Source organism: Rana temporaria, chromosome 3 (assembly GCF_905171775.1).
Source record: "Rana temporaria chromosome 3, aRanTem1.1, whole genome shotgun sequence".
NCBI classification, from domain to species: domain Eukaryota; kingdom Metazoa; phylum Chordata; class Amphibia; order Anura; family Ranidae; genus Rana; species Rana temporaria.
In genome coordinates, this window is record NC_053491.1 from 419078656 (window position 1) to 419222834 (window position 144179).

General features: G+C 46.9%; 2 protein-coding genes and 12 non-coding genes across 14 annotated transcripts; 3 read left to right on the forward strand and 11 right to left on the reverse strand.

The window, feature by feature from the left end:
- The first annotated feature begins 11807 nt into the window (after nucleotides 1-11807).
- On the forward strand, nucleotides 11808-11904 carry LOC120934220. Its single transcript, XR_005748365.1, has one exon. It is a non-coding gene; the product is annotated as a small nucleolar RNA U13 (small nucleolar RNA).
- Nucleotides 11905-14151: 2247 nt separating this feature from the next.
- LOC120934215 lies at nucleotides 14152-14250 on the reverse strand. Its single transcript, XR_005748360.1, has one exon. It is a non-coding gene; the product is annotated as a small nucleolar RNA U13 (small nucleolar RNA).
- A 2356-nt stretch (nucleotides 14251-16606) lies between these two features.
- LOC120934213 lies at nucleotides 16607-16705 on the reverse strand. The gene has a single exon (XR_005748358.1). It is a non-coding gene; the product is annotated as a small nucleolar RNA U13 (small nucleolar RNA).
- A 2466-nt stretch (nucleotides 16706-19171) lies between these two features.
- LOC120934218 lies at nucleotides 19172-19270 on the reverse strand. The gene has a single exon (XR_005748363.1). It is a non-coding gene; the product is annotated as a small nucleolar RNA U13 (small nucleolar RNA).
- Nucleotides 19271-23190: 3920 nt separating this feature from the next.
- Nucleotides 23191-23289, reverse strand: LOC120934216. Its single transcript, XR_005748361.1, has one exon. It is a non-coding gene; the product is annotated as a small nucleolar RNA U13 (small nucleolar RNA).
- A 3663-nt stretch (nucleotides 23290-26952) lies between these two features.
- On the reverse strand, nucleotides 26953-27051 carry LOC120934209. The gene has a single exon (XR_005748354.1). It is a non-coding gene; the product is annotated as a small nucleolar RNA U13 (small nucleolar RNA).
- Nucleotides 27052-30053: 3002 nt separating this feature from the next.
- LOC120934210 lies at nucleotides 30054-30152 on the reverse strand. The gene has a single exon (XR_005748355.1). It is a non-coding gene; the product is annotated as a small nucleolar RNA U13 (small nucleolar RNA).
- A 3922-nt stretch (nucleotides 30153-34074) lies between these two features.
- Nucleotides 34075-34173, reverse strand: LOC120934217. Its single transcript, XR_005748362.1, has one exon. It is a non-coding gene; the product is annotated as a small nucleolar RNA U13 (small nucleolar RNA).
- Nucleotides 34174-37827: 3654 nt separating this feature from the next.
- On the reverse strand, nucleotides 37828-37926 carry LOC120934211. Its single transcript, XR_005748356.1, has one exon. It is a non-coding gene; the product is annotated as a small nucleolar RNA U13 (small nucleolar RNA).
- A 3601-nt stretch (nucleotides 37927-41527) lies between these two features.
- On the reverse strand, nucleotides 41528-41626 carry LOC120934212. Its single transcript, XR_005748357.1, has one exon. It is a non-coding gene; the product is annotated as a small nucleolar RNA U13 (small nucleolar RNA).
- A 2383-nt stretch (nucleotides 41627-44009) lies between these two features.
- Nucleotides 44010-44108, reverse strand: LOC120934214. Its single transcript, XR_005748359.1, has one exon. It is a non-coding gene; the product is annotated as a small nucleolar RNA U13 (small nucleolar RNA).
- A 344-nt stretch (nucleotides 44109-44452) lies between these two features.
- MAK16 (MAK16 homolog) lies at nucleotides 44453-73057 on the forward strand. The gene is made up of 10 exons (XM_040346124.1): nucleotides 44453-44592; nucleotides 49480-49529; nucleotides 51713-51822; nucleotides 51914-51978; nucleotides 57545-57696; nucleotides 59446-59500; nucleotides 66236-66310; nucleotides 68608-68718; nucleotides 71289-71357; nucleotides 72803-73057. The coding sequence occupies exons 1-10, from the start codon at nucleotides 44578-44580 to the stop codon at nucleotides 72995-72997; spliced, it is 897 nt and encodes a 298-aa protein (XP_040202058.1). The 5' UTR covers nucleotides 44453-44577; the 3' UTR covers nucleotides 72998-73057.
- Nucleotides 73058-81021: 7964 nt separating this feature from the next.
- On the forward strand, nucleotides 81022-81219 carry LOC120933926. The gene has a single exon (XR_005748163.1). It is a non-coding gene; the product is annotated as a U2 spliceosomal RNA (small nuclear RNA).
- A 12779-nt stretch (nucleotides 81220-93998) lies between these two features.
- Nucleotides 93999-113655, reverse strand: TTI2 (TELO2 interacting protein 2). Its single transcript, XM_040346125.1, has 7 exons — nucleotides 112928-113655; nucleotides 106373-106559; nucleotides 104153-104245; nucleotides 99600-99790; nucleotides 98268-98411; nucleotides 97440-97602; nucleotides 93999-94330 (listed from the first exon to the last, which is right to left on the reverse strand). The coding sequence occupies exons 1-7, from the start codon at nucleotides 113614-113616 to the stop codon at nucleotides 94244-94246; spliced, it is 1554 nt and encodes a 517-aa protein (XP_040202059.1). The 5' UTR covers nucleotides 113617-113655; the 3' UTR covers nucleotides 93999-94243.
- Between the last annotated feature and the right edge of the window lie 30524 nt (nucleotides 113656-144179).

Consider the following 144179-nt stretch of genomic DNA (forward strand, 5'->3'; position numbering starts at 1 on the left):
CTTAAAAGCTAAAAATTTATAAAAGTGTAAAAAGTAGGAAAAAACTTGAACAAGTCCCATCATTTGCTGAAAGAGACGAACATTTTTACAGTTGAATGGTCTCAATAGCTGAAAGTATGCCGAAGTTACGCTGAACCAAAAAACGTAAGGAATAATAAGATTACTAAATTTACGGATATCAATACTGTGAATGTTTATTAAAGCATTCACACTAATTAAGATTAATACATTTACGGGTATCCATACTAGGAATGCTTATTAAAGCATTCCCACTAAGTATCACACAGGCACGATTTACAAGCAGTAGTGGTAATAGTAATACATAGCATAAAAACACTTGGGGAATACTTTACAGCATTAGTAGTGGTCATAATAGTCAATAGTGTACCAAAAAATTGGGACACAGGTGTCTTGACTGAGCTGTAATAGTAGTAGTAGACATTGACAATACAGTGTCAAATCACTCGGGCAAGAGGTGCCATGATGAACAGCAGTCTTAATAAGAGTATATAGGGTGTGAAATAACTGCTGCCATAGGTGTCTTGACTGGGCAGCAGAAGCAGCAGTAGTAGTATTAACAGTAGTAGTTGATACAGAGTCATATCACATGGGCAGGAGGTGCCATGATGTACAGCAGTCTTAATAAGAGTATATAGGGTGTGAAATAACTGCTGACATAGGTGTCTTCACTGGGCAGCAGAAGCAGCAGTAGCAGTATTAACAGTAGTAGTTGATACAGAGTCATATCACATGGGCAGGAGGTGCCATGATGTACAGCAGTCTTAATAAGAGTATATAGGTTGTGAAATAACTGCTGACATAGGTGTCTTGACTGGGCAGCAGAAGCAGCAGTAGCAGTATTAACAGTAGTAGTTGATACAGAGTCATATCACATGGGCAGGAGGTGCCATGATGTACAGCAGTCTTAATAAGAGTATATAGGGTGTGAAATAACTGCTGACATAGGTGTCTTGACTGGGCAGCAGAAGCAGCAGTAGCAGTATTAACAGTAGTAGTTGATACAGAGTCATATCACATGGGCAGGAGGTGCCATGATGTACAGCAGTCTTAATAAGAGTATATAGGGTGTGAAATAACTGCTGACATAGGTGTCTTGACTGGGCAGCAGAAGCAGCAGTAGCAGTATTAACAGTAGTAGTTGATACAGAGTCATATCACATGGGCAGGAGGTGCCATGATGTACAGCAGTCTTAATAAGAGTATATAGGGTGTGAAATAACTGCTGACATAGGTGTCTTGACTGGGCAGCAGAAGCAGCAGTAGCAGTATTAACAGTAGTAGTTGATACAGAGTCATATCACATGGGCAGGAGGTGCCATGATGTACAGCAGTCTTAATAAGAGTATATAGGGTGTGAAATAACTGCTGACATAGGTGTCTTGACTGGGCAGCAGAAGCAGCAGTAGCAGTATTAACAGTAGTAGTTGATACAGAGTCATATCACATGGGCAGGAGGTGCCATGATGTACAGCAGTCTTAATAAGAGTATATAGGGTGTGAAATAACTGCTGACATAGGTGTCTTGACTGGGCAGCAGAAGCAGCAGCAGTAGTATTAACAGTAGTAGTTGATACAGAGTCATATCACATGGGCAGGAGGTGCCATGATGTACAGCAGTCTTAATAAGAGTATATAGGGTGTGAAATAACTGCTGACATAGGTGTCTTGACTGGGCAGCAGAAGCAGCAGCAGTAGTATTAACAGTAGTAGTTGATACAGAGTCATATCACATGGGCAGGAGGTGCCATGATGTACAGCAGTCTTAATAAGAGTATATAGGGTGTGAAATAACTGCTGACATAGGTGTCTTGACTGGGCAGCAGAAGCAGCAGTAGCAGTATTAACAGTAGTAGTTGATACAGAGTCATATCACATGGGCAGGAGGTGCCATGATGTACAGCAGTCTTAATAAGAGTATATAGGGTGTGAAATAACTGCTGACATAGGTGTCTTGACTGGGCAGCAGAAGCAGCAGTAGCAGTATTAACAGTAGTAGTTGATACAGAGTCATATCACATGGGCAGGAGGTGCCATGATGTACAGCAGTCTTAATAAGAGTATATAGGGTGTGAAATAACTGCTGACATAGGTGTCTTGACTGGGCAGCAGAAGCAGCAGCAGTAGTATTAACAGTAGTACTTGATACAGAGTCATATCACATGGGCAGGAGGTGCCATGATGTACAGCAGTCTTAATAAGAGTATATAGGGTGTGAAATAACTGCTGACATAGGTGTCTTGACTGGGCAGCAGAAGCAGCAGTAGTAGTATTAACAGTAGTAGTTGATACAGAGTCATATCACATGGGCAGGAGGTGCCATGATGTACAGCAGTCTTAATAAGAGTATATAGGGTGTGAAATAACTGCTGACATAGGTGTCTTGACTGGGCAGCAGCAGCAGCAGAAGCAGCAGTAGTAGTATTAACAGTAGTAGTTGATACAGAGTCATATCACATGAGCAGGAGGTGCCATGATGAACAGCAGTAGGAATAGGAGTATATAGAGTGTCAAATAACTGCTGACATAGGTGTATTGACTGGGCGGCAGCAGCAACAGCAGAAGCAGCAGTAGTAGTATTAACAGTAGTAGTTGATACAGAGTCATATCACATGGGCAGGAGGTGCCATGATGAACAGCAGTAGGAATAAGAGTATATAGAGTGTTAAACAACTGCTGACATAGGTGTATTGACTGGGCGGCAGCAGCAGCTGAAGCAGCAGTAGTAGTATTAACAGTAGTAGTTGATACAGAGTCATATCACATGGGCAGGAGTTGCCATGATGTACAGCAGTCTTAATAAGAGTATATAGGGTGTGAAATAACTGCTGACATAATTGTCTTGACTGATCCAAAGGAGTCATGGGAGAAAATCATGTGGTCAGATGAGACTATAATATAATTTTTTGATCATAATTTCACTAACCGTGTTCGGAGGAAGAATAATGATGAGTACCATGCCAAGAACGCCATCCCTAATGTGAAGCATGGGGGTGGTAGCATCATGCTTTGGTGGTGTTTTTCTGCACATGGGACAGGGTGACTGCACTGTATTAAGGAGAGGATGACCGGGGCCATGTATTGCAAGATTTTGGGCAACAACCTCCTTCCCTGAGTTAGAGCTTTGAAGATGGGTCGAGGCTGGGTCTTCCAACATGAGAATGACCCAAAGCACACAGCCAGGATAACCAAGGATTGGCTCTGTAAGGAGCATATCAAGGTTCTGGCGTGGCCTAGCCAGTCTCCAGACCTAAACCCAATAGAGAATCTTTGGAGGGAGCTCAAACTCCGTGTTTCTCAGCGATAGCCCAGAAACATGACTGATGTAGAGAAGATCTGTGTGGAGGAGTGGGCCAAAATCCCTCCTCCAGTGTGTGCAAAGCTGGTGTAAAACTACAAGAAATGTTTGACCGCTGTAATTGCAAAGAAAGCCTACTGTACCAAATATTAACATTGATTTTCTCTGATGTTGAAATAGTTATATTCAGCACTGTAAATACATCAGGTCCGGGGCTTCATCAGGGAATGCATGGCAAGGGACCCTTCAGCGCCCTGAACCGACGACGGGTGCCAGAAAGTCACCGCCGATCCAGGACTCATTCATCTTTATGAATGTGAGTCTGTCCACGGAGTCTGTGGACAGACGGGTCCTCTTGTCCGTGACCACCCCACCTGCCGCGCTGAATGTCCGCTCAGATAGTACGCTGGAGGGGGGGCAAGACAATAACTCCAGCGCATACTGAGCGAGCTCGCGGCAGGTGTCCAATCTGGCAACCCAGTACTCCATGGGGTCGTCGGTGCTCATACTGTCAGAAGCACCGACGGACGCCATGTAGTCTGCCACCATGTGGGCCAGCCGCTGGTGGTGACTGCTGCTGCTGCTGCTGGTGGTGGTACTGGGTCGCTCGGTTTGGAAGAACATCCTCATCTCTTCCATTAGGTCCCCTGCTCGGCTGCAGCTGGGTGCAGCCACCTGCTGGGTGAGATGAGGGGGGACAACTGGAGGCCGGGGAGTTGCCTGCTCCAACCGTCTGACAATGGCTGCCTGCAGTTCCTCCATCCGGTGCTGCCTCCGGCTGGCTGGGATGAACTGCTCCAGTTTCCCCTTGCACCTGGGATCCAAAAGGGTGGCCATCCAGAAATCATCCCTCGTCTTGATGGTCTTAACCCGGGGGTCCCTCCTGAGGCATCTCAGCATGTGGGCAGCCATGGGGAAGAGCACAGCCCGCTGTGACTCCTCAATGCTGGCCAGGTGAATGAGGTGCGACTCTTCTTCCCTGAGGCGCTGCTGGTCAAACTCAGACATGCCCAACCCCCGGACTATCGGTGCCCCCAACACCGGCTCTCCCTCCTGACCAGGCCCTGACTCCGGGACGACACCAGCAACCACCTCCTCCTCCTCTTCATCATCATCCTCCTCCTCCTCCTCCTCCTCCTGGTCCTGGCCCTGGTCTCGGTGGAGCATTGCTGACTCCTCCTGCTCCACCAAGGCACTCTCCCCAGCCTCGAGCAGGCGATCTAGTGTCCTCTCCAGCATGAACAGTATTGGCAGCACGCTATTGAGGCCAATTTGCTCACTGCTGACCATCTTGGTCGCCTGCTCGAAGGAGGACAACACTTGGCAGACCTGGTTTATCTGCCCCCACTGCGCACAGGCGATGAAAGGGAGTTGTGGTGAAGCCCTCTGAGTGCCTAGTTCCATCAGGTACTCCCTCACCGCCCTTTGCTGCTCCCACAACCTCTTCAGCATGTGGAGGGTGGAGTTCCACCGCGTCACACTGTCCACAATCAGCCTGTGAAGGGGCAGATTGTACTTCCGCTGCAATTTGGACAGGGACGCGGTAGCGGTTGGGGAGCGCCTGAAGTGGCTGGCAATCCTACGCGCCTTTGCCACAATGTCACTCAACCCTGGATAAGTGCGCAGGAACTTCTGCACCACCAGGTTGAGGACATGTGCCAGACAGGGCACGTGCGTCAGACTGCCAGCATGGAGGGCGGCGAGTAGGTTGCTGCCGTTATCGCAGACAACCATACCTGGCTGGAGCCTTCGGGGTGTCAGCCACTTCTGGACCTGAGCTTGAAGTGCTTTCAGCACTTCTTCTGCAGTGTGTCTCCGGTCCCCTAAACTAACAAGCTGGAGCACGGCCTGACAGCGCACGTGCCCCACACTTGAGTAGCTACGGGGGCGCTTGCTGGGAGGCTCAGCAGCTGCGGAGACAGTGGCTTGAGGGAGACCAGCAGTTCTCCCCTGGACACCCCGGGGCGGCACCACAAGATCGGTTGCCGACGATCCCTCACCGACGCCTCGGAGGGAAACCCAATGGGCCGTGAAGCTGATGTAGCGTCCCTGCCCATGCCTGCTGGTCCAGCCATCCATTGTCAGATGAACCCTGTCGCTGACAGCGTGATCCAGCGACAGGGTTACATTCTGCACAATGTGCTGGTGTAGGGCAGGGACACCAGTCCTGGCAAAGAAATGGCGGCTGGGGACACGCCATTGGGGTTGGGCCTGCTCCAACATCTGCCTGAAGGGGTTGCTGTCAACTATGTTGAAGGGCAGCAGATGTTGGGCAATAACCCTTGCCAGGAGCCCATTGAGGGAACGCACACGTCGGTCTCCAGGGGGGAAGGGAGTGGTGCGGTCAAAGGCGTCTGAAATCGACGCCTGGCGCCGGACGGCAGTGCGGGACACAGACGTGGAGGGTGCTGTGGAAGTAGAGGTCTGGCTGCCGGTACCAGTACCTCTACTAGAGGGAGCGGGGGGGCATGACCTGCTGGAAACAGATGAAGATGTGGCAGGGGCTGCTGTACCCTGCTCACTTGTGGTGGTGGCGCTGCTACCACCACCACGCTTCATCTCCTCATACAACGCCCAGTGGTTTATCCTCAGGTGCTGGTTCAGGGCTGTGGTACCCACCCGAGCCAAACACTTCCCTCTCTTCACCCTCACTTTACAAATCCGGCAGATGGCCACGGTAGGGTTGTCTGCCACCAGGGTAAAGAAATTCCAGACAGGTGACTTCAGCACCGCCCTCCTGTCAGATGGGGTGACGCTTACTTGCACCTGCTGGGATTCGGTGCGCACAGGTGGAGCTGCCTGCTGCTGCTGCTGCTGCTCCTCCTCCTGACACCTCCTGCTGCCATCACCAGTGGAGACCCTGACGATGGTCTCCCTGGTGGTGACCTGGCGCACCGTTTCACCAGGGTGCCTACCTTCCCCGTCGTCACTGACGTAGTGAGCCGACGCGTCAGATGGCAACCATGATGGGTCACCCTCTTCGCCCCCAGAGATGTCAGACCAAGGGCTGAGATGTGTTGGTCTGAGGGAACCACGTGACATGGAGCCTCTAGCCTGGCTCCGCTGTCCCCTCACCCACGCCTGGGTCTGACTAGGTGCTGCTGTTTCCTGCACCAAAACAGCAGCACCAGTTTGAAGGGATGTCTCTGGGATACTGCCAGCAGGTATCCCATCCTCCTCATCCATCCCTTCAAAAAGGTCCTGACCATCAGGACAGAGCTGGAGGTCTGCCTGATGCATGGCCTCCCCCAAGAGATCCCTATCACTGTCGCTGTCGAACAGTAAGATGCTGGACTCTTGGGGGCTGGGGGGGGGTAGTACAGGCAACGGTGTAATGGTGGTACTACTGTGAGTCGGGACCGACGACTCAGTGGCACTGCTGTGCCCCATGTAGTCCACCACTACTTGAGCCTGAGATGGCAATATCGGGCGGCTGCCCGATGGGAAGAACTCCCGGATCAGGCGTACTCCCCTTGCACCCGATCCTCTACCACTAGTAGGGGCACGAGAGGTACCCCGTGCTGGCAGCGATCCAGCACTGGGAGTAACTCCCCTACCCCTACTGCCACGGCCACGGATGCCGCTCATAATTGCTGATATGTGTGTGGGGGGGTTAAACTTTATTGGGGGGGAAAATGTGAACAAAATGTGTTTTTGTGTTTTTTTTACAAGACAGGCACGCAGACAAAGACGTACACAGACAGCTACTAAACTATAAGAAAAGTAGTACACCAGACAAGGACTAAAAAATTAAAAAAAAAAAAAAAAAAGCACTAAACAAACACTAACTTTTTTTTTTTTTTTTTTTTTTAAACACAAAACACAGACACTAAACACACACTAAGCTAAGCTAGATGAAATAAATGTACACTAACAGTGTGTACACTTACTACACAAAATTTAACTAAACTGAACACAAAACTTAGCTTTTATAAAAGCTCTTTAGGGAAAACTAAACAAAATTTGAACTGAGATGCCTATCAAATATCACTGAACAGCGAACCTGCAAGATCTGACAGTAACACAAGATGAACAAAACTTAGCTTTTAGAAAAGCTCTTTTATAAAGCTCAGATCAATATGTGTTCTGAAATCTCTTGCAAATATAACTGAACAGGGAGGATTGCAGGATCAAACAGTAACACAAATGAAAAAAACAGCACAAAACAGCACAAAACGTAGCTTTGAAAAAAGCTCTTGGGTCTATTGCTTTGAAAAAAGCAGTTGATATACTGGAAAAGATCCACTGGAATCACTAAATAGCAATGCTGGTGATGATCTAAATCAATCAAGAACAAAGACACAGGAAACCAGGAACACAGAAACAGCCTCCACACTCTATAGCCAGCTTCTGAATCTGCAATGAAATGGTGCTGGGAGTGAGCTTATATAATGTCCATGCAGGCAGGTTCCTATTGGTTGCTAACCTGTGACGAGTGTGGAAGGAGAACTCTGATTGGCTCTGATGCAAAAGGGCGGAGCAAATAATCGCGCAATATTCCTATTGCCGAATATTCGCATTGCGAATATTCGGCAATATAAAATGATCGCTTCAGCTACTCGGCCCAATGGCTCTAATCATACCAGCAATGCTTTCAGACGTCTATGGAGATCACTAGGATGTGATCTGTTTTAAAAATGAAACTGTAAAAATCGCTCTGATGCGGAAGATCGGGGCGAGGAAAATAATCGCGCGATATTGCGTTTGCCGAATAATCGCATTGCGATCTTTCTGGAAAATTCAATGAACGCTTCAGCTACTCGGCCCAGGGTCTCTAATGATACCAGCAATGCTTTTAGACGTCGATGGAGATATCTAGGATGTGATCTGATTCAAAAAAAAAATTGTAAAAAATCGAATATTCGGAATTGCGAATATTCACCGCGAATTTCGAAATATAGCGCGATTTCTCGAATATGCTATATTCGAGTCGAATATTCGCAATGCGAATATTCGTGAGCAACACTAACTCTAATAAGGTATCATAAATGGCTGTCGCATTTTTTACCGCAGACCGCGCATTAAGAAGTCCTCCTTTTATTGTAGAATTAATTTGTTTATGGGTTGGGTTTTTTTCATCTATCAAAGTATCTGCATTAGCAACTTTTGGTACTGACAAGATTTTCTCAGCTATAAGATTAAAATTAAAATCAAGCAAATTATATTTATTCAATTTCATCAAGGTTCTAACGGGAACATGTCCTTCCATATTAAAGGTTTTTAATTGGACAGAAGAGTACACAGTTCTACTCTGACTTTGAGGACTATAATGGATGGTCGATACCATAACGTCCGGCCTACCACCAGTTTCCATTATAAATAAATGTAAAAAATACTAAAACTCTTACCAGGACGACTAAGCTGTTATAATTAGCCGTACTATGTCTATAAAAGCAACTGCTACCAAGAATCACAATCAAAGGCTCACCTCGACTGCTGCATGGTAAAATTTGTGCCCAACTCAAAAAAAAAAAAGGGGGGGGAACCCACCCCGGACGGGCACAGACGGGCTTCCCTCTGGCGCGCCTCCGGCGCGCCCGCTGCGCTCCGCACAGCGTCCCGCCGCCTTTGAAGGCCTGCTAGACCCCGCCCACAGTGGGGAATTAGTCCCAGCTTCTCCCAGAGAGGGAAAGCTGATTGCTGATGACACTGCACCTGTGCGGCCTCTCCAGAGGCAACTTTACACAGCAGTGGGAAAGGGGCTGTTTGAAGAAAGTCACTCCAGGGGACACAGTCAGGTACAGTCAGGAACTGAAATTAAAATAATGCTGCCCTCCGCTCACCAGTGAGCCGTCTTGGTGCTGCTGATTATGATTGAATGTAGTCCTCTAATAGAAGATAAGTGTAGCAATTCTATGATGGTTAAAATGCATTTCTATTAATATTACATTTTGTTTTTTTCTTTAGCGATCAGTAGATCTCTAATATATCCCATCAATTTTCAGGGCGTTCTGTTATTCAGATTTTGACTTCATTAACTACTTGCCGACTGCCTTACGTGTATATAAGTGGGCAGAATGGCACGAGCAGGTGTGCGCGTGCCTGCCGCGAGCTCCATGACAGCGCCCGCGGGACCAGTGGACTTGATGTCCGCTGGTGTGCCACAATTGTGTCACGGAGCTGCAGAATGGGGAGATGCCTATGTAAACAAGACATTCCCCTGTTCTGCCTAGTGACAGGAGAGTGATCTACTGCTCCCTGTAATCAGGAGCAGTGATTAATGTCATGTCACTTGTAGCCCAGCCCCCTGACAGTTAGAATAAGTCCCTACGACACACTTAACACCATCCTCGCCCCCTAGTGGTTAACCCCTTTCCTGCCAGTGTCATTTACACAGTAATCAGTGCATTTTTATAGCACTGATCGCCGTATAAATGACAATGGTCCCAAAATAGCATCAAAAGTGTCCGATGTGTCCCCCCCCCCCCCCGCCCCCGTTCTCTTTCAGTTTTCTTCTCCTCCCCTTTTTCTCTGTCTGTACTTTCTAAGAGAGTGCTCGCTCTCTATCTCTGTCTCTACCTATCTCTTTCTGCTCCTATTTTCTATATAAATCTGGAAAGTAAGGGAATCGGGACCATGGCGACTAGTTAGATTCTAGGTGCGCGTGTTGGGAAGCACATGCAGACGAAGGGGAAAACAGGGAGAGGTGAAGGCGACGCCGTTAGGCGCACAGCCATGTCCCTATGCAGATGGATGGATAGCTGTTCCCCTCGTTGTGATGAATAATGTTGCTTTGTAATGTTTACAATGACCTGTCTTTGATTCTGTGTTATGCACCTTGATGTTTTATCCTATTTACCTTGCTGATGATTGTAATCCCGCGGAGGTTCCTGTGGACCCCCTTTTCCCTGTTTATAAATAAAAAATTAATAAAAAAAAAAAAATTGCAGATCGCCGCCATTATTAGGTAAAAAAATTACCTAAGGCTTGGTTCACATATGATCACGCAATGGCTCACAGCAGGAGTCCGGTGCGTCTCCATTAACTGCTTCAGGTCCGATTTCAGCCTGAATTTTAAACTAAATTTGGACCTGAAACAGACCAAAAGGCGCACAGGGCTCCTGTGCAAATCGCACTTAAGCTGCTGCGGAGCTATGTGAACCGGCTCCATAGAGAGATGGTCCCAATCTCCTGCTGTGCGAATCGAATGCAATGAAAACTGCATCCAATTCGCACTAGTGTGAACCCTGTCTAATAGGCTTCTGTCAACCAGCTCTATGTTTACTGCAGAATGGATTGTTTCATTGTTCCCAGATCACACATGAGATCGGGACAAGAAGGTTCAGATAGAGGCTAGTCTGTAGAGCCAGATATCCATCAGAAATGATGTCACCAATAACCTAATATTTTAGTTTTCCTGATATCATTAAATATAACACAGCATGATATAGGAATAGGAATTTGTGTCTCCCTATCCGAATCCAGGGGTCATTGGGTTTTAGCTGAGGGTTTCCATTTTTTCACAATTTAATTTGTTTTAAAAAAATTACAATTCTTTTTGGGGGGCAGTGGACAGTGTTGGTAGGGCAGGGGGAGTGGTGTCAGTAGTTTTTTTATTTATACTTTTTTTATTTATTGGGGGCTTTGGTGAGATATCAGGGGTCTCAACAGGGTCTCAGGGGTCTCACCTTCCACAAAGCAGGTACAGAGATCTATGCCTTTCCTTGGTAAAAGCATCTCCTCCACACTAAGAAAACACTTGTTAGGCAGACATTTAATTGCCATAGATGTTATCCCCTTCCCAGCCAGTGTCATTAGTACAGTGACAGTGCATATTTTTAGCACTGATCACTGTATTAGTGTCACTGGTTCCCACAAAGTGTCACTTAGTGTCCAATTTGTCCACCGCAATATCACAGTCCAGTTATGAGTCGCTAATTGCCGCCATTACTAGTAAAAAAATAAATGTCCCCAGATTCCATTTAAAAAAATCTGGTCACCCTATTCAATGAGCCTTTGGTGGGGCTTCAAGCAAGCTTTGCCATAGACTTCTATGGAGGCTTTGAAGCACCACTGAAGCTACATGGGGTATAATTTTTGAAGCAAAGTGTAAACAGGACTGTAAGCTAACCATTTTATTTAGTGACAGCGTTCAGAGAGCTTTAACAAAGCCTGTCCGAAGCCTTGTTTTGAAGCAAGTGTAAACTAGCCGTTAATGTGTGTTGAAGCCAAAGCAAGTGTAAATGAGCCCTAAGTGACAAAACTGGAACAAAAGTGACATTTTGGCCCTTAAACAAAGCAATTAACACAATACTTTTGTTCTAATTTTGTATATTTTAGGTTTCCCCATTCACACAAAATAGGAAGGTTGCAGCACCCCCCTGCCCTACAGTGCTTCTCCAATGGCACAGCGATCCCTAATGTCCTCACATTTTACATTGTGCGTATTATTTTATATAGCACAACACAATATGGGAATATGATTTTGTGTCTCCCTATTCGGATTCAGAGGTCCTTGTAAGTGGGTTGTGGCTGCGTATGTCCATCTGTGATCCTTCTGGTTCTAGGGAATGATGAGTGGGTAGTCACATGGTTATGTGAAATGTGCAGCTCTACTTGTTACGACTGAGCACATCACCCTTCTGACCTAGAAATACAATGATTTTATTTATTAAATGTAGTCATCTAATAGAAAATAAGTATGGCAATTCTATGATGGTTAAAATATATTTCTGTTAATATCAAGTTTTTATTTTCTTTTGAAATTAGTAGATCTCAAATACATCCCAGCAATTTCCAGGGCGTTCTGCTATTCAGATTTTGACTTCATTAACCACTTGCCTACTTCCTCACGTGTATATATGTTGGCAGAATAGCACGAGTAGGCAAAGCAACTTACCTGTATGTTGCTTTGAATCTGCCGCCTAGCAGGCGCAGCGCTCCGGACTGCAAGCTCTGTGCCCGTGGGACCAGTGGACTCGATGTCCACTGGTGTCTCTCGATAGTGTCACGGAGATGCAGAAGGCGGAGATGCCTATGAACACAGGGCATTTCCCTGTTCTGCCTAGTGACAGGACAGTGATCTACTGCTCCCTGTGACATCATCTCCCTGCGCCCGCCCTGCATTCTTGCAGTTCCGCGTGTAGACAGCCGTGGGCAGCAGAGAGTTTACATCATTTCTCTGCTGCCTGACTTTGGGACAGAGCACCTTAGCAGAAAAGTGACACAAGTGATAATTTGCAACGTGTGGCAAGTGACGTGGCAAGTGACAATGTGGCTCCTATCCCTGAGGAAGTCACGTGACCAGTGACGCAACGCGTTGGGTGGTGCCTTGTGATGTCAGTTCTGGTGGTGTTTTAACAGAAGTACGGTGAGGAGGCCTGTGTGTCACTACTCCCATTGCTTTTTACTGCGATTTTTATCCTTACTTGATGTAAACAGTTTTTTTACTAAATAAACTTACTTTTCATTTGGCAATATTGCACTATGACTGTTCTTTGTTTCCTTTGAGCGCCATTTATACAAGCAGTGTCATTCCTTGGAGCAAGCTTTTTCCTCTATATATTATTATTATATTATAGAATTACCCAAGATGTTTTGATGCCAAGTTTTGGACGTAGTTCTTCGTCTTCGCCTGGGACCTGGATGCCTTTACAGATCCATCGTCAGGATTCCTTATCTGACTACCTGATAAGCCTTGTTTGACCCTTGGGTCATTGTTGGAGGTGAGCGGCCAATTCATAAATTTAACAGTCATGTTTAGATAGATGTTTTATCTGTTTTTTCTTCTATCAAGTTATCTCTATGAGATTTTTGCCATTATATGAACTGACTCCCACCATTGGGCTTTAGTTGGACTTTATTCACATTTATGTATTTATTTGTATGTTTGGATACTTATCACATTTTTTCTGAGTATATTACTTTATGGCACATTACTGAATAAGCGCAGCATTCTCATCTTTTTCTTTGACATTTATTACGCAATGTTTTTTGAGTACACTACTAAGTGGTTGCAGCTAATTCACAGTCACTATACATGTACTCTTTATATCTTTTTTTTCCCCTGAGTTTATTTTCACTATATTCACTGGAGGCTGATGGTTTTTATTTACTTCAAAATTAGAACATAGTGTGTGCAAGTTTTTCCCTTATAACATAAGTGACAATCCACAACGTGTGGCAGGTGAAGTGGCAAGTGAGAATCCGCAACGTGTGGCAGGTGACGTGGCAAGTGACAATCCGCAACGTGTGGCAGGTGACATGGCAAGTGACAATAGGCAGCGTGTGGCAGGTGACATGGCAAGTGACAATCTGCAACGTGTGGCAGGTGACATGGCAAGTGAGAATCCGCAACGTGTGGCAGGTGACATGGCAAGTGAGAATCTGCAACATGTGGCAGGTGACATGGCAAGTGACAATCCGCAATGTGTGGCAGGTGACATGGCAAGTGACAATCAGCAACGTGTGGCAGGTGACATGGCAAGTGACAATCCGCAACGTGTGGCAGGTGACGTGGCAAGGGAGAATCCGCAACATGTGACAGGTGACGTGGCAAGTGACAATCCGCATTTAGTGGCAGGTGACACACTCAGGGCTCCCACTAATTCAGCATTATGGTGAGTTGAACTATTTCATTTTATATTACAGTGTAATAATAGAAATAATGCGCTTCAATCATCCTGAGACCATAATAACCATGGTGATTGAAGCACCAATACCAGCCATTTCGCCCAAAAAACATATTTTCTGGCAGTGCCCACTCCCAAACTCTGGATCTGCTCCTGCTACAGATAAGCTTTTTTATGGGCTTTCCAGTAGATAAAAAATTCATACAGTAGGACACATAACTTGCATTCATCTATTATTGGTCACACAGTATAGAGCTGGTCATTGATCAGACGGGTAATGTGCCAAGTCGTAACAAGAGTAGGACGGCACATCTCACACAGCCATGTGACCACCCATTCATCACACCTATGAACCAGAAGGATCGAACGAATAACGTGACAGGCGAGGACCAACTATGAGACACACCTTTGCAAAGTTAGTGAGACTTTCATTCTCTACAAAACTAATAATTTCTAGTTTGCTCACAATGCTATCTCCATTTCCAGGCTCTGTAATTATCGCAGAAAGTAGATTTAAATAAAAAAAAAAGACTTCTAAATAAAACACACCGACAATACAAGCGTTAGAGAGTGATTTGTATGTATGTTAATACTTTCACAGACACTATCCAATCACAGTACAAAATCGTCTGAAGCCCCACCCCATTCCGGGCATGATCGCTTGAGGCCCACGTAGGACGCGTTGAAAATGCGTCTCATTGGCGCATATTTTTTTATCTATATGAATTTTTTACACAAGAAACATTTATTATATTAGTTTTTCATTATATATTTTCCAATAATCTAGACATTTCGAGGTTAAATCTCAGTGATCTCTGAGACCTATTCACACACACACAGATGATTGTGGTTAGGGATTCAGATCTGGCAACCCCATTGGTCAATTCGTTTGACCTATCAGGGGTTAGCATTGATCACATGTCTTTGAAAGTTTGCTATATATTAAATGTGAAGTTTTATAATTGTCAGCTGTGATTAAGCACTAATTTATAGTGCGAAACGCGTCAGTGTTTTACTCCCATGTTGTGTGCTGTGACTTGTAGTGCATTTTTCCTTTTTTAAATAAAGACAACCATCAAGTTTTTTTGCCCATATTTTCTTTTTCCATTTGTTATCTTTTTCTTTTACATTTATTACGCAGTGTTTTTTGAGTACACTACTAAGTGGTTGCAGCTAATTCACAGTCACTATACATGTACTATATATATATATATATATATTTTTTTTTTCTGAGTTTATTTTCACTATATTCACTGGAGGCTGATGGTTTTTATTTACTTAAAAATTAGAACATAGTAGCGCGCAAGTTTTTCCCTTATAACATAAGTGACATTCCGCAACGTGTGGCAGGTGACATGGCAAGTGAGAATCCGCAACTTGTGGCAGGTGACATGGCAAGTGACAATCCGCAACGTGTGGCAAGTGAGAATCCGCAACGTGTGGCAGGTGACGTGGCATGTGAGAATCCGCAACGTGTGGCAGGTGACGTGGCAAGTGAGAATCTGCAACGTGTGGCAGGTGACATGGCAAGTGACAATCCGCAAAGTGTGGCAGGTGACATGGCAAGTGACAATCCGCAACGTGTGGCAGGTGACATGGCAAGTGACAATCCGCAACGTGTGGCAGGTGACGTGGCATGTGAGAATCCGCAACGTGTGGCAGGTGACGTGGCAAGTGAGAATCTGCAACGTGTGGCAGGTGACGTGGCATGTGAGAATCCGCAACGTGTGGCAGGTGACGTGGCATGTGAGAATCCGCAACGTGTGGCAGGTGACGTGGCAAGTGACAATCCGCAACGTGTGGCAGGTGACATGGCAAGTGACAATCGGCAACGTGTGGCAGGTGACATGGCAAGTGACAATCCGTAACGCGTGGCAGGTGACATGGCAAGTGACAATCCGCAACGTGTGGCAGGTGACGTGGCATGTGAGAATCCGCAAAGTGTGGCAGGTGACGTGGCAAGTGAGAATCTGCAACGTGTGGCAGGTGACGTGGCATGTGAGAATCCGCAACGTGTGGCAGGTGACGTGGCATGTGAGAATCCGCAACGTGTGGCAGGTGACGTGGCAAGTGACAATCCGCAACGTGTGGCAGGTGACATGGCAAGTGACAATCGGCAACGTGTGGCAGGTGACATGGCAAGTGACAATCGGCAACGTGTGGCAGGTGACATGGCAAGTGACAATCGGCAACGTGTGGCAGGTGACATGGCAAGTGACAATCCGTAACGCGTGGCAGGTGACATGGCAAGTGACAATCGGCAACGTGTGGCAGGTGACATGGCAAGTGACAATCCGTAACGTGTGGCAGGTGACATGGCAAGTGACAATCCGCAACGTGTGGAAGGTGACATGGCAAGTGACAATCCGCATTTGGTGGCAGGCGAAGTGGCAGGTGACACACTCAGGGCTCCCACTAATTCAGCATTATGGTGAGTTGAACTATTTCATTTTATATTACAGTGTAATAATAGAAATAATGCGCTTCTATCATCCTGAGACCATAATAACCATGGTGATTGAAGCACCAATACCAGCCATTCCACCCAAAAAAAACATTTTCTGGCAGTGCCCCCTCCCAAACTCTGGATCGGCTCCTGCTACAGATAAGCTTTTTTATGGGCTTTCCAGTAGATAAAAAATTCCAACATCAGGACATACAAGCCCTTTACGAGCTTGTATTCATCTATTATTGGTCACACAGTATAGAGCTGGTCATTGATCAGACGGGTAATGTGCCAAGTCGTAACAAGAGTAGGACGGCACATCTCACACAGCCGTGTGACCACCCATTCATCACACCTATGAACCAGAAGGATCGAAGGAATAACGTGACAGGCGAGGACCAACTATTAGACACACCTTTGCCAAGCTAGTGAGACTTTCATTCTCTACAAAACTAATAATAATTTATGGTTTGCTTGCAATGCTATCTCCTTTTCCAGGCTCTGTAATTATCGCAGAAAGTAGATTTAACCACTTCCTTACTGGGCACATATACCCCCCTCCTGCCCAGGTGAAATTTCAGCTTCCGGCACTGCGTCGCTTTAACTGACAATTGCGCGGTCGTGCGACGTGGCTCCCAAACAAAATTTATGTCCTTTTTTCCCCACAAGTAGAGCTGTCTTTTGGTGGTATTTGATCACCTCTGCGTTTTTTATTTTTTGCGCTATAAACAAAAAAGAACGACAATTTTGAAAAAAAAATACAATATGTTTTACTTGTTGCTATAATAAATATCCTTTTTTTTTTTTTTAAAACATTTTTTTTTTCAGTCTAGGCCGATACGTAAAAAAAAAAAAAAAAATCGCAATAAGCGACTTGTTTGCGCAAAAGTTATAGCGCCTACAAAATGGGGGACAGAATTATTATTTTTTATCATTTTTTTTTTACTAGTAATGGCGTCGATCTGCGATTTTTATTGGGACTGCGACATTATGGCAGACACATCGGACACTTTTGACACATTTTTGGGACCATTCACATTTATGCTGCGATCAGTGCTATAAATATGCACCAATTACTGTATAAATGTGACTGGCATTGAAGGGGTTAACACTAGGGGGTGAGGAAGGGGTTAAATGTGTACCCTGCATAGTGTTCTAACTAGTGTTGTCCCGATACCACTTTTTTGAGACTGAGTACAAGTACCGATACTTTTTTTCATGTACTCGCCGATACTGATTACCGATACTTTTTTTTAATGTCATGTGACAGTGGCAGTATTTTTTATTTTTGTTGACTATTTTTTTTAGTGGTGGTGGATTGTCAGTGTGTGTTTTTTTTTTTACATTTTATTAATTTTTTTTTATATATATGTATTGCATTTTTTTTTTATCAGCCCTGTTGGGGGTCTTTGGAGAGATATCAGGGGTCTTAACAGACCTCTGACATCTCCCCTTTAAGACAGAGAAAGGAACTAAGGACACAGATTCCCCAGTCCCTTTCTCAGCAGCCTCAGCTGAAATGAATGGAGAGAAGCTCCTCCATTTATAAACTGAAGCATCGTAAACACAGGAGGTTACAATGCTCAGTTATATGAATGGACAGAGTCGGTGATCACCGACTCTGTTCATTCGTAAAAGGTAGGAGCCGGACTTAGCGGCTTCTACCTCCGCTCTCCCCCCTGACAGATTGAGGGGGGAGAGCGGCATGGGGGGAGAGAGAACTGCACGGACGGACGGGGGGAGGAGAGAGAACTGCACGGACGGACGGGGGGAGGAGAGAGAACTGCACGGACGGACGGGGGGAGGAGAGAGAACTGCACGGACGGACGGGGGGTGGGGTGGGGGGGGGGGGTTGGAGAGAGAACTGCACGGATGGACGGGGGGGGGGGAGAGAGAACTGCACGGACAGACAGGGGGAGGTGAGAGAGCTGCACGGACGGGGAAAAAACAGCACGGGGGGGAAGACAACAGCATGGGGGGGGGAGACAACAGCACAGGGGGGAAGACAACACTGAGCACGGGGGAGAGAAGACTTGCAACTCCCCTGCCTGCCCAGGTATCGGGTGAGGCATCGGAGCATTTCCCCCGAGTACAAGTATTTGGGGAAATGCTCGGTATCGGTACCGATACCGATACTAGTATCGGTATCGGGACATCCCTAGTTCTAACTGTGGGGGGAGGGGGGTGACTGGGGGAGGTGACCGATCTGTGTCCCTATGTACAAGAGACACAGATCGGTCTCCTCTCTCCCTGACAGGAAGCTGTCTCACTCTCTATGTGAGCCGGCAATGAGAAATGATCTTATATGTTTACATATGAGATCATCTCTCATTGGCCGCACAGATCACCTACTAACGGCCACTCCGATTGGCCGTTCACAGCGATCTGTGATTGGCTGTGACATGGCAAGTGAAAATTCTGCAATGTGTGGCAGGTGTCATGGCAAGTGACAATCGGCAACGTGTGGCAGGTGCTTGGCAAGTGACAATCCGCAATGTGTGGCAGGTGCTTGGCAAGTGACAATCCGCAATGTGTGGCAGGCGACGTGGCATGTGACAATCCGTGACGTGGCAAGTAACAATCCACAACGTGTGGCAAGTGACAATCCGTGACGTGTGGCAGGTGACGTGGCAAGTGACACACTCAGGGCTCCCACTAATTCAGCATTATGGCGAGTTGAACTATTATATTACAGACCAAACTCTGGAACAGCTCCTGCTACAGATAAGCTTTTTTATGGGCTTTCCAATAGATAAAAAAATCCAACATCAAGACATACAAGCCCTTTACAAACTTGTATTCATCTATTATTGGTCACACAGTATAGAGCTGGTCACTGATCAGACGGGTAATGTGCCAAGTCGTAACAAGAGTAGGACAGCACATCTCACACAGCCGTGTGATCACCCATTCATCACACCTATGAACCAGAAGGATCGAAGGAATAACGTGACAGGCGAGGACCAACTATTAGACACACCTTTGCAAAGTTAGTGAGACTTTCATTCTCTACAAAATTAATAATAATTTCTGGTTTGCTTGCAATGCTATCTCCATTTCCAGGCTCTGTAATTATCGCAGAAAGTAGATTTAACCACTTGCTTACTGGGCACATATGCCGCCCTCCTGCCCAGGTGAAATTTCAGCTTCCGGCACTGCGTCGCTTTAACTGACAATTGCGCGGTCATGCGACGTGGCTCCCAAACAAAATTTATGTCCTTCTTTTCCCACAAATAGAGCTTTCTTTTGGTGGTATTTGATCACCTCTGCGGTTTTTATATTTTGCGCTATAAACAAAAAAGAACGACAATTTTGAAAAAAAATACAATATTTTTTACTTGTTGCTATAATAAATATCACAATTTTTTTTTTTTTTTTTTAAAACATTTTTTTTTCAGTTTAGGCCGATACGTAAAAAAAAAAAAAATCGCAATAAGCGACTTCTTTGCGCAAAAGTTAAAGCGCCTACAAAATAGGGGACAGAATTATAATTTTTTATCATTTTTTTTTTACTAGTAATGGCGTCGATCTGCGATTTTTATTGGGACTGCGACATTATGGCGGACACATCGGACACTTTTGACACATTTTTGGGACCATTCACATTTATGCTGCGATCAGTGCTATAAATATGCACCAATTACTGTATAAATGTGACTGGCATTGAAGGGGTTAACACTAGGGGGTGAGGAAGGGGTTAAATGTGTACCCTGCATAGTGTTCTAACTAGTGTTGTCCCGATACCACTTTTTTGAGACCGAGTACAAGTACCGATACTTTTTTTCATGTACTCGCCGATACTGATTACCGATACTTTTTTTCATGTACTCGCCGATACTGATTACCGATACGTTTTTTAATGTCATGTGACAGTGGCAGTATTTTTTTTTTTTTTTACTATTTTTTTTTTTTTACAGTGATTTTATTTTTTTAGTAGGGGGGGTGGATTGTCAGTGTGTGTTTTTTTTTTGTTGTTTTTTTTTACATTTTTTTTTTTTTTTTAATCAGCCCTGATGGGGGTCTTTGGAGAGATATTAGGGGTCTTAACAAACCTCTGACATCTCCCCTTTAAGACAGAGAAAGGAACTAAGGACACAGATTCCCCAGTCCCTTTCTCAGCAGCCTCAGCTGAAATGAATGGAGAGAAGCTCCTCTCCATTCATAAACTGAAGCATCGTAAACACAGGAGGTTACGATGCTCAGTTATATGAATGGACAGAGTCGGTGATCACCGACTCTGTTCATTCAGACAAGGTAGGAGCCGGGCTTAGCGGCTCCTACCTCCGCTCTCCCCCCTGACAGATTGAGGGGGGAGAGTGGCACGGACGGGGGGAGAGAGAACTGCACGGACGGGGGGGAGGGGGTTGGAGAGAGAACTGCACGGATGGACGGGGGGGGGAGAGAGAGAACGGCACGGATGGACGGGGGAAGGGGAGGAGAGAGAACAGCATGGACGGGGGGGGGCGGGGAGGGGGTTGGAGAGAGAACTGCATGGATGGACGGGGGGGGGGGAGAGAACTGCACGGATGGACGGGGGAAGGGGAGGAGAGAGAACTGCACGGACGGACAGGGGGAGGTGAGAGAGCTGCACGGACGGGGAAAAAACAGCACGGGGGGGAAGACAACAGCACGGGGGGGGGGAAGACAACAATGAGCACGGGGGAGAGAAGACTTGCAACTCCCCTGCCTGCCCAGGTATCGGGTGAGGCATCGGAGCATTTCCCCGGAGTACAAGTATTTGGGGAAATGCTCGGTATCGGTATCGGGACATCCCTAGTTCTAACTGTGGGGGAGGGGGGTGACTGGGGGAGGTGACCGATCTGTGTCCCTATGTACAAGAGACACAGATCGGTCTCCTCTCTCCCTGACAGGAAGCTGTCTCACTCTCTGTGTGAGCCGGCAATGAGAAATGATCTTATATGTTTACATATGAGATCATCTCTCATTGGCCGCACAGATCACCTACTAACGGCCACTCCGATTGGCCGTTCACGGCGATCTGTGATTGGCTGTGACATGGCAAGTGAAAATTCCGCAACGTGTGGCAGGTGACATGGCAAGTGACAATCGGCAACGTGTGGCAGGTGACATGGCAAGTGACAATCCGCAACGTGTGGCAGGTGTCATGGCAAGTGACAATCCGTAACGTTTGGCAGGTGAGGTGGCAAGTGACAATCCGCAACGTGTGGCAGGCGACGTGGCAAGTGACAATCCGTGACGTGGCAAGTGACAATCCACAACGTGTGGCAGGTGACGTGACAAGTGACAATCCGCAACGTGTGGCAGGCGACGTGGCAAGTGACAATCCGCAACGTGTGGCAGGCGACGTGCCAAGTGACAATCCGTGACGTGTGGCAGGTGTCATGGCAAGTGACAATCAGCAACATGTGGCAGGTGACATGGCAAGTGAGAATCCGCAACGTGTGGCAGGTGACATGGCAAGTGACAATCCGCAAGGTGTGGCAGGTGACGTGGCAAGTGACAATCCGTGACCTGGCAAGTGACAATCCGCAACGTGTGGCAGGTGACGTGGCAAGTGACAATCCGCAACGTGTGGCAGGTGCTTGGCAAGTGACAATCCGCAACGTGTGGCAGGCGACGTGGCAAGTGACAATCCGTGACCTGGCAAGTGACAATCCGCAACGTGTGGCAGGTGACGTGGCAAGTGACAATCCGCAACGTGTGGCAGGTGTCATGGCAAGTGACAATCGGCAACGTGTGGCAGGTAACATGGCAAGTGACAATCCGCAACGTGTGGCAGGCGACGTGGCAAGTGACAATCCGTGACGTGGCAAGTGACAATCCACAACGTGTGGCAGGTGACGTGACAAGTGACAATCCGCAACGTGTGGCAGGCGACGTGCCAAGTGACAATCCGTGACGTGGCAAGTGACAATCCGCAACGTGTGGCAGGCGACGTGCCAAGTGACAATCCGTGACGTGGCAAGTGACAATCCGCAACGTGTGGCAGGTGACAAGTGACATTCCGTGACGTGGCAAGTGACAATCCGCAACGTGTGGCAGGTGACGTGGCAAGTGACAATCCGCAACGTGTGGCAGGCGACGTGCCAAGTGACAATCCGTGACGTGGCAAGTGACAATCGGCAACGTGTGGCAGGTGACATGGCAAGTGACAAACGGCAACGTGTGGCAGGTGACATGGCAAGTGAGAATCCGCAACGTGTGGCAGGTGACATGGCAAGTGACAATCCGCAACGTGTGGCAGGTGACGTGGCAAGGGAGAATCCGCAACGTGTGGCAGGTGACGTGTCAAGTGAGAATCCGCAACGTGTGGCAGGTGACATGGCAAGTGAGAATCCGCAACGTGTGGCAGGTGACTTGGCAAGTGACAATCCGCAACGTGTGGCAGGTGACGTGGCAAGGGAGAATCCGCAACGTGTGGCAGGTGACGTGGCAAGTGACAATCCGCAATGTGTGGCAGGTGACGTGGCAAGTGAGAATCCGCAACGTGTGGAAGGTGACATGGCAAGTGACAATCCGCATTTGGTGGCAGGCGAAGTGGCAGGTGACACACTCAGGGCTCCCACTAATTCAGCATTATGGTGAGTTGAACTATTTCATTTTATATTACAGTGTAATAATAGAAATAATGCGCTTCAATCATCCTGAGACCATAATAACCATGGTGATTGAAGCACCAATACCAGCCATTTCGCCCAAAAAACATATTTTCTGGCAGTGCCCTCTCCCAAGACCAAACTCTGGAACAGCTCCTGCTACAGATAAGCTTTTTTATGGGCTTTCCAGTAGATAAAAAAATCCAACATCAGGACATACAAGCCCTTTACAAACTTGTATTCATCTATTATTGGTCACACAGTATAGAGCTGGTCATTGATCAGACGGGTAATGTGCCAAGTCGTAACAAGAGTAGGACGGCACATCTCACACAGCCATGTGACCACCCATTCATCACACCTATGAACCAGAAGGATCGAAGGAATAACGTGACAGGCGAGGACCAACTATGAGACACACCTTTGCCTAGTTAGTGAGACTTTCATTCTCTACAAAACTAATAATAATTTCTGGTTTGCTTGCAATGCTATCTCTATTTCCAGGCTCTGTAATTATCGCAGAAAGTAGATTTAACCACTTGCTTACTGGGCACATATGCCGCCCTCCTGCCCAGGTGAAATTTCAGCTTCCGGCACTGCGTCGCTTTAACTGACAATTGCGCGGTCATGCGACGTGGCTCCCAAACAAAATTTATGTCCTTCTTTTCCCACAAGTAGAGCTTTCTTTTGGTGGTATTTGATCACCTCTGCGGTTTTTATATTTTGCGCTATAAACAAAAAAGAACGACAACTTTGAAAAAAAATACAATATTTTTTACTTGTTGCTATAATAAATATCCCAATTTTTTTTTTTTTTTTTTAAACATGTTTTTTTTCAGTTTAGGCCGATACGTAAAAAAAAAAAAAAAACGCAATAAGCGACTTCTTTGCGCAAAAGTTAAAGCACCTACAAAATAGGGGACAGAATTATAATTTTTTATCATTTTTTTTTTACTAGTAATGGCGTCGATCTGCGATTTTTATTGGGACTGCGACATTATGGCGGACACATCGGACACTTTTGACACATTTTTGGGACCATTCACATTTATGCTGCGATCAGTGCTATAAATATGCACTAATTACTGTATAAATGTGACTGGCATTGAAGGGGTTAACACTAGGGGGTGAGGAAGGGGTTAAATGTGTACCCTGCATAGTGTTCTAACTAGGGTTGTCCCGATACCACTTTTTTGAGACCGAGTACAAGTACCGATACTTTTTTTCATGTACTCGCCGATACTGATTACCGATACGTTTTTTAATGTCATGTGACAGTGGCAGTATTTTTTTTTTTTACTATTTTTTTTTTTTTACAGTGATTTTTTTTTAGTGGGGGGGGGTGGATTGTCAGTGTGTGGTTTTTTTTTTTTTACATTTTTTTTTTTATATATATATATTTATTGCAATTTTTATTTTTTTAATCAGCCCTGTTGGGGGTCTTTGGAGAGATATCAGGGGTCTTAACAGACCTCTGACATCTCCCCTTTAAGACAGAGAAAGGAACTAAGGACACAGATTCCCCAGTCCCTTTCTCAGCAGCCTCAGCTGAAATGAATGGAGAGAAGCTCCTCCATTCATAAACTGAAGCATCGTAAACACAGGAGCTTACGATGCTCAGTTATATGAATGGACAGAGTCGGTGATCACCGACTCTGTTCATTCGGACAGGGTAGGAGCTGGGCTTAGCGGCTCCTACCTCCGCTCTCCCCTGACAGATTGAGGGGGGAGAGCGGCATGGGGGGGAGAGAGAACTGCACGGAGGGGGGGGGGGGGGGGGGGGGTTGGAGATTGAACTGCACGGATGGACGGGGGGGGAGAGAGAACTGCACGGATGGACGGGGGGGGGAGAGAACTGCACGGATGGACGGGGGGGAGAGAGAACGGCACGGATGGACGGGAGAAGGGGAGGAGAGAGAACAGCACGGACGGACAGGGGGAGGTGAGAGAGCTGCACGGACGGGGAAAAAACAGCACGGAGGGGAAAAAACAGCACGGGGGGAAGACAACACTGAGCACGGGGGAGAGAAGACTTGCAACTCCCCTGCCTGCCCAGGTATCAGGTGAGGCATCGGAGCATTTCCCCCGAGTACAAGTATTTGGGGAAATGCTTGGTATCGGTACCGATACCGATACTAGTATCGGTATCGGGACATCCCTAGTTCTAACTGTAGGTGGAGGGGGTGACTGGGGGAGGTGACCGATCTGTGTCCCTATGTACAAGAGACACAGATTGGTCTCCTCTCTCCCTGACAGCACGCTGTCTCACTCTCTATGTGAGCCGGCAATGAGAAATGATCTTATATGTTTACATATGAGATCATCTCTCATTGGCTGCACAGATCACCTACTAACGGCCACTCCGATTGGCCGTTCACGGCGATCTGTGATTGGCTGTGACATGGCAAGTGAAAATTCCGCAATGTGTGGCAGGTGACATGGCAAGTGACAATCCGCAACGTGTGGCAGGCGACGTGGCAAGTGACAATCCGTGACGTGGCAAGTGACAATCCACAACGTGTGACAGGTGACGTGACAAGTGACAATCCGCAACGTGTGGCAGGCGACGTGGCAAGTGACAATCCGCAACGTGTGGCAGGCGACGTGCCAAGTGACAATCCGTGACGTGTGGCAGGTGTCATGGCAAGTGAGAATCCGCAACGTGTGGCAGGTGACATGGAAAGTGACAATCCGCAACGTGTGGCAGGTGCTTGGCAAGTGACAATCCGCAACGTGTGGCAGGCGACGTGGCAAGTGACAATCCGTGACCTGGCAAGTGACAATCCGCAATGTGTGGCAGGTGACGTGGCAAGTGACAATCCGCAACGTGTGGCAGGTGACATGGCAAGTGACAATCCGCAACGTGTGGCAGGTGACATGGCAAGTGAGAATCCGCAACGTGTGGCAGGTGACATGGCAAGTGACAATCGGCAACGTGTGGCAGGCGACGTGGCAAGTGACAGTCCGTGACGTGGCAAGTGACAATCCACAACTTGTGGCAGGTGACGTGACAAGTGACAATCCGCAACGTGTGGCAGGCGACGTGCCAAGTGACAATCCGTGACGTGGCAAGTGACAATCCGCAACGTGTGGCAGGTGACAAGTGACATTCCGTGACGTGGCAAGTGACAATCCGCAACGTGTGGCAGGTGACGTGGCAAGTGACAATCCGCAACGTGTGGCAGGCGACGTGCCAAGTGACAATCCGTGACGTGGCAAGTGACAATCGGCAACGTGTGGCAGGTGTCATGGCAAGTGACAATCGGCAACGTGTGGCAGGTGACATGGCAAGTGACAATCGGCAACGTGTGGCAGGTGACATGGCAAGTGACAATCGGCAACGTGTGGCAGGTGACATGGCAAGTGACAATCGGCAACGTGTGGCAGGTGACATGGCAAGTGACAATCGGCAACGTGTGGCAGGTGACATGGCAAGTGACAATCCACAACGTGTGGCAGGTGACATGGCAAGTGACAATCGGCAACGTGTGGCAGGTGACATGGCAAGTGACAATCCGCAACGTGTGGCAGGTGACGTGGCAAGTGACAATCCGCAACGTGTGGCAGGTGACGTGGCAAGTGACAATCCGCAACGTGTGGCAGGTGACATGGCAAGTGAGAATCCGCATTTAGTGGCAGGTGACATGGCAAGTGACAATCCGCAACGTGTGGCAGGTGACGTGGCAAGTGACAATCCGCAATGTGTGGCAGGTGACACACTCAGGGCTCCCACTAATTCAGCATTATGGTGAGTTGAACTATTTCATTTTATATTACAGTGTAATAATAGAAATAATGCGCTTCAATCATCCTGAGACCATAATAACCATGGTGATTGAAGCACCAATACCAGCCATTCCACCCAAAAAAAACATTTTCTGGCAGTGCCCTCTCCCGAGACTAAACTCTGGATCTGTACCTGCTACAGATAAGCTTTTTTATGGGCTTTCCAGTAGATAAAAATTCCAACATCAGGACATACAAGCCCTTTACAAACTTGTATTCATCTATTATTGGTCACACAGTATAGAGCTGGTCATTGATCAGACGGGTAATGTGCCAAGTCGTAACAAGAATAGGACGGCACATCTCACACAGCCGTGTGATCACCCATTCATCACACCTATGAACCAGAAGGATCAAACAAATCATGTGACAGGCGAGGACCAACTATTAGACACACCTTTGCCAAGCTAGTGAGACTTTCATTCTCTACAAAACTAATAATAATTTCTGATTTGCTCACAATGCTATCTCCATTTCCAGGCTCTGTAATTATCGCAGAAAGTAGATTTAACCACTTGCTTACTGGGCACATATGCCGCCCTCCTGCCCAGGTGAAATTTCAGCTTCCGGCACTGCGTCGCTTTAACTGACAATTGCGCGGTCATGCGATGTGGCTCCCAAACAAAATGTATGTCCTTCTTTTCCCACAAGTAGAGCTTTCTTTTGGTGGCATTTGATCACCTCTGCGGTTTTTATATTTTGCGCTATAAACAAAAAAGAACGACAACTTTGAAAAAAAATTCAATATTTTTTACTTGTTGCTATAATAAATATCCCAATTTTTATTTTATTTTTTAAAACATTTTTTTTTCAGTTTAGGCCGATACGTAAAAAAAAAAAAAAAAATCGCAATAAGCGACTTCTTTGCGCAAAAGTTAAAGCGCCTACAAAATAGGGGACAGAATTATAATTTTTTATCATTTTTTTTTTACTAGTAATGGCGTCGATCTGCGATTTTTATTGGGACTGCGACATTATGGCGGACACATCGGACACTTTTGACACATTTTTGGGACCATTCACATTTATGCTGCGATCAGTGCTATAAATATGCACCAATTACTGTATAAATGTGACTGGCATTGAAGGGGTTAACACTAGGGGGTGAGGAAGGGGTTAAATGTGTACCCTGCATAGTGTTCTAACTAGGGTTGTCCCGATACCACTTTTTTGAGACCGAGTACAAGTACCGATACTTTTTTTCATGTACTCGCCGATACTGATTACCGATACGTTTTTTAATGTCATGTGACAGTGGCAGTATTTTTTTTTTTTACTATTTTTTTTTTTTTACAGTGATTTTTTTTTAGTGGGGGGGGGTGGATTGTCAGTGTGTGGTTTTTTTTTTTTTACATTTTTTTTTTTTATATATATATATTTATTGCAATTTTTATTTTTTTAATCAGCCCTGTTGGGGGTCTTTGGAGAGATATCAGGGGTCTTAACAGACCTCTGACATCTCCCCTTTAAGACAGAGAAAGGAACTAAGGACACAGATTCCCCAGTCCCTTTCTCAGCAGCCTCAGCTGAAATGAATGGAGAGAAGCTCCTCCATTCATAAACTGAAGCATCGTAAACACAGGAGCTTACGATGCTCAGTTATATGAATGGACAGAGTCGGTGATCACCGACTCTGTTCATTCGGACAGGGTAGGAGCTGGGCTTAGCGGCTCCTACCTCCGCTCTCCCCTGACAGATTGAGGGGGGAGAGCGGCATGGGGGGGAGAGAGAACTGCACGGAGGGGGGGGGGGGGGGGGTTGGAGATTGAACTGCACGGATGGACGGGGGGGGGGGGAGAACTGCACGGGTGGACGGGGGGGAGAGAGAACTGCACGGATGGACGGGGGGGAGAGAGAACGGCACGGATGGACGGGAGAAGGGGAGGAGAGAGAACAGCACGGACGGACAGGGGGAGGTGAGAGAGCTGCACGGACGGGGAAAAAACAGCACGGAGGGGAAAAAACAGCACGGGGGGAAGACAACACTGAGCACGGGGGAGAGAAGACTTGCAACTCCCCTGCCTGCCCAGGTATCAGGTGAGGCATCGGAGCATTTCCCCCGAGTACAAGTATTTGGGGAAATGCTTGGTATCGGTACCGATACCGATACTAGTATCGGTATCGGGACATCCCTAGTTCTAACTGTAGGTGGAGGGGGTGACTGGGGGAGGTGACCGATCTGTGTCCCTATGTACAAGAGACACAGATTGGTCTCCTCTCTCCCTGACAGCACGCTGTCTCACTCTCTATGTGAGCCGGCAATGAGAAATGATCTTATATGTTTACATATGAGATCATCTCTCATTGGCTGCACAGATCACCTACTAACGGCCACTCCGATTGGCCGTTCACGGCGATCTGTGATTGGCTGTGACATGGCAAGTGAAAATTCCGCAATGTGTGGCAGGTGACATGGCAAGTGACAATCCGCAACGTGTGGCAGGCGACGTGGCAAGTGACAATCCGTGACGTGGCAAGTGACAATCCACAACGTGTGACAGGTGACGTGACAAGTGACAATCCGCAACGTGTGGCAGGCGACGTGGCAAGTGACAATCCGCAACGTGTGGCAGGCGACGTGCCAAGTGACAATCCGTGACGTGTGGCAGGTGTCATGGCAAGTGAGAATCCGCAACGTGTGGCAGGTGACATGGAAAGTGACAATCCGCAACGTGTGGCAGGTGCTTGGCAAGTGACAATCCGCAACGTGTGGCAGGCGACGTGGCAAGTGACAATCCGTGACCTGGCAAGTGACAATCCGCAACGTGTGGCAGGTGACGTGGCAAGTGACAATCCGCAACGTGTGGCAGGTGACATGGCAAGTGACAATCCGCAACGTGTGGCAGGTGACGTGGCAAGTGACAATCCGCAACGTGTGGCAGGTGACGTGGCAAGTGACAATCCGCAACGTGTGGCAGGTGACATGGCAAGTGAGAATCCGCATTTAGTGGCAGGTGACATGGCAAGTGACAATCCGCAACGTGTGGCAGGTGACGTGGCAAGTGACAATCCGCAATGTGTGGCAGGTGACACACTCAGGGCTCCCACTAATTCAGCATTATGGTGAGTTGAACTATTTCATTTTATATTACAGTGTAATAATAGAAATAATGCGCTTCAATCATCCTGAGACCATAATAACCATGGTGATTGAAGCACCAATACCAGCCATTCCACCCAAAAAAAACATTTTCTGGCAGTGCCCTCTCCCGAGACTAAACTCTGGATCTGTACCTGCTACAGATAAGCTTTTTTATGGGCTTTCCAGTAGATAAAAATTCCAACATCAGGACATACAAGCCCTTTACAAACTTGTATTCATCTATTATTGGTCACACAGTATAGAGCTGGTCATTGATCAGACGGGTAATGTGCCAAGTCGTAACAAGAATAGGACGGCACATCTCACACAGCCGTGTGATCACCCATTCATCACACCTATGAACCAGAAGGATCGAAGGAATAACGTGACAGGCGAGGACCAACTATTAGACACACCTTTGCAAAGTTAGTGAGACTTTCATTCTCTACAAAATTAATAATAATTTCTGGTTTGCTTGCAATGCTATCTCCATTTCCAGGCTCTGTAATTATCGCAGAAAGTAGATTTAACCACTTGCTTACTGGGCACATATGCCGCCCTCCTGCCCAGGTGAAATTTCAGCTTCCGGCACTGCGTCGCTTTAACTGACAATTGCGCGGTCATGCGACGTGGCTCCCAAACAAAATTTATGTCCTTCTTTTCCCACAAATAGAGCTTTCTTTTGGTGGTATTTGATCACCTCTGCGGTTTTTATATTTTGCGCTATAAACAAAAAAGAACGACAATTTTGAAAAAAAATACAATATTTTTTACTTGTTGCTATAATAAATATCACAATTTTTTTTTTTTTTTTTTAAAACATTTTTTTTTCAGTTTAGGCCGATACGTAAAAAAAAAAAAAATCGCAATAAGCGACTTCTTTGCGCAAAAGTTAAAGCGCCTACAAAATAGGGGACAGAATTATAATTTTTTATCATTTTTTTTTTACTAGTAATGGCGTCGATCTGCGATTTTTATTGGGACTGCGACATTATGGCGGACACATCGGACACTTTTGACACATTTTTGGGACCATTCACATTTATGCTGCGATCAGTGCTATAAATATGCACCAATTACTGTATAAATGTGACTGGCATTGAAGGGGTTAACACTAGGGGGTGAGGAAGGGGTTAAATGTGTACCCTGCATAGTGTTCTAACTAGTGTTGTCCCGATACCACTTTTTTGAGACCGAGTACAAGTACCGATACTTTTTTTCATGTACTCGCCGATACTGATTACCGATACTTTTTTTCATGTACTCGCCGATACTGATTACCGATACGTTTTTTAATGTCATGTGACAGTGGCAGTATTTTTTTTTTTTTTTACTATTTTTTTTTTTTTACAGTGATTTTATTTTTTTAGTAGGGGGGGTGGATTGTCAGTGTGTGTTTTTTTTTGTTGTTTTTTTTTACATTTTTTTTTTTTTTTTAATCAGCCCTGATGGGGGTCTTTGGAGAGATATTAGGGGTCTTAACAAACCTCTGACATCTCCCCTTTAAGACAGAGAAAGGAACTAAGGACACAGATTCCCCAGTCCCTTTCTCAGCAGCCTCAGCTGAAATGAATGGAGAGAAGCTCCTCTCCATTCATAAACTGAAGCATCGTAAACACAGGAGGTTACGATGCTCAGTTATATGAATGGACAGAGTCGGTGATCACCGACTCTGTTCATTCAGACAAGGTAGGAGCCGGGCTTAGCGGCTCCTACCTCCGCTCTCCCCCCTGACAGATTGAGGGGGGAGAGTGGCACGGACGGGGGGAGAGAGAACTGCACGGACGGGGGGGAGGGGGTTGGAGAGAGAACTGCACGGATGGACGGGGGGGGGGGAGAGAGAACGGCACGGATGGACGGGGGAAGGGGAGGAGAGAGAACAGCATGGACGGGGGGGGGGGGGGGGAGGGGGTTGGAGAGAGAACTGCATGGATGGACGGGGGGGGGGGGAGAGAACTGCACGGATGGACGGGGGAAGGGGAGGAGAGAGAACTGCACGGACGGACAGGGGGAGGTGAGAGAGCTGCACGGACGGGGAAAAAACAGCACGGGGGGGAAGACAACAGCACGGGGGGGGGGGAGACAACAATGAGCACGGGGGAGAGAAGACTTGCAACTCCCCTGCCTGCCCAGGTATCGGGTGAGGCATCGGAGCATTTCCCCGGAGTACAAGTATTTGGGGAAATGCTCGGTATCGGTATCGGGACATCCCTAGTTCTAACTGTGGGGGAGGGGGGTGACTGGGGGAGGTGACCGATCTGTGTCCCTATGTACAAGAGACACAGATCGGTCTCCTCTCTCCCTGACAGGAAGCTGTCTCACTCTCTGTGTGAGCCGGCAATGAGAAATGATCTTATATGTTTACATATGAGATCATCTCTCATTGGCCGCACAGATCACCTACTAACGGCCACTCCGATTGGCCGTTCACGGCGATCTGTGATTGGCTGTGACATGGCAAGTGAAAATTCCGCAACGTGTGGCAGGTGACATGGCAAGTGACAATCGGCAACGTGTGGCAGGTGACATGGCAAGTGACAATCCGCAACGTGTGGCAGGTGTCATGGCAAGTGACAATCCGTAACGTTTGGCAGGTGAGGTGGCAAGTGACAATCCGCAACGTGTGGCAGGCGACGTGGCAAGTGACAATCCGTGACGTGGCAAGTGACAATCCACAACGTGTGGCAGGTGACGTGACAAGTGACAATCCGCAACGTGTGGCAGGCGACGTGGCAAGTGACAATCCGCAACGTGTGGCAGGCGACGTGCCAAGTGACAATCCGTGACGTGTGGCAGGTGTCATGGCAAGTGACAATCAGCAACATGTGGCAGGTGACATGGCAAGTGAGAATCCGCAACGTGTGGCAGGTGACATGGCAAGTGACAATCCGCAAGGTGTGGCAGGTGACGTGGCAAGTGACAATCCGTGACCTGGCAAGTGACAATCCGCAACGTGTGGCAGGTGACGTGGCAAGTGACAATCCGCAACGTGTGGCAGGTGCTTGGCAAGTGACAATCCGCAACGTGTGGCAGGCGACGTGGCAAGTGACAATCCGTGACCTGGCAAGTGACAATCCGCAACGTGTGGCAGGTGACGTGGCAAGTGACAATCCGCAACGTGTGGCAGGTGTCATGGCAAGTGACAATCGGCAACGTGTGGCAGGTAACATGGCAAGTGACAATCCGCAACGTGTGGCAGGCGACGTGGCAAGTGACAATCCGTGACGTGGCAAGTGACAATCCACAACGTGTGGCAGGTGACGTGACAAGTGACAATCCGCAACGTGTGGCAGGCGACGTGCCAAGTGACAATCCGTGACGTGGCAAGTGACAATCCGCAACGTGTGGCAGGCGACGTGCCAAGTGACAATCCGTGACGTGGCAAGTGACAATCCGCAACGTGTGGCAGGTGACAAGTGACATTCCGTGACGTGGCAAGTGACAATCCGCAACGTGTGGCAGGTGACGTGGCAAGTGACAATCCGCAACGTGTGGCAGGCGACGTGCCAAGTGACAATCCGTGACGTGGCAAGTGACAATCGGCAACGTGTGGCAGGTGTCATGGCAAGTGACAAACGGCAACGTGTGGCAGGTGACATGGCAAGTGAGAATCCGCAACGTGTGGCAGGTGACATGGCAAGTGACAATCCGCAACGTGTGGCAGGTGACGTGGCAAGGGAGAATCCGCAACGTGTGGCAGGTGACGTGTCAAGTGAGAATCCGCAACGTGTGGCAGGTGACATGGCAAGTGAGAATCCGCAACGTGTGGCAGGTGACTTGGCAAGTGACAATCCGCAACGTGTGGCAGGTGACGTGGCAAGGGAGAATCCGCAACGTGTGGCAGGTGACGTGGCAAGTGACAATCCGCAATGTGTGGCAGGTGACGTGGCAAGTGAGAATCCGCAACGTGTGGAAGGTGACATGGCAAGTGACAATCCGCATTTGGTGGCAGGCGAAGTGGCAGGTGACACACTCAGGGCTCCCACTAATTCAGCATTATGGTGAGTTGAACTATTTCATTTTATATTACAGTGTAATAATAGAAATAATGCGCTTCAATCATCCTGAGACCATAATAACCATGGTGATTGAAGCACCAATACCAGCCATTTCGCCCAAAAAACATATTTTCTGGCAGTGCCCTCTCCCAAGACCAAACTCTGGAACAGCTCCTGCTACAGATAAGCTTTTTTATGGGCTTTCCAGTAGATAAAAAAATCCAACATCAGGACATACAAGCCCTTTACAAACTTGTATTCATCTATTATTGGTCACACAGTATAGAGCTGGTCATTGATCAGACGGGTAATGTGCCAAGTCGTAACAAGAGTAGGACGGCACATCTCACACAGCCATGTGACCACCCATTCATCACACCTATGAACCAGAAGGATCGAAGGAATAACGTGACAGGCGAGGACCAACTATGAGACACACCTTTGCCTAGTTAGTGAGACTTTCATTCTCTACAAAACTAATAATAATTTCTGGTTTGCTTGCAATGCTATCTCTATTTCCAGGCTCTGTAATTATCGCAGAAAGTAGATTTAACCACTTGCTTACTGGGCACATATGCCGCCCTCCTGCCCAGGTGAAATTTCAGCTTCCGGCACTGCGTCGCTTTAACTGACAATTGCGCGGTCATGCGACGTGGCTCCCAAACAAAATTTATGTCCTTCTTTTCCCACAAGTAGAGCTTTCTTTTGGTGGTATTTGATCACCTCTGCGGTTTTTATATTTTGCGCTATAAACAAAAAAGAACGACAACTTTGAAAAAAAATACAATATTTTTTACTTGTTGCTATAATAAATATCCCAATTTTTTTTTTTTTTTTTTAAACATGTTTTTTTTCAGTTTAGGCCGATACGTAAAAAAAAAAAAAAAACGCAATAAGCGACTTCTTTGCGCAAAAGTTAAAGCACCTACAAAATAGGGGACAGAATTATAATTTTTTATCATTTTTTTTTTACTAGTAATGGCGTCGATCTGCGATTTTTATTGGGACTGCGACATTATGGCGGACACATCGGACACTTTTGACACATTTTTGGGACCATTCACATTTATGCTGCGATCAGTGCTATAAATATGCACTAATTACTGTATAAATGTGACTGGCATTGAAGGGGTTAACACTAGGGGGTGAGGAAGGGGTTAAATGTGTACCCTGCATAGTGTTCTAACTAGGGTTGTCCCGATACCACTTTTTTGAGACCGAGTACAAGTACCGATACTTTTTTTCATGTACTCGCCGATACTGATTACCGATACGTTTTTTAATGTCATGTGACAGTGGCAGTATTTTTTTTTTTTACTATTTTTTTTTTTTTACAGTGATTTTTTTTTAGTGGGGGGGGGGGGATTGTCAGTGTGTGGTTTTTTTTTTTTACATTTTTTTTTTTTTATTTATATATTTATTGCAATTTTTATTTTTTTAATCAGCCCTGTTGGGGGTCTTTGGAGAGATATCAGGGGTCTTAACAGACCTCTGACATCTCCCCTTTAAGACAGAGAAAGGAACTAAGGACACAGATTCCCCAGTCCCTTTCTCAGCAGCCTCAGCTGAAATGAATGGAGAGAAGCTCCTCCATTCATAAACTGAAGCATCGTAAACACAGGAGCTTACGATGCTCAGTTATATGAATGGACAGAGTCGGTGATCACCGACTCTGTTCATTCGGACAGGGTAGGAGCTGGGCTTAGCGGCTCCTACCTCCGCTCTCCCCTGACAGATTGAGGGGGGAGAGCGGCATGGGGGGGAGAGAGAACTGCACGGAGGGGGGGGGGGGGGGGGGTTGGAGATTGAACTGCACGGATGGACGGGGGGGGAGAGAGAACTGCACGGATGGACGGGGGGGAGAGAGAACTGCACGGATGGACGGGGGGGAGAGAGAACGGCACGGATGGACGGGAGAAGGGGAGGAGAGAGAACAGCACGGACGGACAGGGGGAGGTGAGAGAGCTGCACGGACGGGGAAAAAAACAGCACGGAGGGGAAAAAACAGCACGGGGGGAAGACAACACTGAGCACGGGGGAGAGAAGACTTGCAACTCCCCTGCCTGCCCAGGTATCAGGTGAGGCATCGGAGCATTTCCCCCGAGTACAAGTATTTGGGGAAATGCTTGGTATCGGTACCGATACTAGTATCGGTATCGGGACATCCCTAGTTCTAACTGTAGGTGGAGGGGGTGACTGGGGGAGGTGACCGATCTGTGTCCCTATGTACAAGAGACACAGATTGGTCTCCTCTCTCCCTGACAGCACGCTGTCTCACTCTCTATGTGAGCCGGCAATGAGAAATGATCTTATATGTTTACATATGAGATCATCTCTCATTGGCTGCACAGATCACCTACTAACGGCCACTCCGATTGGCCGTTCACGGCGATCTGTGATTGGCTGTGACATGGCAAGTGAAAATTCCGCAATGTGTGGCAGGTGACATGGCAAGTGACAATCCGCAACGTGTGGCAGGCGACGTGGCAAGTGACAATCCGTGACGTGGCAAGTGACAATCCACAACGTGTGACAGGTGACGTGACAAGTGACAATCCGCAACGTGTGGCAGGCGACGTGGCAAGTGACAATCCGCAACGTGTGGCAGGCGACGTGCCAAGTGACAATCCGTGACGTGTGGCAGGTGTCATGGCAAGTGAGAATCCGCAACGTGTGGCAGGTGACATGGAAAGTGACAATCCGCAACGTGTGGCAGGTGCTTGGCAAGTGACAATCCGCAACGTGTGGCAGGCGACGTGGCAAGTGACAATCCGTGACCTGGCAAGTGACAATCCGCAATGTGTGGCAGGTGACGTGGCAAGTGACAATCCGCAACGTGTGGCAGGTGTCATGGCAAGTGACAATCGGCAACGTGTGGCAGGTGACATGGCAAGTGAGAATCCGCAACGTGTGGCAGGTGACATGGCAAGTGACAATCGGCAACGTGTGGCAGGCGACGTGGCAAGTGACAGTCCGTGACGTGGCAAGTGACAATCCACAACTTGTGGCAGGTGACGTGACAAGTGACAATCCGCAACGTGTGGCAGGCGACGTGCCAAGTGACAATCCGTGACGTGGCAAGTGACAATCCGCAACGTGTGGCAGGTGACAAGTGACATTCCGTGACGTGGCAAGTGACAATCCGCAACGTGTGGCAGGTGACGTGGCAAGTGACAATCCGCAACGTGTGGCAGGCGACGTGCCAAGTGACAATCCGTGACGTGGCAAGTGACAATCGGCAACGTGTGGCAGGTGTCATGGCAAGTGACAATCGGCAACGTGTGGCAGGTGACATGGCAAGTGACAATCGGCAACGTGTGGCAGGTGTCATGGCAAGTGACAATCGGCAACGTGTGGCAGGTGACATGGCAAGTGACAATCGGCAACGTGTGGCAGGTGACATGGCAAGTGACAATCGGCAACGTGTGGCAGGTGACATGGCAAGTGACAATCCACAACGTGTGGCAGGTGTCATGGCAAGTGACAATCGGCAACGTGTGGCAGGTGACATGGCAAGTGACAATCCGCAACGTGTGGCAGGTGACGTGGCAAGTGACAATCCGCAACGTGTGGCAGGTGACGTGGCAAGTGACAATCCGCAACGTGTGGCAGGTGACATGGCAAGTGAGAATCCGCATTTAGTGGCAGGTGACATGGCAAGTGACAATCCGCAACGTGTGGCAGGTGACGTGGCAAGTGACAATCCGCAATGTGTGGCAGGTGACACACTCAGGGCTCCCACTAATTCAGCATTATGGTGAGTTGAACTATTTCATTTTATATTACAGTGTAATAATAGAAATAATGCGCTTCAATCATCCTGAGACCATAATAACCATGGTGATTGAAGCACCAATACCAGCCATTCCACCCAAAAAAAACATTTTCTGGCAGTGCCCTCTCCCGAGACTAAACTCTGGATCTGTACCTGCTACAGATAAGCTTTTTTATGGGCTTTCCAGTAGATAAAAATTCCAACATCAGGACATACAAGCCCTTTACAAACTTGTATTCATCTATTATTGGTCACACAGTATAGAGCTGGTCATTGATCAGACGGGTAATGTGCCAAGTCGTAACAAGAATAGGACGGCACATCTCACACAGCCGTGTGATCACCCATTCATCACACCTATGAACCAGAAGGATCAAACAAATCATGTGACAGGCGAGGACCAACTATTAGACACACCTTTGCCAAGCTAGTGAGACTTTCATTCTCTACAAAACTAATAATAATTTCTGATTTGCTCACAATGCTATCTCCATTTCCAGGCTCTGTAATTATCGCAGAAAGTAGATTTAACCACTTGCTTACTGGGCACATATGCCGCCCTCCTGCCCAGGTGAAATTTCAGCTTCCGGCACTGCGTCGCTTTAACTGACAATTGCGCGGTCATGCGATGTGGCTCCCAAACAAAATGTATGTCCTTCTTTTCCCACAAGTAGAGCTTTCTTTTGGTGGCATTTGATCACCTCTGCGGTTTTTATATTTTGCGCTATAAACAAAAAAGAACGACAACTTTGAAAAAAAATTCAATATTTTTTACTTGTTGCTATAATAAATATCCCAATTTTTATTTTATTTTTTAAAACATTTTTTTTTCAGTTTAGGCCGATACGTAAAAAAAAAAAAAAAATCGCAATAAGCGACTTCTTTGCGCAAAAGTTAAAGCGCCTACAAAATAGGGGACAGAATTATAATTTTTTATCATTTTTTTTTTACTAGTAATGGCGTCGATCTGCGATTTTTATTGGGACTGCGACATTATGGCGGACACATCGGACACTTTTGACACATTTTTGGGACCATTCACATTTATGCTGCGATCAGTGCTATAAATATGCACCAATTACTGTATAAATGTGACTGGCATTGAAGGGGTTAACACTAGGGGGTGAGGAAGGGGTTAAATGTGTACCCTGCATAGTGTTCTAACTAGGGTTGTCCCGATACCACTTTTTTGAGACCGAGTACAAGTACCGATACTTTTTTTCATGTACTCGCCGATACTGATTACCGATACGTTTTTTAATGTCATGTGACAGTGGCAGTATTTTTTTTTTTTACTATTTTTTTTTTTTTACAGTGATTTTTTTTTAGTGGGGGGGGGTGGATTGTCAGTGTGTGGTTTTTTTTTTTTACATTTTTTTTTTTATATATATATATTTATTGCAATTTTTATTTTTTTAATCAGCCCTGTTGGGGGTCTTTGGAGAGATATCAGGGGTCTTAACAGACCTCTGACATCTCCCCTTTAAGACAGAGAAAGGAACTAAGGACACAGATTCCCCAGTCCCTTTCTCAGCAGCCTCAGCTGAAATGAATGGAGAGAAGCTCCTCCATTCATAAACTGAAGCATCGTAAACACAGGAGCTTACGATGCTCAGTTATATGAATGGACAGAGTCGGTGATCACCGACTCTGTTCATTCGGACAGGGTAGGAGCTGGGCTTAGCGGCTCCTACCTCCGCTCTCCCCTGACAGATTGAGGGGGGAGAGCGGCATGGGGGGGAGAGAGAACTGCACGGAGGGGGGGGGGGGGGGGGTTGGAGATTGAACTGCACGGATGGACGGGGGGGGAGAGAGAACTGCACGGATGGACGGGGGGGGGAGAGAACTGCACGGATGGACGGGGGGGAGAGAGAACGGCACGGATGGACGGGAGAAGGGGAGGAGAGAGAACAGCACGGACGGACAGGGGGAGGTGAGAGAGCTGCACGGACGGGGAAAAAACAGCACGGAGGGGAAAAAAACAGCACGGGGGGAAGACAACACTGAGCACGGGGGAGAGAAGACTTGCAACTCCCCTGCCTGCCCAGGTATCAGGTGAGGCATCGGAGCATTTCCCCCGAGTACAAGTATTTGGGGAAATGCTTGGTATCGGTACCGATACCGATACTAGTATCGGTATCGGGACATCCCTAGTTCTAACTGTAGGTGGAGGGGGTGACTGGGGGAGGTGACCGATCTGTGTCCCTATGTACAAGAGACACAGATTGGTCTCCTCTCTCCCTGACAGCACGCTGTCTCACTCTCTATGTGAGCCGGCAATGAGAAATGATCTTATATGTTTACATATGAGATCATCTCTCATTGGCTGCACAGATCACCTACTAACGGCCACTCCGATTGGCCGTTCACGGCGATCTGTGATTGGCTGTGACATGGCAAGTGAAAATTCCGCAATGTGTGGCAGGTGACATGGCAAGTGACAATCCGCAACGTGTGGCAGGCGACGTGGCAAGTGACAATCCGTGACGTGGCAAGTGACAATCCACAACGTGTGACAGGTGACGTGACAAGTGACAATCCGCAACGTGTGGCAGGCGACGTGGCAAGTGACAATCCGCAACGTGTGGCAGGCGACGTGGCAAGTGACAATCCGTGACGTGTGGCAGGTGTAATGGCAAGTGAGAATCCGCAACGTGTGGCAGGTGACATGGAAAGTGACAATCCGCAACGTGTGGCAGGTGCTTGGCAAGTGACAATCCGCAACGTGTGGCAGGCGACGTGGCAAGTGACAATCCGTGACCTGGCAAGTGACAATCCGCAATGTGTGGCAGGTGACGTGGCAAGTGACAATCCGCAACGTGTGGCAGGTGTCATGGCAAGTGACAATCGGCAACGTGTGGCAGGTGACATGGCAAGTGAGAATCCGCAACGTGTGGCAGGTGACATGGCAAGTGACAATCGGCAACGTGTGGCAGGCGACGTGGCAAGTGACAGTCCGTGACGTGGCAAGTGACAATCCACAACTTGTGGCAGGTGACGTGACAAGTGACAATCCGCAACGTGTGGCAGGTGACAAGTGACATTCCGTGACGTGGCAAGTGACAATCCGCAACGTGTGGCAGGTGACGTGGCAAGTGACAATCCGCAACGTGTGGCAGGCGACGTGGCAAGTGACAATCCGTGACGTGGCAAGTGACAATCGGCAACGTGTGGCAGGTGTCATGGCAAGTGACAATCGGCAACGTGTGGCAGGTGACATGGCAAGTGACAATCGGCAACGTGTGGCAGGTGTCATGGCAAGTGACAATCGGCAACGTGTGGCAGGTGACATGGCAAGTGACAATCGGCAACGTGTGGCAGGTGACATGGCAAGTGACAATCGGCAACGTGTGGCAGGTGACATGGCAAGTGACAATCCACAACGTGTGGCAGGTGTCATGGCAAGTGACAATCGGCAACGTGTGGCAGGTGACATGGCAAGTGACAATCCGCAACGTGTGGCAGGTGACGTGGCAAGTGACAATCCGCAACGTGTGGCAGGTGACATGGCAAGTGAGAATCCGCAACGTGTGGCAGGTGACATGGCAAGTGAGAATCCGCATTTAGTGGCAGGTGACATGGCAAGTGACAATCCGCAACGTGTGGCAGGTGACGTGGCAAGTGACAATCCGCAATGTGTGGCAGGTGACACACTCAGGGCTCCCACTAATTCAGCATTATGGTGAGTTGAACTATTTCATTTTATATTACAGTGTAATAATAGAAATAATGCGCTTCAATCATCCTGAGACCATAATAACCATGGTGATTGAAGCACCAATACCAGCCATTCCACCCAAAAAAAACATTTTCTGGCAGTGCCCTCTCCCGAGACTAAACTCTGGATCTGTACCTGCTACAGATAAGCTTTTTTATGGGCTTTCCAGTAGATAAAAATTCCAACATCAGGACATACAAGCCCTTTACAAACTTGTATTCATCTATTATTGGTCACACAGTATAGAGCTGGTCATTGATCAGACGGGTAATGTGCCAAGTCGTAACAAGAATAGGACGGCACATCTCACACAGCCGTGTGATCACCCATTCATCACACCTATGAACCAGAAGGATCAAACAAATCATGTGACAGGCGAGGACCAACTATTAGACACACCTTTGCCAAGCTAGTGAGACTTTCATTCTCTACAAAACTAATAATAATTTCTGATTTGCTCACAATGCTATCTCCATTTCCAGGCTCTGTAATTATCGCAGAAAGTAGATTTAACCACTTGCTTACTGGGCACATATGCCGCCCTCCTGCCCAGGTGAAATTTCAGCTTCCGGCACTGCGTCGCTTTAACTGACAATTGCGCGGTCATGCGATGTGGCTCCCAAACAAAATGTATGTCCTTCTTTTCCCACAAGTAGAGCTTTCTTTTGGTGGCATTTGATCACCTCTGCGGTTTTTATATTTTGCGCTATAAACAAAAAAGAACGACAACTTTGAAAAAAAATTCAATATTTTTTACTTGTTGCTATAATAAATATCCCAATTTTTATTTTATTTTTTAAAACATTTTTTTTTCAGTTTAGGCCGATACGTAAAAAAAAAAAAAAAATCGCAATAAGCGACTTCTTTGCGCAAAAGTTAAAGCGCCTACAAAATAGGGGACAGAATTATAATTTTTTATCATTTTTTTTTTACTAGTAATGGCGTCGATCTGCGATTTTTATTGGGACTGCGACATTATGGCGGACACATCGGACACTTTTGACACATTTTTGGGACCATTCACATTTATGCTGCGATCAGTGCTATAAATATGCACCAATTACTGTATAAATGTGACTGGCATTGAAGGGGTTAACACTAGGGGGTGAGGAAGGGGTTAAATGTGTACCCTGCATAGTGTTCTAACTAGGGTTGTCCCGATACCACTTTTTTGAGACCGAGTACAAGTACCGATACTTTTTTTCATGTACTCGCCGATACTGATTACCGATACGTTTTTTAATGTCATGTGACAGTGGCAGTATTTTTTTTTTTTTTTTACTATTTTTTTTTTTACAATGATTTTATTTTTTTAGTAGGGGGGGTGGATTGTCAGTGTGTGTTTTTTTTTGTTGTTTTTTTTTACATTTTTTTTTTTTTTAATCAGCCCTGTTGGGGGTCTTTGGAGAGATATCAGGGGTCTTAACAGACCTCTGACATCTCCCCTTTAAGACAGAGAAAGGAACTAAGGACACAGATTCCCCAGTCCCTTTCTCAGCAGCCTCAGCTGAAATGAATGGAGAGAAGCTCCTCTCCATTCATAAACTGAAGCATCGTAAACACAGGAGCTTACGATGCTCAGTTATATGAATGGACAGAGTCAGTGATCACCGACTCTGTTCATTCGGACAAGGTAGGAGCCGGGCTTAGCGGCTCCTACCTCCACTCTCCCCCCTGACAGATTGAGGGGGAGAGCGGCATGGGGGGGAGAGAGAACTGCACGGATGGATGGGGGGGGGGAGAGAACTGCACGGACGGACGGCGGGGGAGGGGGTTGGAGAGAGAACTGCACGGATGGACGGGGGGGGGAGAGAAAACGGCACGGATAGACGGGGGAAGGGGAGGAGAGAGAACAGCACGGATGGACGGGGGGGGGGGGGGTTGGAGAGAGAGCTGCACGGACGGGGAAAAAACAGCACGGGGGGAAAACAACAGCACGGGGGGGGGAAGACAACAATGAGCACGGGGGAGAGAAGACTTGCAACTCCCCTGCCTGCCCAGGTATCGGGTGAGGCATCGGAGCATTTCCCCCGAGTACAAGTATTTGGGGAAATGCTCGGTATCGGTACCGATACTAGTATCGGTATCGGGACATCCCTAGTTCTAACTGTGGGGGGAGGGGGGTGACTGGGGGAGGTGACCGATCTGTGTCCCTATGTACAAGAGACACAGATCGGTCTCCTCTCTCCCTGACAGGAAGCTGTCTCACTCTCTGTGAGAGCCGGCAATGAGAAATGATCTTATATGTTTATATATGAGATCATCTCTCATTGGCCGCACAGATCACCTACTAACGGCCACTCCGATTGGCCGTTCACAGCGATCTCTGATTGGCTGTGACATGGCAAGTGAAAATTCTGCAATGTGTGGCAGGTGACATGGCAAGTGACAATCCGCAACGTGTGGCAGGCGACGTGCCAAGTGACAATCCGTGACGTGGCAAGTGACAATCCGTGACGTGTGGCAGGTGACGTGGCAAGTGACAATCCGTGACGTGTGGCAGGTGACGTGGCAAGTGACACACTCAGGGCTCCCACTAATTCAGCATTATGGCGAGTTGAACTATTATATTACAGTGCCCACTCCCGAGACCAAACCCTGGATCAGCTCCTGCTACAGATAAGCTTTTTTATGGGCTTTGCAGTAGATAAAAAATTCCAACATCAGGACATACAAATACAAGCCCCTTAAACACTTGCATTCATCTATTATTAGTCACACAGTATAGAGCTGGTCATTGATCAGACGGGTAATGTGCCAAGTCGTAACAAGAGTAGGACGGCACATCTCACACAGCCGTGTGACCACCCATTCATCACACCTATGAACCAGAAGGATCGAACAAATCATGTGACAGGCGAGGACCAACTATTAGACACACCTTTGCCTAATTAGTGAGACTTTCATCCTCTACAAAACTAATAATAATTTCTGGTTTGCTTACAATGCTATCTCCATTTCCAGGCTCTGTAATCATCGCAGAAAGTAGATTTAAATTTTAAAAAAAGACTTTTAAATAAAACACACTGACAATACAAGCGTTAGAGAGTGATTTGTATGTATGTTAATACTTTCACAGACACTATCCAATCACAGTACAAAATCGTCTGAAGCCCCACCCCATTCCGGGCATGAATGCTTGAGGCCCACGTAGGACGCGTTGGAAGTACGTCTCATTGGCGGAAGTGACGTTGCGAGATGTGGCTTCTCGCGAGAGTCTGTCCTTGTAGATGGCTGCCTGCTGAGGCTGTACACACGTGTGTGAGTGTGGCTCCGGATCCGAGGATTGTACAGAGAGGCCGCCGGGATGCAGCACGATGATGTAAGCCGTAGGAGCCGGGACCGGGGGGGATTCATGTCAGGGTCACACATCGCTGTAGTATTCGGGAAATAACGTGTTACTGGGGGTGTTGTGTACTCTGATTGGCTCTGTCTGTACACTGGGTTTGCTGTTGGGTTTTATGCTGCTTTAACCACTTCAGCCCTGAAAGATTACCCCCCCTTCCTGACCAGGCCATTCTTCGCGATATGGCACTGCGTTACCCTAACTGACAATTGCGCGGTCGTGCGACATTGTACAAAAATAAAACGTACGTCCTTTTTTCCCCCCAAAAATAGAGCTTTCTTTTGGTGGTGTTTGATTACCGCTGCAGGTTTCATATTTTGCTTTGCCCTACAAACAAAAAGCGCAACAATTTTGAAAAAACAACAATTTATGAATTATTGCTATAAAGCATTTCCAATAAAAAAACATAAAGTGGCGTTCCACCTAAAAATGGAACTTCCGCTTTTTCGGATTCCTCCCCCACTCCGGTGTTACATTTGGCACCTTGCGGGGGCGGGGGAGGGGAGCAGATACCTGTGTGATGCAGGTATTTGCTCCCACTTTCGGGCATAGGTTGCTGCAGTATCCGCGGATATCTATGCCACGTCCAGCCCCTCCTCTGCCTGCCCCCCCCCCCACTCTTCTGGGAGACACACAGGTCCCAGAAGACAACAGGGACCAGTAAGGATGTGCAGCGCAACTCGCGCATGTGCAGTAGGGAACCCGTCTGTGAAGCCGCAAGGCTTACCGATTCCCATACCAAGAGCCGAGGGACAGATCGGCTTCGGGGGTCCGACATTGCAGGCGACCAGGACAGATAAGTGTTATTAAATATTAATATTAAAAGTCGGCAGCTGCAGTATTTGAAACATTTCGGCAGAACTCCGCTACGACGTGGCTCCCAAACAAAATTGGCGTCCTTTTTTTCGCACAAATAGAGCTTTATTTTGGTGGTATTTGATCACATCTGCGGTTTTTATTTTTTGCGCTATAAACAAAAATAGAGCGACAATTTTGAAAATAATGCAATATTTTTTACTTTTTGCTATAATAAATATCCCCCAAAAACATATATAAAAAAAAATCTCAATAAGCGTTTATCGATTGGTTTGCGCAAAATTTATAGCGTTTACAAAATATGAAATAGTTTTATGGCATTTTTATAAAAAAAAGGTTTTTACTACTAATGGCGGTGATCAGCGATTTTTTTTTTTTTTCGTGACTGCGACATTATGACGGACACTTCGGACAATTTTGACACATTTTTGGGACCATTGTCATTTTCACAGCAAAAAATGCTATAAAAATGCATTGTTTACTGTGAAAATGACAATTGCGAGTTAACCACTTGGGGGCGCTGTATGGGTTTTGTGTGACCTCATATGTTTTTCTAACTGTAGGGGGGCGGGGCTGGACGTGTGACGTCATTGATCGTGTTTGCCTATATCAGGGAACACACGATCAATGAAGCTGCCACTGTGAAGAACGGGGAAGCCGTGTTTACACACACCTCTCCTCGTTCTTCAGCCCCCAGGGACCGATCGTGGGACTCCGGCGGCGATCGGGCCCCGCGGTCACGGAGCTTGTGCGCCCACGGCTGGGCACTTAAAGAGGAGATACAGGTACGTGCTTGTGCCCAGCCGTGCCATTCTGCCGAGCCGACGTATATCTGCAGGAGGCGGTCCTTAAGTGGTTAAGTGTGTTTAGTAACTGTATGGTGGACGATCTGACTGGGACAACACAGAGATCTGTCTTCCTGCGTAGCAGATCTCTATGTCCTCCCCTGTTAGAATGGAGATCTGCTTTGTTTACATCAGCAGATCCCTGTTCTGTCACTGTGGGGAACAATGGTGGGCGGGCAGCGGACATCTATTCCACCGGACCCGCTGATTGTCGTTTCGCACAGACGAAAAACGTTAAAAGTATGTATCCTTGGGGGCACCTTACATGTTCTGGTCGGACCGTACTATTTACCTACCTAATGTATCCAATCAGGAAGGCCCTTGCACTTCATAGTTGTAGATAGATCTAAGAGATTGTACCCAAAACCAGAAATGTAATATATTGCAGTTTACCAGTCTTTTTATTTTTTTTTCTGCGGTGCAAAACCTAGAACAGTGATGGCGAACCTTGGCACCCCAGATGTTTTGGAACTACATTTCCCATGATGCTCTTGCACTCTACAATATAGTGGAGAATCATGGGAAATGTAGTTCCAAAACATCTGGGGTGCCAAGGTTCGCCATCACTGACCTAGAATGAAAAAAAAACCCGCAAGTGAACAAAAAACATGCATGTGAAACACACACTTAAAAGTGCACTTTAAAGAAGGGGCTGTAAAGTTTCAAGGTTTTTCACCTTAACCACTTCAATACCGGGCTTTTATACACACCTCAATACCGGGCCTATTCTGGCACTTCTCTCCTACATGTAAAAATCATCATTCTTTTGCTAGAAATTTACGCAGAACCCCCAAATATTATATGTTTTTTTAGCAGACACCCTAGGGAATAAAACGACGGTCATTGCAACGTTTTATCTTGCACGGTATTCGCGCAATAATTTTTCAAACGCCCTTTTTTTGGAAAAAAATTGTTTCATGAATTAAAAAAATAACTAAACAGTAAAGTAAGCCCAATTTTTTTGTATAATGTGAAAGATTACGTTACACCGAGTAAATAGATACCTAACATGTCACGCTTTAAAATTGCGCATACTCATGGAATGGCGCCAAACTTCGGTACTTAAAAATCGCTTTAATTTTTTATTACAGGTTACCAGTTTAGATTTACAGAGGAGATCTAGTTCTAGATTTGTTGCTGGCACTCTAACGCACGCGGCGATACCTCACATATGTGGTTTAAGCGGCGTTCACATGTCGGCGGGACTTGCGTGTGCGTTCGCTACTGCGCGCGAGCTACCGGGGACAGGGGCGTTTTAATTTAATTTTTTATTCTTTTATTTATTTATTTTTACTTATTAATTTTTTTTTTTTACACTTCTTTTCAAATTTTTTTTTTTTTTTTTTTTTTTTTCTTTTATTCCTATTACAAGGAATGTAAACATCCCTTGTAATAGGAATGTGTGTGACAGGTCCTCTTTATGGAGAGATGCAGGGTCAATAAGACCCTGCATCTCCCCTCCAGGCTGAAAACCATGAGATCGGTGAAAAAAAATTCACCGATCTCATGAATACTGTTGCTTACTAGCCGCAATCGCGGCTTTGTTTACTAACGGGGACCCGGGCGTGACGTCATCACATCGCGCCCGGGTCCTCCGACGGTCATAGAGATGACTGGTGACCATCTAGTCACCAGTCATCTCTATGCTTCCTGCGAGCGCCGGACGATTCTTTCTCCGGGCCCCCAATGGCACGGGAGAGCCCGGAGAAGCACCGGATGGCGGCGGGAGGGGGGGGATGTCCCCTCCCGCCGCCTGTAAGAACGATCTAGCGGCGGAACCGCCACTATGATCGTTCTTATGCTGCGCAGAATCGCCGGCAGAACAAAAGGATATCTGGATGATGCCTCTAGCTGCAGGCATCATTCAGATATCCACCCGCAAAGCCCAGGACGTCATTTGACGTCCACCCAGGATGGGAGATCCCATCTGTGGACGTCAAATGACAATGGGCGGGTATTGAAGTGGTTAAAGCGGAGTTCCCCTGGAAAAAATAAAAATAAAATTATAGGTCAGCAGCTACAAATACTGCAGCTGCTGACTTTTAATATTAGGACACTTACCTGTCCAGGGAGCCTGCGATGTCCTCACCCGGAGCCGATCTGTCCCTCGGCTCTCGGATGCTGCAGCCGCCATCTTCAGTAAGGGAATCGGGAAGTGATCATCTGCTTCCCTACTGCGCAGCGTGACTCGCACATGCGCTATCTTACTGGGACCTATGTGTCTCCCAGAAGATAGCGAGGGGCCGGACATGAAGTAGATCGCCACAGATACTGCGGTGATCGATGCCCAGAAGTGGGAGCAAATACCTGGATTACACAGGTCTCTCCTCCCCCTGAAAGGTCCCAAATTTGACTCCGGAGGGGGGAGGATTTCGAAAAGCGGAACTTCCATTTTTGGGTGGAACTCCGCTTTAATACATTAAGGTTTTTATTTGCTGCAGCTCCCCTCCCCCAGAGCCATTGGCTCCCGCTGCTGTCATTTAAATCCAGTGACACAGAAGCAGGGGGCGGGGCCGAGTCCCACTGTCCACGTCAATGGACGCATAAGCGCGCTCGCATGGGTCTCCCCAGGGAAAGCGTCTCTCTGTGGCGGGACACGATGGAGGGGAGGGGCCTGGAACACAGACGGGGGACCCCAGAAAAGGAGGATTGGGTCTACTCTGTGCAAAACCCTTACACAGAGCAGGTAAGTATAGACATGTTTTATTTTTATGCAAAAAAATGGGAACCTTTACAACCCCAAAAGGAGTAGGACTTCTATTCTGACCCCTGAGGTTCCCCCGCATCCAATTCACATAGCAGCAGAATGTGATCGTCTCTCTATGGAGCCGGTTCTCATATCTCCGGTGTGGCTGCGGAGCTCACTGTGCGTCTTTGGATCCGTTTCATAGCCAAATTCAGGCAAAGATTCGTCCCTGAAACAGAGAACAGGGAGGCACAGCTTTCCTGTGCAATCCGCGGCTGTTTCCAGCGTGAACCGAGTCCTAAAGAGGCACTTCACAATGGAGACCATGGAAAAGGAACATAGCCACCCTGTAACAGGAAGAAACCCACCAGGGAGACGAGTATCAATCTCCCATCACTGTGTAAATTGCAGCATTGTGATTGGACAGACTGAGAATATATGACATCATCTCTTTTCCAATCCTACAATCTTCTATCTGCACGTGTCTCATGTTCATTGTTTTCTTTTCTGCTTCAGGTTATCTGGGACATTGTGGGGAACAAGCAGTTCTGCTCCTTCAAGATAAAGTAAGTACTGTAGGTCTTCCCCCGGGGGTCTGCAAACTTTTATTCACACCAGGGCTGGGATGAGTTGGCTTGTCTGAGGTTAGCCTGGTGACCCATGCCACTCTGTCACCACCACCCATGTATTTGTATGTCAGACCTTGGCAGGATAATCCAGAATCGCAGATCTTTTCTGTTATTAAATAATATGACACACTAGAGCTGCACGATTCTGGTCAAAATGAGAATCACGATTCTCAAAAACTGAATGGCAGAACCCCCCCCCCCCCCCCCCCAAATAAATAAATAAACCTGTGATTTATCTGAAAATATGAATATATAAAAAACATAACTTTGATTCTGCTTTTTTCATAGGAGTTATATGGTCTTTAACATTATAGACATATCACTGGTCTTTTTTTTTTTTTTTTTTTTTATACATCTGAAGCAGTACCGTCAGCAACCATTGGGTGGCGCATGGATACACACAGTTGTACAGAACTGTAAGAAAGATTAATATATCAGAAGCAGTACCGCCGGCAACCACTGGGTGGCGCATGGATACACAGATTTGCAAGAGAAGCCCAGGCATCCATCTAGCAGCACAGGCTGCTGACGTCGGTTCCGATATCGGCGCCATTTGTGTTCCACGCTGGTTACGTGGAACCAGCCGTGAAACTGAAGAATCGCGGGGAGAATCGAGATCGCGATTCTCTCCGCGATTAATCGTGCAGCCCTATGACACACGCACTTGTCTAAGTGACGTACTATTTAAACTGTTCAAAACAAAATCATGAAATATGACAGAGGGAACATATTGTATTTAACCACTTCAACCCTGGAAGGATTTGACCAGACCATTTTTTTTGCGATGCGTCGTTTTACCTGACAAATGCACGGTCATGTGACGCTGTACCCAAACAAAATTAACGTGCTTTTTTTCCCTCACTAATAGAGCTTTCTTTTGGTGGTATTTGATCACCTCTGCTGTTTTTTATTTTTTGCGATATAAACAAACAGAGCGACAAATTTTGGTAAACATTTTTTTTTTTTTTTTACTTTTTGCTATAATATCCCCCAAAAAAATTATATCAAAAAAAATTTTTTTTTACAGGTTAGGCCAATATATGTCCTACATATTTTTGGTAAAAAAAAAATCTCAATAGGCGTAATATTGATTGATTGGTTTGCACAACAGTTACAGCGTTTACAAAATAGGGGATAGATTTATGGCATTTTTATAAAAAAAAAATCTTGTAATGGCGGCGATCCGATATATAGATGGATAGATATCAGATCGCCGCCATTATATTTTTTTAAAATGCCATAAATCTATCCCCTATTTTGTAAACGCTATAACTTTTGCGCAAACCAATCAATATACGCCTATTGAGATTTTTTTAACAAAAATATGTAGAAATATATGTGTATGGATAAAGATTCTCTCTCTCGCTGTCTGTCTGTGTGTGTCTCTCTCCCCTCCCCACTCCCCCCCCCCTCCCACCCCCCCCCCCCCCTCTGTCATCCTATGAAATTTTTTTTTTTTTAGACAGACAGAGCTTTCTTTTGGTCTTATTTAATCAGCGCTTGGGTTTATTTTGTTTGTTTAGCAAAAAAAAGAGTGAACATTTTGTAAAAATAATGTTTTCTTACTGTCTGTTAGGAAATTTTGCAAATAGTAATCTTTCTTCTTCACTGATGGGCACTGATGGACTGCAATGATGAGGCTGCACTGATGATCAGTGAAAACAATGTCCTGACAGGCTTGCCATTTAACAGCTCTCCTTTCCTCCCACGCTGTGTCTGTGCCCAAAAACCAAGTATGTTTACATGTGATCAGCTGTTCACATGGTAAAGGGCCACTGTGATTGGCTCCAATCTGTGATCAGCTGTGTCCGAGGGACACGGCAATCACAGAGCGAACCACTGAAGGAACGCAATGGCGTCTATTGACTCCCTCCCAGAACTAGACGACTGCACTGTAGCCATCTTTCTGACCATTGGAGGCTTCCATAAGTATGGCTACCTATAGGAATAATTAGGGCCACAGTGCAGAGGTACAGTTGTCCTTTAAGACCACGTCATTCCACCTATTGGTTTCAGTGCAGCCATCTTTTCCTCAAATCCTCAAAATGTAAGTAGAACAGTAAAGAGATGGTGCATGAACAATTCACCATTCTTATTTGGTTCTTTTTTGCTGCTTGCAGGACTAAGACTCAGAATTTCTGTCGGAATGAATTCAACATAACTGGTCAGTGTAACCGCTCCTCCTGCCCCCTCGCCAACAGCCAGTATGCCACCATTAAAGAAGAGAAAGGTAAGCATGTGGATTGCCCTGTGTGCGACTTTTACCTCCTAGCGCAGCTTTGTGACCTTCTCAGTTCTCACCCCTTTCTCTTTATTGTTAGGTATCTGCTACTTGTACATGAAGTCCATAGAAAGAGCGGCATTCCCGGCACGGATGTGGGAGAGGGTGAGTGCAGCTGCCTGCTGGTTTAAAGTGTACAATAACAACATTTATCTTTACATCTCTGCATGGTATGCAAATTTTACCTTTTTATAAATGCTGCAAGTACAGTAAAACCTTGGATTGTGACCATAATTTGTTCCCAGAAACATGCTTGTAATCCAAAGCACTTGTATATCGAAGCAAATTTCCCCATAAGAAATAATGGAAACTCAGATGATTCGTTCCACAACCATTTATTCATAGGTCTTTCAGTTTATAGTCCATATAAAACAAATAAAGCAATGTAATAGGTTGTGTATAAAATGTCCATCCACAAATGGAAGCCTCTACAAGAGAGGCGCTGCTAAGTGTAGCAATATGGTTACATTTAATGAAGGTACAACATTTAGAAACTCGCATGGTTGATGATTAAAAGAGGCACATCTAAGTTTGCAGGGATCGAGGTAAAGCTGTCCACATAGACCATCCCCCGCACCGCCGGCTCTCACCACTGTCGGTCTGCAATCGTGAAGACTACCTTGCAGTAGAGCCAGGCTTGTGGAGCACAGCGTGGAGGGGATGACGTCAATGGCAATGCGGAGGATGATGAGTTGGGAGGGTGTGAGTTGCTAAATGTTGTACCTTCATTAAATGTAACCATGTTGCTACACTTAGAGGCGCCTCTCCTCTTTTATACTCAGTTGTGACATGACGCTACTTGTATATAAAGACATCGCTTATATATCCAGTCAAAATGTATTTAAAAATGTTGCTTGTCTTGCAGAACGCTCTCAAACCAAGGTTTTACTGTACGTAAAAATATCTGGCGATCCTGCCAGAAATCCAGTAAGCTTTTAACATCCTGTAGGGACCCGACTAAACAATTCCTCTTCTGCAGTAAACTAATAGTGCTGTCAGCCCTGTCTAGGTCTCCTTTGTTGGGCTATAGGACACCCCAATTTCCTTATCTTCATAACAAGAGGGGGTGGTCTGTAATCCAGTAGATGATAACTCGGGCAGAGTTGACAACGCTACTTGCGATATCTGTGCAGCAGAGGCCGTGTGCTGTCAGCTTACTTGAGAATACCCATTGATCCTGCCAGAAACCCAGCAAGCTTTTATCATCCTCGCTAAACAATTCCTCTTCTGCAGTAAACTAATAAGCGGTGTTGTCGGCCTTCTAGATCTCCTATATCTGGGTTACAGATCACCCCCCCACACCCCTTCACTTTATTTTCATAGCAAGAGTGGGAGGTGTTCTGTAATCCAGCAGAGTAGGACTCATTCAGGGCTCATAGCATTGCTTGGGATATCAGTGCAGTAGAGGCAGTGTGTGTATTTTTTTATATTATGCCCTAGAGTTGCACGATTCTGACTAAAAGGAGATTCACAATTTTTTTTGCTTAGAATAAAGATCACGATTCTTGTGGTGTAACATCTTTCACATTATACAAAAAAATAGTCTAACTTTACTGTTTAGTTTTCTATTAATTCATTAAAGCGTATTTCCTCGCCAAAAAAATGCGTTTGAAAGACCGCTGCGCAAATACAGTGTGACATAAAATATTGCAACAACCTCCATTTTATTCTCTAGGGTCTCTGCTAAAAAAATATATATGATGTTTGGGGGTTCTAAGTAAATTTCTAGCAAAACATAATGATTTTAACTTGTAAGCAACAAATGTCAAAAAAAGGTTTAGTCTTTAAGCCTGGGTTCACACTGTAGGGATGCGCAAACCGGTGCAATTACAGCGCCAATTCCCACATCTCTCCGGCAGGCAGTTCACACTGCCCTCTGTGAACCAATGCGGGTGTCAATACAATGTTCATGGCCCCCAGATCGGTTCACAGATCGCAGTGCGAATTGGGAACTCGCACAGGAATCAGATCGTATGGGTGAGAACACCCATGTGATCCAATTCCAGTGTGGGGGGGGGGGGTTCCTGCGGATCCAATGCGATTTATGGCTGAACTCACATTGCACAGACATTGCATGCAATCGGCACGGCAGTGTGGGTGCAAATCGCAAGCGGTGTCTGTGTTCGACCAGTGTGAACCCAATGTAAGTGGTTAAACTGACCTCCTTTAGACCCCTTTCACATTGGGGCCACGTTGGCGCTAGAACAGCGCTCGTTTTGGCGGCGGCGCTTCTCGGCCACTAGCGGAAAAGCTTTTAACCACAAAGAAGGGGTTACAAACTCCTGTGTTGCATCGCTTCTAAGGCACTTTTTGGGCACTTTGGAAGCGCTGCCCATTCATTTCACCTCAAAGATGTTGCTTGCAGGACTTTTTGAAATGTCCAGCAAGCGCACCGCCCCAGTGTGAAAGTCACACTTGAATGAATGTGAGGCGGTTTTCAGGTGCTTAGCAGAGACTATTTCCAGTGCTAAAGCGCCTGAAAACCTCTGCACTGAATTGGGAAAATGCTCTGTTAGGTTCGCAAGGGGAGTAGAATCCTTAACGGCTAATTGTGCAGCTCTATTATGCCCAGATATCCATGTAACGCAACAACCTGGTCCCTCCATTACAAGTTTGAAATATTCCAGCATTATCCCGTGTGAAAGCAGCACGTCGTCCTGTATCTGCAGCAGACTTTCAGAGAAAAGATGTGCGCTTTCAGGATTATTGTAGCTGAACCTGTAGAAATCATCATATCTAATGCCGCTTTTCTTTACAATCCTATGTTCCTACCCAAGAGTGGAACTTCCGCTAATCGGATTCCTCCCCTCCTCCGGTGACACAATTGGCACCTTTTACCTTTTGACAGGTATCCTTTCCCCGCTTCCGGGAGTCCAGTGATGTCAGCACAGGGCTCCTTCCGCCGGGCCAGTGGGAGAGAGGAGTGGGCCTTGCGCATGCGCAGTAGGGTTCTCGGCGTGCAGCCGAAAGGCTACACTGCCGGGAACCCATACCCACAATGGCGGTGGCAGCACCCGACAGCTGATGAAAACATCAGCTGTGGGTGCCGACATCAAGGGACTCCAGGACAGGTACGTATTCTTCTACATATTTTCCGTAAAAAAAAATCACAATAAGCGTTTGATTGGTTTGCGCAAAAGTTATAGCGTTTACAAAATAGGGGATAGTTTTATGGCATTTTTATTAATAATTTTTTTTTTTTTACTAGTAATAGCGGCGATCAGCGTTTTTTTTTTTTTAATTTATTATTTTTTTGGTACTGCGACCTTATGGCGGACACATTTTTGGGACCATTGGCATTTTTATAGCGATCGGTGCTATAAAAATGCATTGATTACTATAAAAATGCCACTGGCAGGGAAGGGGTTAACACTAGGGGGCGAGGAAGGGATTAAGTATGTTCCCTGGGTGTGTTCCAACTGAAGGGGGGGTGGGACTGACTTGGGGAAATGACAGATCACTGTTCATGCATTGTATGGACAGACGGTCAGGCATTTCTCCCCTGACAGGACCGGGAGCTGTGTGTTTACACACACAACTCCTGGTTCTCGCTCTGTAACGAGCGATCATGGGTGCCCGGTGGTGATCGCGACCACCGAGCACGGGTGTCAGGGGCTGCTCGGCGAGATGACGTAGATCTACGTGACCTCGCCCAGCAGAGCCGACCTGACGCCGTATAACTGCGGCGGCTGGTTGGCAAGCGGTTAAACATGTGCCAGGCAATGAATGCTCTTTAATGGGGAATGTGATACCTTCTGTATTGTACATATAAATTGGAACATCTCTGCCCAGTAAATTTGACAATTCACATCTTCAGAATTTGTGAATTGTAATATTAACACTCGCACAGACTTCCTTACACCTGGAATGGGAATATGTAGCTATACCATGGTGGTCTTGTAACTTTTGACACCTCCAGTCCTGTTCTGGGACAACCGACATCTCCCTCGACACATTCCTTGGTAATTGGATTAGGTGTACTTGATATCTGTTGATAAAAATGCTGGGCTATTTTCCTGACATTCATTAGAACTGAAGATGTGACTTGTATAAGCTACAAAATCTCTCCAAAGTAACAGAACAAGTCTAATTTAACCTCTTCCATACCGGGCAGTTATACACACTTCCATACCAGGCCTATTCTGGCACTTCTCTCCTACATGTACAAATCATAATTTTTTTGCTAGAAAATTACGCAGAACCCCCAAACATTATATATGTTTTTTTAGCAGACACCCTAGGGAATAAAACGACGGTCATTGAAACCTTTTATCTTGCACGGTATTTGCGCAATAATTTTTCAAACGCCTTTTTTTGGGAAAAAAATTGTTTCATGAATTAAAAAAATTTAAAAACAGTAAAGTTAGCCCAATTTTTTTGTAAAATATGAAATATGATGTTACACCGAGTAAATAGATACCTAACATGTCACGCTTTAAAATTGCGCACACTCATGGAATGGCGCTAAACTTCGGTACTTAAAAATCTCCATAGGCAACGATTTGAAATTTTTTACAGGTTACCAGTTTAGATTTACAGAGGAGATCTAGTGCTAGAATTGTTGCTGGCACTCTAGCGCACGCGGCGATACCTCACATATGTGGTTTAAACGGCGTTTACATATGTCGGCGGGACTTGCGTGTGCGTTCGCTTCTGCGCGCAAGCTACCGGGGACAGGGGCGTTAAAAAAATAAATTTTTATTTCTTTTTTTTTTTATATATTTATTTCTTTTTTTACACTTTTTTTTTAATTTTTTTTTTTTTTTTTTTCACTTTTATTCCTATTACAAGGAATGTAAACATCCCTTGTAATAGGAATGTGTGTGACAGGTACTCTTTATGGAGAGATGCGGGGTCAATAAGACCCCACATCTCTCCTCCAGGCTGGAAAGCATGAAATCGGTGAAAAAAAATTCACCGATCTCATGCTTGTGGTTGCTTAGCAGCCGCAATCGCGGCTTTGTTTACTTACGGGGACCCGGGCGTGACGTCATCACATCGCGCCCGGGTCCTCCGACGGTCATAGAGATGACTGGTGACCATCTGGTCACCAGTCATCTCTATGCTTCCTGCGAGCGCCGGACGATTCGTTCTCCGGGCCCCCGATGGCACGGGAGAGCCCGGAGAAGCACCGGATGGCGGCGGGAGGGGGGGGATGTCCCCTCCCGCCGCCTGTAAGAACGATCTAGCGGCGGAACCGCCGCTATGATCGTTCTTACGTTGTGCAGAATCGCCGGCAGTTTAGAAGGATATCTGAATGATGCCTCTAGCTACAGGCATCATTCAGATATCCACCCGGAAAGCCCAGGACGTCACATGACGTCCACTCTGAACGGCAGAAGTTCTTTGTGGACGTCATTTTACTATGGGCCGGTAGGGAAGTGGTTAATGTGAATAACAAATACGAAACCAGACCAATATGTGGATCAATGAGAACCTTTATAGACGTATAGTGATCTTTTATCTGCTTCTGGTTCAGTGTGTGAGGGTTCACAATAGGGGGACATTTTGATCTGCATATTACTTCTCTACGGAAGCCTTTTTATATTATATACAGTATTATGAAGTGTGTTATGGTCCTCTTCCCTAAAAGAACACAAGTCTCTCAGCCTGGCATTCTCATACAGTGGCCTATATGAAGTCTCTTCATAGAAACAAATTTTCATTGCAGGTACGACTGAGCAAGAACTATGAGCAGGCTCTGGAACAAATAGACGAGAACCTCATCTACTGGCCACGATTCATCAGACATAAGTGCAAGCAGAGATTTACCAAGATTACACAGTACCTGATCCGCATTCGCAAACTCACTCTCAAGAGGCAGTAAGTAAAACTTAGTAAATACAATATATGGGTGCTTGTCACAGATGGGGATCAACATTCTATAGGACTGAAACAAATCATAAGCGAAGCTGTGTGTGTGTGAGCGACACTGGGGTGTGTGTGATATTACTATTCTTATTCTTTATAAAGAATATACAGTACAATAAAGAGGAGAAATATAACTTGCAAGCATTATTTCACACGAAGGACCATCCAAGTCCAGTTCTGACACATCATTTTTGTAAAGAAAAGTGCAGTTAGGGGCGGTGTTTTAGATGGATAGGCTTTCTAAGTGGAAATCTTGCAGTAGTTTTTACAAAAATCCTAGTTGATGTTTTTAAAGGCTAAGTTCACCTTTTAAGAAAAAATAATAAATGCACATATTTTTTCCGGAAAAAAAGGAGCATTTCTTATTTTTGCTTGGAAAGCATTTTATCTGTGATCGGTGGATCCAGGGGTGCAATGTCAGGCTTCTGCAGACAAGCCCTGCAGCTTTCAGCCTTTACCTTCATACTGGTTGTCTGTTGAAAGATGCAGGGCTTGTAAATGAACTACTAGAGCGCTCATTAGTGCCCTCACAGCTCATTCAGAATTACAAGCCGTCAGTTTCAGTGGATGACAGTAGTTTATTCATTCACAGGAAATTGCACGGCTGCGCTGTTCTTGAATTGTGACAGCAGGTGCGGGGAGAAGATCCCCCACCCACTGTCGCACTGAGGGGGGGATCGGGGTAACTGGTGGCAGGAGCTAAAGCATGTTACCTTTTAAAGCATGTTACACCCGAAATATAGGTGGAACATGTTTCAAGAGATGAACTTGGCCTTTAAGGCCATGGCTGTAGCTTCACAGAGTGTAGTCTGTGTGTAAACTGCAATTTACTTATCTCATTGTATTCGTGCTCAGGGAGCACCTTTAACGCTCTAAAATGTTGTTGGTGCAACCATCAAAATGTAGTGTTTGAGTAGAATCAAACCGACAGACCAAACTAAGAATTGTGGGTCCCCAAGAGCTTTTTGCCATAAGGTGCTAGTATGCAATATATTGGTACATTCTGGCAAACTTACCTCGCAGTCTCTTCCAACACTGTAATGTAAGCTCTGCCCTCCATTGGCATCTATATTGACCAGGCCTAAATGATGTCACTCCAATGCTTGTGCACTGAAGTTACTTTATCCCTGCTCAGAGTTGTGAAAAAGGTTCCGATAGGCAGAGAGAAACCTCTATTACAGAAGAGATATACAGTCTCTCTCTTCTATGAAAATCCTGCCTGTCGGAATCTTGTAAATGTAGCCACTTGCAATGCACTGCGACAATGCAAAGGTATTGACACGTGATAGCACACATTGCTCTTAAAATCTAATATTTTGGTGCCAAAAAAAGCCTGGTACACACTATTGGCTGGTTTAGATGGGGGAAAAAAACCTGTTGGCTATGCAAAGTAAGTACTGCGCTCTCCCCCCAGCTGAGCTGTTGTGTTCTGACAGGGGGATGCCCCCCTAACGAGAACACTCTGATCGGTACTCTCTGCCATTGGCTGAGAGCGCTGATCAGGAGACGGTCAGCTGCTGGTTTTCCAGCATACACGTCCAACGGAAGCCTGCCGCAATGCACATGTGCCGAATGTGGGACTTTTTTTCTTCTCTTTTTTTTTTTTTTTTAACCGGCAAATGTCTCCTAAAACATTGGTCCTTTGTATACCCGGTTTAGAAGGGAAATTGTTTGTTATAATCTCTCATTTTTTACTTGCAGGAGAAAACTAGTCCCGCTAAGCCGGAAAGTGGAAAGGAGAGAGAAAAGGAGAGAAGTAAGTTCATTATTGTAAATGTTTTTTCTTTATCGTACATCACGGGACACAGAGCGGCATATTCATTACTATATGGGTTATATGGAGTACCTTCAGGTGTTGACACTGGCAATCTCAAACAGGAAATGCCCCTCCCTATATAACCCCCTCCCATAGGAGGAGTACCTCAGTTTTTACGCCAGTGTCTTAGGTGTTAGTCATGGTTTAGCTTGCCTCCGCATCCTTGGGATTAGGTGAGCTACCGGTTCTGTCCAAAAAAGCCTCAGCGCTAAAGTGGTCAGTAACCGGACCCCAAACCCTTGGGGTATAGCCCATAATGCTTTTCTTTTTAGAGAGCTGGACCCTGGGCCCAGAACTTAGAAACCTTTGGGTGCCTAATGTTTTCTGTTGCCAGGGTGCTATATGGGCCCAGGACAGTGGATCCTTCATAGGAACCCAGGGCCTGAAGGTCTAGACATCCCCACGGAGATGGGGGAAGATTGGGCCTCTTGCTTGGCAAAGTCCTGCGGCATGGAGCAGGTAAGTGAGGGGAAAACTTGCGGAACTTGGTTCTTAGCAGGTTTTTTTCTGGGGGGTCACAGGGGACATGCCTAAAGTTATGCACTGCATCTGGCAAACTAGTCACATATCATAAAGATAGGATGGCTCTATATGTATTATTCCCCATAAGATGTGACCTCCCTTGTAGTGTTGGAAAAGCATTGAGTGGGGCCTGTGTGATATAAAAATATATGTGTGTGTCAGAGAGCTGTGCTTACCTGCAAGCCTCCAGGCGATGCTCCATTCAGTCTTCCTCCTCAGAGGCAAAGCAGGCAAAACACTGACCTCCTCATGGTTCCAGGCTGCAGTTTGCTGGAACAGAGAGGTCCCTTCCTCCCAAACCCCCCCCCCCCCCCCCGGGGGGCATTTCCTGTTTGAGATTGCTGGGGGGGGAAGGGCGGGTCAGTGGCTTAAGGAAGGGGCGGCCCTTCCTTGTTTGTTCCATTCAATACTTTGGAACGGGGGAGGAAAGACCAGAACGGCAGCACGGGGCGCCGAGGACTCACAGTGGCCAGAAAGGATATTGCAGTCTTCAGAAGACTGTTTTTCAAGCCTAGAAATAGGCTGTTTTCTTTTCCATCTCATAGTTTTTCTTTGCAATACTACTCAGGGGGACAGAATGTTTTTTTCTTTCCTGGATTTGAAACAAAAACGAAAAAAAAAAAAAAAAAAAGTCATCTAGGGGAGAGGAAGCATTTTTTATCCCCCAAACAGGTGTTTGGGCAATTAACTTTTATAGTTCCAAATACCAATAGGTAGCAGGTGTACCTTGGTATTGTACCATAGGCATCCGGAGAGTCTAAGGTCTCGGACAAAGTTATGCTGCTGCTTTCCCCACAGGGAGCCTTGGGGCCATCGGGATCTGGGGCTGGAGCTGGCGCGGGTCAGTCCAACCCTAAGATGGTCACGGACGAGGTATTACTCACCTCTTTAAGAGAGATGGAGAAAAGAATGGGAAAAATGATAGCCACAGCTATGCGGGGCAGTAAACGGATTAGATCTCCGTCGCCCGAGCGCAGACCCTCAGAAGAGGAGGTCCTTTCCTCGGGGGAATTGGACGACCTCTTGGACAAGGACCAAGTAGGTTCAGGGATCGAAGATCCGGATACAGAGGAGTCTGGAGCAGTCTCCCAAGGGGAGAGCTGGTGGACTCAAGCCTTAACGGACTTGGTCCATAAATGCATTCAACTTGCCAGTACCAGATCTCCAGGTATCTACGGTTTCAGCTTTGGGCTCACTGAGGGCGCCTCAAAGCAATGCAGTATTTCCGATCCACCCTCTACTAGAGGGAGTTTTGTTCCAAGATTGGAACAAGCCAGAAAAATCTTCTTACCACCTAAAAGATTCTCTGCCCTATATCCTATGGAAGATAAATTTTCCAAGAAATGGGCTACTCCTGCAGTGGACGCAGCCATCTCATGTATTAACAAATCATTAACATGCCCTGTAGAAAACATACAGGTATTCAAGGATCCAGTTGATAAACGCTTGGAAGCACTACTTAAGAACTCCTTCACTACTGCAGGGGCAGTAGTACAGCCAGCCGTGGCTGCGATTGGGGTTGCTCAAGCATTATCGGATCAGGTTAAGCAGATGCCTAAACTTATTCCTGCCCAGCAGGCAGAAGAATTTTCGGATGTCCCTAAGGCCATATGTTTTACAGTAGACGCAATTAAGGATTCTATCCAGCAAGCGTCACGTTTATCGTTATCCCTTATCCATATGAGAAGACTCTTATGGTTAAAAAGCTGGGAGGCCGAGCCCCCATGCAAGAAGCTCCTGGTAGGGTTCCCCTTCCATGGAGGACGACTCTTCGGAGAAGACCTAGATAAATACATTCAAACCATTTCAAATGGCAAAAGTACTCTCTTGCCAACTAAGAGGAAGTTTCAGGGGCCTGCGTTTAAACGACAGTACTCCCCTGGGCAGGGGCCCTCTAATGCCAAACAGTATCGACGGCCTCCTGCGAAAGCAAACTTCGGCTTCAACAGCAAATCACAAGGACAGGCTGCTAGAGGCAGAAAGCAGTGGGTTCGCAAACCAGCAAACCCAGCCCCCAAGCCGACCTTATGAAGGGGCGCCCCCACCCACGAAGGTGGGGGGAAGGCTGCGACTCTTTTCAGAGGTTTGGGAAGCCAGCATTCCGGACGAGTGGGTACGGTCTTCCGTGGCCACGGGCTACAAATTAGATTTCCTAAGGTTTCCTCCTCTTCATTTCCAGGAGTCGAGGATTCCAGACGATCCGGAGAAAGGAGCCGCATTAATGTCGGCATTAAATCATCTACTTTCCCAGGAAGTAATAGTAGAGGTACCAGTCCTGGAACAGGGGCTAGGTTTCTACTCCAACCTATTCATCATCCCGAAGTCCAATGGAGATGTCAGGCCAATTTTGGACCTAAAGATGGTAAATACATACCTAGAGATCCGCTCATTTCGGATGGAAACCGTGCGGTCAGCAGCTACCACACTCCAAAAGGACGACTTCATGGCGTCCATAGACATAAAGGATGCCTACCTTCATCTTCCAATTTATCAGCCACATCAAAGATATCTACGCTTCATGGTGGCTTCGCGTCACTTCCAATTCGTGGCGCTTCCCTTCGGGTTGGCTACGGCCCCCCGGGTGTTCACGAAGGTCCTAGCTCCAATCCTAGCCAAACTAAGGATCCAAGGGGTCACGATCCTAGCATACCTGGACGACCTCCTAGTCATAGATCACTCGTCTCCCGGCTTGGAGCGAGCAGTGGCCCTCACGGTCCAATACCTCGAGAAGTTCGGCTGGGTCCTAAATCGAGAAAAGTCAGCTTTCCTGCCCACAAGGCAGTTGGAATATCTCGGCATGAGATTAGACACAGAACAACAAAGAGTGTTTCTACCTCTGAGGAAGGTCAAAGCCATCAAGGAATTAATCCTACTGGTTCTAAGCAAGAAGGAACCGACTATTCGCCTATGTATGAGATTACTAGGCAAGATGGTGGCCACATTCGAGGCGGTACCATACGCCCAGAGCCACACTCGCATCCTGCAGGCAGCCATCCTGTCAGCATGGAGCAGAAGGCCGCAGGCCTTGGATATCCCGTTGCCGCTCTCATCAAGAGTCCGACAAAGTCTGTGCTGGTGGTTAGACCCTCAGAATCTACTGAAGGGGAAGTCTTTCAGCCCAGTGGCTTGGAAGATAGTGACCACAGACGCCAGCCTGACGGGCTGGGGAGCAATTTTGGATGGTTGCACTCGCCAAGGTACTTGGGCAACGCCAGAGAAGCAGTTGCCCATCAACATCTTGGAGCTCAGAGCTGCTCGACTAGCCCTCAGGGCTTGGACGTCAAAATTGCAGGGGTTCCCGGTGAGAATTCAATCAGACAATGCCACGGCCGTGGCATACATAAATCACCAAGGGGGAACCAGGAGTCAAGCCGCTCAGAGAGAGGTGAGCTTGATTCTCCTATGGGCAGAGGCTCATGTGCCCTGCATATCGGCAATATTCATTCCAGGAGTGGACAACTTTCAGGCGGACTTCTTAAGCCGCCAGACTCTTTTGCCGGGGGAATGGTCTCTGCATCCACAAATCTTTCAAGCACTCTGCCAAAGATGGGGAGTGCCGGACGTGGATATCATGGCATCGAGACTCAACAAGAAGCTAGACAGGTTCATGTCCCGCTCAAGGGATCCGATGGCCTGCGGAACCGATGCGTTGGTTTGCCCTTGGCATCAGTTCAAACTTCTTTATGCGTTTCCCCCGCTCCAGTTACTACCCCGCCTGCGGCGCAGGATCCGGGTGGAGCACATACCAGTCATCCTGGTAGCTCCAGCATGGCCCAGAAGGGCATGGTACTCACTAATCTTAAAGATGGTAGTGGGAGACCCTTGGACTCTTCCTCTACGGCCAGACCTGCTATCGCAAGGTCCGATCCTCCACCCTGCCTTACGGCATCTAAATTTGACGGCCTGGAAACTGAATCCCTGATTCTCAGGGGTAGAGGTCTGTCTCAGAAAGTAATCTCTACCCTAATCAGAGCCAGGAAACCGGTCTCTAGGGTGATTTATTACAGGGTCTGGAAGGCCTATGTAGGCTGGTGTGAGTCCAAGCGATGGCTTTCTCGCAAATTTACCATCGATAGAGTATTAAGTTTTCTCCAGCTAAGAGTGGATAAAGGATTGGCATTAAGCATAATCAAAGGACAGATTTCTGCTCTGTCAGTGTGGTTTCAGCGGCCGCTGGCCACCCACTCGCTGGTTAAGACCTTCCTTCAAGGGGTCTTACGTATTAAACCTCCAGTTAAATCCCTGCTTTGCCCGTGGGATTTAAACCTTGTTCTGTCAAGTTTACAGAAACAACCGTTTGAGCCGTATGGCTGAAATTCCTTTGGTTTTACTGACAAAAAAGTTAGTATTTTTGGTCGCCATAGTTTCCGCAAGAAGAGTATCGGAACTGGCGGCCTTATCCTGTAAGGAACCATATCTTATTTTTCATAAGGACAGGGTCGTTCTCCGCCCTCATCCTTCCTTCCTACCGAAGGTTGTATCCAGTTTTCATTTGAACCAGGATTTGGTATTACCATCCTTCTTCCCTAAACCTACTTCCAGAAAGGAAGGGTTGCTGCATACCTTGGATATCGTCAGGGCCATGAAGGCCTATCTTAAAGCTACAAAGAAGATCCGGAAAACAGATGTGCTGTTCGTATTACCGGATGGGCCCAAGAAGGGGCAGGCAGCTGCAAAATCCACCATTTCTAGGTGGATTAAGCAATTAATCACTCAGGCCTACGGCTTGAAGGGGTTGCCTCCTCCAGTATCATTAAAGGCTCATTCTACTAGGGCCATGGGCGCCTCCTGGGCAGCACACCACCAGATCTCTATGGCTCAAGTTTGCAAGGCGGCAACCTGGTCTTCTGTCCACACGTTTACAAAGTTCTACCAGTTGGACGTAAGAAGGAATTCTGATACAGCCTTTGGGCAGGCAGTGCTGCAGGCTGCAGTTTGAGACCCTCGGAATCCGGGGGCTCCTCTTTTTTGAGTTAAATTTAAAATTTAAGATTATTTTTCTCAACTAAGTTGGATTTATTATGATTTGAGTATTCTCTAAATTAAATCCTTTTGTCTTGGAGATGTTCTCCCTCCCCTCATTGTGAGCATTGCTTTGGGACATCCCATATAGTAATGAATATGCCGCTCTGTGTCCCGTGATGTACGATAAAGAAAAAGGGATTTTTAATACAGCTTACCTGTAAAATCCTTTTCTTGGAGTACATCACGGGACACAGAGCTCCCACCCCTCTTTTTGGGGACCATTTTGGGAGGCATACTGCTTGCTACAAAACTGAGGTACTCCTCCTATGGGAGGGGGTTATATAGGGAGGGGCATTTCCTGTTTGAGATTGCCAGTGTCAACACCTGAAGGTACTCCATATAACCCATATAGTAATGAATGCCGCTCTGTGTCCCGTGATGTACTCCAAGAAAAGGATTTTACAGGTAAGCTGTATTAAAAATCCCTTTATTTTACTACACATTGTAAAGTGTTGTAGGATGGTAGCCCTGAACAAGTGAAAAACGTAGTTCCCATGATGCAGTAGAAAAAAGTGTTGCCTTGTTATATTTAAAATGGGCCTTCACTCCTAATAGACTTGATCAGCATAATTCTGATCCTTCCCCGTCCCTGTTGCACGTTTGCAGGTGTTTTTGGGGGGAGGGGGTGGGAGCTACTTTCTCAATAAGGCACAGATTCAGCCGCTTTCTCGAGTCAACTCATTGATTGTGAAATCCGTGGAAGGCATTGGCTCCCATCGCTGTCGGTCAAATCCAGTGATGCGGGGGTAGGGCCGAGTCCTGCTGTCTGTGTCAATGGGCGCAGCAGCGGGACCCGTGAGCACGCCCACACGGGTGCCACCAGGGAAAGCAGCTCTTCATGGGGGCACTCGATAAAAAGGAGAAGCCAGGAGCGCCACCGGGGGACCCCAGAAAAGGAGAATCGGGCCACTCTGTGCAAAAGAGGAGGTAAGTATGCACAGAGGAGGTAAGTATAACATGTTTAGAAAAAATAAGTGTCCTTGCACAGAGGAGGTAAGTATAACATGAGGAGGTAAGTATAACATGTTTAGAAAAAACCTTTACAATGACTTTTAGTATGACAGTAATTTCATTATATGTATGGATACCACTGTACATCTTTATGATACCCCTTTTCTCTGATCACAGGAAAAAGCCCTGGTAGCTGCTCAGTTGGACAACGCTATAGAGAAAGAATTGCTTGAGCGTCTCAAACAAGGAGCGGTAAGATATACTACTTGGAGGAACTGACCTTTTGGGGAAGTGACACGTCATTGTTTAGTGAGAGATCCACCATCTTGTATACCAAGCAGTAAGAAATAAATGTCCTCAAGCTTTATTCATGATAAGGTTCTATATCTTCAAGTAGTGATGACATTTGGACAACTTCTGCTTGGCTTTGTTTATGGTAACTGTGTTCAGTTATACAAGGCTGGAATTTGTATCTGGCTCACAAGATTCTGGGTGAGGACTAGAGTGCCGGAGAACACGGCACTCTATTTAGCCACATTAAAGTATATGTAAACCCTCACCTTGTAAATCAACCCATTCAGTTTAAAGCGGAGGTCTGCCCACCCCTGCAAAAATTAAAAGCCAGCAGCTACACATACTGCATCTGCTGACTTTTAATAATGGGACACTTATGATTTATGGAGTCTAGCAATGTCAGCACTGCAGCTGATGTTTCCATCAGCTGTCGGGTGCTGCTACCGCCATTGCTGGTATGGGAACCCAGTAGGGAAGCATTACGGCTTCACGCCGGGTCCCTACTGCGCATGCGCGAGGCATTGCTGCACTCTCCTACCGGCCCGGAGGAGGGGGCCAAGCTTTTGACGTACTTCGGCGTGGCCTGGTCTCCCGGAAGTGGGGACAGGGTACCTGTCAGAGAAAGGTATCCGCTCCCCCCAAAAGGTGCCAAATGTGGCACCGGAGGAGACAAATGAGCAGAAGTTCCACTTTTGGGTGGAACTCCGCTTTAAAAATGGAATGGAAAGGCAAAATATGTGTGTTTAGTTATAACAAAAGAAAACATTTTTTTCCCCCCTTTTTTAATACGTGATCACATTCCCTCTAATGTGAGCTGCATAAAAGCTGGGAGAGGAGAAACAGCAGTACACTGAGCTTCCCAGTGAAAGGCTGTGCGGGGGGATCATTGGAGGAGAGCAGGTTGAGTTCCCAGCATAGCTAGAGAACTGACAACACTATGTACGCCTTATGCCGCGTACACACGACCACTTTTCGCGATGTAAAAAATGTTTTTTTTTTTATGTCATTAAATACTAACGTGTGTGTGGGCTCCAGAGCATTTTTCGCGACGTTAAAAATGGCCATTAAAAATTTAGAACATGCTGCAAATTTTCGTGTCGTTTTTAATGTCTTAAAAAATGGTCGTGTGTGGGCTTTAACGACGTGAAAAAAATGCGCATGCTCAGAAGCAAGTTATGAGACGGGAGCGCTTGTTCTGGTAAAGCTACCGTTAGTAATGGAGATAGCACATTCATCACGCTGCAACAGACTGAAAAGCGCGAATCGTCTCACCAAAGTTTTACCAACACAAAATCGGCAAAAGCAGCCCCAAGGGTGGTGCCATCTGAATGGTACTTCCCCTTTATAGTGCCGTTGTACGTCACCACACTTTGCTCGAGCATTTTTTTTTTCACAATCGTGTGTAGGCAAGGCCAGCTTAACAATAATCGGGTTGAAAAAAACATTTTTTTCTAGACCATTTTCTAGACCATTAAAAACGGTCGTGCGTACGCGGCATTAGTGTTCTCATTAGTGTGGTTCGTTTTTAATTGTAAGGCAGAGGGACTGGCAGGAACACCGGGGATTTTAGCAATAAAAAAAATTCTCATACAAGTACAGCAGGCACATATCAGGAATATGCAATGTTGGGTTTACATATTCTTTAATCAAACTATTGTCCTGAGCAACTGAGCTCCCTCTAGTGCCCAATCTACAAATGTGTATACTTATTACAATAAGTAAAATGAGGAATAGGAAACTTGGATGACTTTAGGCAAGTGACACTGCAGTAATAATTCAAAGGGGCATATTTATGATGAAGTGGATGTGACATTTACCAAACATTCATTGCAGGTGAATCAATCGGTGTAACCTAAAACACATGCACCCAAATGATACACCAGCACTGAATGTTTGATAAGTCACATGCACTACTTCATAAATATAGCCCTAAAGTGTGTGTGTGTGTGTGTGTATGTGTGTATGTGTATATATGTATATATATATATATATGTGTATATATATATATATATATATATATATATATATATATATATATATATATATATATATATATATATATATATATATATATATATATATATATATATATATATATTTTTTTATTTATTACATGCACTTTGTATGTAAGTATGTGATGTTAAGACTTTGATCAGATGTGGAGTATGCATAGAGCAGCTTGTGTCCGATATTTTACAATTACACTGTGCCTGAGTGATTCCTTGTCACCTGATGATTCTCTTCTCTCCCCACAGTATGGAGACATTTACAACTTCCCCATCCAAGCCTTTGACAAAGCTCTGGAGCAGCAGGACGCAGCAAGTGAATCTGAGTCCGAAGAAGAAGAGGAGGAGGAAGAAGATGAAGTATGTAGCTATAAATGAAGCTAATATATATGGCTTACTTCCACTTAAGTCAGCCATACACAGTCATGTTACGTGGCTGTTGGCTGCACTTTATTGCCCCCGTATACTGGAGTAGTACGGTCCTTTTTATTTTACCCTGAGAATGTATGGAGAAAGTAACTAGAAGCACACCTATGCATATCTAAAACACTGTGTGATGCATAAAACAACTATTAAAAACACAAGAATATTATGTGCAGAAGCATGAATAGGCTTTTACAGTTGAAGTCCCATTAACGTTAAAGGGGTTGTAAAGGTACTTTTTTTTCCACCTTTATGCATTAAGGTGAATTAACAACAGTTGGAGGTAAGTATAATATGTTTTTTATTTAAAAAATCATTTTTTCCTTTACAACTCCTTTAAATCGGAAAGAAGACAGAGGATTTAATAGTGTTCCAACGGCTTTAATTGTGAAGTCGTACTACTTTCAGTCTTTTAATTGCTCCTCTGCACCAGCTACAAATCCAAATCTGGCCCACTGCCCCTATACATGTCAAAGCTTTTACATGTGTACTCCCTACAGCCCTCTTGATAAAACTTGTGCCACATTTGATATTACTTTTAGCGAGATCTGTTATTAAAGTAGTAGACAGCACAGAAAAAGAAAAGGGAAAAAAAAGGAAGATACTGTGAAATAAATCAAAACCGTAACTTCTGCAAGCCTCTTTAAATAGCATTTTTCCTTCACTGCCTTTAAGCACCAAAACACCATTGTCTGCATGGGGCCTCGAGGGCTGCACAGTATGTGCCAAAGGGCTGCAGGTTGGGCACTAGGGCTTTATATAGTAGAAAAATGCCATGCTTCCTCTAGTGGTCATTAATTAGAAAGTCATAAGTCCTATTGAAAAGGTAAAGACTATAATCTCAGAATCTCTCCCCCCCCCCCCCCCCTTTTTTTTTTTTTTTTTTTTTTAATCTTTTAAAGTGCTACAGGCAAAACTTTTTTTTTTTTTTTTTATTATTTTTTTTTTTTTTTTTGTTTTGCTTAGAGTGGAGGGGGGGGCTAGAACCCCTGTCAGGTTTTTTGTTGCTGTCTGCGTTCCCCTTAGGGAGATTTACCCTCTTTCTCCTGTTTGCCATTATCAGTGAAAGTAAAAGAAAATACTAATGTTGGGTTGTTCCCAGAGAACTAAGGGGAAATCTTCCAATGGGGACACTTAATTCTGGTGATTTGGGGGGCTTCTTAATTTCTGGGAATTACCTCCCACCTCCTGTTTTTCCTATTGGACAGGAAGTGAGGAAAAATCTCCCCAATGGGGTACAGATGGCAAAAAAAAAAAAAAAAACTGACAGTGGTTATAACCCTCCCTTTCTTTTATCCAGAATGGGGGGGGGAGGTCTACCTATAGTGCTACTTTAAAGTAAAGCATAATAGGCTACTATGCATCACATAGTAGCCCATTATGTGTCACTTACCTGAAACCAAAGCCTGCAATGTCCCCACTGGCAGCGAGCGTCCATCTTCACCCCTCTTCCCTCTGGGGCTACAAACTCCGGCTCTTTGACTGGCCGGAGTCGCATGACGTCACTGCGTGCGGGAGCCGCCAGTCACTGCATGACTCCTTTAGAAACGCGCGGTCTGCCCTTTTCTAAAGTGCGCATGCACCGTAGACATCGGCGCACGGCTTTCTTGTAAATATCTCCTAAACTGTATAGATTTAGGAGATATTTCCAGCACCTACAGGTAATCATTAATATAACTTAACTGTAGGTAAGTGGTTGTACAACCACTTTAAATCAAAGTATGCATTTGCCAAAAAAAGGCAATTATTGGCAAAGTGTGTGTGTGTGTGTGTGTGTGTCTGTGTAATATATAAATATATATATATATATAATGAGAATGTGTGTATTCTGTCTGATAGGGGCACACTGTTCACATACCCAGTGTTCCCTGCAGTACCATTAGGGATAATGTACATGAGAGCAATGTTGGGTAGGGGTCAGTGCTTTTCCTTGCATGGAATGGGCAGATAAAGGATTGTCTTCTTTAAAAAAAAAAGTACACGTCCATATTTACATTTTGTTAGCCCAGCCTATTGTGAAAGCAGTTTTTGTGCCTTAGGCTGCGTTCATACTGCCACTTCTGCCTTTTGCTTTTCTAAATGCAAGAGACGTTACCTGGAAAGTATGAACAACTTGTATGCCTCCCAGATCACTTTTTTTATGCATTTTAAATGTTCCTGCTTTCTAGCAGGTTTAGCCATTTTTACATGTATTTAGCCCAGCCCGGTGGGAAGAGTGTAGTGAGTAGCTCTATTGCAGGCAGCAATGAAAGACCTGAATACATAGTGCTTTACACATGTACTACACTGTACAGCCCCATCCAGCCGCAGCCTGCCATAGACTTTAACAAGGCTGGACTCTACATCCATCCCATTCAGGTGTACCAAAACCCTGGGGACGGACGCACTGCTCCTAGACAGCCTTGTGTACAAGGTACCCAATTCTTCTGTGCGATTGGCTACATTGCAGTTTCTTTAAATTCAGTTGTTCTGAAAGATTCTCATAGTATATTTTGTCCTGTTTTCAGGAGAGTGGCAAGAGAGAGTTTGTGGAAGATGATGAAGATGCGGAGGAAAGCGACATCAGTGATTTTGAAGTAAGTTTGAAAGTCTTCTTATTGGAGTGTGGAATGTAAGTCTACTGCACATTGGTTTTCTTCTTCCACTTGAAATGAAAGCTATTCAGTGACTTGGGTGATAAACCCCACGATAAGCCATTTGCTTAAAGTGGAGTTCCAATCAAAAGTGCAACGTCCACTTAATTGACGACCTCCTCCCCTCCGGTGCCACATTTGCCACCTTGGAGGGGGGGGTGGGGGACAGGTACCTGTCCCCACTTCCGGGAGACAGCACAGTCTTTCGGAAGTTCGGCCCTCCTTCCTCTGGCCATGGGCCTATTATAAAGCACAGCGTTCTTTGCGCATGCGTAGTACGCTTCACAGCAGGGTTCCCTTACCTTGAATGGCGGAGGCAGTAGCACCCGAGAACCGATCCGAAGATCAGCTGCATTACCGACATCGCGGCAGCCCTGATTACCGACATCGCGGCAGCCCTGGACAGGAAGTGTCCTAATATTACATTTTTGTGGAAGCTTGGAACTCCTCTTTAAAGGGGTTGTAAAGGTAAAAAAATAAAAAAAATCCCTAAATAGCTTCCTTTACCTCCTTCACTTATTTCATCCTTCGATTTTGCTTTGAAATCCTCACTTCCTGTTCTTCTGTCTGTAACTAAACACAGTAATGCAAAGCTTTCTCCCTGGTGTGGAGAAAGCCTCGTGAGGGGGGAGGGGGTGAGCAGGAGGGTCAGGATGCCCACTCACACAGCTCCTTTCTCTATCTGCAAAGTAGATAGCGTCCTGACTTGCCTGCTCGCCCCCTCCCCCTCAAGAGGCTTTCTCCACACCAGGGAGAAAGCCTTACATTACTGTGTGTAGTTACAGACAGAAGAACAGGAAGTGAGGATTTCTCAGAAGAAATAAGGACATTTAAAAGCAAAATGGAAGGATGAGGTAAGTGAAGGAGGACTGCACTAGGGTAAAGGAAGCTATTTAGGGGAATTTTTTTTTTTTTGTTACCTTTTTACAACCCCTTTAAGCAGCATTGTCACCTTAACGTGGATGTAAACCATCCATGCACCCAGTGAAGTGAACAGCCTCAGATGATACACAGAGATGACAGAGTGATTGCTCGTCCTCAGCTGACGACATCGTGGGCGCGCTGGACAGGTAAGTGTCCATTTTTTAAAAGTCAGCAGCTGCAGTATTTGTAGCTGCTGGCTTTAAAAAATAAATAAAAATTTGTCGGAACCTTTGCTCTTAATCCAAGGTTCCACTGTACTTCAATTGTTACTCTTTGAAGCCTGTGTTAACTCCACCTATATTATGTTTATATGGACTAGCTGGATGGCTGCTGTCTGCCAGCAATAGATTGTCGCCGATCTGTGGACTGGGTGATGTGATGCTGCTTTGGAGAAGTGTAGGGGAAAAAAAATTACTATTTGCATATATTCGAATTCCTGAACCAGTTTTTGTTTTTGATAACAGGACATGGACAAATTAGATGAGAGCAGTGATGAGGAAGAAGAGTCATCGGAGGAGGAGACTGAAAAGGCAAAGAGTAGCAAAGGAAAGTCTAAAGGCAAGGCTCCTGTGAAGGGTCCAGCGCGAAAGAAGAGAGCTTATGTGGAAATAGAATATGAACAAGAGACTGAGCCACAGCAGAAAGTTAAAACTACTTGACCAGAACTGTTTTAACTTCTTTGAACTTTTTTTTTTCTAAATAAACCCCTTACCCCCAAAGATTTGTGTCCATATGTCGCCCTAAAGACCATGCTGGACCCAGGGTTGACTTGCTATGGAATTATCGTGTAATGTGTTTTTTTTTTTTTTTTTTCATGAATTGTTGAGATGCTTTTAGCTTTTCTGTGGTCAGTTATGCCCATTTATATGCAAAAGAAGAAAGATATGGACAGCCGCACTCCAATTTCTTAAAAAAGACATGTCCTTTATTGGGTAAAGGAAAAATGCACTACAAGTATCAGCACACAGCGGGAAAAACAGCTGACGCGTTTCGCATTGGATGTCAATGCTTAGTCATAGCTACAGCTGTTTTTCCCACTGTGTGCTGATACTTGTAGTGCATTTTTCCTTTACCCAATAAAGGGCACGTCTTTTTTAAGAAATTGGAGTGCGACTGTCCATATCTTTCTTCTTTTGCATATCCCGTGCATTGCTGGCACCCATTGGTTCCTGAGTGGACATTGATTGTTCTAGTGTGCTCACCTGGCCTTCCTACCTATGCCCATTTATAGTGCTGTCAGAATGTTAGTGCAGACACCAACAGCATCGCTATTGCCACTGTCCTGGACGTTAACACTAGCAAGTCAAATCTTGGTCCCAAGACCCAGTGGTGGAATTATCGAGGTTGCGACTGGGCCCTGCAGATCCACCCCTTCAGGGGGGCCTGCCGCCTGCCCGTGTGAGGGGCCGTCATTATGGCTGTGCTGACTACCGTGAGGCTAGCTGCAGCCGCGCCGCCTGGCTGTTCGTTCCGCCGCGGCGAGGTGGTTTTCGCCCACTGAGCGGAGAGAAGACTGGCTGAGAGAGACTCTGCACCGCCCCATCCCATCCCCCACCGCTGCCACCCCCTCAACATCACCACTGCCACCCCCCTTTAAAAAAAAAGTATCAAAATCATGTTTTTTGGGGGGGGGGTGATTTCTTGCACTGGGGCCCTGAAGTTTTTAATTGTGCCTCTCCTAAGACCCCTTTCACACTGGGGGCCTAAGATTAAAGATTAATCCGTAAGTCAACTCATTATATTAACCCCTTTGCGCTGACGGTATGGAAATTTGCGTTCATGGCTTAACCACTTCCCACCCGCCTGATGAGTTTTTACGGCCACAATGTGGCTCTAAAATGCCGGGAGGCCTTCTATATACGGCCTCCAGCCACTGGGGGGGCGCATGCCCGACGCGTCACTCAGATGCCGATGCGCGTGCCTGGCGGCCGCAATGTCTGCCATGCACCCGCGATCGGCAATCACAGAGACAAGGACATGGATCTCTGTGTGTAAACACAGAGATCCACGTCCTGTCAGGGAGAGGAGACGGATGGGGTGTCCCTTGTGTATAGGGATAACCATCGGTCACCTCCCCCCACCGTAAGAATCACCTAGCAGGGCACACATTAACCCCTTACTCGCCCCCCCTAGTGTTAACCCCTCCCCTGCCACTCGCATACAGTAATCAGTGAATATTTATAGCACTATTCGCTGTATAAATGTGAATGGTCCCAAAAATGTGTCAAGTGTCCGCCGTAATATTGCAGTCCTGACAACAATCACAGATCGCCACCATTACTAATAAAAAAAATATCATAATTCTATCCCCTATTTTGTAGGCGCTATAACATTTGCGCAAACCAATTACTATACGCTTATTGCGATTTTTAGTTTTACCAAAAATACGTAGAAGAATACGTATCAGCCTAAACTGAGAAAAAAAAATTTTAATTGGATATTTATTATAGCAAAAAGTAAAAAAAATTTTTTTTTCAAAATTGTCGCTCTGTTTTTGTTTATCGCAAAAAATAAAAACCGCAGAGATGATCAAATACCACCAAAAGAAAGCTCTATTTGTGGGGAAAAAAATAACGTCAATTTTGTTTGGGAGCCACGTCCCACGACGGCGCAATTGTCATTCAAAGCGACGCAGTGCCGGAAGTTGAAATTTCGCCTGGGCATGAAGGGGGTATAATGTGCCCAGTAAGCAAGTGGTTAAAGGAGTTAAACCGGGGTGATAGCTGCAGGCATCATACTATTTTTATTTTTTAGAGCCAGCAAGTTGACCTATTAGTGATGACAACTGATCGATGCAGCTAAAAGCCGCTCAGCTGTTATCTTAACCACTAGCCGACCAGCCGCTGCGCGAGATCATGTAACTATACGTCATCTCGCATTTCAGCCAATAGGGTGCGCGCCGGCGGAGGCACGTTCCCCCTGGTGCCGGCGCGATCACCGCCGGGCACCCACGATCGCTCGTTACAGAGCGAGAACCGGGAGCTGTGTGTGTAAACACACAGCTCCCGGTCCTGTCAGGGGGAGAAATGACTGTTCGTCTGTTCATACAATGTATGAACAGCGATCAGTCATTTCCCCTAGTGAGTCCCACCCCCCCTTCAGTTAGAACACACCCAGGGAACATAATTACCCTCTTACCCGCCCCCTAGTGTTAACCTCTTCCCTGCCAGTGGCATTTTTATAGTAATCAATGCATTTTTATAGCACTGTTAGCTATAAAAATGCCAATGGTCCCAAAAATGTGTCAAAAGTGTCCGCCATAATGTCGCAGTACTGATAAAAATCACGGATCGCCGCCATTACTAGTAAAAAAAAAAATAATAAAAATGCCGTAAAACTATCCCCTATTTTGTAGACTCTATAACTTTTGCGCAAACCAATCAATAAACGCTCATTGCGTTTTTGTTTTTTTTTACCAAAAATAGGTAGAAGAATACGTATCGGCCTAAACTGAGGAAAAAAAATTAAAAATGTTTATATATTTTTGGGGATATTTATTGCAGCAAAAAAGTAAAAAATATTAATTTTTTTTTTTCAAAATTGTCGCTCTATTTTTGTTTATAGCTCAAAAAATAAAAACATCAGAGGTGATCAAATACCACCAAAAGAAAGCTCTATTTGTGGGAAAAAAAAGGACGCCAATTTTGTTTGGGAGCCATGTCGCACGACCGCACAATTGTCAGTTAAAGCGACGCAGTGCCGGATCGCAAAAAGGGGCCCGGTCATTGACCAGCAATATGGTCCGGGGCTGAAGTGGTTAAAGAAGCCGCCTTCCACTGCTCTAGGGTCTCTGTTTAAAATGTGTATATATATATATATACACACAATTTTTTTTAAATATTTATTTGGGGGTTCTAAGTAATTTTGTAGAAAAAGAAGTCTTTCATTTATATTTGTGTGTCTTTTTACCATCAAAAGCTGTCAATTATACACTGTAATGACCTTTAGAGAATTGAAAGGCTGTGTTAACCACTTGCCGACCGCTGCACACACACATATACATTGGCAGAATGGCACAGGCTGCAATGGGCGTACCTGTACATCCCTTTGAATTTTCTACCTATAGTGTGCGGTGCAGGAGCATGTCTGCAGGTCCCGCAAACTCTATGTTCGCCGGAGGCCTGCGATTGCAGCGAAGAGAGGGCGAATGGGGAAATGCCTATGTAAACAAGGCATTTCCCTGTTCTGCCTAGCAACATGTCAGGGATCTTTATACAGTAATCAGTTGCTATTTGTATTTCTGATCGCTGTATAAATGACAATGGTCCCAAAATAGTGTCTGATGTGTTCTCCATAATGTCACAGTCCTGATGCAGATCGCCGCCATTACTAGTAAAAAATAAATAATAAAAATGCCATAAATTTATTCCCTATTTTGTAGACACTATAACTTTTGCGCAAACCAATCAACATAGGCTTATTGTGATTTTTTTAATATGTAGAATACATATCGGCCTAAACTGTGGAAGAATCTTTTTTATATATATATATATATATAAAAAAAATTGGGGGGGGGATATTTATTATAGCAAAAGCTATTGCTTTTATTTTTCCGATATTGTCGCACTTTTTGTTTATAGCGCAAAAAATAAAAACCGCAGAGGTGATCAAATACTACCAAAAGAAAGACATATTTGTGGGGGAAAAAAAAGTCAATTTTGTTTGTGTACAGCGTATCACGACAGCGCAATTGTCAGTTAAAGCGGCGCAACGCAAAAAATGGCCCAGTCATTAAAGAGGAGGTTTCATTAAAAAAAATAAAAATTTAAAAGTCGGCAGCTACTAACACTGGAGCTGCTGACTTTTTAATAAGGACACTTACTGTCCTAGCCGCCAGCGATGTCAGCCCCCGCCGAGGCCGTTCCTCGATCCTAGCAGCTCCAAGCGCCGATCGGGACCCCCTCCGCTGCGGGCGGATTCCCTCGGGGAGCGATCCGGGACGACGGCGCAGCTATTCGTTTATGATCGCTCCCCGGAGCTGAAGAACGGGGAGAGCCGTATGTAAACACGGCTTCCCCGTTCTTCACTGTGGCGGCGCATCGATCGAGTGATCCTTTTTATAAGGGAGACTAGATCGATGACGTCATTCCTACAGCCACACCCCCCTACAGTTGTAAACACACACTAGGTGCACCCTAACTCCTACAGTGCCCCCTGTGGATAACTCCCAAACTGCAACTGTCATTTTCACAATAAACAATGCAATTTAAATGCATTTTTTGCTGTGAAAATTACAATGGTCCCAAAAATGTGTCAAAATTGTCCGAAGTGTCCGCCGTAATGTCGCAGTCACGAAAAAAAATCGCTGATCGCCGTCATTAGTAGTAAAAAAAAAATTTTTTATAAAAATGCAATAAAACTATCCCCTATTTTGTAAACACTATAAATTTTGCGCAAACCAATCGATAAACTATTATTGCGATTTTTTTTACGAAAAATAGGTAGAAGAATACGTATCGGACTAAACTGAGGAAAAAAATATGTTTTATATGTTTTTGGGGGATATTTATTATAGCAAAAAGTAAAAAATATTGTATTTTTTTTCAAAATTGTCGCTCTATTTTTGTTTATAGCGCAAAAAATAAAAACCGCAGAGGTGATCAAATACCACCAAAAGAAAGCTCTATTTGTGGGGAAAAAAGGACGCCAATTTTGTTTGGGAGCCACGTCGCACAACCGCGCAATTGTCTGTTAAAGCAACGCAGTGCCGAATCACAAAACCTGGCCTGGGCATTTAGCTGCCTAAAGGTCCGGGGCTTAAGTGGTTAAAGTCTATTGCAACTCTAAGCTTGATTAGTGCTAGCTTTCTTCATTCTGGCAACCAAACGGATTGATGGAAGAGCAAAAATGGGTAATCATGTGCATGTCCCAGACTGGAGGAATCTCAGCATCCTGCTAGAAAGAAGCCTAGCATGCCTGATGTCCATGGTGTGTTTTGGCCAGGCTATATACTGTAGTTCTCACTTTACATTCCATTGATTGTAGAATTATAGGGCAGGATTTGCAGTCTTAAGGTGATTCTAAACAATGAATTCAGTTTACAATAGAAAACATTTGTGTATATTTTAAAAATACCTTTTTTCCATTTTTATATAAGTGATCGCATTTCCTCAGCTGCATAGGAGCTGCAGCATCACACTGATCTTCCCAGTAAAAGGCTGTTCCAGGAGGGGTGTCAGGACAAGTCGGATCATTGGAGGAGAGCAGGCTGAGGTACCAACATAGTTAGAGAACTGACCATGCTGCGTCCTGCTTGGTGTGGTCAGTTTTTAAAAGGAAAGGGGGAGGGACTGACAGGAACACCAGGGATTGCCCATAAAGGAAGCAATAAAAAGAGAACGTGAGACTCATACAAGTACATGGAACAGTAGGCACATATCAGGAATATAAAAGGTTTGATTTACATATTCTTTACAGCTGAACTCCAGCTATGATGTTTATTGCACACTGACAATGGTCCAGCTAAGACCAATGTAAGTATACATATTTCATGCCTGAGGGGCCATTGGGGAAGTTGGCTATCACTGTAAATACAGTAGTTGTGATGTCCTGGCCCAAGCAGCATCCCCTCTGTACAGTGACCACAGGGGGTTGCTCGCTAAGCACTTCCATTGTTCAAAGAATGCCTTGTATTTTTTTTTTAAGTGCACAAGGTATTCACTGATTGGATGAGGTGGAGAGAAATTGGTGATGTCAGTCTACACCTCGTCCAATCAGAGAATACCTTGCATTCATTGAAAAAATATATATATTTTTCAAGGACTGAACATTTTTCTCTTGTCTGTTGATGGATGCAAAGTCTTCTGATTGCAAAAGTTTCTACATTTGCATTGTAGCACTAGAGATACCAGAAAGCTTGATTACCAACACAGTGGGGTGTGTGGAGGATTTACTTAAACTGGAGCACTCAGAATCTGGTGCTGCTGTGCATGGTAGCCAATGGACTTTTAACAGCTTGTTCAATTAAGCTTTGACAATAAAACCCGGAAACTGATTGGTTTCCATGCAGACCTGCACCAGATTTTGCACTCCATGGGCCAGATTCACGTAGCTCAGCGGATCTATAGATCCGCTCGATCTACGTGAATTAAGATCCGCTCCCGCAAGTTTAGGAGGCAAGTGGCTAATTCACAAACCACTTACCTCCAAACTTGCGACGGCGGATCCTAAATCCCCCAGCGGAATTCAAATTCCGCGGCTAGGGGAGTGTCATATTTAAATCAGGCGCGTTCCCGCGCCGATTTAAATGCGCAGGCGCCGTCCGCGAAATTTCTCGGCGTGCATTGCTCCCACTGACGTCGCTAGGACGTCAGTGGTTGCGACGCGTACGTAAACTACGTAGTTCCGTATTCGAGAACGACTTACGGAAACTACGTGAAAAAATTCAAATTCGACGCGGGAACGACGGCCATACTTAACATTGGCTGCGCCTGCTTTTAGAAAGGGTAAGTATACGACGGGTAGCGCGCTACGGAAACGACGTAAGAACACAGCGTCGGGTCCGTGTACGTTCGTGAATTTGCGTATCTCGCTGATTTACATATTATTCAGTGTAAATCAGTGGGAACGCCCCCGGCGCCATTTTTAATTTAAAAAAAAGATCCGACAGTGTAACACAGTTACACCTGTCAGATCTTCGCCCTATCTATGCGTAACTGCTTCTATGAATCAGGCGCATAGATAGGACCTGTCTAAGTCAGAGATACGATGGTGTATCTGTAGATACACCGTCGTATCTCTTTGTGAATCTGGCCCCATGTTTTGTAAATGTGTTTCTCCCTAAAGAGGAGCTCCAGCCTAACTTTTAATATACTGCGCTTTTTGAATGGGTCTGCAGTCTTCTGGGACCTGTGATGTGTCCCAGAAGGCAGGGGAGGATAGGCCGAACGTTGCTGCAGCAATCTAGCCAGAAGTGGGAGCGGGTACCTGTCAAAACCCACCCCCCTTCACATAATGGGGCAGTGGATTGGGGGGGGGGGGGTGCAAACAAGCAGAACTTTCCCTTTTGGCTTAAGTTCTGCTTTAGGTTACAGACTTAAAAATTATTGTAATGCTCTTAATCCTGCTTTGTCTTCAGTTATAAATAATAATTACATTGCAAAGAGGGAAGATGTTCTGCAATCTTTCTGCCCCCATGCCTTTGCATCGTTGGATATATTCATAACTGCACTAAAAGGGTAACAGAAGGACTCCATCCTTTCCTCAGCTACTATGAGCGTGTCTGTAGTTAGGTACATTGATCTCTTTGTCCCTTAAAGCAGAGTGCCACTTTTTTTTGGGAGGGGAGTGGGTACCTAGTTTTGACAGGTACCCAGCTCCCACTTCTGCTGAGTGGTATGATGTGGTGGCCCCTTCCTCCAATCTGGGACTCGTCAAAAGTCCCAGCAGATTGTCCGACTAATCAGGACATGCAGTGCGCACCCAGCTGTGAAGCCACAAGCTGTCACAGCAGGGTGCCAACACTAGTAATGCCTGGTGCTGGGAAGAGAACCGAGGCTTCGGGCAGCTGGACCCGATGATCTTCTGGGGTCCCCTGGCGGTGCTCGCGGTGGCTCCTCCTCGCATTGGTAAACCCCTTGGGAGAAGCGCTCTCCCTAGGGGTTACCTTACTGGCACGTTCCCAAGTCCAGCATTTGCATGCATAGACACAGAATGAGGGCCTTGGTCCCCGGCACCTGCATAATTGGCTTCTCGGCCTATTGGCTAAGATCAAGTGTAGTATCTGTTCTTATCAGTTGTTAGAGGAGCACTGAAGCATCTCCGTTGGGAGGGTGGATGCAATCCGATAACGTAATAGCACCTGGAAGGGTGGTTTCAGCAGGGGCTATGCCAGGCTACCCAACAGTACTGGGGGCAGGCCACTGGTCGAGTCTGAGCCATCCGGAAGGGTGCTTCTGGTGAGGATGGAGAAAGCATTTGGTCGAAGCTGAAAGGCCGGGCCCCTGGCCTGGATTTGATGCGGTTCCTAACCCTGCCTTGCCAGTTTCTCGAGAGGGAACGCTGGCCCTACCCTTCGGGGGAGGGTCTAGTGAGTAGTTAGTACCTCTCGAGTATAAATTAGGCGAAAGAGGTGTATGGGCACTCTCCCTGAGCCTCTAGTAGCTCTTGATCCTTCCTGGTTGAGGTGGGGAAGGGGACTGTGACTGTCCGGGCCGTGGACCAGGGTCCATTGAAAAGCCTGTGGAGATAGTGCCCCTGGAGTGGCAGTCCAGGGGTGCCATACATTACACGAGTGTGGGGACACTCATCGTGTGGCACCATGGTCACTGATCTCCACATACACCTTTTTAACACCTGCCTCTAGGGCCGAGCCTTTTGGCTAGGACCAGGGGAATTTTTGTTTCCTGGCCGGAGGGAGGGCCGGCCGGCCAACGTATTGCACGTTGGTCACTTTACCTCACTCTGCCATCTTCCTTCTCCCCCACTTTCTATTTATTTTACCCCGTTTGTCACAGTTGCGTCTTCTTTTGTTTGGTGCACTGCACTTTATGTGTGATTAGTAGGGTGCTGGTCCTCGTGCCTGCCCTGAACGTCTTGGGAGTAGGTGGACATGGCCTTCTGGCTTAGTTCACCTGCTCTCATGGGGTCTCCCTTCGGGGGAGCCTCACCGAGGAGGGTTCTGTTTCGGCAGTCCCTCCAAGGATGTTGGGTCCGTGTTGCATGGGCCTTGTTGGGTTCATGTGGCTTCGGCTGCATGGACCACAGATTACCTCAGTCCCTGTCAGGAGCCTAACGCCCCGGGGGATCAGGGTTGGGCCCTTTTCGGAGGGCCAATTGACGTTTGCACCCGTCACAGTTTTTTGTTGCACCTCTTTATGTGTGTGCATATTTTTTCCTGGGTGGAGTTTTTGGGTTGTGTTTTGCACGCCACAGCCTTTTCAATAGAAAAATTGGTGGCAGGAGCCAATGGCTGCACTACTCTCAACCTATCCAATCAAGAGCCGAGAACCCCACGCACAGAGGAAGAGTGCGTCTCCACCGAGGGAACGAACGGCTCAGGTGAGTAAAATATGGGGGGGGGGGGGCTATCACTGTTAGGATGCATCTGGTTAGCCTAGAATTCAATATCACTAAGGGACACAGTTTGGGCCAAATTCTCAAAAACCTGTGTAAATTTAGGATTATCTAACTTATGTCATTTAAGTTACGGCGCCCTAAGTTGGTGTCGTAAGTACCGTATTCTCAGCGCATTTGCGCACAAAATTGCGCCATCCTTAACCTAAGTTTCAATGCGTAAGGCGTGGTTATGGCAAGTGGGAATGAAGTGGGCGTGCTTCATTGTAATGAGCCGTGACCCCATGCAAATGAAGGTCCGGCCGTACTGCGCATGCGCGCACAAATCTGGACCTCACTGCGCATGTGCAGAACTTTGGTCATCGCAATCAGTGAGATAGGTAAAAGGCCAAGCGGACTTAGTTTGAAGATCGCCCTGTGTCTAAATAGCCCCAGTCAAACAGACTTCTATTGCAAAAGTATTTCCCTGTGTTCCCTTCCTAAAGCAAGTTGCTTCTGCTTTGAACGTTTGTCAGTGTTTGTTGGTAAGATTTGTTTGTGAGAAAAGTGTTTGTGGAGTTGGAGGGTATAGTTGGTGTTTGTTTTTGCTATTTTGATTGTTTGCCTGTTTGTTTTTGATAAGTGTTTCTTTTTTGGTGTGTGATTGTTTTTTGTTTCCCTTTTTTGCCTGTTTGTTTTTGATAAGTGTTTCTTTTTTGGTGTGTGATTGTTTTTTGTTTTCCTTTTTTGCCTGTTTGTTTTTGAATTTATTTTTTTTGTTTTCAAAAAGTATTTATTGAAATATAAACCGGTGAAACACCGACAGGCATAGAAAAAGCTAATACAGCAATCGGTACGTGTAGTAGAAATCATACATACAGGATAAGAAGTACACATCCATAATGACAGATAGAGAGATTTACACATGGTCCATCCCAGGTCCCTGGGAGGAGGTTTAGCAATTAAGCGCAATATACATCATACCTATTCAACAAATATGGCTTCAGCCAAACTAGAAGTGAGTATGAAAATATACCGATCATAGAAAAGAAAAACAAAACAGTCAATTAAAGAAAATAAAAAGGCAAAACATGGAACATTTCAGGGTCACTTACGTCTGGAGTCTATAAAGAAACCAAGGGTTCCACTTAGCGTCATAGATTGGGATTGTATCGTGCAGTGTGTGGAAAATCTTTTCAGAGAGCATCATCTGATCAACTCTAGTTACTATGGGTGAGAAGGGGACTATTGGTTTTTTCCAATGAAGGGCAATTGCCCAGTGAACAGCTATACAGATAGCGTGGATCAACCTAACCATATGCTTGGGGGTGTCTTCAATGTCCTGGAACAATAAACAGTGCTTGAATGTCAGAACTACATGTTCCCCCACCAGCTTATCAATCATTTCTAATACGGCCTTCCATGTAGGCAGCAGCTGTTCACACTCCCAGAATAGATGGAAAAATGAGCCCTGCTGGGGACAGCCCCTGAAGCAGGTAGATGAAGCTTGAGGAAAGATTCTGCTAAGGCGGAGAGGGGTGTAATACCATCTTGTCATGAGCTTAATTGCTGTTTCCCTAACTGTCAGGGACTTAGTACATTTGCGCATATTTTGCCAGCCTCTGACCCAGTCCAAAGCATCCTTATCTAGTTTAAGTTCTCGCTGCCAGTCCTCCCTATATTTCACTAGATTTGGTTCTGACACTGACTCCAAGAATCGATAAACCATTGCTATAAGGCCTTTTTGTCTGGGAGATGCATAACAAATGTCTTCAAAAAGGGAGCTCATGGTCAAATCTTGAAGGGGGTAATTCTGCTGGAAAAAATGTCTTATCTGTAGGAAATGGTAGAATTCCCTAGTGGGCAAGGGGTAGAGCAATTGTAGTTGAGAGAAAGAGACAAAGGCGGATCCCATCAAAAAGTCCTTCAGCCGAGTCAGGCCACAGTCTCTCCAAATCTCAAACACTTCAGGATGGTCAAAAGCCGAAGGGAATCTCGGGTCTCCAAAAAATGAAGCACCCTGAGGTCCGTCCGAACACAGCTTGAACTTATCCTTATAATCAAGCCAAAGTCTCAAACCCTCCTCCACAATGGAATTTTTTGAGAGCAGCCCTGGCCATGATCTATTAGAGGACCATAGCAGGCCCGGGAGGAAATAGGGGGAAATTGACTCTTCCTCAAATCTGACCCAGGGGACTCTGGAATTGGCTATATTCCACTGCGCCTGTTGAGTGAACCTGCTAGATAGATAGTATAGCCAAACCTGAGGGACTCCCAGACCTCCCCCAGCCATTGGCCGATAAAGAACTTCCCTGGAGAATCTTGGGGGTTTGCCTTGCCATATAAATTTATTCAAGTGGGACTGGAAATCTAATAAAAGGGATTTAGAGAGCCTAACTGGAAGGGAGCGGAACAGATAAAGGAGCTTGGGCAAGATTGTCATCTTTAGGGCTGTGATTCTGCCAAGAAAAGAGATGTGTAAAGGGGACCAGAGCTTCAACAGAGCCTTTAGTTTAGTAAACATCCTGGGGTAATTTGCGTGGAAGAGTTTGCGGTGATCTCCGGTCAGTTCGATGCCCAGATATGAAATAGAGTCTGTCCTCCAGGAGAACGCAAAACTACGCTTTAAATGGTCTATCTCCTCAGGGGAGAAGCCAACTGGTAAGACCACTGATTTTGCAACATTGACTGAGAGACCGGAGATCCTCGCAAAGTCCGACAAAGTGGACAACAAAGGGGGCAAGGTAAGTAGGGGGTTGGTGACAAACATTAGGACGTCATCTGCATACATGCAGAATTTATAATTGGCAGTTCCTTTTGTATACCCTTGTATATCTGGATTATTTAGAATGGCTATAGCGAGGGGTTCGAGGGCCAGCGCAAAAATAAGGGGGGAAAGCGGACACCCTTGTCGTGTACCTCTACCCAAGCCAAAAAACTCTGAGCTGCACCCTGGGATACGTATACGTGTTTTTGGACTTTGGTATAGTGCCTGGAAAGCGTGAAAAAACTCCCCTTGAAAACCCATGCGGGGCAAAAGTGTGGCTAGATAGTTCCAGGAGACACTATCGAAGGCCTTATGTATGTCCAGGCCCAACAGAAAAAGCTTCCGGGAAAACAGGTTGGCATCCTGGATAACGTTCGTTGCTAGGCGTATATTATCCGTGATAAGCCTATGGGGGATAAAACCTGATTGGAAAGGTGAGATAAGGGACGAAATTACTCCTGCTAGCCTATCTGCCATGATTCTAGAAAAAAATTTTAGGTCGTTATTTATAACTGAGATAGGCCTATAGTTTTGGGGGAGAGCATGGTTTTTATTTGGCTTGGGGATCAGGGACATGTTGGCAAGCAACATTTCTTCGGGGAAATTACCACCTTGCAGAATCAAATTAAAAAGATGGACCAATCTGGGGGAAAGTGGTTCCGCAAACTTTTTATAGTATATTGACGAAAAACCGTCAGGACCTGGGGCGGAACCTGACTTTAGAGACTTAATAACCCCGAGGACCTCTTCGACTGTAACAGGCACATTTAGTTTATCACGTTGAGCCGAAGATAGGGAGGGGATCGGGATGGAGTTGAACCAGGGATCGTCTAGGACTGAGGGCTCTGAGGGCCTTGCTGCTAAGAGAGAAGAATAAAACTGTGTGAAGTGCCTAAGCACTTCTTGCGGGTGAGAAGAGGTCTGACCTGACCCGACATCTAGCTTATAGACATGTGGGGGGCGCGTCTGCTGATTCAATTTTCTAGCAAACATGGAGGAGGCCGTGTTACTATGAAGCAGAAAACGCGCCCTAGACCATCTCAAAGCCTTCTCCACTTTATCTGAGAGCAAAACATCTAGTTCTAGGCGCTTTTGTTCTATTATCTGTCGGGTAGAGTCTAAGTGTAACAAATCAGCCTTCTTATAAAGAAGGTCTAATTCCGCCGAAAGTGATAGGATTTTGTGTCTATTCTGTTTGTTGCGTGCTGAGGCAATTCCTATGAGTTTCCCCCTGATTACAGCTTTATGGGCTGTCCAGACTGTAGGAAATGGAGTGTCGGGAATGGCATTCTGAGCAAAATATTCTACTATGGCCCCCTGAACATCAGACTCAACAACCACATCTGATAGGAGTGCTTCATTAAGCCTCCAGGTGTATGGGGCCGGGGCTAAGCCGATGAACTTCATGGTAAAAGAAACCACTTGGTGGTCTGACCAAACGCAGGGGTGAATCGAGGAGGATGAGGAGTTGGCCAAGAGAACTGGTGAAGCATAGACATAGTCTAATCTGGCAGAGCTATTGTGGGGATGAGAGTAAAAAGTGAACTCTTTAACCCCTACATTATGCGCTCTCCATGCGTCCACCAATTGGTGGTCAAAAAGGCGTCTTACCAGGGTCTTAGGAAAAGCCTTAGCATGGCTCGCGGTGGTGCACCTGTCCAGGTTAGCATTGGCAACCATGTTGAAATCTCCTCCTACTATCATGTGTGGGGACTGGTGTTGTGTCAGGACTGCAAAAAAGGAGTTGAAAAAAGAAACGGGGGCATCATTAGGGGCATAAACACATGCGATAGTTAATTCTTTGTTATTTACCCGCCCTTTAATTATTACATATCTACTCTCCGGGTCTCTAACAACCTGCCCAACCTCCATAGGAAAGGAAGAGTGCAAGAGAATGGCAGCGCCCCTAGACTTAGAGGAGTGAAGCGAGTAAAAGGCCTGTGGGAATTGTCTGTGGAAGAATCTAGGATGGGAGGATTGGGCAAAGTGAGTCTCCTGAATAAGGAGAATTTTGGCTCCTAAGGATTTGTACATGTCAAAGGCCTTACGGCGCTTTACCGGGGAGTTAAAGCCCTTCACATTATGTGACACACATGTAACTGGCATGAGAAAGGGGAGTGTGGCCTATAAGCAGGGATAAGTGGCCTAAGGTAAAAGATCCAACTAGTTTCTGTCCCAAATTACCAACTGACAGGGGAGTCACCCCACCCACCAGCAGAATCACAGTGAAAAAAAGGCAAGGAACATCTATTAGAGTATACATTTGTACATTACGCAAACCTTGTTGATAAGGGACACCCATCATATCCATAGTAAACCATTGACCTGAATAAAAGTAAGACTTGCCTGAAAAACAACATCGTAAAAACATAAAACAAAAGAAATCATAGAAAAATAGAGTGCAGAACATATGCATCGGATCAGGTAGATAAGGACACAACCTGATAATAAGAAAATCAAAACAAAACGAGACAGCTAGGTCTCGAACCCAGCAGGTCCTAACTAGCGAAAGAGAACTGCGCAATCACTAGTTCAAGGGGTGAACGGTCACAAATTTAGCTGGGTGGGGAGAGCATGACGCGGCTCCAAGGGACGAATACCAGAGGGGGAGCCTTTGGAATGATGGAAATCTTTTCAATTAAATGGAAAAAAAAAAAAACAAACGAAAAAACAAAATATCCGAAAAGAAAAAATAGTTCCATCATCAATGTAGTAGTTGCCGTAGAATAAACGTAGAGAAACCCAGTTTAGGGCGTCTGTAGTTGGCTAGTTAAGATTTCTGTCACCAGGGTCGTATCTGATCCTCCTTCTATCCCTACGAGGTGGAGGTGTTTGCCAGATTGGAGCAGGTCTAGGTGTGGAGGGGGGACGGCGGATCATTGCAGCATCCAGGAGGCCTAGCTTCACGAGGATCTCTTGTCCTTCCAGCAGGGACATTGCGGTGTATGTCGTGCCATTGTGGGGGATAGTGAGCTTGAAGGGAAATCCCCACTTGTAGCGAATCCTGGCAGTTTGAAGGATCGTTGTAACTTCCTTCAGGCCTCTGCGTCTATCAAGGGTAGCAGGTGAAATGTCCGGATAGATCTGAATTACATTCTCATCCAACACAATCCGTTGTTTCATGCGAGCTGCTCTTAGGATCTCTTCTTTAATAAGGAAGTCCTTCATACAAAGAACTATATCCCTTGGAGGCTTATCCGGGGGTGGCTTTGGTCTAAGAGCTCTGTGGATGCGATCGCATGTAAATGCAGCAGAGTCACAATTTGGCAGCAGTGATTTAAATAGCTTGATGACCGTGGGAATGAGTTCTAGTTCTGTTTCAGGGACCCCACGTAGGCGTAGGTTATGGCGCCTGTTTCTATTGTCCAGGTCCTCAATTTGGGATTGCATCTGGACAAATGCTGCAGACAGAGAATCATATTCTCTACTGAGGTCCCCGTAAGCTAGTGCCAGCTCGTCATGTTTGGTTTCAAGGAGGTCAGTCCTGGAGCCAAGGGCCGCGATCTCCTGGGAGAGCGTATGTGAGGTTTTGTGAAGTTCTGTCTGGAACTTCGTGGCTAGTTTTTCATACATTGATTCCAGACTAGCATCCAGGTCTGCCTTGGATAACCCCGATTGGTACTCACGGTTTGCTTCCAACTGCCACACTGAGGGAGGAAGGACTGGTGAGGTCCGTTGCGGTGTGCCTGGCAGGCCTGGATCCGCGTCGGCGCCATCTTGTGACATGCTGTCCTGCTCCCGGGCACGGAGGAGATAGTGTGTCAAGGTGTGCTGAGCCGGGCCCTGGGACTTTTTTTTCTTTGGCGGCATGCACTACTGAGTTGCGGCTAGAGGGGTGTTAAATTGGAGCAAAAAGCTGATCGTTATTAGCCCTCCAGCGGTGATCTAGGTCCCGAGTGGAGCGGAGCTACAACCTCAAGCGTCCATCCCGATCAGCGCCGCGCATGCGCCCCTGTTTTTGAATTTATAGTAGCTGTCTGTATTTTTTTTTGCTTGTTTTTATTTTCTTTGTTGTGTGTGTGTATTGTTGTTTGTTTTTTGGGTGAGTTCCCTGTTGCTGGGTGTTGTCTGTCATGGCTCCCAAGCGCAGGAAGCTTAATTTTACCCTGGCAGAGAAGCATATACTTGCTCAGGGCGTCATTAAATATGGGCGATTTCTCCATGGCCCTGAGAGCCACAACACCACCCCGGCCAGGAGGAAGGAGATCCTTAAAACTATTACCGATCGGATCAATGCGGCGGGGGGGGGGGGGGGGGGGAGACCAGGACCATCGCTGGAGTTCAAAAAAAAAAAATGACTTGAGGAGCGTGTCCCGGAACAAGCTGGCAACGCTGCATGCCCATACCAGGGGCACTGGAGGAGGGGGACCCTGCCCAGTCAGGATGAGTGAGGAGGAATGGGCAGTGGCCCAGTGTTTCCACCCACAGCAGGTGGTGGGCCTGCCTGGCTTTGACAATGATCCTCTTATGAGGACAGGTAATTTTTTTGAATTTCTATCTGGTGATTAGCATGTGTGGGTGGGGGAAGGGAAGATGTGCCAAGTGTGTGGATCCAACAACATGTGATTGTTTTGTGTCCTCCCCAGATGGCCAGGAGGTTGCAGCCCCATCAGCCCAGGAGGTGGCAGCCCCATCAGCCCAGGAGGTGGCAGCCCCATCAGCCCAGGAGGTGGCAGCCCCATCAGCCCAGGAGGTGGCAGCCCCATCAGGGCAGGAGGTTGCTGGCCCATCAGGGCATGAGGTGGCAGCCCCATCAGCCCAGGAGGTGGCAGCCCCATCAGGTCAGGAGGTGGCTGGCCCATCAGGGCATGAGGTGGCAGCCCCATCAGCCCAGGAGGTGGCAGCCCCATCAGGTCAGGAGATTGCTGGCCCATCAGGGCAGGCTGCTGCACCACCCCCAAGACAGGCTGATGCAGAGTCCCAAGAAGGGCAGGATTCGCCATGGGAGGGGAGTGCCCACAACTCCCCTAATTTGGATGTTGAGTGGGAGGATGAGGGGGAGGAAGATGACAATATTGTGATTGGGCAGCAAATCATGATGGGCCAAGATATGACCTTTGAGTCATCCCCTGAGGGAACCCCACAGGCGCCCAGCAGTCAGGCCACCATCATGGGTCGCCCCTTCCAACCCTCCTCCAACATGCAGCAGCACCCATGGCTCACTCCAACTCCAAGGCCACAAGCCTCAGGGGCAAGTAGGAGGCCGACCCCGGAAAACAGGGGGGGGTTGGTGCGTCTGCCGGTCAGTCTGTTGACGGACAATGTCCGGCAGACCCGCAGTCTGTCTGCAATCCAAAAAACGATGACCAAGGTGGAGCGCAGCCTGGGTGCAATGAGGGAGTCACTGGGTGAGGTGGCCACCAACTCAGTGGGGGTCATCACGTGTTTGTGGGACCTGAAAAACGCAACAACAGGCGTGGCCCAGGAGGTGACTGCCCTCACCCAGGCTGTGCAGGCCAATACGGCTGACATTACTTCCTGTCTGACAAGGATAGCCGTTGCCTTGGAGGGAAGGCCAGCAGGAGGACAGACACCAGGGGAGGCTCCTTCTTCCCCTGCACAGACCCCCCCCCTGAAAATACTCCCTCCCCTGCACAGACCCCCCCCCCCCGTGAAGATCCCCCAGTCGGCCGTGGGCAGCCCAGAAGGAGCAATCGGCAACATCCTTAATTTGCAGGGGTACTTTTGATTTTTTTTTTTTACTACTGTACTTATGATTTGGTTTATGTGTGTGTATGATGTGTGAATGTGGGGGGGTGGCATTCCTGAAAACATAAGGGTGTCACCCTCAGTTTTGGTGGAGTATGGATCCCCAGGACCAGGGAGAAGTCATCCTAGGTTCCTGAATGGTGTATGAATGCACAGTGACATAATTGGAGCCGTGGCGGGGCGTTACTGCTCCCAAGTACCAAAGGGGGGGGGGTACTTGGATCTAATCCAATTCGATGTGCATGTGATGTGTCTGTGCTAGGGACCACAGTGACGTGCATTCATGCATTCTCATTGTGAGATAATTAATGTGCGTTTTTGTAAAAAAAAAAAAACATTCTCATTGGCATATAAGTAATGTGCATACAATGTACAAAGAAAATATTTAAAGGTCACATAATCTCTGTGATTTATTCTGGGCAAAGAAAAAAAATAAAGATAATTAGGGTCCATTTACTGGGCAAAGATGCCTTCAGCCAGTTGTCTCCTTATTACCTGGCCCTCAGCAGTCCGGGTAGAGGGGTTTGGGGGGGGGGGGATTGCCTGGGTGGGGGGTTAGGTCAGGACATATATCAACATGCAGGCCCCTTCTCAAAGCAAAATTGTGGAGGATGCAACATGCCCCAATAATTTGGCAGTCAAAGTCTGGGGAATACAAGAGTGTACCCCCAGTCTTGTCAAGGCATCTAAATCTGGACTTGAGAAGGCCAAATGTCCGCTCTACTATTGCCCGGGTCTGGATGTGCACCTCGTTGAATTTCCGTTCTCCGGGTGTTTGGGGGTTCCTAAAGGGGGTCATCAGGTGGGGTCCCAACGCATATCCTGAGTCACCTGTAAGGGAAAAGACAGGAGGATATTAGTCATGCATGTGCCCCTTGTGATGTCTGCATCATGGGGGGGGGCATACCTGACACCAATGTCACTCACCAATCAGCCAGCTGTCTCCATACACATTCTGCTCCAAGTCTTGGTAGATCTTGGTCTGCCGTAGGATGTAACTATCGTGGCACGGCCCTGGAAACTTGGCACAAACGTGCCAGATGAGGCCATGGGCATCTACGATCACCTGGACATTGATCGAATGCCAGCCTTTCCTGTTTCTGAACAGGTGTTCTGTTTCATGGGGGGCCTGTAGTGCCACATGGGTGCAGTCTATCGCCCCGATGGTCCTTGGGAAGCCAGCAATGTTATAGAAGTCTGTCATGGCTTGCACACGCTGCTCCTCCTGGGTGGGTATCACAAACTGGTTGCTCATGCGCCACAGTATGGCAGGGACCACCTGATGGACACATTTGCTCATTGTTGACTGCACCATCCCAGCCACACCTCCAGATGCACGCTGGAATGAGCCACTGGCTAAAAAATGGAGGGTTGCTATCACTTTTTGTAGAGGTGTCAGGGCATGGGAGCGTCTGGTTGGGGTGATAAGATCCTCCTGAAGAAGTTGGGTGATCTCCAGGATGGCCTCCCTATCAAACCGGTAGTTGCCAATCACCTCATAATCTGGCGTTTGCCAAAGATCACGCCGTGGACGATAAACTCGCGCCTGTGCCCTCATCCTCCTCCTCTGTGCCCTCCTCCTCCTTTGTGCCTGTAAGGCAGCAAGTGCCGTCAGAATCATAGCTGGTCCTGGCATTTTTACACAAAGATCCTTCTCAACTATAGCTCTAAGCTCTAGTCACTACCTACAGCAAACCCTTCCACAGCATGTGTAAAATTAGGGCTGGTTTTATAATGTGGAAATTTAGTCTGAAAAACTAACAGGTGCGCACAGGGCGGAAAATACGGCGCACACACTTAATTCTGAGAATCGCCCTAACTCCCTCATTTGCCTATCAAAAACAGCGGCGAGCCTAGCGTAATTTGCGCCCGGGGATGCGCAGGTGTAACTAATTTAAGTACGGCTGAAAATACGGAAATGTTTGCTTAACTCGTTTTGAAGATCGTGCGCAAATATACGCGCCGTGTAAATTTAGAAAACTTGAGTTAAGTCTGCGTATCTCTTTTGAGAATTTGGCCCACAGTTTATGTCCATCTTTCTATCTAGGGCACAGTGGTGTAGGGGTTAGCACTTTTGCCTAGCAGTTACAAAAAGATGGTTAGTTGGTTATGCCAAAAGACATAAGGTAGGTTAATTGGATCCCGTCTATTTAAAAAATAAAATATTGTCCCTAGTATAAATGTGAGTTAGGGACCTTAGGGCCAGAGTCACACAAGAGATACGACGGCATATCTCCTGATACACCGTCGTATCTCAGGATGGGCGGATCACAAACTATGCGGCTGATTCATAGAATCAGTTACGCATAGCTAGCCCTAAGATTCGACAGGTGTAATTGACTTACACTGTCGGATCTTAGGATGCAATTCTATGCCGGCCGCTAGGTGGCGAGGATATTGCGGTCGGCGTAGAATATGCCAATGACTAGTTACGGCGATCCACGAACGTCCGCGATGCCCGTCAATCTAAATTTACATTGTTTACGTCGAGATACACGTCGTAAAATTAGGGCTACCTCCTAGGTGTTCTAAGCAATGTTAAGTATGGCCGTCGTTCCCGCGTCTAAATTTAAAACATCACGTCGTTTGCGCAAGTCGTCCGTAAATGGCGCTGGACGCCATTTACGTTAACGTCTAAACAAATGACGTCCGTGCAACGTCATTTAGCGCAATGCACGTCGGGTAATTTTCCAGACGGAGCATGCGCAGTACGTTCGGCGCAGGAACGCGCCTAAATTTAAATGGTGCCCGCCCCATTTGAATTAGGCGGGCTTGCGCCGAGCGGATTTACGTTACACCGCCGCAAGTTTACAGGTAAGAGCTTTGTGAATCAGGCACTTGCGCTGTAAACCTGCGGCGGTGTAACGTAAATGGATACGTTACGCTGCTGTGGAGCAACGTAAATGTATCTGAATCTGGCCCTTACAGTGTAAGCTCCTTGAGAGTAGGGACTGATGTGAATGTATAATATATATGTAAAGCTCTGCGTACATTGACAGCACTATAAAAGTACCTGAAATAGAAATAACTTATTACTCTTTTCCTGTCCAGCTGTGTCCTTCCACTGCTTGCTATAGACTGACGTTTCTTTGCCAAGTGCATAGGTGACACAGAGGGGAGGAGCAACTTTCTTCTGCCCAACCTCCTATAGGCTGTTAAAATACTCCAGATGCAATTCTGTGTTCCAAGTGAAGGGGGGGGGGGGGGGGGGTGGTGTTGCTTGTGATGTATAGTGACAAGTGATAGGAATACCTTAACATTCCTATGAAATGGTCAGGTCACTAGCGCATACCTCTAGGATTCTGGAAAACAAGTCAGAATGCAATCCATTTCTGGAGACCACAAAATTCCATTTGGGGGAAAAAGTAAACTGACAGCAGGATAAAGAAATAATATATTTAAAAAAATTGAATATTAGTCCAAGTTGTTTTTTTGGTTATTGGTGTGCATCCTGTAGCACTCGGTTAATGTACTTCTCCATGTCATGATCATTACAAATCGTCGTAATTCCTTCCAGTGCAATCTGCAGAAAATGAGGGGAAAAAAAAAACCACAACATTATGATCCACAATCCAGACAGTTTTATGATGGTTTTTCAAAGTAAACAGGAGTAGATGAAGTCAGCCCAGAAAAGATTTGAGAATCTTAAAATGGAAGTCCATTCAAAAACCAACTCCCTGCATCTAAAGCCACCAGCATTCTAACACTAACCTATCTAGCCCTTTAAAGAAGGCGATAAAACCGGATCCCACGCTCTGGAATTGAAAGCAGCATTTGACCAACTTTTGGACTACGAAAAGTTAAAAGTAGTCATCACAATGTATATGCCACCCTAAAGCTTCATTTTTTTTTACTGTTATTGCAAGAATTCGTAACTGTACATGTAGGTCATTCGCCGCCTCCTCCCCCCCCCCCCCCTCATTACGGAACAGAGTGGAGAAGGATTAGAACCTCTGTCAAGTTTTACAATCATCTGGGACTTCACTGGACAGATATACACTATGGCCCAGATTCACAAAACGCTGACGTAGAACAAGATACGCCATCGTATCTGTGCGCCGAACCCACAGACTAAGATGCGCCTAAAAATAGGCTTCATCCTGCCGACGTACCTTTCCTACGCCCGCGTAGCGTGGGCACACATTTACGCTGGCCGCATGTGGCACTCCCATTGATTTTTCTATTCAAAAATGCAAATGAGGGAAATACGGCGATTCACGAATGTACGTGCGCCCGACGCAGGCTACAAGATGTGCGCGCAAGTTGTACGTCCAGCGTAAAGTTAAGCCCCATAAAGGAGGTGTAACCCAGCAGCAGACATGCAAAGGTCTGCACCAGGGAACGCAAGCCGGCGTATTTTACGGAGTTTACGTTGGACGTGTGTGTGGCTGGGCGTAGGTTGCGTTCACGCCATAGGCATTGATCTGGCGTAGTTTAGGCAGTTGTTTTGACGTGGTTGTGAGCATGCGCAGAGGGATGCGTCCACGTCCCGGCGCATGCGCAGTTCGTGATACGTATCTGTCTGGCGCTCAGACCATCATTTGCAAGGGGTCACGCCTCATTTGCATGGCTCACGCCCACTTCCACCTACGACGGCATACGCCTTCGAAACCCAGCACAGTTTTGGGAGCACTGGCTTTGTGAATTCCATGTTTGCCTCTCTGCACTGCGTCGGCGTAGCGTATATTATTTGCGCTACGGCGGCGTAATGTGCGCCTGCTCTCTGTGAATCTGGGCCTATATTACCAAAAGTATTAGGACGCCTACACACACACACAAACTTTAATGGCATCCCAATCTTAGTCTGTAGGGTTCAATATTGAGTTGGCCCACCCTTTGCAGCTATAACAGCTTCAACTCTTCTAGGAAGGCTGTCCACAAGGTTTAGGGGTGTGTCTATGGGAATGTTTGACCATTCTTCCAGAAGCGCATTTGTGAGGTCAGGCACTGATGTGGATGAAAAGGCCTGGCTCACAGTCTGCCCTCTAATTCATCCCAAAGGTGTTCTATTGGGTTGAGGTCAGAACTCCCCCCTCCACCAAATGATTTGGACCAGTGCAAAAAACAAGGTCCATAAAGACATGGATGAGCAAATTTGGGGTGGAGGAACTTGACCTCAACCCGATAGAACACCTTTGGGATGAATTAGCATGGAGACTGCGAGCCAGGCCTTATTGGCCATCATCAGCGTCTGACCTCAAAAATGTGCTTTGAGAAGAATGGTCAAACATTCCCATAGATACATTCCTAAACCTTGTGGACAGCCTTCCAAGAAGTGCAAACCTCATATATAAAATATTATTAGATATAGTTGAAGCTGTTACAGCTGCGAAGGGGGCCATCTCAATATTGAACCCTATGGACTAAGACTGTGTGCGTAAAGGCAGGCATCTTTTTGGTAAGATAGTGTGTCTGGGCCAAGGCAAAAAGGCACCAGCCTTGGGTGCCCTGGCTATGGGTGTAGGGGGTGCAGCTGGTTTTCCCAACTCTGCATCAACTGGCCATCCCTGCACTGTACAGGACTGAGCTGTCAAAACGGACAGCTCCTTCCTGCAAATTACAAAGGGAGATTGCACTTCTCCCTTTTTAACCAGCAGCAATTTGTTCTTTGTCAATGTAATAGCCATCTGATCTGTATTGGGAACTCTCTGGGCTGCTCATAAACAGAGCACAGCTTGGCAGCGTAGATCCTGCCCTGCAGTTGTTTATTTACGCCGTAATTTATAATACAATAGTGACTTTTATCTATAATCGTTTTTTTGTTTTGTTTTTTTAAACATCATTTCTGCCACTTTTAGCAAACCTAATTTGATTATATTAACCATTCATATTCGTCTATATATAAAAAAAATTGTGATGCCAAATAAAAAAAAAAAAAAAAATTATTTGTACCACAAACATGATTCTAATTCCTTTGTAAAAGGGGGTCAAATGTCTGAACTACAAAATGTTATTCTAACATTAGTTAAACCTTATTTTAATTATAAACACTTCTCTCCCTTTAATTTAATTATCGTTTGTACTAAAAGAGTTCTAGACTCTAGAAAGGGTACTGCTAAGTATTAGTAAGACCTCATTTGGAATTTGCAGTTGAGTTTAGCTTTGGGCACCAGTTCACAAAAAGGATATCAGAGAAGTCTAGAAAGGGCAAGCAAACTAACAATATGCATGAAAATCTTGGTTATGAGGAAAGATTAGGTGAACAATTTATTCTCTTGAGAAAAGATATTGAAGGGGGGATATAGACAAGGATAAATACATAATTGGTCCATAAAGTGAACTTGGCGTTGAGTTATTCACTTTAAGGTCATCACAGAGCACAAGGGGGCACTCTATGTCATATGGAAAGGCTTCTTCACAGAAGAATGTGGGTTTCTCCGCATCCAATTTGCATGACCGGCTCTCAATGGGGCCGGTTCACACATGTCCGGAGCGCCCAGATTGAAAGAGAATCCGGTGCGTCTTTTGGTTTGGTTCAGGTTGCCAATTCAGGCTACAATTCACACCTGAACCGAGTACAGGAAAACACCAGACCCCAGGCACAAACCGGCACATATGTGAACCCAGCCTAAGACATTAGGCTGGGTTTCTCCACATCCAATGTGCATGACAGGCAAGTGTGACCGGCTCACCTTGACTTGTCCTTTGGAACAGGACTCTAGAAGCATCAGACACTCGGTGGCACTGTGTAGTAAAGCTTCTCGAACTGGCTCAGAATGTTGACCTGGGTCAGCGGAAACCTCATACATCAGTTTTAGTAGTGCCTTCATCAGCAGTGGTAGTCTTGGTGGGATCCTAGGAAACAAAGAAGGGTACGTTATTAAAACATAAATTTAGTTAAATCTAATATTGTAATAAAAACCATAGCTTGGTTATGCATTATATTAAAAAGGGACATTCACATTCTGGGAGGGGCGGGGGAATTGAGGAGAGAAGACCAGAGCTTACTGTCGCAGGACCCTGGAGTAAGGCAATAACGCCTCTCTTTTTAAGCCCCCTAGACTAAACCTGCATTCCATCCCTTATTTGTTTTGTATTTGTTGCAAATTCAAATAGAAAAAAAAAAAATTATTCCCACATTTCATATTTAAACTTCCTAAAGACAATACACTGTGGAAATATTTTTTAAATATCTCCCGTAAATATGAAGTTTGCACAGCAATACCATGAATGTGCCCATGAAGGAGGGAGCAGGAGTGCTGTATGTACCAGCTGGCTCAATAGAAGCAAGATATGGGCAAAGAAGATTCAACCTGGCTAATTAACCCACACTCCCTTCCCGACACCTTTCAGGTCACCCCCTCAAAACGTCAGAGTCATAGAGAGCCCTGCAAACATTTGAAAATTCACTAGTCTGAATGTCATTTATAAGATAGGGTGAATGATCTGTATGCACCTTAATCCACCTAATCTGGGAAGTAGCTTCTTAAAAATAGGATACCACCCATGAATAGGCTCACCTAGGCCATGCATACTTAATAGTCCCCTGTAAGGTATCCAGGATACACAGCCGGACCGTTTCTTCTGGTCCATCACAAACTTCCAGATAACCAACTATGACACGCAGCAGCCTTTTCATGTGGCGGACTACCCTTACACCCATCCTGCAAGGAGAAGAGGCAAAAGGTATGAAATATAGGAGAGAAAATAGCTGTCATATTATATTATCTGCTTATCTTTTGGTAGAATAGTTTTTATTAAAGCAAAACTCTGATTTAAACAAATAAATAAAAAATCCACCATAAGTACACCCCACACATACACACAAGCTGTTGCGGAACTACAAGTCCCAAGAGACATTGAAAGCCTGACAGTTACAAGCATGACTCCCAAAGGCAGAGGCTTGATTGGACTTTTAGTTTCGCAACTGCTGGAGGACCACATGGTTTAATAAAAAAAAAAAAGAAAAAAGTGATTCCATCATATCCTCTTCTCTCTCTAAACTGTAATCAGATTACATTTCCCATGAATCCTTGGGATTGGAGTGAATGTGGGAGGTGCACTAGGCTTGTACATGTAAACTCTCCCACTTCAACATAAATCACACCCCTCATTCTGCAGCCAGCAACACACAGCAAGATAGGTTACAGCCTTATAAATGCAAAGCATTTTAATGTAAATGCATATTAATATAATTCAAAAATGTATAAGAAAGAACCGGGACGGCCACAGTCCAAAAATAAAAATTTGTTCCTTTTAATAAAAACTGGTCACAACATGGATGTCACAGCAAAAAAAAAAAAAAAAAACAGGAAAAAGGGGCTAACGCGTTTCACACTCTCATACAGTGCTTATTCATAGCTATGAATAAGCACTGTATGAGAGTGTGAAACGCGTTAGCCCTTTTTCCTGATTTTTTGCTAAATTTAGAATTTAAACGTCATTGTATTCTTTCCAAAAGCGGTCCCAATGGCACAATCAACTCAATGCTTCGAGCCTCTGGCATTTTAGAGCCCATGGACTAAAATCACTGAACAGTACAGCCGCACTCCTGTGTTTGGTTTTTATAAAGAGCAGCATGTTGGACAAGGACTGCATGGAGGTAAGCAATTAGCACATTACCCTTACTCCCCACTGTCCCTTACAAAACATTTCAGAGACCTCTCCTCCAATTATAAAAAAATAAATAAAAAGAAGTGCTTAGGTTACTTAAGGCAACCAAATTACCTGCATTTATACTTATAAAAAATAAAAGGGGACACCCACTTGGATATAGCTGACAGTTATTGTGTCAGGAAAGAGTCGATCAGTATCATTACTTTAATCTATGCATAGTAAACATGTATATGAACCTTTCTTGGAGGGCGGGCAGGTTGCGGGCATACAGGCGCCGCAGGGCTATCTTATGCTCCATCTCCATGTGAGTGAGGATCAGCTGCATCACCTGGTCTGACGGGTTCTCTCCATCTTTCTGATATGAGCCCACAGCTGGGCAAGGTTTGTGTAGGACTGGAAACAAGTCCAGCAGGCAGGGCAGGACCACCTGATACAACAGAAAATTGGGAGTTACCTGCATATAATGTCTGCATGCAAAAAAATAATAATGTTATAAGTGGACACTGGCGAACTATATTAGAGACTTGCATTATTTATATATTAAGGAACACCAAAATCACTTAACCTCAATGCTCTCCAAACGGCTAAAGATATTAACATGAAACTTGGCACACACGTTACTTATATGTCAGCAACAAACATAGGATAGGTGGTTTAACCCTTACCCACCCCCATTTGCCATGGTCGGGGTTTTTCTTTAAAGTCCCATTCAACTCTATGGGAAATACATGTTACTTCATAACTTCCAAACGGCTGTAGATATTTCGATAACACTTGGTCACATGTTACTTATATGTCCACTTAAACTATAGGATAGTTAATTTATCCCTTAAAGCGGGGGTTCACCCTTAGAGGGCACTTTTTCCCCTTAGATTCCTGCTCGTTTTCTCTAGGGGAATCGGCTATTTGTTTTAAAATATGTGCAGTACTTACCCGTTTACGAGATGCATCCTCTCCGTCGCTTCCGGGTATGGGCTGCGGGAATGGGCGTTCCTTCTTGATTGACAGTCTTCCGAGAGGCTTCCGACGGTCGCATCCATCGCGTCACGATTTTCCGAAAGAAGCCGAACGTCGGTGCGCAGGCGCAGTATAGAGCCGCACCGTCGTTCGGCTTCTTTCGGCTACGAGTGACGCGATGGATGCGACCGTCGGAAGCCTCTCGGAAGAATGTCAATCAAGAAGGAACGCCCGCTCCCGAAGACCCATACCCGGAAGCGACGGAAGAAGATGCAGCTCGAAAACGGGTAAGTACTGCTCATATTTTAATACTAATAGCCGATTCCCCTAGACCGAACGAGCATCCATCTAAGGGGAGAAAAAAAAAAAATTTAACAAATGGGTGAACTCCCGCTTTAACTACCCCCATTTCTGAGAGTCGGGGTTTTTGTTTAAAGTCCCATGCAAATCAATGGGAAATGTATGTTCCCACATAACTTCTGTACGCCTGGAGATATTTCAATAATACCTGGTACACATATTACTTATATGCCAAATAAAAATATATGACAGTTAAATTAACCCTTACCTACACCCTTATATAAAAGATGGGTATATTTATATTACTATGATTTTCCTCCCCAAAAGGTTAAGATAGGAAGACCGGGCAACGCCGGGTATTCAGCTAGTACACTCTACAAAAAACTTTAGCTTTTAAACTTTAGTAACGACAGGATTGCAGGTAAGCACTTCAGGTATGATTCATGGGAAGGAGTATTTAAATGGGGTGTTACAGATCTCAGATTTGAAATAATAAGTCCCAGACTTTCTGCTATACATTTTCACAAAAAACTGCAGACAAAGTCCCATTACCAGTAAGGAAAAACAGTATTTTATATCTGCAGAGCACTGGGGACCCCAGAAATCTGTTGGATAGTAATGCAAGGTACAGAAAGGGGGTGAAACTGAGCCGGGAACCATTGTGGTGTGCATAACAGAGGACCCCAGGTTTCTGAGATTCTCAGTTGTACAGGGCATCCTTAAACTGGCCATACATGAATAGATTTTTTGTTAAATTTATTGTTCAGAATTTAAGATTTCCTGCTAAATCTTATTTATACCCTTTATGTATTCACAGGCTTCTTTAACATCTCCCCAATCCTCAAGATTGTCGATATGCTCCTGATGTTTTTGATAAGTCTATCCCCCAGACCAGTCACCATTTTTGCTGACCTCTTGACTTTGAGGTCTTCAGAGCTGCACACAGTGGGCCAGATTCAGGTAGAAATACGTTACGCTGCGGCGGCGTAACATATCCCATTTACGTTACACCGCCGCAGGTTTACAGCGCAAGTGCCTGATTCACAAAGCTCTTACCTGTAAACTTGCGGCGGTGTAACGTAAATCCGCTCGGCGCAAGCCCGCCTAATTCAAATGGGGCGGGCACCATTTAAATTAGGCGCGTTCCCGCGCCGAACGTTCTGCGCATGCTCCGTGTTAAAATTTCCCGACGTGCTTTGCGCGAAATTACGGCGCCCCAGCGTTTTTTTTGAACGACGACGTGCGTTATGGCGTTTCGTATTCCCGGACGTCTTAGGCAAAAAAAAAAAAAAAAATAATTGAAATTCACCGCGGGAACGACGGCCATACTTTAACATGGCTGTTCTAAAGATAAGCCATGTTAAAGCAGGCGTAACTTTGCGACGGGAAAAACCGACTAGCGACGACGTACGAGATTGCGACGAACGCGCGTACCTTCGTGGATCGCCGTAACTAGTCATTTGCATATTCTACGCCGACCGCAATGGAATCGCCACCTAGCGGCCGGCCTAGTATTGCATCCTAAGATCCGACAGTGTAAGTCAATTACACCTGTCGGATTTTAGGGCTATCTATGCGGAACTGATTCTATGAATCAGCCGCATAGTTAGGACGGGCGGATCACAGAGATACGACGGCGTATCAGGAGATACGCCGTCGTATCTCTTTTGTGAATCTGGCCCAGTATTCCTAACAATGTCTAACTAAATTTTTACATACTTTTCATAAAACACATTCATTCATATCATTTACCTCAACATTTTCCTTATAAAGTGAACTACTTTTTTCCCATTGTGTACCCTTATATTACATATTCCCCCCCCCCCCCCCAACATTCTCCTTCACACTGCAATTTCCATAAAAGAAGAGGAGAGAACCCATTTATTTTCAATATTTCATCTATAAATATACCATAATTCTTTATTTTAACTGAAAATCTATCTAGTGGATCTGGACCTCCTTCCTCCTGTCAGTAGTCTCTTGCGATACACCCCAGAATTCTCATAGCTTTTTGCACGGCTTTGCAATCATCTAAAATGTATACCCCTAAAAAAATAAAAAAAACACTGTACCCCCAATATTGAATTATTCCTCCCTATGTGCATTATTTTACATTTAGAAACAAACTGCAGTTTCCCCATTCTTTGACCAAACCTCCAGCAATGCTCCATGTTACAAACTCCTCCAGGAATATCACCCTTATTGCACACCTTTGTGTTAAAAGCAAAGGACATACCTTATCCACCAATCCTTTCGTTTTATCACCAAGACCCCATTTAAGCCGCATAAGCACCGCATAAGCACCGCTCGTTTTAGCTGCGTTTTAGTGCCATTTAATCCCAAAGAAGGGGGTTAAAAATTCCTGTGTTGCAGTGCTTCGGAAGCGCTGCCCATTCATTCCAATGGGCAGGACGTCTTGGGAGCGCTAAATTCAGCCCTCCAAAACTGCCATAAAGATGCTGCTTGCAGGACTTTTCATAATGTCCCACAAGCACACCACCCCAGTGTGAAAAGTCACACTTGAATGAATGGGAGGCGGTTTTCAAGTGCTTAGCAGAGGCTATTTCCATCACTAAAGCAACTGAATAAAAAAAAAAGCTGAGAGTAAAAGGGGTCTTGCATACAGATTAAATAAAACAGAACCTAGTACAGAGCCTTGTGGTACACCACTAGTGACTGCGTTCTGTTCCGAGTGAACCCCGCTTACAACCACACTCTGGTATCCATCCAACTGCCTATCCATTGAACCCCCCCAATAGTTAAGCCCTAAATTGTACAACTTTTTATAAGGTCATTAAATGGAAACGTATCAAATGCTTTGTCACAGCACCACTCTGGTCCAAAACTTTTGTGATATAGCCCAAAAATCTAATCAGATTAGTCGTACATGATCTGCCCTCAGTAAAGCCTCGATACTTTGGGTCCAGAGGAGCGTCGTTCGGTCTTCCCAACTATAGACCTGTTAAACAGGTCTATAATTACTTGGTAAAGACTTTGATACATTTTTAAATATTGGCACCACATTGGCCTTATGCCAATCCAGTGGTACTATGCCAGTCATTAACCACTTGCCCTCCAGAAGGTTTACTCCCCTTTATGGCCAGGCCATTTTAAGTTGGTTGTTATGCGATCACTGACCCTCCTTTTTAGAAGTGGTTCAAATAATTTAACTACAACAGATGTTAAACTCATTGGCTTGTAGTTGCCAGTTTCTACCTTGCTACACTTCTTGTGGTTAGATACAAGATTAGCAGTCCACCAGTCACTGGGAATTTTCCCCATTTACAAAAGATTGATCAAAAAGATCAGAAAATGGTCACTTTGAAATGTAATTGGGTTTGCTTAAATAATAGACAAGGACAAAAAAAAAAAAAGAAATGCATCAACATAATTTAAACTTACCCAATTGACTCACAATTGATTGGGGCTGGAACAGGGTTTTGGATTAGAGGTTGGTAAGCAAAGGAGGAGAAGCTTGAGTGGACACAATGCTATTCAGGAGAGAATTTGTACTTGATCGTTATTTTCTTACCTCTATAACCTCGGCCTCTGTTGTGTATAGGTGGTTACGCAATGCATGATACACAACCATTGCCCGGTTGTATTGCCTCAAGTCTGCTGCTGGCTACACAAAGAAAAATATGTGCATTAGGCTTCATACTGAGAGCATGACTAGAATATAATGGTCACCAGAATTGCAACAGATCACCTTCCAACAACCTGAGGAACATGCTTACTAAATCACACCAATAATCAGTCTATAAACATCATACAATATCCAACATTCAAACCTACACTTGAAAATGTAATCTATATAAATGACATTTGCGAGACAGACATAGATAATGAGTGAAGCCCAACCACATAAGCAGGACTGACTTTACATTAGAGCATGCCAGCACAGAGATTCCTGCACCTAGGACACTTCAGAGCAACATAAGTAGAAATAAAGGCCAAGTTCACCTTTTAAAAAGAAATTACAATGCGATCAAAAGGTCCCAATAGTGTAAGAAACACCAATCTCTGCTCCCCCAAGCCCCCAAGCCCGTTGAATTAACTACCACCCTCTCAGTTCAACTGTCTTCCTGGAATAGAAGCTGGAAAGCTCTGACCGTCAAGCATACCCCCAGCCTAACAAGAGCAAGAGCTCTCGATTGTGTACAGTGCAGGGAGCGCACAGTCTCTCCCCATGTTGCAGTAGTGATTGAGTTCAGAACTGATACAAGTGGACAGAGAAGGTACTGCGCATGCACAGGTCTTGAAAGTGCGCTCTTCTTGTAATGCTAGGGGTGCCCCTAATACACAGTGGGGCCGATTTAATAAAACTGGAGCATGCAAAATCTGGGACAAATCTCCCAACATTGAAAGGAAGTCCACACAATTACCTTATAACAAACCTACATCTGCAATACTGGCAAAATAACAGGAACCTAAGAACATGCGACACTCCTCCAACCTCCCTATAATGCAGCTTTGGGTAAGTAGTCAATCACTAGGTCCCTTTATTGTTACTTGGGGGTGGGGAGAAACTAGCTGAGCCCTGCACAAGTTTTCACAACTTGTATAGAGATTTGGGACACTCTGGCATCAGGGCAATCTATGGAGCTTTCTATGAAGCCAATTGGTTACTTTACCTAAGAAAGCCCCAGCTTGCTTTCATCAGTTCCTTTTCCATAATGCCAACCAGATCATGGAACCAAGAACCAGATTGCATTTTTACAATACGTTCAAGGCCATTCATCCATAAAGGACTGGAACGATCATAGAAATGTATGTAGTGGAGCAGCTGGGTAATGTAAAGGAATTCCATGGTGTAAACTGGAGCAATTTAGCAGAAGGCTGGGCCCAAATAATGATAAAATGCAGCCCGACTAGAACCTATACCTCCTACATGAAAAGGTACCATATTTTTCGCACCATAAGACACACTTTCCCCCCAAAAAAAAGTTTAGTGAAATGTCCCTACGTCTTATGGAGCGAATACTGACCAGGCACCGCCCCCTGTTGCCGCGTCAGAATATCGGCGCTTGGCTTCTCGTGGATGAGAGAGGACAGGATGTGAGGCAGACCCTTGTAGGAGCATACCAAAGGGGAGCAGGGGTAGGCGGTCTGCCCCAGGTGCCAAAACATGGGGGGTGTCAGTGGCATTGCTATGGGGGTGCACTCTGCACCCAGGTCAGTTGACACCCGCCAAATCTGACAACATCCCAAAAGCAGTCCTTGCTGGGGTTTTTTCAGCCGGAAACCCCTGCCGTGGTCTGGTCCAGGCTCACTTCCGGCTCTTTACACCGGCAGCTGCAAACTATCTTGCTGTGTGTCCACCACCCACCTGTAGTAGTAGAATATTAAATATTTTGGTACATTTTTTCTTGTTTTTCTCCTCTAAAACCTAGGTGCGTCTTATGGAGAGAAAAATATGGTACTTTTCTTACCAACCTCACTATACCAAAAGCTGAAGAATTTATATTATATATATTTTCGCAGTAGTTCTGAGGAACCTCTCCTGGGCCCCTTGGTCCTTATGGTTTCATGAACACTTCTATTTATTGCGGTTTTAGCTCTCTCTCTGGTAATGCATCGCCTTATTTGTGCCTTCCTTCTGAGCCAACTTATGTTACAACCTCAATTTTAGCCCCTGCGTGGGCGTAACTTTTGCATGTTAACCCCTTATTAAAACTGAATAAAAACGATTGAAAACAGAAAGAAAGACATCTGCTCCAATTACTATACAATGATTTGATGGGCATCTTACCACGTTCTTGATGATGTGATGTAGGCATTGTACCCCTAGCACCTTGTTCTCTGGCTTGTAATCATCAGAGAAGAGGAGCGATGGTGGCATAACTCTACCAAGGAAGTCAGCAAGCCAAGGCCGGGGGACCCGATACAGCATCCAGGAGAAGACAATCTTTGCTTCTGGGTGGGATTCCCATGTGTCTCTAAAATTAAATACACAACAATCTTAAAATTACTTTCTTCAGGAATATTAAAAAAAAGAAGTTTGGGGATTGAAAAAAAACCACACAATTACACTCACCTAGGTAGATGCATTAGTCAAATGCTGAATCTGTCCCCCGCTGCCTCTAAGCTCAAGAGCTGAGCCATCAAACACCACTGATTGCTCAGTTCTCTGTCTTTGCACAGAGAGATGGTGATGGTCACTCTCTGATTCTCTGCTCCTCCAGCACTCACTGGAGCACCGGGCTGTGGAGGGAGTGGGATTGGCTGGCTCAGGCTCCAAGTAGCTTGCTGAGAGGATGATCCAGCTGCCAGTCCAGGCATCTGTGTGGATCCTGACATTAAAGCAGAGTTCCGCCAAAACTTATTTTTTTCCTTTTTTAAAGTCAGCAGCTACAAATACTGCAGCTGCTGACTTTTAAAAATATTGACACTTACCTGCCCAGGGCACCTGCAATGTCCTCACCCAAAATCGATCTGTACCACGGCTTCCAGGTGGAGGCACCACTATCTTTGGTAAGGAAATCAGAAAGTGAAGCCTTGCGGCTCCACAGCCTGGTTCCCTGCTGCGCATGCGTGAGTCGCTGCGCAATCTCACTGGGCCCTGCCATCTTCTGGGACCTGTGTGTGCCCCAGAAGACAGCAGGGGGGGGGGGACATGGCGTAGATCGCCACAGATACTGCAGTGATTTATTAATACCTACATTAGACAGGTATCTGCTCCCCCCTGAAAGGTGCCAAATGTGACACTGGAGGGGGGGGGGGGATCCAAAAACTGGAAGTTCCATTTTTGGGTGGAACCCCGCTTTAAAGTGGTTGTAAAGTCAGGTATTTTTTATCCTAATGCATGCATTAAGATAAAAATGCTGTGTACAGCAGCCCCCCTCATACTTACCTGAGGTCCATCTAGATCCAGTGATGTTGCATGAGAGACTTGGCTGTCCGGGACTCCCCTCCTCATTGGCTGAGACAGCAGTGTGGTGCCATTGGCTCCCGCTGCTGTCAAACTCAGTGAGCCAATGAGGAGAGAAAGGTGGCAGGGGCGGCCCGTGGCCCTGTGTCTGAATGGACACAGGGAGCTGTGGCTCGGGTACCCCCATAGCAAGCTGCTTGCTGTGGGGGCACTGAACAGGAGGAGGGGCAAGGAGAGCCAAAGAGGGACTGAAGAGGAGGATCCGGGCTGCTTTGTGCAAAACCATTACATATGGTAGGCAAGTATAACTTTTTCTCTCTCTAAAAATAACAAACGACGGGGACTTCAATATCACGTTAAAATAAAAAACAAAAAACATTAAAAAATCAGGATCTCTCCAGAGCCTGGACTGGCTGAGTGATATCAGCCAACAGTGGACTTTAGCCCGCCTGTGGCCCACAGAAAAAATCACAGCCAAAAGAGCTGTGGCCCTACTTCTCTTTCAAGACCAAAAAGCAAGTTATCTACCACACTAGTTAGTTGTGCAATTTATTAAATAAGGACTAAAAAAAGTGATAGTTTGCTAGGTTATTGGGATTTTTTATTTTTTTTTGTAATGGTGACCAAGGAGTAAACCTCTGAATGCTAAACGCAGGAGATTTGAAGCAAGATCTGGTGAAGGAACCCCTTCCACTTTTTGGAATCAGCCCCCCCCCTCCAGTGTCACATTTGGCACTGGAGGGGGGGGCAGATACCTGTGTAATACAAGTATTTGCTCCCACTTCGCAGTGATCACGGTGACCTACGCCACTTCCTGCGCCTACACTGTCCTTCCCCGCTGTCTTCTGGGGAAACACAGGTCCCAGAAGACAGCAGGGACCAGTGAGGACGCGCAGCGCGACTTGCGCAGTAGGGAACCAGGAAATGAAGCTGCAATCACTTCCCGATTCCCTCACCGAGGATGGTGGTGGGGGCAGCCGAGAGCCGAGCAACTGATATATTAAAAGTCAGCAGCCGCAGTATTTGTAGCTGCTGGCTTTTATTTATTTATTTTTTAGGCGGACCTCCACTTTAAGAGAGTTGGGGGGGGGGGATTGTGAAAGTGTCAAAATCTCAGCTTAAAGAACAGTTCCACCCACCCCTTTAAAGATTAAAAGTCAGCAGCTCCACATACTGCAGCTGCTGACTTAACATATGGACACTTACCTGTCCTCGAGTCCAGTGACATTGGCACCACAGACAAGGTTTATATCGGCTGGTCGGGTGCTGCTGCTGCCATTGCATATAAGGGAACCCTGCAGTGTAGCCTTTTGGCTTCATGGCCGGGTTCCCTACTGCGCATGCACGAAGGGCACTGTGCTCTCTCACTGGCCCGGTAGAAGGGGGGCCGAGCTGCTGACTCGTTGTGGACCTCTCTCCCGGAAGTGGGGACAGGATATCGGTCACGGTACCCGCTGCTCCCCCCTCCTCTCCCGAAAGGTGCCAACTGTGGCACCAGATTTTCCCAACTGCAAGCATAAACTAGCTTTTCTGCATCTACAGCAGGACAGGAAGTGGAAAAAGAATACAGATGGTAAAAATTACTGTGCAGGCGTGTTAACTGTTCCCTACTACAGTACATCCCAAAAAAATTATTGTCTTTGGTTACACTTTTAGGGCTCATGAACACTTACATTGCTCTCTGAAGAGCGGTCTACATTTGTATCGTTCTTCAGAGAGCATTAGGCAGAAAGCAGAGGTATTGTAGCACCTCACCACCTGCTTCACCCCCTTGATCCCCACACTAGAGCGCCAAAGGAAAATGCATTGCACACAGTTGCAGAGCAGCCGCATTCAGTGAATGGGCCATATTAGATGGGTGCTACTGGGGGGGAGGGGGGGGTAGAAGTGTGGCTCAATAGAGGGGATCTTATCGCCCCCAACTGCTTGTGTAGATGAGCCGTAAAGGTGTCCAATTTTTTTTTATTGCAGTGTTCTGTATATAGTGCTTTGTCCCATCTTCCTGTATACTATAGAAGCATAGGCGTGCGCACAGGGTGTGCCAGGTGTGCCCAGGCACACCCTAATCACCCTTTTCAGCACAGATTCCACCTACTTCCCTGGCTCCCCCTGCAGTGCTACCAGCTTCCCTCCTCTCCCGCCAGCTGTTGTTGCAAGAATGTTTTAGGATGTGTGGAGGAAGGTGCCGGTAAATATGTAATTGGCCTTCCTCTTCTGAATGAACATTGTGAGTGATCAGTACTGTGTGTTTGAGCTTTGGGGTGCACACCCTAATGCAATAGACTGCGCACACCTATGTATAGAAGGTTGGATGGTTGGACAAGGTGTCCCCCTCCATATCCCAAGGCTGTCCAACAACACAGCTAGAAAGGAGACACCCGTCTGTCTCCCAACACTTTCCTAGCCCAGGGGTTGACAAATTTGCTTGGAATCTAGGAGCCAGGTAAAAAAGTTAGGAGCCAGAAAACGCGCCCCGTCCCGACGAGCTTGCGCGCAGAAGCGAACACATACGTGAGCAGCGCCCGCATATGTTAACGGTGTTCAAACCACACGTGAGGTATCGCTGCGATTGGTAGAGCGAGAGCAATAATTCTAGCCCTAGACCTTCTCTGTAACTCAAAACATGCAACCTGTAGATTTTTTTTAAACGTCGCCTATGAAGATTTTAAAGGGTAAAAGTTTGTCGGCATTCCACGAGCGGACGCAATTTTGAAGCGTGACATGTTGGGTATGAATTTACTCGGCGTAACATTATCTTTCATAATATAAAAAAAAATGGGGATAACTTTACTGGTGTCTTATTTTTTAATGAAAAAAAGTAATTTTTTCACAAAAAAGTGCGCTTGTAAGACCGCTGCGCAAATACGGCGTGACAGAAAGTATTGCAACGATCGCCATTTTATTCTCTAGGGTGTTAGGATAAAAAATATATATAATGTTTGGGGGTTCTAATTAGAGGGAAGAAGATGGCAGTGAAAATAGTGAAAAACAACATTAGAATTGCGGTTTAACTTGTAATGTTTAACTCGTAATACCAACGGCCACCACCAGATGGCGCCAGCTCACATCTGGTGGTAATAACTTGTAATACCAACGGCTCACCACCAGATGGCCCCCTTCCAATTCAAGTCGCCAGGACCCTATTTCTAGTCGCCATGGCGACCTGACGCCCGGGATTTGTCGAGCCCTGTCCTAGCCAATCACCGGCAAGAAGAATGCAGACAAGGAGGAGGTCATGTCAGCCTCCTCCTCCCTCTGCATTCCTCTTAGTAGCGCTTGGAGACAGGTGCTCTCTATCAGCCAAGGTCCACATTGATGCCATTTGTCAAATCGCATGCCAAATCAGCAGCAGCTATTGCCGGCAATGGCACCGTCAGAATCAGTGCAGCGCTGCACCGATTCCCAGAAGTAGTTTCTAAGCTACTTTTGGCGACTTTCGAGAGCGATTTTAACAGACATCTGTGCAGAGGTCTCTGAAATCGCCCCCGAAGTTCAGCTGAAGTCGCACGATTTCAATCCTGCAGAAGTGTGAACCTGGGCTCAATGGCGCTCTCTTTGCCAGCTGCGTTGTCAGACAGCCTTGGGATATGGAGGGGGCACCTTATACAACCATGGAGCTAGGCTTCTATAGTACATAGGAATATGGGACACAGTACTTTATACAGAACACTGCAAAAAGAAAGAAAAAGAAATGTATCTAAAAGACAATGGCCCAGATTCAAGAAGCAATTGCGCCCGTGTAACCATAAGTTACACGGCGCAATTGCTTACTTGCTCCGGTGTAACGAGTGCTCCTGATTCAGGAACCTCGTTACACCGACTGCAGCCTAAAATCTGCACGGCATAAGGCTCTTATGCCTCGCAGATTTTAGGCTGCATTCTTGCGTGTGCCACTAGGGGGCGCTCCCATTGTGATCAGCATGTAGTATGCAAATTGCATACTACCAACTGATTCACAAACTTGCGCGGACCCCGCGCAAGCCAGGTACGGAGTTTTCGTACGGCAACTTTAGCGCAAGGCTGCCCTTTCTAATAGCAGGGGCAGCCAATGCTAAAGTATAGCCGCAGCTCCCGTGCCGTGAAATTTGAATTTCACGGCGTTTGCGTAAGTGATTCGTGAATGGCGCTGGACGCCGTTCACTTTGAAGCAAATGACGTCCTTGCGACGTCATTTGCCGCAATGCACGTCGGGAACGTTTCCCGACGGAGCATGCGCTGTACGCTCGGCGCGGGAGCGCACCTAATTTAAATGATTCCCGCCCCCGGCGGGATCATTTACATTGCTTACGCCGGGCAATTTTGCCGGCGCGCCCTCGCAATTCACGGAGCTACTGCTCCGTGAATCGAGGGCAACGCTAAATATTTGCGTGGGCGTAGGGCAAAATCGTTGCCCTGTGCCTGCGCAAATATAGCGCAATTCTACTTGAATCTGGGCCACTGGGGCTTTTCTTGTGAAAAAAAAAAAAAAAAAAAGACAATGGGGCAGATTCACATAGAATGCGCGTTGGCGTAGTGCAAGCTATTTACACTACGCCGCCACAACTAACTGAAGCAAGTGCCGTATTCTCCAAGCACTTGCTCCGTAATTTGCGGCGCCGTAGTGTAAATGGCCCGGCGTATGGCCGCGTAATTCAAAGGGGGCGGCTTGTATTTAAATTAAGCGCGCCCCCGCGCCGATCGAACTGCGCATGCGCCGGCCATAAAAATAGCCCAGTGCGCATGCTTCAGCTCACGACGGAAAACGTCAATGAAGCCGACGTGAGCGTCATTGACGTAAAGTCGTATTCGCGAACGACTTAGTAAAATGACGTAAACAGACGACACTGACCCGACGCCATACTTAACATGGCATACGGCGGACTGGCGTAAGGTTACCCCTCATATAGCAGGGGTAACCTTACGCTTACGGAAACGACGACAAGGCGGCGCAAAATCGTTTGGGAATTGGCGTATCAGGCTCATTTGCATAGTCAAATGAGAAATGAACGTAAACGCCACCTAGCGGCCAGCGTAGAATTACATCTAAGATCCGACGGTGTAAGTGACTTACACCTGTCAGATCTTGGCCGTATCTATGCGAAAATGATTCTAGGAATCAGACGCATAGATACCCGGGGCCAAAAACAGAGATACGACGGTGTTTCCTGAGATACACCGTCGTATCTCTTCTGAGAATCTGGCCTATATATATATATATATATATATATATATATATATATATTTCAATGCAGTCATCTCCTTGGCACTACGTTGCCAGCCAGTCAGCCATGGGGAAAGCCAAGCTAGCCTTGTAGCCCAATGTAGGAAGATTTTACAGTCTATGGGGGACAGAACACTAATAAAAGAAGACTTCTCATTGGTCGGCAGTATTAGGACCAGGCTTATGTTTAACAAATGTCCACAAAAACAGCGCTCATTACACAAGCAAGGTCTCACTTTCGCAGACGCGGTCCAAGAAGCCCCAACGCCTCCCTGAAGATAACATAGTCTGGCTCCTGACGATTGGGCCCCTTCAGAAGGTCGTCTACAGACTCGCACTCCGACATCCTTAGTAATGTCCGCAGCAACTGCTCAGCCAGAGTTCGGGAGCGTAAATCTGTCCATGGTTTCTCCTGAAGGTGCGCCCCACACAGCAGGAGGAGCGGAGCGGTGACACAGGACAGGACACGCCTCACGTCTACAGATCCAACCTCCGAGGAATCCAATGTACTCCCAAAGGAACTACAGGCTGCTTCTTTATTGGGTTCTGATGCCACATCCATTGGTGATTCAGGAACATTTCTTTCCTCACTCAGAAGCTGCACCTCTTTGTTCAGTAACAGGTCTCCAGGCACCTGCAATGGCGCCGACCCCGCCCCTGCGGTACTAGACGTAGCACGGTTATCACGTGAAGTGGCTCTTAAAGCATCCAGTACACTGATAATCGCTCTTACGGCGGCACTTGCTCTATCTGGTGTCTTCTGCTGACTAACCGGGTCCTCTCCGGGTGCTGTCCACACCACCACCGCCTGGAAGAGCTCCGCATAGCCGGCCGGGGTCCGGGGGATAACGATAGAGCGCTCAAGGCAGGCGGACAGCTCGGACAGAGCCTGAGACACGCCATACCCCGGGGCCGCCTCCGCCATGGTAGAGGTAGAACGGAGCACACCCGGAAGAACAGAGACGTGTGGGCGGCCATTTTAACTGCTGGCACGGGAACTGCGGACGCCATTTTTGTGAATGGCAATCGGTGACCTGTTCGTTGTGTATCGGGCAAAAACATGTACACTAAAGAAAGTAGTTTTTATCTGAAAACGATATTTTCATTATTGCTGTCACAGCCCCTTGTGCGGCTAACATTACGTTGGAATATGAATAGTAATTCTGAAATGACTGCCAGTCACATGAGAAAACAAGTGATAGAATTATCTTCTGTCATTGGGACTACGTGCCCCGCCCCTTTTCTGTCCCCCCTCTTTGTGGTCTTTGATGTATATTAACCACTTAAGCCCCGGACCTTTAGGCAGCTAAATGCCCAGGCCAGGTTTTGCCTTTCGGCACTGCGTCGCTTTAACAGACAATTCCGCGGTCGTGCGACGTGGCTCCCAAACAAAATTGACGTCTTTTTTCCCCCACAAATAGAGCTTTCTTTTGGTGGTATTTGATCACCTCTGCGGTTTTTATTTTTTGCGCTATAAACAAAAATAAAGCGACAATTTTGAAAAAAATGCAATATTTTTTACTTTTTGCTATAATAAATATCCCACAAAAACATATATAAAAAAATGTTTTCCTCTGTTTAGGCCGATACGTATTCTTCTACCTATTTTTCGTAAAAAAAATCGCAATAAGCGTTTTTCGATTGGTTTGCGCAAAATTTATAGCGTTTACAAAATAGGGGATAGTTTTAATGCATTTTTATTTTTTTTATTTATTTTTTACTACTAATGGCGGCGATCAGCGATTTTTTCCGTGACTGCGACATTATGGCGGACACTTCGGACAATTTTGACACATTTTTGGGACCATTGTCATTTTCACAGCAAAAAATGCATTTAAATTGCATTGTTTATTCTGAAAATGACAGTTGCAGTTTGGGAGTTAACCACAGGGGGCGTTGAAGGAGTTAGGGTTCACCTAGTGCAGGGTCGGCAACCCGCGGCTCCGGAGCCGCATGCGGCTCTTTTAAACCTTTGCCGCGGCTCCGGGGCACCTTTTGCGGCCAGCGGAGGACTTTACACAGCGATCCCGGAGTTAACAGTTTGGGCGCACTGTGATAAATGTCCCGCCCTCCTCCTCCTAGAAGACTAGCTCGTGTGATAGAGCCAGTGTGCTGTCTGTCACACAAGCTGGTCTAGAGGAGGAGGGCGGGACATTTATCACAGCGCGCCAGCGTGGGGGAGCATCGTGACAGCCGGACCGTGACACAGCACAGAACAGTAAGGCTGTGAGGGGCTTACAATGAGGGGGCTGGCTTGCGATGGTGACAGGAGCTAATTATTTTTTAATGATAATGATGGGGGGGGGGGGGGCTGGCTTGCGATGGTGACAGGAGCTAATTATTTTTTAATGGTGATGATGGGGGCGGGGGGGGGGCTGGCTTGCGATGGTGTCAGGAGCTAATTATTTTTTAATGATGATGATGGTGGGAGGGGGGGGGGGCTGGCTTGCGATGGTGAGGGGAGCTGATGATTTTTTGATGATGATGATGGTGGGGGCTGGCATGATTTTTTAATGATGATGATGATGATGGTGGCGGCTGGCTTGCAATGGTGAGGGGAGCTGATGATTTTTTAATGATGATGATAATGGTGGGGGGGGGGGGGGAGCTGGCTTGCGATGGAGAGGGGGCTGATGATGGTGGGGGGGGGCTGATGATGATGATGGTGAGGGGGGATGATGATTTTGTAATGATGATGGTGGGGGGGGGGCTGATGATGGTGAGGGGGGCTGATGATTTTGTAATGATGATGATTGCATTTGCTGGGCATGTAGAGGTGGAATCTTATCCGAAATTGGGCATGTGGAGGTGGAATCTTATCCGAAATTGGGCATGTGGAGGTGGAATCTTATCCGAAATTGGGCATGTGGAGGTGGAATCTTATCCGAAATTGGGCATGTGGAGGTGGAATCTTATCCGAAATTGGGCATGTGGAGGTGGAATCTTATCCGAAATTGGGCATGTGGAGGTGGAATCTTATCCGATATTGGGCATGTGGAGGTGGAATCTTATCCGAAATTGGGCATGTGGAGGTGGAATCTTATCCGATATTGGGCATGTGGAGGTGGAATCTTATCCGATATTGGGCATGTGGAGGTGGAATCTTATCCGATATTGGGCATGTGGAGGTGGAATCTTGACAACATCAGATAAGATTCCACCTCCACATGCCCAGCAAATGCAATACTGTACAATATCAATTAGCAGTGTTATATTTGTTTTAATTGTCGCAATGGTTTTGCGGCTCCCAGTTTTTTTTTTCATTCGGAAACGGGTCCAAGTGGCTCTTTATGTCTTAAAGGTTGCAGACCCCTGACCTAGTGTGTGTTTACAACTGTAGGGGGGTGTGGCTGTAGGTCTGACATCATCGATCGAGTCTCCCTATAAAAGGGATCACTCGATCGATGCAGCCGCCACAGTGAAGCACGGGGAAGCCGTGTTTACATACGACTCTCCCCGTTCTTCAGCTCCGGGGAGCGATCGCGAGGGGGCGGCTATAAACGAATAGCCGCGCCTTCATCCCGGATCGCTCCCCGACGATTTCTGACCGCCGCATGTAGCGGGGGGGGGGGGGTCCCGATCGGACCCCCGACCCACGGAAAGGCAGGGACGTACATGTACGCCCATATGCCTGTACGTGCCATTCTGTGGACGTATATATACATGCGGCAGTCGTTAAGCGGTTAAATGCATTATTTATCTACAGCGGATGTTATACTAGCTTAAAGTGATTCTAAAGGTTGAAAAAATAAACATGTTACACTTACCTGCTCTGGGTAATGGTTTTGTACAGAGTGGCCTGATCTCTTCTTTTTTGGTCCCCACTGGCGGTCCTGGCTCCTCCCTCCTACCGAATGCCCCCAATAACAAGTCTATTGCTATAGGGGGCACTTGGGCAGGCTCGCCACCTGCTTCCTTGCTTGTCAGCTCAGCCTCGCCCCCTCTCTCTCTCTCTCTCAACAGGAGCCAATGGCTCCCACTGCTGTGTTAACCAATGAGGAGAGAGAGACCTGGGAGATCTGCTCTCATGCGCGTCGCTGGATCTATATGGGGCTCAAATAAGTATTTGGGATGAAGGAGCTACTACACCCAATAGTTTTTTTTTTTTTTTTACCTTAATGCATAGAATGCATTTTTTGCCTTTAGAACCGCTTTAAGCACTTGCCGTCCACCTTCCGCATATATACTGCGGCAAGGCAACTCGGCTGCACAAATAGACGTACCTGTCTATGCATGTGGTAGTGTGAGACAATGCCGCCGGAGCGGGCTCATGGGTCCAGCAGACTCAATGTCTGCCAGCGATCGCGGTACAGAGAGTAAACCAGGCGGATACCCGTTTTTACAGGGGACAATACTGAGATCTGCTGTTCCTAGTGATCAGGAACAGTGATTTCTGTGTTGTCCCAGTAAGCCCATCCCCCACACAGTTTAGGAGATATTTACCATATACGCTTGCGCCGACGTCATCGGCGCATGCGCTGTGCCGTTTCTTTACTAACAAGTGCCATGACTGATGGCGCATGTGAGGAAGTGATGTCACACGACTCCGGCCAGTCACAGAGCTGGAGTCTGCGGCCCCCGGAAGGAAGAGGGGCAAAGATGGATGCGGCCACCAGCGGGGAAAACGCAGGCTTCATTTGCAGGCAGTGGCATAGCGTGGGTTGTCAACGCCCAGGGCAGGGCAAGAAATTTGCGCCCCCTAACCCGTGGATTTTTTAGCACTCCCTTCCACTAGTACAGTAGTACTGACCAACCTGATTCCTACACCGACCTACCTGATCACTATACTAACCTACCTGATTCCTACACTGACTAAACTGACCTATCTGATTGCTATACTGACCACTACACTGACCTACCTGATTCCTATACTGACCACTACACTGACCTACCTGATTCTTATACTAACCTGCCCTCCTCCTTCCCCCCAGTCTCCGCACGGTCACAATCCCTGGGATCGTCATGGATGGTCTTCAGTGTACATTTACTCACTGCTGTGTCAGTGTCACCGCTGGAGCCTAAGCCGGGACTGCACCGCAACTTATTTCTCATAGCGAATCGGAAGAGCTCACAGTCTCCTAGACTGCACAGCGCAAGAGAAGCGCTGCAAGTAACCTGTTGCCTGCCGCCCCTCTAAGTTTGGACCCGGGGCAACCACCCCCCTGGCCCCCCAACGCTACGCCACTGCCTCTACCTGCTTCCTTGTAGTCTCATGGACGCACTCATCAATGCCCATGACCAGGTGGGGACTGTAGTAATAAGTTGTCACTACACACTGCAACTTGAATGTTTGCATTGGAAGGGACGTGCTGAGCCTGCACCCACTTCACCAATCCAGTGTACCTCTGTTACCCCACTCCCAGTAACAGAATATGGTCCCTCCTGGACCTCATGCGTGCTCTCACCTAAATCCTTCCTTCCCGTACCTTGACCAGGCCATAGAGCTCTGTGACACTAGTCTGCTTTCCGGTTGCCTTTTGAAACGGATTGCTAGGGCAGGAGCCAGAACACTGACCCCCTCACTCCCGGAGACCTGCTACCTTACCAGGTACCACGTCTAAGGACTGGTTGCTTGTTCCTTCACTTGGTTACCCATAGCAAATACATTTCTCTTCCTTGCCTTGCCGAGGTAACATTTTGTAAGCCTTTGTCGTACGAGAATTTTCGTTCATCCGTCTACGATCAGCTCTATGGTCAGCTGGTGGAATCACCAGCTGCATTCTAAGAGAAAACCATGGAAGACGGTGGGGGGGGGGGACGTTCCCTCCCACTGCTTGTAAAAGCAGTCTAAAGGCTAATTAGCCGCTTGGATTTTTACACGAAAGCCGACCGATAGCTAAAAAGAATGATGCCAAGATGATATCCTCATTCGATCCAGCTCCGTGCATGCCTGCTGCTCTTCTCTCCCCTCAATTCTGAGTCTCGCTGGCTTTGCTGTGCCCTTGGCTTCCAGTGCTGTCAATCCATACCCGTGACGAGGGAGCGGGGGGCAGGGCCGTGTCCCGCTGTCTGTGTCAATGGACGCAGACTCGGATGCAAGCACTTACAAGTTCCCCCATGGGAAGCGGCTTCTTATGGGGGCACTGGACAGAGAGGAGGGGCCAGGAGCGCTGACAGGGACCCAAAAGAAGGAGGTTCACTAGCGCTTTGTGCAATTCCGTTGCACAGAGCAGGTAAGTATAGAGATGTTTGTTATTAAATAAATAAGAAAAAAAACATTTACAATTGTAGCGCCCCCTTACTTTCAGTATGGGCACTACGCTAAAGTTAGTGGGGAATGGGAGAGTTATTTTGCTCCCATTCGTAATTTGTTAAATTTGGGATGCTGTCATTCCTGAACTGTCCTGTGGGTCAGTCTGCGCTCAAGGGGTGCCGATCCCACCCCTGGGCGACAGTTGGCGCTAGAGGGGTTCTGGCAGAGCCGCTTTTCCCCAGCAGCCATTTGGAGGAGTTTGCCCTTGCGGTGCATGCTGGGGAGGAGTATATCTGTGGCAGACACCATTTTTGTTGGTTCTTCACGTGTTCCAGGTTCCAGGTGCGGCACCCACCTTTAGGGTGTGCGCATCCAACGGACCCCGGCGATATGGCCTACCAGGCCGGGGTCACACGCTACGCGGAGCTCCATGCTACTGAAAGGGGCCCCAGTGACTTGCTGGGTCCCCGGCTCTATTGAGGAGATCCTAGGCTGTATGCCGTTCGGTAGGGGATCGGCTTGAGGAGAACCCGGAGGCAGGTTGTCCAAGAGGGCTGTAACGAACCATCGGGGATCTGGTGACCGGGACATTGACAGGTACACTTCAACTGTCACCCAGTGACCCTAATCTAATCTACTGGGAGGATTCGCTCAATTCATTTAGCTCATCCAAGTACTAGGCCTGTGGCATAGGCCTGTTCCTACCAGCAACCTAAAGTGACACTTCGGCTGCCAGGCTCGTGGCAGGAGTCTGTCCGGGGGCACTTCACCCACTCTGGCTAGAGTGGCGACCAACTGTAACTACTACTACTGAGAGCAGGATTGCTCTTTCTCATATCCAGGCCTGATACTGCAAAGTTCTCTATCGCTTCATCAACCTTTTCTCTCTACCTAATGTTGATGTTGGTCATCAGCATTCAGAAAACCTTCATTCATTGTCTGGACATTCGCTCACTAATCTACTCATCAACTTCACCCCTAGACAACGGTAAGAGGTAACTTAATATGCCGATCCCAACAACAATCAGCAGCCCCTGAGGGGGTAGCGCTACACAATTACTTTAAGACTTTAGAACCACTTTAACCGCTTCCCGACCGCCGCATGTAGATATACGTCGGCAGAATGGCACGTACAGACACATTGGCGTACCTGTACGTCCCTGCCTTTCCGCGGGTCGGGGGTCCGATCGGGACCCCCCCCCCCTCTACATGCGGCGGTCGGATTCCCTCGGGGAGCGATCCGGGACGACGGCGCGGCTATTCGTTTATAGCCACTCCATCGCGATTGCTCCCCGGAGCTGAAGAACGGGGAGAGCCGTATGTAAACATGGCTTCCCCGTGCTTCACTGTGGCAGCTGCATCGATCGAGTGATCCCTTATATAGGGAGACTCGATCGATGACGTCATTCCTACAGCCACACCCCCCTACAGTTGTAAACACACACTACTAGGTGAACACTAAATCCTACAGCGCCCCCTGTGGTTAACTCCCAAACTGCAACTGTCATTTTCACAATAAACAATGCAATTTAAATGCATTTTTTGCTGTGAAAATGACAATGGTCCCAAAAATGTGTCAAAATTGTCCGAAGTGTCCGCCATAATGTCGCAGTCACGAAAAAAATTGCTGATCGCCGCCATTAGTAGTAAAAAAAAATAATTAATAAAAATGCAATAAAACTATCCCCTATTTTGTAAACGCTATAAATTTTGCGCAAACCAATCGATAAACGCTTATTGCGATTTTTTTTACCAAAAATAGGTAGAAGAATACATATCGGCCTAAACTGAGGGAAAAAAATGTATATATGTTTTTGGGGCATATTTATTATAGCAAAAAGTAAAAAATATTGCATTTTTTTCAAAATTGTCGCTCTATTTTTGTTTATAGCGCAAAAAATAAAAACTGCAGAGGTGATCAAATACCACCAAAAGAAAGCTCTATTTGTGGGGAAAAAGGGACGCCAATTTTGTTTGGGAGCCACGTCGCACGACCGCGCAATTGTCTGTTAAAGCGACGCAGTGCCGAATTGTAAAAACCCCTTGGGTCATGTAGCAGCATATTGGTCCGGTCCTTAAGTGGTTAAGGAAAGGCTTAGTTCAGAACCCCATTTAGTCACACCACATATGCTAGCCAGGATGGAGAAGTCCCTTCTAATAAAGAACCCTTGATCTGGGAAATAAGTCAAGCCCAACAGAAATATTTCTGATGCTTCCGTGTGAAAGCAGTAAATGCTCAGTCCTGGCAAATAGAAAAAATATTTCTGGCTGTAATGCTTGACTCCTCTCTGGTAAAAGTTGAATGACAAAGAGACAAAGGACATACTGTACAGGATATAGCTAAAAGTAGATAACCTGAGTTGTTAACCTGAGAAGCGAAATGTTATTGGTTACCATTGTACTATTGGAGTTTTTTTTTTTTTTTAAAGAAAGTGCATTAAGGTAAAAACCTTTTAAAAGTGCCCAGCCCCCCCTTAATACTCAGCTGAGCCCGATTTAGATCCAGCGATATGCACACCTGAAGCAGCTCTTCTCCCCTCTCCCCGCTATCACAGGCTTGGATTAGAGCATTGGGAGCCATTGGCTCCAGCTGCTGTCAGTCAAAAGCTGTGAGCACAGCCTGGGGGCGGGGCCTAGTCCCACTGTCATTCTGTCATTGTCAATTAAGCTTTTCATATCCATGTAACAATTTAAAAGAGACAGCGCACCCAACCAGCTATAGTGACATTTCTTTGGGTGTTTATGTATTTAACCACTTGCCGACCGCCATACACACATATATGTCGACACAATGGCACGGGAAGGCAAATGGGCGTACCTGTACGTCCCTTTAAATTTGCCACCCAGCGTGCCTCGTGAGTGTGCTCGCGGGTCCCAGGAACTTGATGTTCTCGGGCGGCCTGCGATTGTGGTCGGCAAAGGCAGAACAGCGTGATGCCTTTGTAAGGCCGGGTTCACACCTATGCGAATTGGTTGCGGTACTTCAACCGCATCCAATTCGCATAACATTATAAAATACATTGATTTCAATGAGGCTGGTTCACATATGTGTGATGCATTCGCACTGTGCATTGCCAAAAAAACATGTGCGTTTTCTAGGCATTACGGTGCGAATTTAGGAGCAATATCTTCTATGGGCACTCATCTGATCCGCAGATGTGTTCATTTCTTTTCAGGATTTTTCTCATTCACCTCAATACACTTCCCCCCTCCCCTCTCCCAGGTCTCCAAATTTGCAGCTAAAACAGAGATGATCTGCTGAACAGTTCTCTTATCTCTCTGCAGAGATAAGAGAGCTGAAATTCGCTAGTGTGAATCCGGCCTAAACAAGGCATTCCCCTGTTCTGCCTAGTGACATGTCACTGATCTACTGTTCCCCGTGATCGGGAACAGTGATCAGTGATGTGTCACTGGTAGGTCCTCCCCCTAACAGTGAGAATCACTCCCTAGGACACACTTAACCCCTTTAGTGCCACCTAGTGGTTAACCCTTTCACTGCCACCACACTTGCACGACAGTTCACACTGCCATATGCGAACTGCTGGGGAGTGTCATTAAATGTTAACGACACCCCAATTTCAGCTTGCGTATCACACTGCGAACTGACAGTTCGGACATGAATCGAATCACATATGTGTGATCACCCATGCGATCCGATTATGGTCCGAACAGAAACAAGGGTCCTGATGCGCGTTTGGACCGAATGCGGTGAGATATCAGCCATACTATCTGTATGGCTGAAATCGCACCGCACAGACATCGCATGTAATGTGAACAGCAGTGCGCTGCAAATCACATGCGATGGCTGGCATCGCACAAGTATGAACTGGGCCTCACGGTTTAAAATTGAGAATTTTACAATTATTTTGGAGAATAGAGAAAGTCTCAGATTGTCTAAAGTATAGATTGAGAGGGCAGAAAAACACATTTTCTGAATAGAGCAGATCCTCTAGCCCTGGATAAGAATTCCCTATATATTTTGTTAGTGGAATGTGTAGGAATATAAAATTAATAAAAAAATTATATAAAATTCCCTGAGAACGTGATATCCTTTCCTAGTAAAGGGGAATGTTTCATTACAGGATTTAATCGTATATCCTGTTCTTGGGGTGAAGCTAGAAGACACCTGATGTCTCCATTGAGAGGACCTTGTCACTACTGTCACATAAGGGGCTTGTCGGTACATACATATATACATGGTTAGGACACATGTTAATACATAAACACCTATTACACATCCCTATACACACCAGAAGTGAAAGAAGTAACCATAGAGCCCCTTCAAGCCTTGCAAATGTGGGCCTGTGCACCCAAGTGGTAATGGCCCCCGGTCATGAAAGGAATAAATAAAAGAGGAAGCAATTTAAATGTAAATATACCACATTTTTATGGTGTGTTTATGAAATTATAATTATGGACCTACACAGGCACGGACTGGCCATTGGGACTACCGGGAGTTTCCTGGTGGGCCGATGGCTCAGTAGGCCGGTCAGGTGCAGTCCTTGAGCCGCTCCCCTCTGACTGACAGTGAGTAATCGCGATTTCACTCCTGTCAAGAGAAGCAGTAGTCGTCACTTGCTGGAGTGAGTATTAGCCTTTCTGCTCCCTCCCGCCCTATAGGAGGAGATAGACAGCCGACAGACTTTCCTTCCTCTCTCCCCTTATCACTTGTCACTTATCACATGACTGGAGAGAGGAAAAATGCTGCCTTTCTGGAGAGCTGTGAATGAGTACATGTGGGAGGGGGAGGAGAGGGGGGCACTCTGATTCAAGGGGGGGGGACACACTGATGGGGGACACTTTGATGGGGGGACACCCTGGTGCAATGGGGGACACTCTGATGCAAGGGGGAAACTCTGATGAGGGACACTCTAATGAAATAGTGGACACTCTGATGCAAGGGGGGCTCTCTAAAGCAATGGGGGATACGCTGATGTAAGGGGGGACACTCTAATTAAAAGGGGGCTCTCTGGTACAAGGGGGGACACTCTAATGCAATGGGGGCACTCTGATGCAAGGGGGAACACTCTGATGTAAGGGGAGACACTCTAATACAAAGGGGGCTCTCTGGTACAAGGGGGGACACTCTAATGGAAGGGGGGCACTCTGATGCAAGGGGGAACACTCTGATGTAAGGGGGGCTCTCTGGTGCAAGGGGGGCTCTCTGGTGCAAGGGGGACACTGATGCAAGGGGGGAAACTCTGATGCAAGGGGGAACACTCTGATGCAAGGGGGGACACTCTGATGTAAGGGGAGACACTCTAATACAAAGGGGGCTCTCTGGTACAAGGGGGGACACTCTAATGGAAGGGGGGCACTCTGATGCAAGGGGGAACACTCTGATGTAAGGGGGGCTCTCTGGTGCAAGGGGGGCTCTCTGGTGCAAGGGGGACACTGATGCAAGGGGGGAAACTCTGATGCAAGGGGGAACACTCTGATGCAAGGGGGGACACTCTGATGCAAGGGGGGACACTCTGATGCAAAGGGGGGGACACTCTGATGCAAGGGGGGGACACTCTGATGCAAGGGGGGACTCTGATGTAAGGGGGGACTCTGAAGGGGAACACTAATGCAAGGGGGATCTCTGATGCAAGGGGGACTCTGATGGGGGACACTCTGATGCAAGGGGGACTCTGATGGGGGACACTCTGATGCAAGAAAAACTCTGATGGGGGACACTCTGATGCAAGGGAGACTTTGATGGGGGATAGTCTGATACAAGGGGGGCTCTCATGCAAGGGGGGCTCTGATGGGGGGACACTGATGTAAGGGGGACACTTAAAGTGGAGGTTCACCCAAAAAAAAATTTTTAACATTACATTCAGCCGAGTTGTCCTAATGACAATTGGCTGTTTTTTTTTTTTTCCCGTACATACCGTATTTTCACCACCGCTTCTGGGTATGTCTTCTGCGAGACTGGGCATTCCTATCTGATTGACAGGCTTCCGACCGGCGCATACTACGCGTCACGAGTTGCCGAAAGAAGACGAACGTCGGTGCGCAGGTGCCGTATAGAGCCGCACCGACGTTTGGCTTCTTTCGGCAACTCGTGATGCGCTGTATGCGACGGTCGGAAGCCTGTCAATCAGATAGGAACACCCAGTCCCGCAGAAGACATACCCGGAAGCGGCGGTGAAATACGGTATGTACGAAAAAAAAAAAAAAAACAGCCGATTGTCATTAGGACAACTCGGCTGAATGTAAAGTTAAAAATTTATTTTTGGGTGAACCCCCGCTTTAAAATGAAAGTGGGCCGGTCTGGATGAAGTCCAGGGCCAAATTTCTGTCCCAGTCCAGCCCTGGACCTATACACATTTTTTCCTTTTACAACTATATATACTCTGATTAAATCAAGAGTCCTTTGGTAAAATCAATTGACCAGAAGTGAAGATCTAGTGATCCTCTCGCCCATTCGCTGACACACTTTTGACCAAGAGATTCCAAGCCTGCCCACCACGGCAAGGTAGACTCTTCAAGGGCAGGACCTACACTAAGCTACCCTACTGGATGCTAGTCATCCTTTTTCTAATGTTGGGTGTATGTTTGTAGTAGGCCTCATCCTATAATCTGTGTGTGCGATCTACTCTCTCCTAATTTGGTTGTGTGTGTGTGTGCATCTATCTAAAGCATGGAGCGGTCAGTTTATGTACATCTGGACGTCGTCTGTTAGTGTAGGTCAGTGAATGCCAGTCATTGTATGTTGACCAGTGTATTAGTAAATAAATGTTAGTCCTGTTTTTACCTGGGCATGTAGCCCAACATATCTGCAAGCAGGGCCGGACTGGCCTACCGGGATACCGGGAAAATTCCCGGTAGGCCGCCTGCTGTCAGTCAAACCAGCTCAGCTTTGGCCGAGCTGTGGCCGGGCCGCGGCCGCCATCGCGGCCGCACTTTACAATTATACGCCTGCCTGCCCGCATTCACTCCAGTGTGATGTCTATGACATCACGTTATGTTAATAAAAATCAGCGGCGAGCCGGCCGCCGTCGGGTTGCGGCCGCCATGCTCGCCGCTTCACTTTACTTCCCGCGCCGCTGTGAAGTGTGGACACTGGACTAGACTGGAGCGATCATGTGTTTGAGGGAGGGGAGGAGCCGAGCAGGAGAACCGACCGTCCCATCGTCCCGTGCGGCGCCAGCACCGCCCACTATGTTTCTCCAGTCTCCACGTGTGAAGGCAGAACCGCAGAGGAGAAGAAGTGAACAGCCACCCTAGCAGAAGAAGGCAGAAAAGGTAGGTGCGGGGGGGGGGGGTTGACCATGCAATGGTGAGAGAGATTATACAGTCCAGATTACAATTTGCAGGGGCAGCAGAGGTGACAGTGAGAGAGGGGGGGGGGTTGCATGGTGCACCCCCCTTTCTCTGTCACCTTTGCTGCCCCTGCAAATTGTAATCTGGACTGTATAATCTCTCTCTACCCAGCCCCCTGTCACCCAGTCCCCTGACACCCTGACCCAGTCCCCTGTCACCCTGACCCAGTCCCCTGTCACCCTGACCCAGTCCCCTGTCACCCAGTCCCCCGTCACCCTGACCCAGTCCCCTGACACCCTGACCCAGTCCCCTGACACCCTGACCCAGTCCCCCGTCACCCTGACCCAGTCCCCCGACACCCTGACCTAGTCCCCTGACACCCTGACCCAGTCCCCTGTCACCCTGACCCAGTCCCCTGTCACCCTGACCCAGTCCCCTGTCACCCAGTCCCCCGTCACCCTGACCCAGTCCCCTGACACCCTGACCCAGTCCCCTGACACCCTGACCCAGTCCCCCGTCACCCTGACACAGTCCCCTGACACCCTGACCCAGTCCCCCGTCACCCTGACCCAGTCCCCTGACACCCTGACCTAGTCCCCTGACACCCTGACCCAGTCCCCTGTCACCCTGACCCAGTCCCCTGTCACCCTGACCCAGTCCCCTGTCACCCAGTCCCCCGTCACCCTGACCCAGTCCCCTGACACCCTGACCCAGTCCCCTGACACCCTGACCCAGTCCCCCGTCACCCTGACCCTGTCACCCTGACCCAGTCCCCTGTCACCCTGACCCAGTCCCCTGTCACCCAGTCCCCCGTCACCCTGACCCAGTCCCCTGACACCCTGACCCAGTCCCCCGTCACCCTGACCCAGTCCCCTGACCTAGTCCCCTGACACCCTGACCCAGTCCCCTGACACCCTGACCTAGTCCCCTGACACCCTGACCCAGTCCCCTGTCACCCAGTCCCCCGTCACCCTGACCCAGTCCCCTGACACCCTGACCCAGTCCCCTGACCCAGTCCCCCGTCACCCTGACCCAGTCCCCTGACACCCTGACCTAGTCCCCTGACACCCTGACCCAGTCCCCTGACACCCTGACCCAGTCCCCTGACCCAGTCCCCTGTCACCCAGCCCTCTGACACCCTGACCCAGTCCCCTGACACCCTGACCCAGTCCCCCGTCACCCTGACCCAGTCCCCTGTCACCCAGTCCCCCGTCACCCTGACCCAGTCCCCTGACACCCTGACCCAGTCCCCCGTCACCCTGACACCCTGACACCCTGACCTAGTCCCCTGACACCCTGACCCAGTCCCCCGTCACCCTGGCCCAGTCCCCTGTCACCCAGTCCCCCGTCACCCTGACCCAGTCCCCTGACACCCTGACCCAGTCCCCTGACCCAGTCCCCCGTCACCCTGACCCAGTCCCCTGACACCCTGACCCAGTCCCCTGACACCCTGACCCAGTCCCCCGTCACCCTGACCCTGTCACCCTGACCCAGTCCCCTGTCACCCTGACCCAGTCCCCTGTCACCCAGTCCCCCGTCACCCTGACCCAGTCCCCTGACACCCTGACCCAGTCCCCCGTCACCCTGACCCAGTCCCCTGACCTAGTCCCCTGACACCCTGACCCAGTCCCATGACACCCTGACCTAGTCCCCTGACACCCTGACCCAGTCACCCTGACCCAGTCCCCTGACACCCTGACCCAGTCCCCTGACCCAGTCCCCCGTCACCCTGACCCAGTCCCCTGACACCCTGACCCAGTCCCCTGACACCCTGACCCAGTCCCCTGTCACCCAGCCCTCTGACACCCTGACCCAGTCCCCTGACACCCTGACCCAGTCCCCCCTGACCCAGTCCCCTGTCACCCAGTCCCCCGTCACCCTGACCCAGTCCCCTGACACCCTGACCCAGTCCCCCGTCACCCTGACCTAGTCCCCTGACACCCTGACCTAGTCCCCTGACACCCTGACCCAGTCCCCCGTCACCCTGGCCCAGTCCCCTGTCACCCAGTCCCCCGTCACCCTGACCCAGTCCCCTGACACCCTGACCCAGTCCCCTGACCCAGTCCCCCGTCACCCTGACCCAGTCCCCTGACACCCTGACCTAGTCCCCTGACCCAGTCCCCTGACACCCTGACCTAGTCCCCTGACACCCTGACCCAGTCCCCCGTCACCCTGGCCCAGTCCCCTGTCACCCAGTCCCCTGACACCCTGACCCAGTCCCCTGTCACCATGACACAGTCCCCTGTCACCCAGTCCCCTGACACCCTGACCCAGTCCCCTGTCACCCTGACCCAGTCCCCTGTCACCCAGTCCCCTGACACCCTGACCCAGTCCCCTGTCACCCAGTCCCCTGACACCCTGACCCAGTCCCCTGTCACCCAGTCCCCTGTCACCCTGACCCAGTCCCCTGTCACCCTGACCCAGTCCCCTGTCACCCTGACCCAGTCCCCCGTCACCCTGACCCAGTCCCCTGACACCCTGACCAGTCCTCTGCTGTCAGCCAGTCCCCCTGCTGTCACCCAGTCCAAGTGACAAGTCACACGCTGAATCTGGTGACGGGATGGGTGGCAAGTGACACACTAAATCTGGTGGCAGGGGACGGATGGCAAGTGACATGCTGAATCTGGTGACAAGTGGCAAGTGACATTTCCGAGTATCTCCGATGCTCTCCGGCGCCCCCCACCTCTGGCCACATGCGGTATTGCATGCAATTGAAGTCAATGCGGAACAAATTATTTTCGTTTCCATTAACTTCAATGGGGAAACTCACTTTGATATGTGAGCACTTTGGAATATGAGCATTCTCGTAATCAGAGGTCCCACTGTGTAACATATATATATATATATATATATATATATATATATATATAATCTCCCTAGCCTTATGTGCTTTCATATCTGTCTTATCTTTATATAATACGCTCTTTAAATGTTTCTTTAAAATGTATGGTTTTCTCTTTTATGAACAAAAAAATAATGATGACGTTATGATGTTGGGCTGGTATAATAATGCTATGGGGCTGGTATGAAATGTTTTCCAGGGCTGGTTTTTACTCCCAGTCCGGCCCTGTCTGCAAGGCACCCCATTTTCTCTGGACCCTCTTGGTGGTAGATGAGTGCATATAGGTGGGGCCAGGGGGTAGTGCCATTACGCTGGGCGTGGGGGAGTGTGGACAGATGAAACTTGGGGGGAAGTTCCACTGGCCACACTCACCCTATACTCAGGGTGGTAGCCTCCCCTCTTGGTGGTAGATGAGTGCATATAGGTAGGGGTAGGACCATTACGCTGGGCGTGGGGGAGTGTGGACAGATCAAACTTGGGGGGAAGTTCCACTGGCCACACTCACCCTATACTCAGGGTGGTAGCGTCCCCTCTTGGTGGTAGATGAGTGCATATAGGTGGGGCCAGGGGGTAGTGCCATTACGCTGGGCGTGGGGGAGTGTGGACGGATGAAACTTGGGGGGAAGTTCCACTGGCCACACTCACCTTATACTCAGGGTGGTAGCGTCCCCTCTTGGTGGTAGATGAGTGCATATAGGTGGGGCCAGGGGGTAGTGCCATTACGCTTGGCGTAGGGGAGTGTGGACAGATCAAACTTGGGGGGAAGTTCCACTGGCCACACTCACCCTATACTCAGGGTGGTAGCCTCCCCTCTTGGTGGTAGATGAGTGCATATAGGTGGGGGTAGGACCATTACGCTGGGCGTGGGGGAGTGTGGACAGATGAAACTTGGGGGAAAGTTGCACTGGCCACACTCACCCTATACTCAGGGTGGTAGCGTCCCCTCTTGGTGGTAGATGAGTGCATATAGGTGAGGGCAGGTGGTATTACCAGTTTACTGGGCGTGGGGGAGTGAGGGCAGATGAAACTTGGGGGGAAGTTCCACTGGCCACACTCACCCTATACTCAGGGTGGTAGCCTCCCCTCTTGGTGGTAGATGAGTGCATATAGGTGGGGGTAGGACCATTATGCTGGGCGTGGGGGAGTGTGGACAGATGAAACTTGGGGGAAAGTTCCACTGGCCACACTCACCCTATACTCAGGGTGGTAGCGTCCCCTCTTGGTGGTAGATGAGTGCATATAGGTGGGGCTAGGGGGTAGTACCATTACGCTGGGCGTGGGGGAGTGTGGACAGATGAAACTTGGGGGGAAGTTCCATTGGCCACACTCACCCTATACTCAGGGTGGTAGCGTCCCCTCTTGGTGGTAGATGAGTGCATATAGGTGGGGCCAGGGGGTAGTGCCATTACGCTGGGCGTGGGGGAGTGTGGACAGATGAAACTTGGGGGGAAGTTCCACTGGCCACACTCACCCTATACTCAGGGTGGTAGCCTCCCCTCTTGGTGGTAGATGAGTGCATATAGGTGGGGCTAGGGGGTAGGACCATTACGCTGGGCGTGGGGGAGTGTGGACAGATGAAACTTGGGGGAAAGTTCCACTGGCCACACTCACCCTATACTCAGGGTGGTAGCGTCCCCTCTTGGTGGTAGATGAGTGCATATAGGTGAGGGCAGGTGGTATTACCAGTATACTGGGCGTGGGGGAGTGAGGGCAGATGAAACTTGGGGGAAAGTTCCACTGGCCACACTCACCCTATACTCAGGGTGGTAGCGTCCCCTCTTGGTGGTAGATGAGTGCATATAGGTGGGGCCAGGGGGTAGTGCCATTACGCTGGGCGTGGGGGAGTGTGGACAGATCAAACTTGGGGGGAAGTTCCACTGGCCACACTCACCCTATACTCAGGGTGGTAGCCTCCCCTCTTGGGGGTAGATGATTGCATATGGGTGGGGGTAGGACCATTATGCTGGGCGTGGGGGAGTGTGGACAGATGAAACTTGGGGGAAAGTTCCACTGGCCACACTCACCCTATACTCAGGGTGGTAGCGTCCCCTCTTGGTGGTAGATGAGTGCATATAGGTGGGGCTAGGGGGTAGTGCCATTACGCTGGGCGTGGGGGAGTGTGGACAGATGAAACTTGGGGGGAAGTTCCACTGGCCACACTCACCCTATACTCAGGGTGGTAGCCTCCCCTCTTGGTGGTAGATGAGTGCATCTAGGTGGGGCTAGGGGGTAGGACCATTACGCAGGGCGTGGACGAGTGTGGACAGATGAAACTTGGGGGAAAGTTCCACTGGCCACACTCACCCTATACTCAGGGTGGTAGCGTCCCCTCTTGGTGGTAGATGAGTGCATATAGGTGAGGGCAGGTGGTATTACCAGTATACTGGGCGTGGGGGAGTGAGGGCAGATGAAACTTGGAGGGAAGTTCCACTGGCCACACTCACCCCATACCCAGGGTGGTAGCGTCCCCTCTTGGTGGTAGATGAGTGGGTGTATTGGGTTGTGAGGCAGTTGATCCAGAGGAAGGCGAAAAACCCCAGCAAAGCATGATCAATGTGCTCCAGCTGGGGAAAAAATTCCTTCCCGATCCCCCGAGAGGCAATCGAATATTTTCTGGATCAGCCCTGTGTGTGGGGGAGGGCGGGCAATTGGAGCCTCACCCTCGGTGGTAAGTGAGTGGAGACGTGGGTGTCGGTGTGTGGAGAGCGGGGGAGGAGGGACAATCCCCCACACAGAGCTCCGGAGGGAGGAGCCATTGTCCAGACTACAGGTGGGTCACGACGTGTCTGTGTAATCTGCCGCCTCTGCTCAGGCTCTGAGGAACTACAACTCCCAGCAATATCTGTCCGCATGGGGAACTACAACTCCCAGCATGCAATGTGTAAGTAGTGGGGGTTCAGCTCTCAGCCTGTAATAAAATGCTGTGGGACTACATATAGGATGCCCACGTGTCCCGGATTGCCCGGGACAGTCCCGCATTTTGCAGGTCTGTCCCGGGCACCTTAATTTCAGGACAATACAGTGTCCCGGAATGAAACTGACACGGCCACCCCCTGGGCCAATCTGATGAAACCTCACCCTTTACAGTCTCCCCCCAACCTCATCCTTTACAGTCTCCCCCCAACCTCATCCTTCACAGTCTCCCCCCAACCTCATCCTTCACAGTCTCCCCCCAACCTCATCCTTCACAGTCTCCCCCCATCCTCTTCCTTCACAGTCTCCCCCCAACCTCATCCTTCACAGTCTCCCCCCAACCTCATCCTTCACAGTCTCCCCCCTTCCTCTTCCTTCACAGTCTCCCCCCAACCTCATCCTTCACAGTCTCCCCCCATCCTCTTCCTTCACAGTCTCCCCCCATCCTTCATAGTCCCCCATCCCCCTTTTTTCACAGTCCCCCCATCCTAAGTCTTTACACCGCATCGCCTTCGCCGTGCCTTTCTCTCATATTCCTCTGTGCATCCCTCTCCAAATGAATCACATTAGCATTAATGTCATTCACTATGCCTACTAGCTGCATTATCTGATTGATGAGTCTGATGTCAATTTCCTGCCTCATCCTGTTCTCCTCCCTCAATCTATCTTCCAGTGCCTCCGTTAGCGCTCTCATCCTGGCTTCCTCCCTAATCCGAGCCTCCTCCCTCAATCTGACTTCCAGTGCCTCCGTTGGCTCTCTCATCCTAGCTTCCTCCCTAATCCGAGCCTCCTCCCTCAATCTCGTTTCCAGTGCCTCCATTAGCTCTCTCTGCTCTCTCATCCTGGCTTCCTCCCTAATCCGAGCCTCCTCCCTCAATCTCGCTTCCAGTGCCTCCGTTGGCTCTCTCATCCTAGCTTCCTCCCTAATCCGAGCCTCCTCCCTCAATCTCGTTTCCAGTGCCTCCATTAGCTCTCTCTGCTCTCTCATCCTGGCTTCCTCCCTAATCCGAGCCTCCTCCCTCAATCTCGCTTCCAGTGCCTCCGTTGGCTCTCTCATCCTGGCTTCCTCCCTAATCCGAGCCTCCTCCCTCAATCTCGCTTCCAGTGCCTCTGTTAGCTCTCTCATCCTGGCTTCCTCCCTAATCCGAGCCTCCTCCCTCAATCTGGCTTCCAGTGCCTCCATTAGCTCTCTCTGCTCTCTCATCCTGGCTTCCTCCCTAATCCGAGCCTCCTCCCTCAATCTCTCTTCCAGTGCCTCCGTTGGCTCTCTCATCCTGGCTTCCTCCCTAATCCGAGCCTCCTCCCTCAATCTCGCTTCCAGTGCCTCCGTTGGCTCTCTCATCCTAGCTTCCTCCCTAATCCGAGCCTCCTCGCCTTCGCCGTGCCTTTCTCTCATATTCCTCTGTGCATCCCTCTCCAAATGAATCACATTAGCATTAATGTCATTCACTATGCCTACTAGCTGCATTATCTGATTGGTGAGTCTGATGTCAATTTCCTGCCTTATCCTGTTCTCCTCCCTCAATCTATCTTCCAGTGCCTCCGTTAGCGCTCTCATCCTGGCTTCCTCCCTAATCCGAGCCTCCTCCCTCAATCTGGCTTCCAGTGCCTCCGTTGGCTCTCTCATCCTGGCTTCCTCCCTAATCCAAGCCTCCTCCCTCAATCTCGTTTCCAGTGCCTCCATTAGCTCTCTCTGCTCTCTCATCCTGGCTTCCTCCCTAATCCGAGCCTCCTCCCTCAATCTCGCTTCCAGTGCCTCCGTTGGCTCTCTCATCCTAGCTTCCTCCCTAATCCGAGCCTCCTCCCTCAATCTCGTTTCCAGTGCCTCCATTAGCTCTCTCTGCTCTCTCATCCTGGCTTCCTCCCTAATCCGAGCCTCCTCCCTCAATCTCGCTTCCAGTGCCTCTGTTGGCTCTCTCATCCTGGCTTCTTCCCTAATCCAAGCCTCCTCCCTCAATCTCACTTCCAGTGCCTCTGTTAGCTCTCTCATCCTGGCTTCCTCCCTAATCCGAGCCTCCTCCCTCAATCTGGCTTCCAGTGCCTCCATTAGCTCTCTCTGCTCTCTCATCCTGGCTTCCTCCCTAATCCGAGCCTCCTCCCTCAATCTCTCTTCCAGTGCCTCCGTTGGCTCTCTCATACTGGCTTCCTCCCTAATCCGAGCCTCCTCCCTCAATCTCGCTTCCAGTGCCTCCGTTGGCTCTCTCATCCTAGCTTCCTCCCTAATCCGAGCCTCCTCCCTCAATCTCGTTTCCAGTGCCTCCATTAGCTCTCTCTGCTCTCTCATCCTGGCTTCCTCCCTAATCCGAGCCTCCTCCCTCAATCTCGCTTCCAGTGCCTCCGTTTGCTCTCTCATCCTGGCTTCCTCCCTAATCCGAGCCTCCTCCCTCAATCTCGCTTCCAGTGCCTCTGTTAGCTCTCTCATCCTGGTTTCCTCCCTAATCCGAGCCTCCTCCCTCAATCTGGCTTCCAGTGCCTCCATTAGCTCTCTCTGCTCTCTCATCCTGGCTTCCTCCCTAATCCGAGCCTCCTCCCTCAATCTCGCTTCCAGTGCCTCCGTTGGCTCTCTCATCCTAGCTTCCTCCCTAATCCAAGCCTCCTCCCTCAATCTGGCTTCCAGTGCCTCCATTAGCTCTCTCTGCTCTCTCATCCTGGCTTCCTCCCTAATCCGAGCCTCCTCCCTCAATCTGGCTTCCAGTGCCTCCGTTGGCTCTCTCATCCTAGCTTCCTCCCTAATCCGAGCCTCCTCCCTCAATCTCGTTTCCAGTGCCTCCATTAGCTCTCTCTGCTCTCTCATCCTGGCTTCCTCCCTAATCCGAGCCTCCTCCCTCAATCTCGCTTCCAGTGCCTCCTTTGGCTCTCTCATCCTGGCTTCCTCCCTAATCCGAGCCTCCTCCCTCAATCTCGCTTCCAGTGCCTCTGTTAGCTCTCTCATCCTGGCTTCCTCCCTAATCCGAGCCTCCTCCCTCAATCTCGCTTCCAGTGCCTCCGTTGGCTCTCTCATCCTGGCTTCCTCCCTAATCCGAGCCTCCTCCCTCAATCTGGCTTCCAGTGCCTCCATTAGCTCTCTCTGCTCTCTCATCCTGGCCTCTTCTCGCTCTAATAGCTCTCTCTTCTCTCTCATGCTGGCCTCCTCCTTTATCCTTGCCTCCTCTCTCTCTCTGCTCTCATCCTCTTGCATGTCGTCTTCATTCTTCCTTTTATACTCAGGATATACCTATAAAGAAAAAAATAAAGGTAAGCAGAAGTACATGACAAAATGAGCCTTTCTCGCTTAGAAACCTAACTCTAAAGCTGGGTACACATGTACCAAAAACCGGCCAGTTCCTGCTGAAACAGCAGTCTTTCTATCTGTGTATACTGCTGTCAGTTCAACAGAAGCTGATCTAACGACTGGCTTCTATCAAACGAGCATGCTGGAAAAACAGTATTTGATCAACGCTTGCAGCCAATGACTACAAGTGTTGATCTGTGTATTCTGGTGGGGAGAGTCCTCTCTCTCAGAATGCAAAAAAAGAAAATCAATTAAAAAAAAAAGTAAAGTGCCCAAATGCTCGCATGCAGAGGCAAACGCACGTGTCGGTCCCGCATGCACGCATCGTGCCACATATGTGAGGTATCACCACGAACATCAGATCATGGGCAGTAATTCTAGCACCAGACCTCCTGTGTACATCTAAAGTGGTAACCTGTAAAGGCTTTTAAAGCATCGCCTATGGATAGTAAAATCGATGTTGTGGATTGCCATTGCACAGGTGTGAACATTTTTAAAGCATGAGATATTTGGTATCTATTTACTCGGCAAAACATCATCTTTTATATTTTACCAAAATTCCATAATTCAAAAAAGTGTATTTTTTTCCCCAACAAATTACATTTGAAAAAGCTGCACAAATACCGTGTGACATAAAAAAATGGCAAACCCTACCATTTTTTTTTTCTCTAGGGCCTCTGCCTAAAAAAAAAAAAAAGGCCTGAGGGTGAAGCTACAAAGGCGTAATCTATGCTGCAGAGGGGAAATCTGTTCACCAAATCAATCAATATTACAATTATATACATTACTAATCACATATGGCATAAATAAAAAATAACACTTACTGAGTAGTTCCAAATGCTCCTGATTACGTAGTTTAACCGCTGCCGCTGATTAACTGCTACCGCTGCGATCATCATTTTGTCAATCTCTAGAAATTCCGAACGTTTAAGAAACAATCTATAACTGCAAAGAGAAAAAAAAAAAAATAAGATTATTTTTATATTTCTACTTTAATTTCACACAAAATAAACTGCACCTAATGTCAATGGGTGTATTAAACACTACGGGTCTGTTTATTAACCACTTGCCGACCGCCGCATGTATATGTACGTCCACAGAATGGCACGTACAGGCATATGGGCATACATGTACGTCCCCGCCTTTCTGCGGATGGGGGGTCCGATCGGGCCCCCCGCTACATGTGGCGGTCGGATACCCGCGGGGAGCGATCAGGGACGACGGCGCGGCTATTCGTTTATAGCCGCTCCGTCGCGATCGCTCCCCGGAGCTGAAGAACGGGGAGAGCCGTATGTAAACACGGCTTCCCCGTGCTTCACTGTGGCGGCTGCATCGATCGAGTGATCCCTTTTATAGGGAGACTCGATCGATGACGTCAGTCCTACAGCCACACCCCCCTACAGTTGTAAACACACACTAGGTGAACCCTAACTCCTACAGCGCCACCTGTGGTTAACTCCCAAACTGCAACTGTCATTTTTACAATAAACAATGCAATTTAAATGCATTTTTTGCTGTGAAAATGACAATGGTCCCAAAAATGTGTCAAAATTGTCCGCCATAATGTCGCAGTCACGAAAAAAAATCGCTGATCGCCGCCATTATTAGATTAAAAAAAAAAAATTAATAAAAATGCAATAAAACTATCCCCTATTTTGTAAACGCTATAAATTTTGCGCAAACCAATCGATAAACGCTTATTGCGATTTTTTTTAACCAAAAATAGGTAGAAGAATACGTATCGGCCTAAACTGAGGGAAAAAATGTTTTTTATATATGTTTTTGGGGGATATTCATTATAGCAAAAAGTAAAAAATATTGCATTTTTTTCAAAATTGTCGCTCTATTTTTGTTTATAGTGCAAAAAATAAAAACCGCAGAGGTGATCAAATACCACCAAAAGAAAGCTCTATTTGTGGGGGAAAAAAGGACGCCAATTTTGTTTAGGAACCACGTCGCACGACCGCCCAATTGTCTGTTAAAGCGACGCAGTGCCGAATCGCAAAACCTGGCCTGGGCATTTAGCAACAAAATGGTCCGGGGCTTAAGTGGTTAAACATTTTTTGGATGAATGTCACATTGGTGCAGGCTGGATGAGTTTCTGCAATTGATGAAATTCCTAATATTAGCTCCATCTAGTGGTCAAAAATGCAGTTTATTTTTCCAAACTACCTCCGTGAGAAAATATACCGATTTTTTTTTGCCACTAGATAAAATATACTAATAACGCAGTATAACATAATAGAATTAATCTAGTATAGAAAATACGGGGAAAATGTGACCACCCTGCACGAATGTGTGCTACATTCCTCCAATGTCTTATAAACAGACCCCTTGCTGAAAAAATACTGGCCACGGTCTCCATGGACACAGCACAATATGCCTATCACTGCTAACTGTCACTTTGTTTTGAAAACAGTGTTCCTTATTACAGTCTGTTAGCTCTGTGAATGCAGCCTGTTAAGCTCAACCTGTTACAATCGGTAATATCTCCTTTAGATATACTATGTACTGTGTGTATATATATATATATATATATATATATATATATATATATATATATATATATATATATATATATATATATGTCTGTCTGTATTAAATGTAGCATAACCTGCCTGCTTGTACAGAAAGCACAACAATTTGATTACGATTAAAATTTGGCTTGTAAACCAAAAATCTAAATCATACCTTCTGGAGCTCTAGTAAATACGTCTGTTCTCAAAACAAGCCTGAGATCAAATGCACTCTACCCAGAGCGGCTTCCTTTTAAAGGCTCTGCACACTGTGACATCACACAGTTCTAACAGTCAAACACTTTTTTTTTTTTTTTTTAACTTTATTGAACAAAGCATCTTGCACACACTAACAGACAATCAGCAATCTTGGAGACCACTTTTTTTTTTGTTGTTGTTGTTTATTGAACACAACAAAATAACAATATATGGATACATTGGTTCTAAAAGATTGATTGCAATTAGAAAATCTATTCGCATTTGATATACATTGTATAAAATGTACAATAGAATGATTGTGAATAATAGGTGGCCTGATTAATTTATTAAGGCTGTGATAAAACAATAATTGTTATTAAAAACGAATAGATGAAATTTGATATTACAGCAATTGTACATGATTGATATAGCTATATAAACACAGTGCAGTAATTGATATGGCCAGCAGATGGCGAACACTGCCCTCCTTGCCTTTCTATCTTACCGACCCTAACATTGTTTATACAACTGAGTTCCTGACTTCCTCTCTATAGTAGCATCTGAAGGATACCATAGAGCAGAGCGGTGGGGGTGTAGTGCCGGTGTCAGGCAGGAATATGGCGCAGGCTCTTTTAGAGGATGAGTTCCAGAGGATGCAGGTAAGGCCCAGGTAAGTGCCACAGAATGGGTTATTATGCGATGCATACTAGCCAGGGTGGATATAAATCAATGTTTTTTTTTTTCAATTACACTACAAACGGTATGATTGAATCGGTTCTGATATCGCTGTTTTGCTAACCTGAAAGCTTATTCTTCATTTTGTTTGCAAATATTAAAGATTCTAACTACCAGCAAGAATGAGTCCTTACATGTAAAGAGCGCCTGTCATTTCAGATCCATCATGGCAGCGCCTGGTAGCGGGCATCCACTCACTTACTGCCGCCACGTCCCTCACCTTGTTGTGTCGCATCACCAGCCGTCCCATTAAAGTGAATGGGACTGTCGGTGGGTCAACAGCAGGTCAGAGGAGGAGATGATAGTTTCCCTTTAAAAATTAGGGATTAAATCCATTTAATTATATCAAATCCACCCTGATACTAGCCCATTATGCTTTTACTTTGCAGGGGAAAAAAGAGGAAGTAAAACCCATCAGGGTTTACTTCCTCTTTAACCCCTTTTCACTACGGTGCCACATATGTGTGTACCAGTCTTTGTGCTCAGAGCTCTATATAGCACAGCCTGTGATCAGTCACTGTATAGCTGCCATTGTGTTGTTTCTCCTCTTGAATGGAGAATAATATATGAAAAAATGATACACTATATTTTCTTCTCCTTGCTAGAAGAGAAGATTGTAAAAATAAAGTGCGCGGGCGGAAAAAAAGCAAGATCGGTCAGGGTTAGAAATTAAAGCCTCTTCCACACAGGCAGACTCCGTCGCTACGGAGTCCGCCGGCTCAGTGGGAGATTTCTCCGCTGAACCGGCGGATGACAAGTACCTCTCTGCTCACTGAGCGGGGAGGGGCTTGTGCAGCGCCGCTGTCTCCTATGGAGTGATCTGATGAAAACGGACAGCATGTCTGTTTTCATCAGATCTCATCTGATCCGCCATGGACAGATGGGGACGTATCGCCATCCGTCCGATTTTGGCGGATCGGGTCGGATGTCAGCGGACATGTCTCCACTGACATCCGGCGCTCCATAGGACTGCATGGAGAGGTCGTTCAGATCCGCCGTCAAAACTGACAGGCGGACCTGAACGGTCCGATCGCGTGAAAGGGGCCTAAAGGTCAGTATGTTTAGGGTAGAATTGAAAAAAAGAGTGTTCTCTACTGTTTCTTGGCCCTAGTACAGGTACAAACAACAAATATACACATATGTGGTATCGCTGTGATCTTCAGGAGCAGGATAATTATTTTGGGCTCTTTGGCAGCAGGTTATGGATATACTGTAGCATATTATATTTCAACATATGATTTTTTTTAAATTTTTTTTAGCCAATTTTCCTTTGGTAAAAAACAAAACAAAATAGGATATATCCATTACTATTCACCACCAAATAATAAAAAAAAAAGAGTATTTTTACCTGAATATACTAAGTAGTTACGTACAGTAATACATACAGTTTTACTAATGTCAAAGTTGCAAATTATGATTTTTTTTTCTTTTGCTGCCTCCCACTGCCTTTTTGCAGGTTCAATGGGGACACCCTATTGCTCTGCTGCCCTCAATGCCATCCTCTACAAGTCAGATATGGAGAAGGGGCGCAGATCATGCCGGAGCAGGGGCAGTGATAAGAGACTGCAGGTAAGTGTTTAGGGATGGGTGCAAAGAAAGGGAGAATGCATTACCTTGCTTAATGACCCCATAACTCCAGAAGACACGCCGCCTACTGGACATTAAAGCCCAGTTAAAAGGCCATTGGTTGGAGTGGCTTCTGTAACATCGAAGCCACTCCCGAACAGAAGCCATGATTGAGCAATATTGGTGACAGCTCAGTCAGTGTGCTGGGAGCATGCAGCGGGTGTGCTTTTAGCCACCATAGACATGTATGTGCCTTTCTCATCTGAACCATAGCTACCTACCACGGGGTACTATAGCTATGTGATCTTTGCCTAGGCGAGGACTGAGGAAGTAGGAGCAAGTTTCTGTTTAAAAAGGTATTTGCTACCCAGAAAAAAAATCCAAATGTGTAATAGGGAGGGTGGGTTAGGATGATATGATGTGAATGCCAAAACCTCTCGGGTGCATGTAGTTGGGGAGCAGGCCACAATGATCTTTATAAACCTTGCTGTAACTGGTTACAGATGAGATATAAATAATGAGGTATATATTTGTTGATAAATGGTTAGAAGCAATAATGTTGAATAGGAAACTTTTCAGGAAAAAATATACAGATTATTGTGTCCACCTTAATCCTTTTCGAGATATTACCGCAAATGACAAACAAAGATGGTTCCTGACGATACCCACCATCTCAAAAATGTACCCTTGCAGATAATCCATTCAAGTCTAACCAGATATAAATCTGTTTTCACATTCAAGGTTATTTCCAGCTACTGATTTTTTTGGTATGGTAGTAGTCACCACTACTACAGTGATTGACTCAGATTTCCAGGTCCTGTGACACAAAGGCACAAGAGCAAACAGAGCACTTTGTCTTCTTTTCAATAAATGGAAAGTGTTCTTTAATTGAGTCAGGTGGAGATTATGATATCACCACCCACCTTTCCTTCTTGTCCAATCAGTTGCCGTTGCCATTATCATGGGCGCCCTCTGCAAAGGGCGCCCATGCCGAGTAAGCAAGCTTCTGTGTTCACTATGTGGCAGGGCAGCGCACTTGGCACAAGACCCCAATGATCACTGTAGTAGTGGTTACCAGTACAGTGATTCTGTAGGTATGCCACATGCATACTTAATGTCAGGACCAGGGTCTGAACCCATGACCTCTACTGAATCCGACAGTAGTTCTCCTTGCTGAGCCGGATTTGAAAATGGTTTAAGGTACACAAGCCATAGGATGGACTATGGGTGTCTTGAGGTACTGCAGTGCCACGTCCTAGATAATAGTAGGAGGGTTTATTGTCTACCTGCTGAGCCTTTGCTGGTATTATTTCTATGCTCTACTAGATTGATTTACCAGCCTTATTCCCATCTGGACCGTTGCTTAAATCTGGATTTTTTTTACCTTCTTATCCAGTCCTTCCTACCGGAATTCTTTTTCTTTTAAAAAATTCAACTTTACCCATTACCGTGGATGGTAGGCTTTTAACTATTACCTCTGGCCCTTTACTTTTGTCACCATATATAGGCCTCTTTATCACTCTGTCGGCTTCTATTGGAGTACCTCTGATCTATATTCCTATCCATTCTATCACCACTACGTCTTTCTCACTACTTTGTGGTGCCCCCTGCAACCTGCGAACACATATACACCAGTGTTCTCATGTTTCTGCATGAACCCACTTTCTTGCTATTATAAATCTTACTGGGTGTGTCCCTACATCTCCAGTGTGTGGTCCCTTTATTGTGCTGTCCCATGGGTGACGCTGCGGCAACCTTGGTCATTGATGCACTTTCATTTCTATGGTGCCCTATTGCACACTTGATATGATCTATGGTTATCTACAAATGTTTAGCGCTAAACTAAATTGTAAACCAATAATAGTCTATTTTTTCCTTTTTTAGAAAATCTATAGCTCCTGAAGAAGCATTCAACTGTGAAACATGTAGAGCTCATGCACAAATACGTCTACCAATATTAACGTTAGCCATCAACCACTGTTGATGTCTTTAGTGGACCTCTATTGGTTTTAATAATTTCTATTTGAGTTGTTTTATTATTACAACGTTATTCTGTGATAATGTATGTTCCTTTTAATTACATTTTTTATTAATATGTACTGTAATGTTGATTCAATCACCCATTCAGTTGGGATTGTATCAATAAAAATGTATTCTGTGTCAACCATTTGTGCCTAGAAAGTCAATTTTTTCTTCAAACAATAAACCCTCCTTGCTGAGCCACCTGATATGCTGGACAGATGCCTGTCTGAGCCCGTGGATAATCTTGCCTTATACCTTGTATCTGGTTAACCTTGTACTCCTTGCTCCTCCAATTAACTTCCTATTTAAAGGGGTTGTAAAGGTTAGTTTTTTATTTTCTAAATTGGTTCCTTTAAGCTAGTGCATTGTTGGTTCACTTACCTTTTCCTTCAAATTCCCTTCTAAATGTTTTTTTCTTTGTTTTCTTTGTCTGAATTTCTCACTTCCTGTTCCTCCTCAGTAAGCTGTTCTGGCTGACTAACCCCCAGCCAGAACTGCTCGGATGATGGGGGCAAGCTTACTGAGGAGAAACAGCAAGTGAGAAATTCAGACAAAGAAAAAAAACAGTTAGAAGGGAAATCGAAGGAAAAGTGAACCAACAATGCACTAGCTTAAAGGAACCTATTTAGAAAATAAAAAAATGAACCTTTACAACCCCTTTAAGCCATGCTTTTGCACTTCCTGTTTGCCAGGTTATTGTGCTCTTTCTAGCCAATATCTGGTTCTTTTGTGTAACTGTCCTTATCTTCACTACCACTCGTTATCAACATTTGGCTTGTTCCTCGAAGGCGCTTCTGCTTGATCCCAACCTGCAACCACTTGTTACCGACCTTTTATATTTTTTTTACTGACTAGGCATCTAGTTGATCCCTACCTGCAATATCTGCTACTGGACCCCGCCTTGCTAACTTACAGGTGGGGTGATCCTGAGTACAGTGACCTGCTACTAACCTGCAGCAGAACCCATCTCCACCATCAGGAGCTCTGGTGCGTATAGCCTGCACCTCAGGAGTGTCCTTGTCATCCGCCAGGGTGACTTGACTTTGTATTTATCCAATTGATCGGTGGGAGCATCTTCATTGCTATGGTCTCCTTGCCTGACCCCTGACCGCAACACTTACATTGGTCCAAGTTGAACCAATGTAACTATTAAAAAAAAAAAAAAAAAAAAAATCCATACCTGGAATTTAGTGGCGGCTGGTGCAATGCATGAATGTGTGTTATTTTCACTGCTGGAATTCCTATTTTTCTGGAGAGTGTTATGGCTAAGGTTCTGTTATGGTTCTTTTAAATCATCAATGTAACATAATGTAAATGGTGTCTTCCTTGGTCCTACACAGATGTGTGAAAACTAAAGATGGGAAATCCCAGGATTTGTTCTAGCAGGGGTGTCAGACTCAATTTCATCACGGGCCGCATCACCATTATGGTTGCCCTCAATAGGCCGTTGTATCAGTAAAACTAGATGTTCAGAGCACACCACTCTCCTTACATCAGATGTCAAAAGCCCCCCCCCCCCCCCCGACCATCAAAAATCAAGAGTCCCTCACTCTCTCTTACATGACAGTGTACCCCCTTAGCATGTGCTGCTGCTGGGAAGAAACTGGGGATGGAGCTGGGAATCAGAAAGTGCAGGGTCTAGGAGGTCCAGAGGAGGGCTGGAGTCACTTGCCAGAGTCTGCCGAATACTGGGGCCATGGGAGGAGGAGAGGAGTGGGTGCTTCGGCTGCACAAAGAGGTGCAGGATCTGTAAAAGGAATTCTGTCCTCTCTGCTGCCGACTGCTAATACAGGGGATATTTGGGGGGTGCAGGGTCAGAGAATCACAGGATTTGGCAGAGAAGTTCTCTCCTCCTCTCTGCTGCCAACTGCTAAAACAAGGTGGGGTCCTGGGGTGTACCGCAGCTGCAGGAGAGGTGCCAGGGCCACATGAAATGGGCTGGCGGGCCGGATTCTGCCCATGGGCCTTGTGTTTGACACGT

Excerpts from the sequence above, each read along its gene's own strand:
- TTI2 (XM_040346125.1), bottom strand. The coding sequence starts at position 113,616 with ATGGCGGAGGCGGCCCCGGGGTATGGCGTGTCTCAGGCTCTGTCCGAG. Across the intron at positions 106,560-112,927 it reads CTTGGACCGCGTCTGCGAAA|AGACACATGGGAATCCCACC; the intron begins GTGAGACCTTGC and ends ATTTAATTTTAG. Across the intron at positions 99,791-104,152 it reads CAGAGGCCGAGGTTATAGAG|GTGGTCCTGCCCTGCCTGCT; the intron begins GTAAGAAAATAA and ends CTGTTGTATCAG.
- MAK16 (XM_040346124.1), top strand. Across the intron at positions 59,501-66,235 it reads GGAGAGAGAAAAGGAGAGAA|GAAAAAGCCCTGGTAGCTGC; the intron begins GTAAGTTCATTA and ends CTCTGATCACAG. Across the intron at positions 66,311-68,607 it reads AGCGTCTCAAACAAGGAGCG|TATGGAGACATTTACAACTT; the intron begins GTAAGATATACT and ends CTCTCCCCACAG.